This window comes from Rhipicephalus microplus, chromosome 2 (assembly GCF_043290135.1).
Source record: "Rhipicephalus microplus isolate Deutch F79 chromosome 2, USDA_Rmic, whole genome shotgun sequence".
Lineage (NCBI taxonomy): Eukaryota > Metazoa > Arthropoda > Arachnida > Ixodida > Ixodidae > Rhipicephalus > Rhipicephalus microplus.
Window position 1 is genome coordinate 288,182,385 of NC_134701.1, and position 144,179 is coordinate 288,326,563.

The 144,179-nt window shown below is 47.2% G+C and overlaps 4 protein-coding genes across 6 annotated transcripts in view; 3 read left to right on the plus strand and 1 right to left on the minus strand.

Moving 5' to 3' along the window:
- Nucleotides 1-935: 935 nt before the first annotated feature.
- LOC119177774 (uncharacterized) lies at nt 936-22,284 on the plus strand. 3 transcript variants are annotated; one of them, XM_037428961.2, is made up of 4 exons: nt 967-1,146; nt 16,793-16,865; nt 18,313-19,445; nt 21,692-22,284. In XM_037428961.2, the coding sequence occupies exons 3-4, from the start codon at nt 18,352-18,354 to the stop codon at nt 21,975-21,977; spliced, it is 1,380 nt and encodes a 459-aa protein (XP_037284858.2). In that variant the 5' UTR covers nt 967-1,146; nt 16,793-16,865; nt 18,313-18,351; the 3' UTR covers nt 21,978-22,284. The 3 variants fall into 3 exon arrangements, with proteins under 3 accessions (XP_037284874.2, XP_037284858.2, XP_037284866.2); XM_037428969.2 differs by lacking the exon at nt 967-1,146 and adding an exon at nt 1,189-1,319; XM_037428977.2 differs by lacking the exon at nt 16,793-16,865 and having other exon boundaries at nt 936-1,146.
- Nucleotides 22,285-24,666: 2,382 nt separating this feature from the next.
- LOC142795354 (uncharacterized) lies at nt 24,667-59,717 on the minus strand. Its single transcript, XM_075886043.1, has 29 exons — nt 59,564-59,717; nt 57,210-57,353; nt 46,540-46,694; nt 46,249-46,460; nt 46,091-46,167; nt 45,088-45,372; nt 44,164-44,457; nt 42,324-42,580; nt 41,701-41,857; nt 40,526-40,944; nt 39,325-39,538; nt 38,559-38,768; nt 38,443-38,496; nt 38,264-38,386; nt 38,041-38,201; nt 37,778-37,975; nt 36,726-36,972; nt 35,830-36,638; nt 35,520-35,643; nt 35,308-35,445; nt 34,680-34,941; nt 34,444-34,615; nt 34,171-34,381; nt 31,997-32,196; nt 29,429-29,555; nt 27,666-27,895; nt 26,704-26,942; nt 25,585-25,787; nt 24,667-24,929 (listed from the first exon to the last, which is right to left on the minus strand). Exons 1-29 carry the CDS (start codon nt 59,715-59,717, stop codon nt 24,796-24,798), a joined length of 6,210 nt encoding a protein of 2,069 aa, XP_075742158.1. The 3' UTR covers nt 24,667-24,795.
- Nucleotides 55,607-56,745, plus strand: LOC119177793 (RWD domain-containing protein 2A). Its single transcript, XM_037428986.2, has 3 exons — nt 55,607-55,890; nt 55,950-56,221; nt 56,315-56,745. Exons 1-3 carry the CDS (start codon nt 55,693-55,695, stop codon nt 56,703-56,705), a joined length of 861 nt encoding a protein of 286 aa, XP_037284883.2. The 5' UTR covers nt 55,607-55,692; the 3' UTR covers nt 56,706-56,745.
- Nucleotides 59,718-90,161: 30,444 nt separating the features above from the next.
- Nucleotides 90,162-144,179, plus strand: part of cv-c (RhoGTPase activating protein) — a 557,988-nt gene continuing 503,970 nt past the window's right edge. The window contains exon 1 of the mRNA XM_075882224.1: nt 90,162-90,499. The gene's annotated coding sequence lies outside the window, so the exon portion shown is untranslated. The remainder of the gene's footprint in view (nt 90,500-144,179) is intronic.

The window sequence follows — 144,179 nt, forward strand, 5'->3', positions numbered from 1 at the left end:
GCGGTCTTATTTCAAATGGACACAGTTCAACTCCCGCTTTACTTTGTTTCTGCAGGTCAGCGCTACAGTTGGCCTGTTTCTCTTGATGGGCGCGCTGAAATTGATACAGCTTTTCCTGCATCTTAGGCAGTGTTCGTGTACACATTTCTATCTCTTTTGTGGCCGTTGCTTGACCTATTGTTCGATGACCAAAATGCCTTGGTTTTCATCTCCGAACAACCAATCACTGCTATTTGGAATCGCACGGGGTTTCCGAGAGAGGAGATACTCAAGTATTCTGAGACAAAATTAAAAAAAAAAAAAAACAAGCATGCACCATGCTTACTCAACAAGCAGGACGTGCCATTCGCGATAAGTTCAGCGGTGATCCAAAAATACATTACAACAGACCCCAAACGTCGGTCCGGAGGAAATTGCCTATGACGGCCCCGACCACGCCCCTTTCTGTAGTAATGGCGCTGGCCTCACGGGAGCACGTGGTGCCTGCTCGCGCTTCCGAAAACTGCCGAGCCGGTGCGGACGCGTTGCGCGCACAACGCAAACAAGCACTGCAGCCAGCGGCCTGTCTGGCCCTTGCCTGGAGTCTCGTTACCAAGACACTCTCAATGGCAGATTATGAAAAAAAGAAATCTGACGTGTGGTGTTTTAGACACTTGTGCCGGTTCCTTCTGAGAAAACGAGAAAATCGTTTGAGGTTTAAGAAAAAAGAACGCCGAAGTTCGCAGACGAGCTAGGTGCGCGGCCTACTCCGTTAGGCCTGTAGCGTAGCTGACGGTGAGCGACGGCGCGGACTCTCTTTCCCGTTGGACGCCCTCGCCAGAGCTGCCATCGCTGTGTGGGCAGCAACGGGGGTTTCATTTTTTTATACTTGCGTGCGGCGAGGCAAGGTCGCTGCACGCACACTTGCACGCACACAAAGCCTCGCCGACTGCGCAGCCACTTCCTGCTCCACAGGTGCGAGGCGGCGGCGACGGCAGCCTTGGTTGCGCGAATAAGCGGCGCCCTCGCGCGCCACGCAGCCGAATTCGATTCCATGGAGACGCGATACGTCGCGTTACACCGGCGCTGAAGCGATTCCTCGCTTTGGAGTTTACCGCACGGTTTACCGCCATGGTCGTCTCTCGGCTGGAGCAGGCGCCTGTTCAGGTGAGACTCCGGGCGATTCACGTGTGGCGCCGCTGGCGCGAGAGATGCATTACTCGCAGCGTGGCAGCGTGGTCGACGCGGCGGGCGGTGCGCGATGGGGCCGCAGGCGAAGAGTTTTCACTCCGGGCGTGAGCGTTCACTTCTTTATTCAGTTCCGTCGGAGATCCTCGTCGGTAAGTGTACGCTTTAGTGGGTAAGAGGTGTTTACGTGTTCCTCGTCAATAAACCTTTTTTTTTTTTTAACGTGAGTGTCCCAGAAATACGGTGCGCTAAGAACCCCGTCGGCAAGCGTATTAACGGTAATAGTCAGTAAAAGGTATTTATGTGTTCCTGGTCAATAACCGTTTTAATGTGAGTGTTCGAAAGTACCGTACGCTAGTCGTTAGTAAAGGCAAGAAGTGATCACGTCGCGAATGTGCGGTCGCTCCTCGTCTAGCAGTTTACCTGATATCCTTACCGAAGTGGCACCGTTAAAAAAAGGTAAATATTTTTACAGGTGTGATGCTTCTTTTGCTATCCGAACCAAGAGGGAAACAAGGACAACGGAGCTTAACGCCGCAGCTGTTTAACGCGCTGCTACAGCGGCTGACACATATAGCGCGCTCAGCTCTTTTGCACCTTATGTCTGCGCAAGCTCTGGTCGCGAATGTCTGGTCTGCCTATGTGGTTCTTCGTGAAACCAGACGCAATCTGAGCGACATCTTTAACGATGCGCCATCGGTGTGAAGGCATCGAGGAAAGACCTCACCGTGCGTGGCTCCTCCTTGTGGACAGCTAAAGCGGCCACGCGACATTTTTATGCGCCTCTTATTTTGCGGACGCGGCTTTTCCTTCGCCCTTTAACGTGTACTCGAAGCGGTTGGTTGCGTAGCGTACACTACGATGTCCTTGAGGCGACGAAGATTGCGGTTCCATATATGGGCGACCAAGTCGTTGCTTTGATGTGTGCATGCCCAGACCTGGAGGCGGCCAGCACAAATATAGCGTATGGGACAGCGCCTAAACCCTGAAGTTGGGCTGTTGCGTCGGCGCTGTGGTTTGCAGATAACGCACACGAATGTGCTAGACTGACTGTTGTTAGAATGCCGAAGACATCTTCAGTGAAATGTATGCCGTATGCGCATATACCGCATGTCGCACCATGAAGGAGCGCGAATTGAGAGGCTTGGCAAGCGGCATGTCTATAGCATACTGGCTGTCGGAGTGAGCCGCATGTGTCTGCCAGCACTGTACTGCGTCCGTAAGTGCAAGAGTTTATTCCAGAACACACGAGAGTCTTTATGTAACCATGAAACTATTCATTTGAAGGACAAGTGTTCACGCGGGAGTGCCCGTACGAACAATGTAGCACATTTTCCGGCAGCGCGCACCCACCCAAACCCCTGTATTGCGGGAAGTCTGTCTGAGTCATCGTGCTATTTGTAAATCTTCAGTCACATACAGGTCATGATGCGCGTATTTATTTATATTTGATGCAGACCAGAGTCTACGAATCAATTACTATTTATCATTCATCTTTAAAGTTCAGCACAATTTATGGTACGGGTTTGGCACGTGCGTATGTAAATACATTAATCGTAGCGTGTCCGTCCGTACGTATAGGGGCACGCGAGTGACTGCTGGCGCGAGAGTATACGTGTTTGCAGGGAGAATGCGCGGCGTTTCGTCCGCACAGGTGCGTCCTGTCATAAGCGAGCAGCCCGACGCATGGCTTCGCTTTGTACGGGCGGAAACAAGCGGAGCGCATACACGAAATAAATGTATAAATTAATGTAAATAAATAAATACAACTAAGCGAGGGGGGAGGGAGGGACTGACGCCAAAGAGACTGTGCACGTAGAACAGTGCGTTTGCTTGGCAAACAGAGCGCGTCCTGTGGACACCTTGACATGGAAGTGTATCCGTTTTTCAGTTTCCAGCCGACAAAACAAAAGACTCGGTCGCTACCAAAACAAAACGCGCAGAGGCTTCCACTGGTCATGACATCGCTGAAGGCACACCGATGACACTGCGCCTATAAGGCGTGATGGTGTCCCCCATATGATAGTGCAGCCTGTTGAATTTCGCTTTATATGAATGGTGGTTACACAACATGAAGTATAGCCGTCAACATCTGTGTTGTAACAACCATATAGGTAGGCGCACCGAGTGGGGGGTGGGGGGTGGAGGCGCAAAGTCTGCCCTCCATACATTGACTCAGCAAGGGGGTGGGCCTTTTGACGAACCTATAGCTTAGCGCACGGAATCCTGCGCACGCTTGTAGTAACGCTTTCATCTCGTGTCTGGTTCAGTCTGTTTAGTCTGTTTGCATAATATGATGGAAACGCACAGGGTTTCTCATACATTCGCCTAACACGACTCGAACTCGAATGCCACCTTTTTCTTCTCGGTCGATGCGCTGACGCCCGACCTTTTCCGGAAGCTTTCTGCACATAACGTGGATTTGCCCTGCTTCCGTGGTCGGCACACCATTGTCCAAGCTACAATGAGATGCAATGACGTCGTCATGTAACGTCACGTGTCGTGACGTCATGATAACTACATAAATACATCACAAAATATGACGATCTGCGAGGTCATGTTGTGAGATAATTACGTGATGATGACATTTTTGCATCACTCATGCTGGCGGTTGGTGTTTGATGAGACACTTAAGGGTTTAGACTTAATTGTTACGTTCGGGATGTCTTATTGAACTGGAGGCGCTAGTGTAGGTAAATTTACCTTTACTTACCTAACTCGTTTTCTGCTCAGACCAGATATGTAGTATTTGTTGGGTCAATGGAAGGCACATAAGAAGTTGAATGTGGTCTAGTTGATGTTTACTGCTGGACATCTTGTCCCTCAGTTACCGCCCGTGTCGTCGTACTTCCGTCTATCATCGTGTTTTGTGTCCGGTCAAGATGCCGAACAGTACGCGCCAGTTAGCGTAGTTAACTTTTCATGTTATATCGTACCCATGTTTCTATCTATTTTGTTCAAGTGAAAACCGAATTGCGTCGCACCTGTATAGAGTTTGATGTGCTTCTTTTTTAAAACTACAGGTATTATTTTCCACAAAAATATTATAGCGCTTCTTCTGCACTAATAACCTGTGCTCTTTCTCTATTTTTTGTTGCGTTCACCTGTATCTGAATATATCAGCGTTTTTGTTTTACGTCTCCATCGGAATACAGCCGCTGGAGCCGGGAATCGAACTCACGGCCTATGCACTGAGCAGTAGAACGACATGCAGCCAGTGTGGCGTACACCATCTAGAGCAGCTGCGCCACTCATGCCTGTGCGCAGCACTGTTTAATTGTAAGGTATTAGGGAATAGTGATATTTCAACCTGATCAATTAGTGTTCGAATTCAATTGACTCGAATACTTTTTATTTACAATTATTACAAAAGAAGTTCGCATCCGAGGCATTCATAACTTCAGAGTTAAAATCACAAACGGGGGCCATCGGGAACAAATGAGCAGATGATTCGCATGCATAGACATTTTCAAGGTGCGAATTCCTGTTATGCAGCTGACAAATACCCTGGCTCTTCAACTGACGTAGCCGGCTGCACTGTATAAACTCTCATGTTTTATGCACTGTGGTCGCAGGGAATAGCTTTACCGTAGTTTTCAACAAATCTTGTGTTTATTAGGGTCCAGTTAACACGTTCGAATATTCGCACACTATTTAAAAAAATACTAACATTCACGAATATCAGCTATTCAGTTCGAAGGCCAGATCAAAAGAGGCACTGCTTGATTCGATATTCAATTTAAAAAAATTTTTCTCGTACCCTCATAAATGTATGAAGGTTTGATACCGGCAGCGATGACCACATTTTGATGGGCACACAATGCGAAAAGAGTTCCAAACTTGAATTTTAAGTGTACGTAAAAAACACCATGAGTGGTGAAACTAAATTTGTAGACACCTACTCCACGGCGTGTCCTAAAACAAGTGGTGGTTTTGTAACGTGATACAACAGAACGTAGCTGATTTGCACTGCCTAGTTTTTTGCCATTTGGTGAAACGGTGTCGTTGCTTCAAATATATAAAAACAGCCAATCTATGAAGGTTCACTATTGCACATGAATTAAAAGAGAACCAGTCTATGGCACGCCGTGTGACCTACTATTTGACTAACCCTGACCCCTACCTCACACCACTAAGAACACGCCAGACTCGGCATTCACACGCACTTTCTTTAACACCATATTTTGCTCGTACTAACTTGTTCAAATTTTCCTTCTTTCCTCGTACCATTGAAGAGTGGAACGATTTTCCAGCAAGCAGTTTACACTCTCCCAATCTTATTTACGCTGAAATTTGAAGTTGTTTTTCTAACTATTCCAACTATTTCCTCTTTTCTCCCCCCTTTTGTTGCTTTTGTATAAATATGTCACGCTTTCCACTTTTTACTCTCTTTATTGTTGATGTTGTTTTGAAATGTGTATAACAACTGTATTATCTTGCCCCTCCTGCTTTGGCCTCTGGCCAGCAGTATTTGTAAAAAAAAAAATGTTTAGTGCGATTAGACGTGCTTAGTCGTGGTAGCAAAGTCGAAAGCCCGTTATAATCGCCCCTAATGTCCATCAGCTGTGCGCTTGCGTCAGGGTCGAATAACAGCTAACGACATCTGGAGTCACAGAAGCAAAGCGGTCGCGTTCCTTCCGATGCAGCAGCTGTGCAATGAGGCGCAAACCTTCGGAGCTCCACCATGGGATACGACACAGCATGCAGTTACGCAGGATCAGGCTGTGCGGTCGTAATGGCAGTCGAAACAGCACCTGTTCAGTCGTTTTGCGCAAACAGGATGTGTGCTGTAACAGCATTCGAGTAATACCTCCTTTCTGGCCTGGCGAACGCTGTCTTTTTCTTTCGTGTTTTCTTTGACGGGGAGAGTGGGGGAGGGGCGAATGGAAAGGGCTGTTGTTTTGTTTGGTTCTTGATGCGCGCGCGTTGTGACAAACGAAACAAATCAGTTCACGTGCACCGTTCTCGAAAATACAGTACAGATAGCCTTTTCTCTTCGCGACATTTAGTGGAAACAGCGCTTCCTGCGAAGAAACTATGTTATTCCAGTTAAAATACATGGCATCTTATGTTCATGCACGTTTGCCGATATGGGTACTACATGTTATCTGCGAATATGCTGTTTATTGAAATTATTTGTGGGAATAATTATGCAATGAGACATCGCAAATTGTGAGTGACATTATTATGGTAGTATAGTAAGCAGGTCAACAAATACTTCTTGTGTTTATATGCTGCTTTGTGACAGTGAGAGGGTCGAGGGGGGAGGCTTCCGTGAAACTTGGCTTACCCCGGTCATGGAGAACTCTGCGAAAGCTTGTGAAGTTCAAACTTCGACCACTGACCAGACTGAGAAGGCACACACATGGTGGAAGACGAATGCTCTTCTAGTAGTAATGCCACGTTGTATACGAAGAACTGACGATGGTGACAGCGCTTCCTTTGGTTTACAGCTTTTCCTGGATGCGCGACAACACGCAGTCATAATTTCTGACGCTCGCGGGTGACCCGAATGCGAGGCGGAGAAGTCGTCGAAGCGTTTAGTGAAGCGCCGCCCGCAGTGCGACGAAAAGCACTCGACCGCGGCATGGACTTGTGCGACTTCTTGCGTCACCTCTTAGAGTATCGGCTTCCTGATAAAGTATCTGGATCGAGCCGTCTACAAGGTGGCTCTAATTATACGCGGACGAGCCTCGCAGCACTTAGTTGACACAATTTATGGTGACCCGGTCGAATGTGTCTCCGAGCGCAGTCCCTGTTTGCTCTAGTTTTGGCGGCGCGGATCAGTGTACGCAATGCAATGTATGGAAGCCAAGGACACGCTTGTCAGACTCAATAGCTTTTGCGCGATTCTAAGGACCTTACAGGGCTATTTATTTTTCTCCGCAGATGTGAAAAAAAAAAGGGGGGGGGGGTGGCTCAAGGCACTATGACACCTAATTTTCGTTCATGTTATGCGAGTTAATTCTTGGGTGTTCCCAAACAAGCTTGCGAGATTTCAGCGCATTTGGTCGATAATTTAATTTATAACGAGTATTTTTGTAAACACGCGATCCAACAGCGGCACACCGCAAGCCGTGACGTAACAGGCCGCTTGCTTTGCGAGCGTTTGTGTTCCTGCCAACGATTTCATTTCGTGGTCAGCTTCGCGTACAATGCTACAGCTTTCTGCGTTGAAAACTGCCAGATTGGCAGTGATTTATGACTATATGAAACACAAGATGGCATGGAAAAATGATGGTCGCCAGCGTTGGGCCGGGTTTATAGCCGGCGACTTTCATTTTGTGATGAAATATTATTTTTTACAGTAAACTTTTCCGTATAATTACAGGCACAATAGATCGTCTACACGTCTGTTCTATTTCGCGGAAAACTGCAACATAATGGGTGACCGCATCGCATGGCCCCTTTAAGTTTAACCGACCCCGTTTTCATGTACCTAGTAGTCGATACTAGTTCCGCCGTGCTCAAGTTTTCGTATTCCTGTACTTCTAAATCAAAATCTGTCGTGGACGCAGCCACAAGGAGATGGCGCTATGCGTACCGCATCATGTGACGCGTGGTACGATTCGGCGCAGCAGATCGCTGGCGCGAATGTGTGCGACCATGTCTGTCGAGCTAACATGTAGCCGCGCTAGCACGCGTGGTTTAATCCAATCCTTTGACCATTAAACAGTTGTCGTGATCCGTCGGCTCGTTCGTGTTCTCAGTTCCCGACCACGACATGGTGGCAGCGGCGGGATGCGTGGAAGACACGACAACGCCGTGAAGAGGGCACCGGACAAGTAGGCCTAATAAACGCCGGCATCGAACACGGAACTTTGCAGCACCCATAGCAACGACTACAGTGCCCACAGCTCAGCCTGCGACCCCGCTCAACCCTTTCGTCGTCGAACTGCCGGAAAAGCTCGACTTTCTGTGACCCGAAGAGTGGAAGCGGTGGTTTACACGATGGGAAAGGTACCGCGTCTTCTCAGGTTTGAAGGAAGAAGACGACGAAACCCAGGTGAACACACTCATTTACGCGATGGGCCGTGAAGCAGAAGGTGTCCTGGCGTCGCTCAAACTTTCTGACGCTGAGAAACTCTACTACGACGCGGTAACACGAGCGTTCGCGAAACATTTCGTGCCGCGAACGAACGTGATATACGAGCGGGCGAAGTTCAACAGCCGGAAGCAAGAAGCGCATGAGTCAGTCGACGCGTTCGTAACCGAACTCTACCGACTGGCCGAAACCTGCGAGTACGGAGATCTCAAAGAAGAATTGGTCCGCGACAGGCTCGTCGTCGGCCACGAGCCTGTCGCGGATCGACCACGACATGGCGGAACGACCACGACCTCGGCGGAACTTAACGCCGAGCTGACTCTTGAAGCCGCCGTCACCGCTGCACGCAACTCTGAAACGATCAAGCTGCAGCAAAAAGATCTACGGCCACAGCAACAGGTGCCTGCGGCTGTTGACGCCATGCGTGGATGTTCGAAGAGCAAAGGAAAGCCAAATCAGCGCTCCCAAAAAACACAGAGCGACCAAACTGTGCCGACGTGCAAATGGTGTGGCTCAACAACGCACCCACCATCACGCACTATGTGCCCGGCAAACGGGAAAATATGCAACGCCTGCGGCAAAAAGGGACACTTTGCCGCCGTGTGCTTATCTGCCTCTGCGAGGAAGAAAAAGAGCACCCACCAAGCTGTTTTGGAAGAGGTTTACTTGGGTCAATTGACCTATCAACGGGACTCTGGACCGTGGAGGACTGAAGTTACAGTAAATGGCTTGCCAATGAAGTTCAAAGTAGACACCGGTGCAGATGTTACCGCTATACCTACAAGTCTCTACAACGAACAAGTCATGGGCAACCTGAAGCAGGCCAAGAAACAGCTGCTGGGAGCCGGCCGGACCAAAATCGCAACAATAGGTCTGTTTAGCGCAACCTTGTGCTGGAATGGCCGAGAGTGTCAAGAAGAAATTTACGTGATCGACAAGTCACAGGGTGCACTTCTCGGACGTCCAGCAATCAAATCATTGGATATCCTTCCAAGCCTCCTCGAAGTCACAGCGTCAACAAGCAAGGTCAGTGACCCTGCTAACATTCTCTGCCACTACCCCAACTTGCACTACAGGCCTGGGCTTTCTCAAGACAGAATACAAGATAATATTACTCCCCGATGCCAAGGCGAGTGCTATTACGTATCCGCGGCGAGTACCCCTACCCATGCTGCCTAGTGTCAAACGTGAGTTGGAGAGAATGGAGAACCTCGGCGTCATCATAAAGGTTGACGAGATCACAGAGTAGTGCGCACCTATGGTAGTCGCGAAAAAGAAAGGAGGTGAGCTTCGAATCTGTGTTGACTTCGGAGGGTTAAACAAGAACATTCTGCGGGAACGAGTCGTAATGCCCACTGTCGACGAATGTTTGGCCAGACTTGCCGGAGCTACATGGTTCAGCAAGCTTGATGCAAGGGCTGGTTATTGGCAAGCTCCGCTAGCACCCGAGTCCCAGAAGTACACTACATTTCTGACGCCATTCGGCAGGTTTCAGTTCCTCCGATTGCCCTTTGGAATTTCGACAGCACCCGAGTTTTTCCAGAGAGAAATGCTAAGAGTTCTAGAAGGCATCGAAGGCCAAGCATGTCTACAAGACGACATTATAGTGTTTGGCCCTTCAAGGGAAGAACATGACGCACGACTGCACAAAGTACTGCAGCGCCTGCAAGAAGCTGGCATCACCTTGAACGCAGAAAAATGCGTACTACATCAGCAGTCTGTGAGATTCCTGGGATACATCGTGTCGGCGAATGGTATCAGTGCCGACCCTGAAAAGGTCAACGCACTTTGTCACCTAGCAGAGCCTACAGATGTAACAGAGGTGAGATCCTTCTTGGGAATGGCCAACCACTTGGCCAAGTTTCTCCCGGGGCTTTCGCAGCTCAAAAAACCGTTGCGTGACTTGCTTCACAGTGACGCCGAATGGTGCTGGGACAAGCCACAGCAAGAAAGTTTCAACGCTGTCAAGAAAGCATTGACAAGGACTCCAGTGCTTACTCACTACGACCCTTGTAGTCATCACACTGTGTCGGCGGATGCATCGTCGTACGGTCTCGGAGCAGTCCTCCTTCAAGAGACAGCGGGTTGGAGGCTTCCAGTTGTCTAGGCCTCAAGATCCCTCTCTGACACGGAGACGCGATATGCGCAAATAGAGAAAGAAGCACTGGCAGTAACATGGGCCTGCGAGCATTTCCGCTCCTATCTGCTTGGTCTGCAGTTTCACGTGGAAACTGATCACAAGCCACTGGTGCCACTGCTGTCATCAAGCCACCTGTACGAACTTAGTCCCCGTCTGCAACGGTTCCGTATGAGACTCCTCGAGTTCGATTACACCATTGCCCACATCCCAGGCAAGGAAATGCATACAGCCGATGTGCTCTCAAGGAAACCGCAGAAGGAAACGGACAACAGCAGCCCAACCCTATCGGAAAAAAACGAATGGTGGGCATGGTGGAAACCACCACCCACCATTATAGTGGATTAATGTAGTGGGTGAATGGTGGGAAACACCCACCATGGCGCATGGTGGGTATGGTGGGTGCTGCAGTGCCGGCAACACTTGAGCGCAAAATGACGTCAGAATCACCGTGACGAGCTGCCACAAAAAATAAAAAAGAATTCTATATAAACGGTATAAAAAAACACCCGTCCCGTAAAAAAAAAAAAAACAAGGCGCCACGGAGGATCGAACGTGCAACCTGCGGATTCCCATTCGAAGACGCTAACCACTGCGCCACACCAACATGACGGTGGTTGCGTGTTAAATACTTAGTTGGCGTACAAACTTAAGGTTCAACTTAAGTTTACTTGTCGTGTACAAAACATAGACAAGATCTACACCTGCTACTAAAAATTGCACATTTATTAAACACAAGCAACTGCGCCCTGTAACGATTGCCACTATGTTATTGGCACTAGTGCTATTTTTTTTACAATTCACAACTTGAAGGAAAAAAAAAACCAAGTGGACTGGGGAGCAGCAACAGTTTACCGGCGGGGTCTGCCAAGTTTAATATCCGTTTCGCGCTCGTTCTAAAGGGCGACATCTGCTCACGCTTTATGACGCTTCTAGGCTCATTTCATAGATACGCCCGCCTAATTTATTTGAGTGAGTATTGGGATGCTTTTCGCGCAATGTAGAGGGCGGTCGCGCCAGCGCAATGCTGTTGCTCTTTCGCTAAAGCAACAACTACATAACGGCTTGGCCAAAATGAATGCAGTGTACCGGAAACATTAAGCTATCCTAATGGTTCACCAAGCACACGAATTGCCACGTCTGAGTTGTCGTACAAAAGCTAGAGAAGTGCCGGCGAGTGCGACCGGCGGCTGTCGGTGAGAAGACACTAAATTACGTTCTCTGGGAGTGCTTTAATCGCGTCGCATCGATGTTTGTTGCTTCTTGAGCGAACAGCATACACAATGAAAAATGCTTCATTTAGGTTAATTGATGCCATATGGCTGCTCTGTATTGTCATACTTAATCGTCGTAATCGTGTATTCTGAAACCCGGAAGCACGGATAACACAATTGTACGGGCTCGGTCAGTAGGCCTAACCTTTGGTGGAAATCATGATGGTAGAACATGTAGTGTACAGATCCCAGCTTGGTACACTATATAATTTGCCCGCCATTATAAGCCCACCCATCATCTACTTACTGCTTCCCAGCATTATCGCGATGGTGGGCAGAGCTTCTCAGCTCGGTACACCATGTGGCCCACCATAACAAGCAGCACCCATCATCTGCTTAGTGCTTCCCAGCATTATCGCAATGGTGGGAAGAGTTTCTCAGCTTGGTACACCATGTAGCCCACCGTAATAAGCACCACCCACCATATGCTTAGGGCTTCCCAGCATTATCGCAATGGTGGGCAGAGTGTCCCATTATTGCCCACTATCTAGCCTCTGCTTTCCACCATCATTTCCACTTTAACCATCATCTGTACACCATACCACCCAGTATGTCCCGGCATAACCACCATATTTTCCACTACGTCCCACCATAGCCATCATAATTTCCACCATGCCCACTATTATTTCCACCATGCCCACTATTATTTCCACTACGCCCACCATGTTTTCCAGTATCCACCATGGCAATTTTTCCAATAGGGAAGGAGCCTCAGCAAGGTCATCGTAGAACATGAAATTCTCGCAATGGAACTTCTGCCAGCTTCCCACGATATGCTTGAAAATATAAAGGCAGCACAAGAGAATGATCTTGTTCTAGCAAGAGTTAGGGACTACTGCCCGACGTCGTGGCCCAAAGAAGTGGTACTACCTCCGGACGTGCAGAAGTATTCAGAATTTGCCCACGAACTGACACAAGTGGATGGAATTTTGCTCAAAGGCAACCGCATTGTAATTCTACCAAGCATGCAAAGTGGTGTGCTAGAGCACTTGCATGCCGGTCATCAGGGCGTTGGGAGATGTAGGGCTCCAGCCACTCAATCGGTGTGGTGGCCAGGCATTAACCAGCACATCCAAAGTTATGTGTCAAGATGCCCTGTCTGTCAACAACACCGTAAACCACGCGCCGAGCCCATGATACTCTCCCCACTTCCCAAACACTCATGGGAAGCAATAGGAATCGATCTATTCTGTGTGGATGGAGTTAACTACCTCGTGGTTGTGGACTACTACTCACGTTTCTTTGAAATCAAGAAGTTGAAGCGTACCTCCACAGAGGACATAACTCAAGCACTGAGTCAGATCTTCGCACACTTTGGGGCACCGGCTATCATACGATCAGACAATGGCCCTCAGTTTGCTTCGGCACAGTTCAAAGCGTTTGTCAAGCAATGGGGATCAAGTCACGTAACCAGCAGCCCCTACTTCCCTCAGAGCAACGGCGTGGCAGAAAGAACAGTTCAGACTGCTTAACAGCTGATCAAGAAATCGCCAAACATCCACAAGGCTCTGCTCACGCATAGAGACACGCCAGGGAAAGAAGGATTCACACCAGCGGAACTCTTCATAGGAAGGCGCCTAAGAACTGACGTGCCCGTGGCACCACACATGCTGAGGCCACGGTGGAGCACCGTAGAATTTACAAAACGAAACGAAGCCTACAGGATCAAGCAGGGGCAACAATATAACTGGAGACATAGGACCTTAGCAAGAGACCCCATTCAACCGCAGACAGCCGTCCGCATTCTGTCTGGTGCTCCAATAACAGGGACCGTCATTGGGCCAGCTCACACGCCTCGTTCATATGTAGTGAGCACACCTGGAGGTCTCACAAGACGCACCAGCAAACATCTCCAGCTGCTACAACCTGTGGCGACAACAAGAAGTGGTAGAACCGTGAGAGCTCCGAGTCGGCTTGACCTGTGACGAGCAGGAGGGCCACTTCAAAGAAAAGGAGGTGTCGTGGACGCAGCCACAAGGAGATGGCGCTATGCGTACCGCATCACGTGACGCGCGGGACGATTCGGCGCAGCAGATCGCTGGCACGAATGTGTGCGACCGTGTCTGTCGAGCTAACATGTAGCCGCGCTAGCACGCATGGTTTAATCCAATCCTTTGACCATTAAACAATTGTCGTTATCCGTCGGCTCGTTCGTGTTCTCAGTTCCCGACCACGACAAAATCGAAGCAACCACGTCAGGAAGGTGCACCAGAAGTGCTCATCACAGTATGCGAAACAACTCATCTCCGTATACATTGCGGGGTGTGGTGAAAATCGTATATATAGATTTGCCTCGTAGGAATGCACGACAGATATCCTGTAGTATCCTATAAAAGCGCATCTGTCCACATGGAATGATTTGACACTTTACGTATATGCCATACAAAAATTCTCATTGGGCTTTAAAGGGACACTAAATGCATATATCAAGTCGATGTTGGTTGCTGAAATAGCGGCCCAGAAACCTCGTAATGCCAGTCTTGTGCCAAGGGAGTGTTTATTTTGAAATGAAAGCACGTTTTAGTGCTCCGCATCGCGTTAGCACACTTCAAATTACCCGACTCAAGTGGGAACTTTCACGTCACTGTTGCCGTGCAAGACGTGGCCAAACTTTACTGCACGGCCGCCGACACTGGTAGCAGCAGAACGAAAGTAGCGGGAACCACAGCAGCAACAACGGCCATTGAACGATTTGCTGCCATGGCCTCCGAAATGGCAGGCGTCGTTGGTTCGACTGGGCTCCACTAGATGACACGACCTGTCCAGTTCAACCGCGAAAATTGAATTTTCGAACGACTCGCATCATATTCCTCATGGTAACGTCCGGCGGTTCTTTTTTCCATGAATCAAATAGAAACGAATGAATGTCATTTTATTACGTCTCTATGCACGGAAGGTTCTTTATTTAGTGCAGCTAGTTTGATTACTAGCGATTAATTGTAAGCGGTAACTTTGACGTCATCGGGATTATTTTGCGAATGTACTACTCGTGGCATATGTGTTCTCGTGCATTTACCTTCATTTATCGGTAAGTAGGGCACTGCTGTTCATAATATTGTTGTTTTTTGATATCCATTGAGCTAGATTTCACTATGACGTAAATTGTTATTTCACAATAGTATCCCTTTAAAATTGCTTATTCATATCATCAATAATATTTAAACTATTGATGTCAATAATCTAAGGGCGTAATTGCGCACAACCTCATTTAATAACCTCGGTTTTCGACTTCATTTCTATCTCTCTTTCTTATATAGAGAAGTGCCGTTCAAAGCTATCGAATGAAGATAATCAGTTTATTTTTTAAGGTACTTGCTCCGAACGAGTGGCATGTGGAGTTGCACACGTTAGAACAAAATAAGGCCCAGCGTAATTTAAGAAATAGAGGGGCACTCTCCGGTTCCTTGATGCTGTCAGGCATCAAGGAAACGGAGAGAGGGACCAGGTTAGAAAGTATAGCGACACAAGCATGGTGTTTACACAGTGCCGAAGTCCAGCACCTCTTGTGATGATGAAAGAGGAAGATATGCGGGATTCTGAGGGTTCTGAAATGATATTTCACTGATGTTTCCATTATAACAAGTTGCATTAGTAATTATAGGTCCAAGTGTGAACCACTGAACACATAAAGGTTATTATCATAAATACCTGGTACTATAGTACTGGTAGCAAATTATTTGGTCGCATTTACGTAGGCTAGCAACTAGCACTGAATTGTGCTGAGTTTGCAGCCGACCATGGCTTTGATGCTGGGAGCTGGGCTGTCTGAAAACATGGGCGCCTGTAAGGCCCATTTACGTCGTGCGGATCACACGCGACATGTCCTCAAGTCGTTTTTTTGTAATCGCTACCGTAGTGGGGCCACCTCTCTCGCAGCACGCCGGAAACCCACCATGGACATCGTGGAAAATGCAGTTGTCCCGCTGGGTCTTTGTTTTCACACAGAATGACAATGTAACCTAATGCGGCCGCTACATAACTAAAATTATATAGCAGCCGTGGTATGGCTAAACGAGATGGAGCAATCTGCATCTTTCATGGCCCCACTTTTTGTTAAGGATAAATTGAATAATTATTCGTTGGGAAGCGCAAAAGAACCGTTTGTGTTGCAGCAAAAATGTTTCCCTTGTCCCAAACAAGGCGCCTGCACAGCCGCCGGTGAGGCAGCATAAAGTCTGTGCGCGTATGCAGGCAGCGGTTCGGCACAATGAAACGCCCAGCATGTCACTCGAGTGAGGTAAATGGAAACGAGGCAACACGTGGGAGCGTGCGCTCACTCACCGGATACGTTCGCGTCACACGCTCGGTGGGACACCGGTGCACACTTGCACCGCACTGTGCTCGCGCGGTTTGCGTAATTCCGTCCCTGGCTCAGTTTACAGTTCTGTGCATAACAGGCGGATCTTGGCTTCTTTTTGCGCCGAGTATCTTGTATAACTCTTCAGTCGCTTGTGTTTTTTTTTAGGTGGTTGGGGGGGGGGGGGAGGGGTATTTTTATTGCTTTAGTGAATATAGTCATTTTAATGATCATCCGTTCCCCGCTTGTCGACGTCGTTGAGCAACCAAGTGTTGACGCCATGCATATGTTGGGGTGATAAACAAGTAACTTTAATTGTGCGCTGGAAAACGTGCACTCAACTGAATAGAATCTATACTGGAGACAGTCTTATAAAATAAATATGTGCTTTCGTTTATAGTTGGGTGTATTTCCGCTGTACAAGATGATTCAAGTGATTTTTTTGCTCCTCTCGATATTTCAGGGACATTTTTTTGTTGAAATGTAATTCACAGAATTAAAAAATTCGTCACATTTCGCTTTTTTAGGGGGGGGGGGGTTTCTCCTTTGCGAAAGTCATTCGTGTTTTATTTTTCTTTTGCTTACTTCTTATGATTATTCGCTTGTTAGCTTGGTGACATCCTTCAACTTAGCCCTGGCGGGTCTGAGATTGAGCGGTGCGGAATTGTCATGACACGTCGCTGGCTGCACTGCATGCATATCTATCGCGCAAATTGGAGGGCGAGGCCTGGGGAGCTCGGTATATTTTCGTGCCCCGTGCAATCGAGGCGACAGCCGTGATTAGCTCCTATCTCGTAGCCATGGATACGCGCGGCGTGAGTGTTCGCTGTCCTCCTCGAGCCAACAATACATGCCGTCCTTTCTTCCTCCAGGACGCCTCTGGGCCCAGATAAGCCGGCCTGCAGCGCTTGTGACCGCCTGCTGACAACACCCGGTCTTCTCAAGGCGAGAACTTTTACTTTGTTTCGGCCAGCTTTGCCACAAAAAAATAACTTTCTTACTTTCTGCCAACGAGAGGGCCTTGACCGTCAATGAACAAAAGCAGGTTGTTCGCAGAGAGTTGCTTAGCGTTCCTTGTGAATACATGTTTTTCGCCTTGTGAACAGTGGGCGCGTATCTATGGAAGCCTCTGTGCGTCGTACGTTCGGTGCTCTTGACGCTATAGCTTTCACTCGTCGCCCGTGTTGATATCGTACTTGCGACAGATGCGCAAGTGAGCGCCGCGTTTAATCGAGCCAGTTGAAAGAGTGCCTTGTCACATGTCGCAAAGCGTAAGTCGCGCGATAGCAACGTGGACAGGAATTGCGTCGCCATTCGCAACCTTTTAAGAAACTCGGTTGGCACTCTTTTGTTAACAGCTCATTGTCGCTCCCCTACTACGTCGCAATACTCGATCTTTATTAATGAAATATACGTGCAATACATAATAGGCGTGCCGACTGAGACAACCTGTTTGTCCCCTACAACTTGCCGACGAACATTCTCTTACCATATGATTCTGTACAGTTGTAGTACAGATCTTACTAAGTGGTTGCCGCATGGGACGCTAAAAAAAGTCATTCTAAAATTGTTCTGAATATTATATCATCTGTACATAATGAATTGACTAATATATGCATGTATTATTACCGCTACACTCCATTTGTTAGTATGTATAAAGCTTTTTTGTTCAACTTCCACAGTCCTATTGTTTCTTGTGAGCAGCTCACTTATCTTTAGAACAAGACAACTGGCCAAAATACTCCCTCTTGGATAAACAAACTGCTAACAGTTGCTTACTCAGCTAGACATCTGCTTCCAACTTGAGGCGGCTTTCGAAGCATTTAAGCAGAGTATAGCGCTTTTACGGACACACCAGATAACATTATTTAATAAAAGGAAGACAAATACTGAAATTCAGTCACGAGATGCGCTGGGAAAGAATTCGCCAAACGAAAACGAAGAAGGAACGCGGATCGCGAATGACTTTCATGAAACCATTGCTTGGCTTCGTCCTCGTTCTGAATCTACGAATTCCTTCCCAGCCCGCTGAGGCCGACCTCTCAGCCTTTCTGTAAATAAACTTATCTCTCTCTCTCTCCTTCCCAGCTATGCACTAACTAGCCCGACAGCATACGTTATTGATGCGGCATTGCCGCTCTGCCAACAGGGCTGGCACAGCCTGTAGAAAAGTGGCACTTAAATGAAACAACAAGTATCTGCGTTGCCCGATGCTTACTTCGTCGGTACTGTTTACTTGCCTATTATTGCCCTCATCATTGCCGTTCTACTTTATCGTGTTTCTGGTGGGAAGCAGATGTTTTTTTTTTTGGGGGGGGGGTGTGGACGAAACTGTGTTCATTGCGTGGGAGGTCCCGTCATTTAATTTTTTTCCTTTCTTCATTTTTTGCAGAAAAGTAACAGTCGAAAGCGGAACTCAGCAGGCTTCAGGATGGCTTGGCGTTGTCTAGTCGCTTCGATCGTCGCCCTAGTGGCATCGTCTTGCCAAGCCAACACGAACGTTCTGCGCGCCAGCTGCCTGTGGAACGAGTCCCCGGAAAAAGAGAGTTCGGTGCAGGTCGACTGTTCGCGAAAGGGACTCACCATCGTTCCCGCAGGCAGCGTCTGGCCACGAAACATCTACAAGATGGACCTGAGCCACAACTTCATCGACCACATCACGCACCTGGAGCCGTCCAACGTTTCGGTGCTGGACCTGCACGACAACCGGATCGCGATCGTAGAGCCGCGAGTGTTCTCCGCCTTCCCGCGGCTTCAGTTCCTAGACTTGAGCAAGAACTCGCTCGAAGTTCTTCACGGGGACGTCTTCGTAAACATGACGAGCTTGCGAGCCTTGAATCTCAGCGGGAACAAACTAACGTACCCGCCTACAGAATTGTTCAGACCGCTGGTGTCCCTAGAACAGCTGAACCTGAACATGAACCCACTGCGGTATCTGCGGGATGGGCTGTTCAGGTTGCCCAACCTTGAGCGTCTGGAACTGTCGAGCATCAATGCTCACTCGCTGCCGGACGGCATATTCCACGAAACGCCGCGCCTCGTTCATTTGGACCTGTCCGGCAATCTGTTCGATAAGGTGCCCTCCAGCGCGTTGCGCAGCGCTGACGGTCTGAAAGTTCTAGTCATGTCGGACAATCCAGTGGGCACGCTTGGTTACAACTCCTTCTTCAAGCTGCACAACATCGAAGAACTGTACGTTGAGAAAATGAAAGATTTGGAGGCTGTCGAAGGCGACACCTTCGCATACCAAAAGAAAATGAGGTCTCTTTTCTTGGGCAATAATCCCAAGCTTAAAAGCATAGACCTCGACATTTTCGGCGTGTTCTGGCGCGTCGAACCGGCGGCCAATTGGACTTTGCGAGAATTTTATCTGCAGAACAACAACATCGAGTATCTGGACGAAGACGTCGCACCGTGGAGAGAGTTTGAAATCTTAGACCTCCAGGGAAATCCCTGGGTATGTGACTGCAACAATGCCTGGATTCGAAGGTTGCCACTGCAGAAAGAATTGACAGTCCAACTCGGGTGAGTGACGCAGCAGCGAACTATGGAACTGGTAGGTTTTCTTCACACCAGGAATACAATGTTTACACGCGACGTTGTTACAAAGACGTGAAATTGCCATGTCTGTATAAATATGGTACCCACAACCAAGATTCCGATTGTCACATTGTGAGATGTAAGCAAATTGTGAGGGTATCTTTTTCGTTAGTCGCGTAAACAGACACTGAAACCATATAAAACATATATTTAGGAAATTATATGAATGTTTAATTGAAATTCTGAAACGTTAAAATGTTGAAGAAAAAATATGGGGAAGGGGCATGTAGGGAAGGTTGCTGGAACTCCACTACCGTGTACCATACAGAGGGCGCCTGTGTTTGCCACAGCAAAATCTTTACTGCTTTACTCGCCAGCAGTCCGCTAACACACCATCACTTCGCAGATTTGCGTTTCAAGAAGTGGCGTTTCAAATAGACGACTCTACCGCAAAGATGCACATTTGTGCCCCTGGTTATATGTAAAAAAAAATATTGAGCGTGTTGATAAAAAAAAATCTTGAGTTTTGTCGGTGATTATGACACCGCTGTTAAGCTAAACATAATGACTAAATATAATGTTTTAGGTAGTACCAACGAATCTCAAAATATGCAGAGTATGTACCAGGGCCGAGTAGGGGGACTTGTCCCATTTTTGTGTGTTCATGAAGGACGACAACGCACGCTGACAAACCGAGACTTTGAAGTGCATTGCCCATAAAAGTAAAGTAGACAAAATAGATTTTTTTTGCATGTTAAAACGGACTTTTGCATGCTAAAACGGAGGAACTTTGATTAACCAATACATCTACTTCGGCTTCCGTCTATCGTCACTTTTCTTTGGTATTTGTCTATGTGCGCAAGATAGAGATAGCCCTGAGAGGGTCATCTAGTTGATTTCACTTAAGGCAATGGATTAGGGTGATTCTCTTAACCACAGGCGCCATTATTTGTTTTTTGTAGCACTATGCTAAAATTGTAACTTTCTCAGAGACCATTTTTGGTAAGCTTGCAAAATGCAAGAAATACAAAGTGGCAATTGTCCCATTATTTTGGAAAGAGTGTCCTTTTTAGGAGACAATCGCTAGCCAATTTCATTTTCCCTGTGACGTTTCATATATACTACAATAATGACACCGACTGCTTGTGGATAAAGGTGAGCTCTGCCTCTCGAAGGGTACACTGTCCTAGCTCTGTGCCCGCATGTGCGAACCACACAGAGAACTAAACGGTGCCCCAGAACGCGGCAAACCATTTCAGAATCATCATACGATCACGCTTGCTTCGTCGCTTTGCTGTCCGGAAGATATACATAGCCAGCAGCAAATGTTCTGCTGTATCCACTACAAGAGACCTGTCCTCATCGATGAAAAAACAACTATACTACAAAAAACCAACACGTAATTTGCAATAAACTGGCCAGTGAAGTTAGCTGTTCTTCGACTTACGTAATCAGACGCACCTCAGAAGTACACTATAGCTTAAATTCATGTTGATGTAGACCAAGTAACTCCCCCTTTTCATACGGAGTAAGTTCGAACATGAACTGAGTTGCACACATTGCAATAATCACTTGGATTAGACTCGCAGGTGGATGTGTCCATGTTTTTGGTCATACGGGGGGGGGGGGGGGCACTGGTGTTATTTTCTTTATAATGATATTTATAAGCACTTTCAAATTATGACAGGTAGATTGCCACTATCCCTCAAGAGGAAGGTATATAACAGCTGTATCTTGCCGGTACTTAGCTACGGAGCAGAAACCTGGAGACTTACAAAGAGGGTTCAGCTTAAATTGAGGACGACGCAGCGAGCAATGGAAAGAAAAATGGTAGGTGTAACCTTAAGAGACAAGAAGAGAGCAGAGTGGATTAGGGGACAAACGGGGGTTAAGGATATCATAGTTGAAATAAAGAGGAGGAAATGAACATGGGCCGGGCATGTAGCGCGTATACAGACAGGATAACCGCTGGTCATTAAGGGTAACTAACTGGATTCCCAGAGAAGGGAAGCGGGTTAGGGGGAGACAGAAGGTTAGGTGGGCAGACGAGATTAAGAAGTTTGCGGGTATAAATTGGCAGCAGCAAGCACAGGACCGGGTTAACTGGCGGAACATGGGAGAGGCCTTTGTCCTGCAGTGGACGTAGTCAGGCTGATGATGATGATTTATAAAGTCCTCAACGCGGCAAGCCTCGCCGCTTTGTGTTGATTTAGTGGGCTTTTCTTTCGCAGGTGCGGAGGCCCACCTGCGTACGAGCACAAGCCTATGCTGGAGGTGCCCGACGAAGTTTTTGCTTGTCCGAGCTTACGAGTCGAGCGCGAACAGAGCAGCACGTTTCGCACGGGCGTGTTGGTTGTCGGGGCGCTCAGTATCAGCGCTATCTTGCTGTCGGCCATACTGCTGATCAAACGGAAAAACCTCTACCAGAGGTTCATGTCACGCAAGAACAGGAATGGCAGCGTGTACTACGTCAAGGCGCACACAAATCCGGTGGATGGATTCGACCCGAGTGCCTAACGGTGGACACATCTCCTGTTCGTACAAACTATGCCGTGAGTTAACAGCGCTGTTGCTCGCTGCAAACCACGTCGACTCTGGAACAGCGTCCCGCGATTACAGCAAGATGGTTGAACGACCTGGCATCATCGGTGTGCAACGGAACTCTGAGCTACCGTGGTATTTACTGCCACTTTTGAGAGTTGGCACTACCTTGCATGGTCTCGTGGGCAACGCTTTTTGGTGAACGGCATGTTTGTGAGAAGATTTTGAGTGTCGAGAAGTTCTATGCGCACACAACTCGGCATAAACTGCTTTTTTACATGTGCGTGACGTCTGAAAGACTAACGTAAACGCTTTGTCTCGTCATGGTCTCCCTATTGTGTCATGCATAACTGGACAGGAGGGACTTGACATCTTCCGCGTTCCCTACCGGTCGTCCTTTGTCTCAACGCAGACTTATGGTGTGGTGTCGACCATATTCTGGACAATTACGGTTTGGCAATGCGGTAATGAGCTTTGAACCATTAATTCTACAGGTGCCCGACCTGATCCGCTAAATACCGCTATTCGTGCTACAGTGCTGTTTTTGTCCATTCTTTTACAGGTACGTAAGTCGCATGATTCACCAAAGGTACCATTCTTCATAAAAGAATGGGCCAGCAGCAACTGAAGGATACCTTCCCAGTTCTCCACTCTATAGCGTCGCGATCTCGAAGCAGTATTTCGTGATGGCGTCACAGATCACTACAAATACCGGTGTGATGCAACAACCGACCGCATCGGCGTCTGGAGGCTTTCAGATGTCAAGCAAACAATCAGGGTGCTAGTCCTCGCCTATTAATGGCATTTCAAGTGAGATCGGCTTGTGAATTAAGTCTCCAGAAGCTGCGGCAGAACGACGCAAAGGTTCCAAGGACTTGCATCTGTGGGAAGAGCACGAATAACTTTCTATGTAGTATTCCATGAAGGAACACTGGTTCAAGGCTCAATGGTTTTTTTTTTTTCTACCGTGAAACGTCCCACATGTGTTCTTTTGTTATTGCGCACACTCACCTATTCGACTGGACACTACTTGACCGAGAGTATATCTGCGTTGACGTGTGACAGAGTTTAAAGCAAGGGAGCGTAGTCAATTTCATAAGGCTGTGCTGTTGACTTGTTATCGCACCATTAAAATAAAAAATGTGACTGGTAAAGAATGCTGTTTGCTGTAATTACCAAAAGTTTAGTCATATGCGCGCAGGGCAGTGAAATCCGCACGAACATGAGCAAGTCTGCTTGCTGCAAAAAGTTTTAACTATAGACGCGAAATCCGAGACTTAATTCAAGACAAATATACGATACGACGTGCCTTTATGTAAAACAGTGGTTTTTGTGGTTGGTGGCTGCTGGTTTTTGTGGAAACGCATGCACGTGCCAAAGATGCGGGGCTCATTGCTTCGCATTGAAAGCAGAAAATGAGACACCCGTTTTGTGAATGCATGGAACAGGTTCAGACATGCTCGCACATTTCTATTGTCATTTAAGTAATTGATTAATTCGTTCACTGTACCATCAAGGTTTCGGAAGATTGGAGATGCGCAGAACACTTCGAACAGCAGAGGCGCACGTGCTTGCAAAGCATTGTAGTGAATGAACTTCCGCATTAGATTGCGTTGCACGACGAGGAAAAAGAAACACTTGCGCATTGACTTCAGGAGTATTTAGAGAGTGTGGTGGGGCCCCGTGCGCATCGCCTGCTCTTCGGTTCTCGGTGCTTGCCTCAACCGTGACGTGAGGAAATTTTAACGACTGCACGCGTTTTACTGCAAGTACAGTTGAGTGCCCACTGCGCCATAATTACTCCTTTTTGAGAATCGGTGAAGGGCGCGACACGTGTCCGTGAGGAAACTCTCGAACCAGCCATTTTTTTTTTGTGCTTTTGCCGATGATTAGATATTCCCTGGCATTTTGTAATGCGTGGGCGTTTAAAACACTTATTCGTTGCGAAATCTACATAGTTTGGCGCCTTCCGCGATCAAACGCTTCTGTCACGGAATATTATGCGTGTTAAGGAGCCTCCTTCAATTTCATGACATCAGTACGATATTTTTTTGTTTTGTTTCTGTGGCAGGTCCAAGGAATATCGTGGTTCTGTGATAGAACACATGGTTGCTACGCAGACGGCCTGGACTCTTACTTCCACTCAGGGAAAGAGTGCAAAAAAAAAAAGAATAAACTTTCGCTGACAACCGACGACGCTGACACAGAAATGTCTACAAAATGTTGACGCTATCGCGTTATAGAACTCGCGTCATGAGAGGTTTGATGGTCGGGCAACCATTGTATACACTCCTATGACAGCGAGCCCAATCAAAGAATTTCACGAGAGCATTTTTTTTGTGGCACTGAAAACTGATGAAATATCATTTATTTAAACAGCGCCACTGCAATGTCCTGCTGGGTGCCTTTTTTTTTTCTAACGAAGTGAATTTTCGCAACGTAAAATAGACCGTTAGCGTACTTCGTTCAGAAAAAAATTCAATAACGAACGCTGGACAAGAAGCAGAGAAGAGAGGACCGCTTCTTGCCATGTCTGCTTCGTGTTCGTTAATTGCGCTATGGCTTCTGAAGTACGATAACCAACGGGGACGCCCAAGGGTCGTACCTTCTGGAGACTACTATACCGCACGACGTGCCAAGGCAGAACAAGAAACAGAGTAACGAGTTGTAAAAACGTAAAAGTTTATTGTATTATGTCGTCGTTACAGTTCTATGAACCAGATAACAAGTGTAGAGGATTAAGACGCAACAATTGGTAAAAGTATGTTAAGAAGAACCCTGAACAAGTGCCCCCTTAAGGATGGCTGTAAGGCGTTCCCTTGACCTTGGAGGCCAAGATAACTGCAGAAGGTTCTTCGCGGCTGTTCGACAGCGTGATGAAGTGCAGGCTATCGGCCCTTCGGAAAGTCCGTACCTCCCGGAAGGATTCTGAAAAGAAAGCCAGCAACTGAGCTCGTGGATTGCGATTGACGAGAATGTTGGTGATGTAAAGCCCACATTAATCTAATATTAGCCATAATACAAGCACAATTTTAACAAGCTTGACCTTTCATGTACGATTTGTATGCAGTGAGTGCGACATACACGAACAGATCCGAGTAGTACTCGGGCAAGTGCTGTATAGTCGAAATGATGCGACTTGTGCCGTTATGCATGTACTGCATCGTCTTGGATCAGCCTTTCTTTTTCTCACAAATCGGACATTCTACAGAGTCAAATTTTGAGTGTTCAGGAAAATCACGATTTGTGCAACAGGATGTAACGTAAAAAAACACTACAAAACCTGATAGGAACATTGTAATACAATATACTGTAATAAAAAAAAAGCCAGGTGAGGAATTTGGGTCGTTCCAGGGCATGGCGAGAGTACAAAAAAGAGTTTACTGCAATTATAGTTGTATTATTTCACTGAACAGCCTGTAGTCAACCTGGCTGTGCACGGAGCTTCTACTTTTGTCACAGAACCGATAAAGCAAATACAATTTCATCCATAGAACGTAGCGCGTGCAAACATGCGCATAAGATACAGCGAGGACGAACATGGTCAGTAATGATACAGTTACGCGATTAAACGCTACAGTACCATCAACGTGAAGAGAATGCTGCTCAAGAAAACCGGAGGCTCCTTTGAAAGCGTAGACCTTGAGATTTTTTCCCGCTCCACTGGAGCGGATGAACATTAGGCTCGTGCGGCCATCTGGCGACGGCAACCAGCTGATGGATCGCACGTCACCCGCGAATAACCTCTGCACTTCCAGCAGCTCCTGGTTGTGGCCGGGCATGTAACTGGATGAAAAAAGAAACGAGCAGCCGATATACGCTTTCAACGACACTTGCTAAAAGCAAATGGTGGATTATAAACAAGTAATCAGATTTCAGACTCAAAGCTTTTCTGGGAAATCCTTACACCTACCCTCAGTGGATGGCGAAGCTATGAACGCACCTTTGGCGTGACAAAACTCCCCGCCGCAAGTGTACGCATGACAAATCTAGACGAAGGTGCAGTCACTTTCGTGAGGTTTGTTTATCACAAAGTCGCTGTGCTTGCCTATTCCGCTAAAAATAAGAGCACCAATGCAAGGTAAATGTATTTGGCTAATAACCAATTATGGGGCTCTGTGTACAATCATTTTACCTGCGGAGTAAAACAGTTGCAGCAGCTGTACGTGGCAGTTTAGGGCTGGCGAGACTGTAGATACTATAATTTGCAAGGTAATAATCCAATAGGCAATCAACAAGCATCGTAAATTGGGTTACAATTCCTGGTACAAAGGCTCTTGTTATAACAGTCATGAACAGGGTACGCAATCTGCAGCAACTTTAGATGCTGGTTTGATTGCGTGCGATGAATGCCGAATGACGTGTGTAGTGCATTTCACAGCTGATCGCTTTCTGCACCTATGGAATAGTGACATGGTCAGTATACTGTATTCGATACACAGCGTGTTACAGTAAATCAGTTTTACTTCCGATTATAGCATTCGTAGACGTCCCGTTCGCCTTCGGAGAATTCGCATGTAGCCGACAACCTTCGATGGATCTCTTGTAAGCAAAGTGCCTCGGCTGGCATGAGCTGTACTAAAACGCTAAATAGCTGTCTGGAGCTACGCAAGAGGATACAAAGTAGCGTAAGGAAAGCGAAACCAGAAGCATTGAAGGCTGTGGAAAATGGATGGCGCACGTAACGAATAATGAAAAGTACCTGTATACGGACGTGGGCGTGTCCACTCCTGCCACTCTTCGCTGGCCGACCACCACGAGGCACGCGTCCGAGTTTCCAAGCACAGCGACAGAGCCGACGGAGACAGCAGCGATGCTGGCCATTTTCTGGAGACCGTGGCGGGACCAACGGTACGCGAAGACGCGGTCGAAGTGGCCAGATTGCTTGGCCGATATGGCAATCAGCACAGATCCGTCTTTAGGACAAACATGGGCTGAAACCTGCGTGTACATTTTTTTTTGTGCAATCATGTATGTAAATGCCACAGAAGTTGTATATGTGGTACAAATCCAGAGGCTCGGAGTCTGCTTATAGACCTTCCGTAACCGAGTAAGTTACAACACTGGTCTCTCAAGATACGAGAACATTGTTAATGAAAGTCGGCAAAAATTCTATTAGTGGAATGACCGAATGACAATCGCGATCGGCTTGCATGGCTATATCGATGGGTTACTAAACAGAAGAGTACATGGTGGCGCAATAGATTTTCATCGGGTGCTCTATTTTCACTTGAATTTTTATCTCATATGCGTATTCAAAAACCAACATCGCACTCAGATACTGAACGCCAGTCACAAGATAATCGAGGATAAACTAGAAGCCATGAAAGTAATGTTGTAGTGGGACCCCAAATATTTCGCCAGAGATATCTACAGCTTATGGTGCAATTCCAGGATGAATCATCCAGGATGAATGTTCACAAGAGAATTGAAAAATGCGGAAAAACTAGACGCCTGCCAGCTTTAATATCATGTACTGCAGAGAAGTTTACCGAATGGGATTTTTGCTGCTTGCACTATTGTGTGATAATCTAGAGAATGTAGCACTAAAGAACGCTTGCGCATTTATTTGATCGCCAACTTTTTTCAGACAGCATACTGATGCCAGTATGTTAATACAACTATAGAATTGTAATTGCAGACTGAATAGTGTTGTCGACTTACCTCGTGGCTATAGTGCATCGGCAAGTTCTGGTGCATGAGGAATCCCTTCGAGGCGTCATGCACACAGAATATCTTCAAGTGACCATCAGCGGATACTGCTAGACACCCTAGTGCTTCGTAGTTGAAAGGAGACACACTCTTCAGGGCGTTCATTTTGATGACTTGGTACAGGCTGAGTGATTTCGTTGCTGGATCCCATCTGAAGATTTCTACAGAGCTGTAGCCGGCACCTGAAAAGAAAGATTTCAATGCAGAACGTGAAAAACGGGCTCACTTGTTGGAATAAAGCACTGGTAAATGTGACTAGCGCTGCGTGCAAGTGCTATACTCTTCGTATGAGAACATGAAACGGGCACGGTATATATGCTGGAACAGTGGCACTTTGCAATCCACCTTTTGCGGATGCAAGCCGCAAGTTCTCGATGTTCGTGACGTTTATTTTGACAAACTCGTCATATTGCGACCTTCATAGGAAGGGTACCCAATCACATACGACAAAGTGAAGTTGCTTAATGGAAAGTCGAGGTTGCAAGCGAAGCATCGTGCAAATTACTACAGTTTGCGATGCGATGTGAAGTCCACAGCTCATGGGCGATGTGGTAAGCACAAAAGTAATGTTATCGTGCAGAATATGCCCCATGAAGATGCAGTAGAAGCCCTTTGGCTAGCCTTAATTGCTTGATCCTATTGCTGGAGTTCGACGGCCAGGTAATATTCCGGTAGATCCAACGCATTGTGGGAATAGATTCGATCCCTACGTCACATTTTCTAGGTTTCACCAAGCGTTACGAGAGGTAGACGGTCATCTTTGCGTAAATTGAGTAGCTGTGTGCTTATTGCGTGCTTACGAGAAGCGTCGACTGTATTGGCGCCTAAAGCACAGTCTGTGGCCCAACGTACCGTTGGCACTCCAATTAGAGATCAGAAATGTTTTGTAGAAGTGCACACTGCATGGCGAGGGGATGTGCATCATTCATTGACATGTGCACATAGGTTGCTTTGTTATATGAGTACCTGTGTAATGTTCTTTGCATTAAAAGCGGGTAGCAAACACTGAAACAGTAGCTGTCGAGTAACCATTGATGTAATACATTAAGGTGTGATCTGTACCATATGGTTACTATTTCATAGCCGTTGCAGCACGTTTGCCTGTTAAATTAAAATTCAAAATTTTAGTGTGGGCGTCAGCAGCGGGGCGCATTGGAGTCCCCTCCCGTGGGTTTTAGGCAAATATCGGAGTAGACCAAGTTACGGATATGGGACAGGACAATGTTCTGAACCCTTGTCACTTCATGTTAACTACGCGTGCAAAGACGGACACAAGATTACAAAATTATCCCACGCGTTTGCGGCATCTCTCGTGTGGGTGCTCGCACGCCTCGTCGTTACGTGAATGCGCATAAACTAGTTCAGCTCGTACCCTAACCTGGCCACTTGTTACACGCGTACAACTAGCTTGTTGGTGTGCAATTATTAACCACTTGCAAGTATCGCCCCGCCTGCTGCCTTTTTGAACATTCCCGAGCGCTAAAAAACTATTTCGCTTAGAGGCTTCAAGAGTATACTTGGCAGAAATAGTAATTCGTTAATTAATTTGGCGCGAGAAAAAAAACAAACCAGACTAAGTGTATTCTGTTTTCGTGTTGGCTTTTTTTTTTGCGCCGATTTGTTTGGGAATACAATCCAAACGTCCCAACGACCGTTTAAAATAAACGCTGCACGAGTAAGAAGGGCATAGAATAGACTAAGTGAGCATGTCTTACCTTGAACACCTTGAATAGGCACTTGCTTTGAACACGCAGCGGCAGCGTTTTCATTGACGACAACGATGTAATCTGCTGCTTGAGTGGATATGAAGTGAAGTGAAGCGCCCTGGGCAACTGGGGTATCCTGCGCGTTCACATACAAACGCAAAAAAAAAAAATTCAGTTGTCAGATATCCATGTACTATGATGCAGGTAATTAAGTATACGTAGCTTTAAGCCCAAACTCCATAAGCACGAAAATGCACGCGACAGCGACGAGCGACGCTATGAGCGACGAAACAGGGCGTTCGCGCGACGTGTCGCGTGCTCGTTTTCGCGCGATCGCTCGGTTCTCCAGATTTGGAAACCGTCGCTCATCGCCCGGAAGTGATGGGCTCAAGCAGCCAATAGCGAAATACCGGAAAAGACGTAGACTACATGGGTGCACGTGACCCTGCCCGAGTCACGTATGCGCAACAAGAAATAACGCAATGTTTATTACGCATGCGCATATAAAAAAATGCTGCAAGGCAATAATAAACACTTTCCGTTCCATTACACAACAATATATCTTATTTTTAAATTACATACCGCTCACTACGCGGTTTTCTTGGTGCGAGTTGACGGCCTCATGCCAGCAACAGTGGAATTCGCTCGCCGAAGCCGTCGCGTGAATGAGGTTTGCCTGCGCTAGCGACTGATCGCGCGAAGACGATCTACGTCGCGTCGCTCGTCGCTGTCGCGTGCATTTTCGCGCTTATGGAGTTTGGGCTTTAGAGGTTGCAACTAGTATGACCGCTTAAGCATTTCTTAGTTAATGACGAATTCAGCCAAGACTGGCAATCTCAAATAGCCGGCAATAAACAAAAATACCTGGACAATGGTGGTTGATCATAACCATTCTGTCACGCAAGTGAGGCAACTACCACATAGGGCCTTTAACGGTTTTTTTTTTTTACTGGTAAGCCGCAGCGAACTGCTAGACTGAGGTTGTATAGAAAGTACACATTCTGTGCACATTTAGGGTCAATAGGGTTGCCACGAAAAATTTCCGGCGTAGTTTGTTCATTGAAGTACGAGTAAGTGACAGCGCGAACACAAACACACAAGAGACTATAGACTGACACGTCAGCACTGCAGCTAAAAGGCTGCATAGAAGCGCGCAAAGCATGTGTGCGGGGGGGGGGGGGGGGGATCCTTGCCACTATTTCTACTCAGTGTGACCTTTCTGGCCACTGTAATGTTCAGAGTTATGTCTACGCATGGATCTGGTGTTTCATCCAAAGAAGTGTTTATTTCGCACTTTTACCCGTGGTACGCCGGGAGCCAATGGCCGGCCTTTGTGAGAAAGGAGTCATCGCTTCATTTTGACATTTGCATCCATTGCGGAGCTTCTTCCCTTTCGGACGTGACCAACAAATGGGGAGTGCAGTCAGATTTTCCTCCCCCCTCCTCTTATGGAGAACCATCGCACGCTTATGCGACTTAGCAGTGCTAACTTGCTTTACGGTAAGTATATGGCAATGCCATACCGTGGTGGTCGGCACTTGGCTATTTTAGTCTCCACTGCCTGCATTAGCATCGAGGAAGTCGAGCAGCTGAAGAGTTTTCGGATCACGGTATACGCACCATTTGCACTAATGATTTCAAAAAGGAGACCCTGATGCTTTAAAAAAGCATCATAGGGTATAATGCATCCTCTGGATTGCGAATGCAGTTATTTTGCAGCAACTCCCTGAAGGATGCCATATATTTTTAGTTAAGATACAAGCTACGTATACCTATAATGACACGGCTGAATATCATTACATTACATTCGGTGATTGCCGAGAAAACGTACACTCAAAAAGTGAACCCAAATTAAAATTTGGGAGTGGTTCATAAGAAGGTCAGGCAACGTTGACGTAACAAAAAAAAGGGGGGGGGGAGGGGGTATCAAGTGATACCAAGTGGCATTATTAGTGAACATGTGAAATTTTATGCGAATACTTGCCGCTGGTCTCAAAATGTTACATTAAAACTGACATACCACTTACCTTACTATACCCCCTCAAGTAGCAGCTACCTACGCGTACCTTTATTGAAGCGAATTTCACCCTTGCCCATCGCATCAGCTAATGACTGCTAAACACTGGAGCCTGCAGCTACTAAATTATGACAGGGCAGACGTCGCCGTGGAAGGTTGGTGCTTCAAAAGCCCGTGTTCAAAAGCCAATGTGATCAAGGCAGACTCACTGGTATGAAGGCCTTCAGTCTATTCCAGATAAATGTCACAAGACTATACGATGAGGTCATCTCGAAGGCTGCTCACGCAGGAAGATAATACGATATGCTTGTAGGCTAAATATTCATTAACGTTTGAATAACAATATTCGTGCAATGTTTCAAAATAAGTGGTTCCTAAAATTAGCTTTGCGAGCAGCGAGAAGGTCAAGATCTTGCAGTAGAAGCTTTGAAGAAAGCCTGGCTTTATTACACCGTTTAAAGGCAAGTAAAGTTCGAAGGAACTCTAACAGCGATAAAGCAGACAATGGTTAGTTGTCTGCAGACGATGGTTAGTTAAAGAAACCGTGGCTAAACACTTGCCTGTTGCATTGGGAATGCCTTCGTGTAGGGTGCCTGGAGTTTGAATGTTTTCAGAATGCCGCAGGGTCGATTACGGAAAGCTGGTGAACTGATGAGGAATATATCTGAATAGTCTCGCAACGGCGCATAAAGAGCAGAGTAGGATGGACCCACGGTGAAGGCGAATATCTGCTCGTAGTAGGCGAGAAGAACGGCTTGTTCTGCGAATGAAGGAAGTAGGTTCAGTTAATGTATTCATGCGCCACAAAAACAACAAAGTTTCTAGCTTGAAATATTGTAGCGCTACACTAGACGATGACAAAGAGAAGATTATATGACAGTACAGGCGCGGACTCGAATTATAGCAAAAGAATGCAACGAGTGCGCGCGCAATCCTAAGGGAAGAGTAGAATTTGTGCAAACTAACACCGTTTGTCGAACATCTTGTTCACTGGTACTAAAGGATACGGATGTGGGGCTTATGCATGTGCGAAAATGTTTTAACTTGTTCCTATCAGTCAGCCACAGAAATGAATGCCTCCAATATTTGCTTCCTGAGCACCGTTTCCAGTAACCATAAAACAATTTTGTACGTGGCAGCAATGGAGGAAACGTGTCACAGAATGCACTGCTCTCTACTGTACATAGCATATCACCATGCTTAGCACTCGTGTTTACACCGACGCTTCAACCACTCGAGAGAATTCCTACTGTGGCCTTTATGTGTCCTCTAGAAGACAAACGCCATTTTGCAGGCTACATGGGGGGACATCCTATACGGCAGCATGGTATCGAAGAAGCTGTCCTTAATACCTTGCGCCAAACGCCGGACCAATGGGCAACTTTCATGTACTCTAAAGGAGCACTGCAGATATTGCTCAACCTCATAAAGAAAAATTCTTATTCAGTTTCACTCGACCTAGCGCACTTTCATCACTTTGATATTACCACAGGTCGCATTATCGCAGTTGAGTATAGGTGCCGCCTTATTGTGGTATTCTGGCCAAGCTTGGTTACCCTCCCCGTCTTTCTTCTCTCTCTGGTTAATGAAAAACTAGATTACGTAGCACGTAAAGGTATTGAACAGCAATTATAGGTGAAATTATGCCACTAAATCTGATGCTTCTCAACTGGCTAAAGAGACTTGCTTTTGAAGAAGCCAGGCTCTGGAACCTTCCGACACATGCTTTCATCCACTCAATCGACCCGTATCTCTGAACAAGACTTCCATCTAGAATTCCTAGACATCTGAAAACCCTGTACAATTAATCTTCGTCTAAGCACTGTTTATGGGAACAGTTTGCGTACCGCTTCGGTCAAGCAGCAAGTCCGTACTGCAACAGTCGTGGCTCCATCGAAGCTGTGGAACATTGAGTGTCGAGCGTACGCTGATGCGCGCGCACTCTATAAACATTGGATGCTTTCGATAACCTAAAGAACTTTGTGAATTCACTGTATTGAGCCATCTATTGTGGCTCATGGTACGGTGGCGTGCGATTAAACTTTTATTTGGATAGTATAGGTTAGCGCGATGAACTTAAGCTATACTATCAAACCGCACAATCGGAAGACTCAACGCAAGTCTCCGTCCTAGAGATAAAAAGACATTCCGTTTTTTTTCTTTGTTTTTTTACGTTGTGTTATCACCTTACGACTTTCTACGCCCTGTCCACTTTCTGTCCCCAATCCTCTCACTGACGAGGAGTACCAAGTCCAGGATTTGGATATGTCAGCATAGTTCTCTGCTTTTTTAATGAAGAGTTCCATCTTCCTCTCACGTCTTATCTTTCTGTGTAGTAAAAAAAAAATGCGTCCGATAGCTCGCGAGCTAACCAGTCATTCCTTCTGCTTAGCTTTTTTTTTCAAGCAGCGGTTAATAATTTCGGCGCGTAGATCCTGGTATGACGCCTCATCGCCTTACGATCGTTCCTGTTCCTTGGCGCGTTGGTTCATGCAGCGCCCGGTCTCGCCAAACAAAAGGAAGATAGTTTGCACAAATACCTTCCTTTATACTGTTCTGTTATGATCGCGCAACCGCTAGTTGCATTTTATTGTTATAAAACGCAATGTGTGAGACTTGAATTATTCTATTTGGAGTCGGCGCCCGTGGTGTCATTTTCCCTTGTCAAATGCAGCGCTAGAATATTTTAGGCCAGCAAGTTTCACAAACTAGTTCCACAACTGAAAAAACGCACCTTGAAAAGCGACATTTAGTCTATCGATTTGGTTCTTCTGCAGTACGAGTCGTCTGGCGAGTGCCTCCACTTCACCGACGGATCTGATGCTCTGCTTGAGATCCCGCAAGCTGACGTTTCCAATGTGGCCTGTCGTGTGGAGCGTGGCGACGCTTAATCCACTCACAAAGCGTTTAGGGGCGGTGACGGTGTTGTTCCTGCTCTTGAGCATCTGCACAAATAAAGGTCCGAAAGTTTAGCGCTCTGTACGAGCGGCTTAAGAAGAATACGTACGGCCTGGTGAACAAATTCGTGAATGTTGACACCGTTAAGGTACCCAGTGACACGGAGGTCATGTATGGCTGCATTGCCCAGAACAGTCTTTCTTCCGGTTACAACTTGTTCCGTTGACGTTATCAGCAGTTCACTGGACGATACGTTAATTCCGTCCACGGTGCCCTGGACACTGGAATCCCAATTGGAGCAGTTAGAATACAAGGTTTAGAACAATAAAAACCAAGGGACTGTACTTAGCGTTGCCGGTGTGGACATTTCGCAGCGCCTTGACTCCGCTAATTCTATATTCGCGGCCATCGTTGAAAACGGCGATCCTCGCCCAAGCAGAAACGTCCACCCCTTGCAAGCGCGCGGACTCCGGCATGGTCAGGGCTCCAGCAATGGTAGCGTTTCCAGTCACAGCCAGTGTTCCAGAAACCACGTTTGTGCGGACTTTAGTGAACACTTCTTGCGGAAGTTGGACACCATTGACTTTGCCGTTAATATGCACGTCCCCTGTCGAATAAGTGGTGGTGAGCGTATACACTGACACTTGCTAACGAGACAAAAGTAGATATGACATCGGGGCGACAACTTGAAGGAATGAAACATTTTCACCAAACTGCGCCTGGACACATTCGTCCAAATGCCTATGTGGCATAAGCGTGCACAGGGTCCCCTTAAGGGGACGGGAGAGGGGTGAAGAGTCGTAGCAGGGCTACCCACTTATCAAATCGACCTTTGAGACAGACTTACACCCCCCTCCTTCCTATTCCATGCGTCCTCTAGTGGCGTCTTGTAATTGAGGTACAAAGCCAAATAAGAGGTACGTGCAAGGCACTTGCACAGCAAAAATCACTATAGGATCTAGAGTCATCTTACCATTGACAGTGGCGTTGTGGAACTTGCAAGGCACTGTAATGGTCTGTTCACCATGTGTGCGCAACGCGGAGCTCACGAACAAAGGCAAGTTGAAGCCGTTTACCAGAGAGGCATCGACGCTGGCGCAATGCAGAGAACCTGAAATGTAATAGTGAAGGAAATAATTCCGAGGGGAATCGTACACTAACGCCACTGTGTGTGCACCGACATACCGTGGATATGAGCAGTGGGCATTTTCAGCTTGGTTTCGACGATCTGGTCTCTGGAAACACTCATGTAATGGTCTTTCAGATAATCGAAGTTGAAGCCGTTTAGTGTACCCCTCAGTGTCAGAGGCTGAAAAGACAGTGGAAAAGTAGAAGTTTTTAAACTGGAATAAGTGAAGCAAAGGAATGTGTATTAGGGGTGCATAAATCAATGTGCAATGGCGTCCACAGCACTTAAAGCGCGAGACATTAGCAGTTATACTTGTGGCTGTACGAGTGGCGTGTGTACGGAAATATAAAAAAATGATGTACTCACCCCTTCGATCACGACGTTCCTGAACCTTTTGCTTCCTCGCAGCGTCGAGGGTACATTGGTCTTGGCGCAAGATGAATGCAGCTCTCGCAGATCCACTCCATCGATGAGCCCGTCAACCTTCACTCCCCTGTGGAAAGTAACGTCGCCCAACACTGTCGTCGGAGCAACAAATTGGTTGCCGAATGTAGTTAGCGCTTTTTTGCACACCTCTTCGACCTTCACCGAGTCCACGAGTCCACTGACCCACATGTTTCCATCGACGTTGAATCCCTTCTTCATGAACTTCCTTCCAGATACCGTCACGTTCCTCGAGGCGTCGACAACTTCTTCAGATACATCGATGCCCTGGACAGTGCCAGTCACGTGTACATCAGCCATAGAACCGAGAAACTCGAACCTCACAGGACCAGAAAACGTCGTAGATTCATTCTTGAAAGCGATTTTGCTAAAAAGATCTTGTATGTTAACTTCGTTTATGGCACCGCGGATAGTGAGTGGTGCAAAAGTTTCCAGGCTGTTTTCGAACACCATGTCACCACCGATCACTTGATCTACCCCTTGAAGCATCCAGTTATTGACGTCTTCTTGCGTGACACCATCCAGGAGGGATTCGAATTCAAACCTTGGTGCAGTTACTGTGGTGGTGAACACTTTTTCGCCTGCGATAACTTGATTCCCCTTCAGCGTAACAGCGTCCAGGTAAAGTTCACCGAGAGAGACTCCAGAGAAATTGCTCGTTCGCACGTTGGCGTGCCGTGGAACCGTTAAGTTGTTTGTGAAAATCTTGCGCCCGGAAACAACTTGGTGTGCTGCGAGAATAATGGAGGTAAACAGTGGTGATAGAATGAAACAGTAAAAACAGGCAACACTCTTGTGCATATGTTCAGATTACTAACCAGTGTAGAGCATGGAGTCCTGAAGAAGCTCCGCTGCACGGACCCCGTTGATTCTGTTTCTTACGATGAAATCGTTGACTGTCAAGCCACCGTCGATGGTTAATGTTTCGAAGTCCTTTGGAGCAGTGATTAAGCAGTTTTCATCGAGGTGGCAGAGGTCCGAAATGGCTGCACCATTTATGGATTCTTCGACGACAAGATTTTTCACGTGCAAGTTTCTCATGAAGACTTTAGGAGCACGAACAACCTACAATTACGAAAACAGAATAACACGCAATTGCCCTTGAGGTTGTCGATGGCTCAGTCAACGGAGGCAATTTCAAACCCCACTCTTATAGCTAGCCCGTTTTTCACTACTCTATTCTAAAAGAAAAATAATCATACGCTATTCTTGTTTGTGCGAACATCTTAGTTTAAGTTTCGTTCAGTCGTAAGCGTACGTACGCTTGTGGGGCCAAGCGGTCAACACCCACATCCCCTCTTACGAGAATGATGGCAAAGTAACCCTGAGGTTGCATTAAACACAAAACAGAGAAAGGCAACTACCTTACGCATGTTACATATGAACACTGACCTATATTGATACCACAAAATATAGCCGGAAATTGATTTTAGTCTCACTTGTAAGATCTGCAAGTCCCAGGTAGAAGCCCTCCCAGCGTATTTTGTGGAAATGTGAACCCAAGTACCCCTCTTTTGATACAAAGGCCCTCTAGACCAGCTTCGGACACGCCAGCACGCCCACGAGGAGGCAAGATCTTGACGTCCCCACGTGGCAGGCCTAGACCCAGCCAACTAAAGTGCTGGTTTTAACCGTTGATTCCTGCTTATCCCCCCCCCCCCTCCGGAAACCCAGGGACCAATGGCATTTGTATCCACTGCGGAGCTTAAGACGTGACCAAAAGGGGGGAGGGGCTGCCGGGAGACTTGGCTGTAATTGAGAACCCCACGCATACAAACAGTACGTTCTACCCACAACGAGCACGTCGTGCACCAAGACAGATCCACATTGATGGAGTAGAACAGCCTTAAGGTAGTTTGAATGAGCATACCTGGTTGCCACGGGTCAGAAGCGAATCTTTCCAGACACCGAGGTTGACACCGTTGAGGAGTCCTTTAACCACCACTTCTCCGGCGAGCCTCAGTTTTGCAAACACTTTTTCGCCGTGCATTACTTTTGGTCCGCGTCGCAGAATAAACGACGATGGCATGTGGAGTCCATTGATGTCGGGGCTAGAGAGATTCCGTACCTGCACGGTATGCAATAGAGAAAAATTGCTGAACGAGTTCCCCATATAAGCTGTTGGTGACGTACCTGCACGTTGTTTGTAAAGAGCACTTTCTTGAAGTTCGGAAATACCGGCGTGTCTAGGCGGAGGGCGTAGCGATACAAGTCATCCAACTTCCGATCGTTGATCAATCCGGTAACAGTTACTTTATCTTCGAAGACAACTTTGCCCTTGAACGTCCACGTCCCTAGGAGGGAGTTGCAAGCAGAAGTGAGCAGCGCATAGAAGCTTACCTACTGCGTACTTTACCATTCATAACGGTGGTGCGTCGCCTACGCAAAAATTCCGCTAACTGCGACAAATCCACACCATCGACAAATCGTCCAACAGTGCTGTGTCCGTCAAGGTGCAATGTGGTGAAAGTCTTTCGCCCTGTAAGTATGCGCGAGCTTGACAGTGGTAGAACTGGAATATCGCGTTTCATTTACCTGTAACGCGCTGTGTTGGCGTTTTCACCAGCATGTCAAGCTGACCCTTCCAGTCTGCGAAGAATAAACAACAAGGTCAAAATAGACTATACTTGCAGCCATCTTTTGATACACACCAGAAGACGGATCCGGAATGTGGCGAATTCCGTTGAGTGCGATGTTCACGTGGAGCTCCCGTGCTAAGCAGTCGGCAAGGAACACTTTTTCCGCCGTAATTGTAACGTTCTGGTTGACCAACACAACGTCAGGTCCTGGTATCTGGAGACCATTGACAGCACCGCGAACGCTGATGTCGCTGAACTGAACGTTTGTGTATTCGTGGGTAGCTGTAGAGGGAAAAACGAATCCATGCTATTTATTCGCCCTCATCTCTGCTAAGGAGGCAAGACGTTATTGGAGAGGTACGGTCAAAAGGGCAACATGTTAACACAGTCCGTACATTGTTTATTTGCATACTCACGCTAACCTTTATGGTCTATGCAGCTTACGCATTAATTTGACGAAAGGGAACTATTAAACGCACGAAAGTGACGAACTGAAATTCCTATTGTAGGTCAATCCGCATTTTAACAACTAGATGGAAGGTAGTTTTTACAATACTATAAAAAAACGTTTTGAACAGTGTGTACTTATGAAAAATGCGTGATAAGGTAACTGAATTTTTAAAACCGCTCGACTCCCGGCGAATGCCCTACAGTGCGCGAGCCAGTTGTATTTATAACAAGATCAAGACCAACGGGCGTTATGCCATGGATGCCCAAGGAGTCGAATCATTATGTTTTGAATTGACAGTATTTACTTCGTAGTTGCCCTCGAAAGGTATCCTTGATTTGCAATAATATGAAAACAACCCTCCTCTCTCTCCCCCAAACTGAAACTTACCTGCGACTGCTTGATGACCGTAAATCCACATGACCGAGCGCCACAGATCAGGTAAATTAACGTTGTTGAAGAGTCCCAAGTCGCTTATCTGCAGTATACCCTCCACAGCCAGGTCCCGCACAATCTTGCGACCAGTGATGACGTGATTACCATCAAGAGTCAATGCAGTCCGATAGAATTTGTCCAGGCTGATTCCATTGCAAGATGCGGCAACCTGGGGACAGGAAATTATGTCTCATTTTTCGCTCGAAAGAGACCACACAAAGAAAAAAAAAGGGGGGGGGGATGTATGCAAAGCGAAGGCCTCCGCGAGTTTTGATAGATAAAAATTCGCATAATGAGGTAATGTCAAGCGTTACGTTACATTTTTATGCGAGAAATTCAGGGCGTCAAAGGACTGGCCGTCTGTTGACGATAGTCTCTGGGATTGCATTTACGAGAACCACGAAGTTATGAGGCGTTCTGTGATGGACGGCTCCGGGAATTCCTACCTGCGGTTATTTTAACGTGCATCTAAGTGCAAGTACATACGGGCGTCTAGCGTTTCGTCTCGATAGATATGCGACCACCACCGCTGATATCGAATATTTGAGAACAAGTCAAAAGTGCAAGAGGGGTGGTGATCGATTGATATGTGGTTGATCGATTGATCAATGGATATTGCAATGGATATGTGGGGTTTAACGACCCCAAACTGTCATATGATTATGAGAGTCGACATAGTGGAGGGCTCCGGAAATGTCCATCGCCTGGGGTTTTTTAACGTGCACCCGAAGCTGGGCACACAGGCCTACAACATTTCCACCTCCATCGAAAATGCAGCCGCTGCAGCTGGGATTAAATCCCGCGACCTGCGGGTCAGCAACCGAGTACCTTAGCCCCTATACCACTGTGGTGGAGCAGAGAGGCGATGGTTGACTGGACATTTGTAGTGAATTACGTGGAGTATTGAGAAAGAATGGTTTGTTAAATATGCTTTTGACACATCTATATCATCTCAGCCTGCGGCATTTCAAAAAAATTACTGCCAAATTAAGTCGTCACTTGTTTATAGTAAATATGCTTTCTGGAAGTGTAAATGAGTCGCCCACTAGTCTCGATACCACAGGCCATTGCTCGGCAAAATTTAATGTTTTTTTATTGCTAAGTGATAAAACCTGTAGTAATCACACTGACAGTGAATGATTAGAAGTAAGCTTACGTGCAAGACATTAGCCGTGGCATCTGTCATCGTAAGTTCCGCACTCTGAACTTGGTCGCCTTCTGTGAGCAGGAGATGGTGAGGCGAGAAGAAGACTCCACTGAGGCTGTTGGTGACGACGTCGCTGAGAGCATGGATGGGCCTTGAGAAGCGGATGTTGCCACTGAGAACATGATTCCCAGAGACGGTGACGAGAGTGGAGACATTGAGTCCATTGACCAACCCGTCCACCTGCAAATTCTGAACACTAAGGCTCTCGAACGACATGGCAGCATTGGGGAATTGAGGCGCATTGGTGAAGAACAGGCGGCTGGAAAGGTTGGAGACGTCCTCCTTGTTCACGTAGAGGGCTTCGAGTTGGCCAAGTTTGCAGCCTTGCGTCGGACAGTCCAGTGCGATGTGATGAAAGTGGTAGTCGCCTGTGTAACACCGAGGAACAGTTTACACAGCTGAAACAAGTTGGCCACGTAAACCATTTCTTTTTTCATCATATAGGAGTAACTTCGTAATAAGTGAACGCGTCCGAACGAGAACAAAGCCTGTTGCACAGCATAGAGGGCTTGCAGCATAAGTAGAGGGGTCCTGAAGTTACGAGCAAGGCGGCGGTAAGAAGAATAGAAAAAGTGCAAGGGATTCTCAAAGGTACCAACATCACATCTGGCACCACAGTTACGCGCAAAAATGCGAAGACATGTGAAACCCAAATGCGTAAGCGAATATAGGATATCGTATGTTGAACCCTACGTAGCAGCAGTTGTTAAAGTAATTTATCTTTGAAATGTGTGCTCTGTAAAGGTCCGAAAAAGCGCCATAAAGAAGGAAAAATTGAGAAAAAAGAGTTGAAAGCGATACATGTTAAGAAGAGCTAGAGATAATATCAAAAAGGTGGGGAGAGGTTAAGTAGACAGTCTACTTTTAAGAAAAGGTACTTGGCCACATTCAGTAAATAGGTCACCTTGTGGGTTGAAAGGGTGCCTGCTTATTGCAACCTTTCGCTTGCGTTTGTACGTTTTGAAGTTGAGGAAGCGGCTTCTCGAAGTGAAAGCGCTTTTTAAGTACTCTGCCTGGGTGTAATCGTCACCGAACTAAATGAGACCAACACGCACACACCTAACGCAATCGATTCAGTACAGCGATCGCAAGTAGAAAAAAAGGGAAAATTGAAATCTGCATACCGCTAAGGACTTGGTCTCCCGTGAGCTTCAAAGCGTCATTGAGCTCAGTCAGCATGCCTCGTAGGTTGTCCTTCATTGTGTTCAGTTCCGTTTGAAGCTTTTCAAGCTCTTCCAGATCCTTCAAGCTGTAACTCTCTCCCGACGCAAACTCTTCAAACTGAAAACAAAAAAATAAGACTTGCGAATAAATTAAACAGAACTAACAACACCTTTGGACAGTTGGAAAAAGAAAGTTAATGATGGCTACTCGTATGGTACCAAGCGAACCTTTAAAATTGTGATAGGTTCACGATAGGAATGACATATTGACAGGGAAGAATTTGTAAACCTAAGAGACAATTTTCGACGATGTTTAGGTAACCTGAATCACAGTATTAGAGCATAGTATTAGAGTCAACACATAAGTACAATCATAACAAATACCAGACACTTTATGCGAGTGTTTTTCGCGTGTTGTAGCTCCATCATAACCTTAAATTATTTTTTTCCAGCAACCGTTTGCATCTCGTACCGAGAGCTGGAGGCTATAGAGCCAAAACTGAACGCGCTTACGCACCCAGCAGTTTGGAATGCTTGCATTTTTTTCTACATATATGCACACATAATTACGATGCAAGACTTGCCTGCTGAGCTCGAATGGCCTCCTGGACGTGGAGGTCCTGAAATACTACTTCGCCCGGAATGCGTATGGTCTCGTGCTTGTCTACGTAGTACACTTGGTCCAATTGAGAAACGAGCCTTTGAGCAGACTCTTCGGTGGCCAACCGCGAGGACTCGTGGCACCAGCGCAGGCTGTCGTCGTACCAACGTTGGATCTGGTTGTCGTGATAGAAGTCCACCTTGTACGCGCCTGGACCTTCGGTCGAAGGGTTAGATACAGCTAGGACGAGGGAAAAAAAAGAATGCTTTAGCTACGTGACAAAGCACACAGACAGCCATAGTAGTGTAGGAATGTTGAAGTGCGTGCTGGAACTAGAAATTGAAACTGATGTGCAAAAGAAGTGGGGCGTTCGAAATTGTTTAATGTCGTGCATGAATTCCTGCATACTCGTATACGCACACTCTTCAGTGGGATTAAGGAAATTACGGCAGTAGACGAAATGAAATGTGGCGGCATGAGCAACGGCAAGATTTTTGCTTTCGGGGTGCATATCCATGTTGCATCAGTGAGGGGGGAGGGGGAGAGCTAGTGTTTCTTAGAAACGCTGCCGATGCATAGGCTGTTGGCACATGTCTTGACACCTTACGGCCTATCCTGGAGAATGGTAGAGGAAACTTGAGGCACATTAGCTACACTCGGCAACAACGTTTCTTTACGGCGATAATTTGCTCATTTTGCAATGCTGAAATGAGTTATGCTTTATTTACTTTCAGACAAATAGTTGCTAGATGTAGGTTAACTGCAATCATTGTTAATCATGCCAGAATGCCTCGTCTTATCCAACGTCACCTTTTCAGCACGCTCGTTTTCTAGAGGAAACTTGCCGTAGTGGGTCGATGTGCGACCGCAAACGAGCAGCTTAGATCTCCGAGAAAGATATGAACGTGATGTGGTGCTAAAATGCACACTCAAACATGCAAATGTTTTCCATTCCCATTTTCGTAAATGTAATTTTCTAAACCAGCTAATGAAGCGGGTGGGCAAATCCAAAATCGGCCGAGAGCTGCTGCACTACGAGCACGAATGTGAGAAAGTGCCCCCTTGTTGCCTTCAGTTCAGTCCAATGTCAAGATAATTTGTCGCAGAGTATGGAGAAGTTCCCACGCATTCTTCTCACGCAGTCCGTGGGAAGAATGATTGGTTTCTGTGCGGGAATGACTGCGTCCGACACTGATACATGTTACATAAGCTTTGCTGACATTGGAATTCAGCCGATCCGAGCATGGCGCAATTATTTCACTACGAAGAAATAAAGCAACCGTGAAACATTGTGAAGTACGACTTCCTCTCAAATGCTGATTGATTGATATGTGGGGTTTAACGTCCCAAAACCACTATATGGTTATGAGAGACGCCGTAGTGGAGGGCTCCGGAAATTTAGACCACCTGGGGTTCTTTAACGTGCACCCAAATCTGAGCACACGGGCCTACAACATTTCCGCCTCCATCGGAAATGCAGCCGCCGCAGCCGGGATTCGAACCCGCGCCCTGCGGGTCAGCAGCCGAGTACCTTAGCCACTAGACCACCGTGGCGGGGCTTCCTCTCAAATGCCTACTTTGCTCAACGAAACGCACACGAAACAGTGAGCAACGTGCGCGATAGGTATGTTCGTCACAGAGTGTGACCTCTAGCATCTCGAAGACTCTCTTGGACGAGGCTAAGAATGAAAGTTGCGAGTCAACCATGTTTGCGCCTAGCAACTTAATGCTGTGCATGTACGACATGCGTACGAGAAGCAGCACTGGACAACGCGACGTGCCTGAACAGCGGGCAGACGAAGAAATGAGAGCGAGAATCGCACCCAGAAGCAGGTCCCGTGATGGCTGCAGGAGGTGGAAGGTCAAGTCGTGCACGCCGGGTCCCATCGTGGACTGGGTGTACTGAACCTCCGCGAGGACGAAGTGCCAGCCATTGTACTGATAGAGATGCACCGGCTCGTACAGACTGCCCACGGCCAGGAGGAATTCGCCACCGGCGCCTTCGTACGCCGCGATCTTGGTAGCACCCGTGGTGTGCAGGCACTGGAACGGAACGAACTTCCCGTCCACGTACTTGTATACGACCGAGTTGACTGCATAGTTGCGGTGGTCGTCATCTGCAACAACAACAAAAAAAATCGTCTGCCACCTCTGCTTCGCATGTGAACGTTTCAACTGCCTTGGAGACGGCTGACGCTCTGGTAGCCAACCAGCACAGGAACATGCCCCTGGTTTGCCAAGATATGGCAGGAGAAAATTCTGTACACTTTCAGGACAAATCCTGTACGCGAGTGGCGTAGAAATACATGCGTAAATTTTTTACGTGACTAGCTGCGACTTTTTAGCAGGATGACGGAACGCTGTTACGAAGGTGCATCACTGGTAGCACTAATGAACTTCTATGGGGAGGTGGAAGGTGTGTGGATGTGGACAAAAGGACTAAACAGGACGGGTGCTGTTTAATTATTTTAAGTTCACATGTGTGTGGCGTATATCAGTCTACTTAATTGTGATAATAAAGACAAATGAGAGAAACTGTATGCCGATGAAAGTTGAGTAATATCGCTGAGACGTGGCGCCATGTGTGCCATTCCCGTCCAACTCGATATTTCTTGTGCTATATACTCTACGCCTCCTATGCCACTAAGTTAATTAATTCTACAATTGATGTATGGATGAGTGCAATGCTGGAACTACAGCATAAAGAAATGATGAAGTTAATGAAACTGGAAGGGCAGTGTGCTCACGCTGTTCGTATTGATTAGCGATGGCCAAGAAGAATTCCTTCGTCGACGAGTCTGGTCCCAGCGTGAAGAACTCGGCGTCCGTAGCGGCGTACGTGGGAATCTGCTGCAGCGTCTTCCACGCGTTGCGGGACAGGTCGTACTTGTAGATGACCGTGCTCACTTTGGCGGTGTCTCTGGAGAAACGCTTGTTCACCACGGCCACGAAGTCCAGGTTATGAATGGAGAACGGCTCCAGGTCACACACCACCCTGCTCTCCACTTGGGCGTACTTGTCGAAGTACGTGGCTGCAAGAACGCGCAGGGTAAGTCAAGTGATTGGTGTCAACAGTGTGGTAGAAAGGCAGCCATAGATTATGCCGCAGTATCATAGGTGGGCTCGTTAGGGTGGGGCAAAGCGTTTCGTACATTTACCGATTAGGGGAAAAAGTGCTGCAAAGAACGTCGAGTCCCGACCACCGAAGGGAAACCCTGTGCATGTCTCTGGGCATTATACTATGAACTGAATACAAGCACAATCAAGAAGCGCCTTTAGATTCGAAACAATGTGTTGCGTTTACACGTGGCGTTGAATTGTTCTGTGGTTGTACGGAGGATAGCTTCAAACATTAAAGTGTGTGAAAAGTGAAGTTCAAGTGGCGACAAGCTTGTTTGAATGCCTATTCGGCGACTATATAGTAAAGAGTGGTATTTTCATATGCTGTTTGCATTCCTGCCTCAATGTAAATAGCAGTGACAATTTTTAGCGCACATTGAATATCTATAGACTGATTTCATGAGAATGTATCTTGGCTGCCGTTTGTCCAAAACAAATACTATGTCAATGAATAGACAGCCGTTACCCTTCTTGCCCTTCAAGATTAAGTTAATAATGAAAAGATTAACGGAACATAATCGAGAATTCTAGACTAAGCCAAAACTTCTGTACTGCGAATAGTACAGGGCCCTCGTATCAGGAGGTGGGAAATCTCGACGGAAGGGAGAAAAATGCCGGGGCATGGAATACCTCTCCAGTTGTAGATGGAAGTGAACATGTCGCTTCCGGAGTTTGCGAGTGCGAGGTTGAACTCTCCATTTGATTTCCTGCGTTCACAAATACACATGCAATGTTTAACTGGTGCCGTCCAAGACACGTCATGCGGTAAGTAATGCAGTGGTACAAACATTTGCCAAAATGCCACAGAAGTCGGAGAAGCGCTGTTGATAGTGTGGTCAATGTAAACCTTTCTCGTGTCCTTGTCAAAGAACTGGAGCTCCGCTCCATTTGGAAGTCCTGCATCAGCGGCTACAATGTAGAGCTTGTTGTTAAAGGTGAATCCCACAACGTTTCTCGGGTCAACGCAATCCGAATAAGCCACAGGAGTCCACTTGCTTCCCTGCAACAAATGGTTCAGTGAACTCAGAAAATCGTGCGCGTGTGATGGGTACAAGAGGGATGACAAGACATTCGCTTACCGATAATGTCCCCACTGTCAGCCTCGGTCGTATGTCTTTTGATCCCGCAGAAACACACACCGCATAGAGTTCACCGGCGTAAGGCACGAAGCTGACGTACAACTGCCGCTCACAGAGATCCGAGAAAGGAGAGAGACGTTGAAGACGATGTACGCCTGCGAACATTCGAGGGTCATAATGTTTGTATGCAAAAAAAAAAACACGCACGATCGCACTCGTTAGAAACAGTGGACAGCAAGAATACGAGAGCATGGTAGAGTTCTTTTACTCGGAGAATTAGGCCGTTCTTTTTGGGAATATAAAGACTTAAGCCAACCTGAAGAGATTTTTCTAGGCCTCGGATAAAAGCGGAACAACTCTCTTCACAGGAACAGAACAATAGGATATTCGATCCTGTAAATACGGTAAGCAGGGGTGGCGCCAGGGGTGGGAATAAGGAATGGAGGAAAGGTGGCGCTCCCCTAAAATTTTGGACTGACGTCTCGCAGCCTCCCCCCACCCCCCCTAAGAGGGAACACAGTCATAAAAGAGTGGATAAGTGGAATGGATTATCGCTGGACGTTTTTGCGCTACCGGATCGAATTGCATCGCAACAAACTGCTGCCACTACGGATCGCCGAGGCACGTGACCCTTACCGAGACACGTGACCTTACCGCTGACGGAGCCTACAAAAGGATCGACATGTGGCCAACGGACTCACTCGGGCAGCAGCGGTAGCCGTTGGCGTGGGTGGATCCCGTCTAAACGCACGCCTGATATTCTTGCAGGTTAGTGGAAAGTGTCTGCAATATTATTTTGCATTCTTATTTATCACTCACCACTTCCGCTGCTGCTGCTGTCCTGAAAACTGTTTAAATTGTCTTCACATGTGTATCATTTCCCTCGAGCAAAAATGACTGCAAAGGCTTCTTCCTTTTGTAAAACAGCGTTTAATGAAGATGGTGTCATCATGCGATGTGTTGACTGCAGCGGTGACTTCCACATCGGGAAATGTATAGCGGCATCACAGCTAGGTCGTTTAAGACGATGAAAGACGCGACTAAAAAGTAACTTCGATGTCCTACATGTAACATTACTCAAGGAAACACTGACACAGCAGGCCAACTGAACCTTCAAACTAAGCTTGCTGAAATAAACAAAGCTGTCGCAAATGCAAGCACTAGAAGCAAAGTTAGATAAACCGATGTGCTTGCAAGAAACTGTGCAGAGCATCGAAAGGTCAGTGCAGCAGTTGTCTGATGCCTACAATCACCTTAAAGATGCTGTAAATTGGCAGGAACAAGGTATCGGTGAATTACGCCGCCGAATAGAGGCTGTTGAACAGTCGCAAGACTTGACAGTGCTTTCAAAATTAAAAGAACAAATGGACACTCTAGAACAGTACAGCCGCAGACAGAACATGGAAATTCATGGTCTGGCTCAACTAGAAGGAGAGAACCTGCTAACAGAAATAAACAAGATTGTCGCGCAGCTTGACCTGTCGTCACTATCTGAAAAAGATATTGACGGAATGCACCGTCTGCGTGCAAAAGAGGGTAGGGACCCTGTCGTTTTTTTTTTTATTTAGCAATACTGCTAGCCCCAACATGGGGCCATAGCAGAGTGGGTGTACATAGTACAACAAAATCAACAGTACAATACTGCAGTCAACACAGAACAAAGCACTCCAAACAACATAAATGTTTCACGAAGAAAAAAAAAACACTAGTCAGATATAAATTTTTCAAATGCCTCGATACTGTCTGTTTCAATAATTTTGCTGTCAAGCTCATTCCATTCTTTGGCAGTGCGCGGAAAAAAGGAATACTTGAAAGTATTATTATTGGGCTGGAAAGGAACGACAGTGTGTTTATGACGTTGTCTGGTAGAGTAACCGGAAGAGAACTTTAAGTATTCACCTGTGTTACTATTTATTCGACCATTAACTATCTTAAAGAAGAACAACAAACGAGAAATTCTATTTCTTTCTGAAGTCCGTTTGAATCCCGCTTTGGCAACTAATTCAGAGACTGATGTTGGGCCGTATTTCTTGAAAATAAATTGGACAGCCTTGTTTTGGATTCTATCTAGTTTATGGATATTGACATTGGTGTAAGGATCCCAGATAATGTTTTCATAATCCAAAATGGGTTGGATAAGAGATTTGTACGCCAGAATTTTAGTGTCGTATGATGAATAGCGAAGAGAATGTCTCAAAAAATGTAATTTCATCATTGCATTATTAGATATGTAGTCGATCCCAGTGGAGGTTGCTACATATATGCAAGCCTAGATACTTGTACTCTGTTACTCGATTTAGGAAGTTTCCATCAGCTGTATAATTGTAAACAAGGGGACACTTCTTATTTGTTATCGACATGGCCACACTTTTTTGATAATTTACACACATTTGCCAAGAATTACACCACTTCATGAGTTTCTCAATTTCTGTGTGAAGCTTAACTTTGTCTTCAACTGTGTGAATAAGTGAATACAACGCACAATCATCTGCATATAATCGTATTTTAACCCTGCAATTATCAACAATATCATTTATGAACACCAAAAACAACAACGGGCCAAGCACGGAGCCCTGGGGAACCCCTGAGCCAACAGGTAACATGTTTGATGGAGTGTCTTTAAAAACAGCGTATTGCTGCCGGGATGTTAGATACGATTTAATCCAGCTACACAGTTTCCCGTTTTTTAATAATGTGTTCAGTTTAATGGGCAATTTAGAATGGGAAATCTTGTCAAATGCTTTAGCGAAATCTAAAAAAATTACGTCTATCTGTTTTCTCTCATTAATAGCTGCGGCGAAGTCATGTGTCATTTCAACCAGTTGAGTTAGAGTAGAAAAGCCATGACGGAACCCATGTTGCATTGGTGTTAATATTGAGTAATTTTCCAAGAAAAGCGTAATATGCTTATGAATAAGATGCTCGAGAATTTTACAACACGTGCATGTTAAAGCTATAGGTCGATAGTTGGAAATAAGCTGCTTATCGCCATTTTTAAACAGTGGTTTTATCTTGGAAATTCTCCAGTCATCAGGCAAAGTACCCGTCGAAAGGGATGTACGGTAAATAATTAACAAAAATTTAGATGACCACTCAGCGTATCGTTTAAGGAATGCATTAGGTATATTATCGGGTCCATATGACTTTTTCACATCTAAATTAAGCAAGAGGTTAAATATTTCCAAATCTTCAATCGGAGGTAATGTCTGGAATTTGTCAAATAAGGGTATGCTACCATTATCTTTGGAAAAAACGGATTCAAAGTGGGTGTTGAACGCATCAGAAATCTTAGCAGCATCGGATGTGAAATCATTGCCTATGTTAAATGTATTAGTACTTGAGGACTTCGGTGTGATGGTCCTCCAAAACTTAGCTGGTGCCTCCTTTACCAGCGTGCTCAAACGAATGTTATAGAAGATGTAACGTTCCTGCTTCATCTTTTTCTTAAGTTCACGAGAGAGCATTGCCACTTCGGCGATACGTTTTTGACTACTGTTCTTCTTAATTTGTTTCCTGGCACGGTTTAGTTTTCTTTTAATGTGAATGCTATCACGCGTTATCCAAGGATTCGCAGAATTGATTTTTCGATACTTGACTGGTACAAAGAGCTGAATGCAGGCGTGAATTGTATTTTTGAATTTCAGCCATAATGAATCGACGTCATACTCTTCAGTGATCATACTACTGCAAAGTTCATCGTAGGCTATTTCCAGTCTGTCTAATATCGACGTATCATCAGCAGCTGAGAAGTCAGGAAAATGAGATACGTTAAAGATGGGTTTCTGCAGTAATGAAGAGAACTCTATTAAAACACATTTATGGTCGGGAATTCCCTCAACTATTTCACATTTCGAATCACCACGAATACTTGAACTAACAAAAACAAGGTCAAGCACAGATTTACTAGTTCCGTGAACACGTGTGAAGTCTTTAACTAGTTGGGTTAAACCAAATTGAAATGCAATATCAATTAATGCTTCATTATTTGCGTCGCTTCTGTCAGCCGAAAGAGTGTTCCAGTGAATGCCGGGGAGGTTAAAATCACCACACAAAATAAATTTATTGTTATCAGTTGTATTGCCATCAATGTACTTTCTAAGATTCTCTAGTACTTCTAAATCACTCGCTGGTGGTCGGTATACAACACCAACAATCACATTTTGGCCCTCATGAAACAGCTTACAGAAGATTGCTTCAACGTCTACAGCATCAGACATTCTGGCCACGTTTAAATTTTTCTTGAAGAGAAGGGCAACTCCCCCACCATGAGAGTTGCGATCACGACGATAAACATAAAAATTTGGTGGAGTGAATTCGTTATCATAAACACCACTGTGCAGCCAGGTTTCAGTAAGCGCGATAACATCAGGCTCATGAATTGCCACCAAGTGTTCAAGATCAAGACCCTTATTCACTATGCTTCGACAGTTCACATTAAGCAGCTTTAAGGAATTGCAACCGGTTGTTCGTCATGTATGATGGCGTTTAGGAACACGAACAATAGAACCGCTGGTTTCGTCCCACATGTAAAGAACATCATTAATGGACACTTTGTCGAAGATAAGCCTCACTCGCTGTTTGTTTTTTCTATATTCTGCGGTGCAGTCCCACAATTTTGATCTAATATTTCTCACTTTCTGAGAAAAGTCTTCTGTGACATAGTAGTTTGATCCCTTGAGCTTAGCGCAGTTTTTTAGAATTGTAAGTTTTTCACGGAAGTCAAGTAATTTCACGATGACAGGCCGCGTTTTATCAGGCCGTTTACTACCAAGTCTGTGACATCTTTCTATTCCTGATATAGTAAGGCCGAGCTGGTCGAGCAAAAAAGTTTGAGTTACGCTCTCCCGTAATGATGCAGGAGTTTCGCAAGCAGGTTCTTCAAGACCATGAATAATAATGTTACGACGACTGCGATTTTCTAGATCATCAATTTTATCCACCATAGCAACAACCATTTTTTGCAGATTGCTAACTTCGGATTCAACGGCTTCCAGTTTGCCTTGCGTCAAGGATAAATTGGCAAGAGCCGATTCCAACGAATCAAGCCTACCCTTACATTCGGTTAGTGTGTCAGATAATGTTTTCTGCGCAGCACTGAAGTCATTCATGCTCTTGATAATTGCTTTCTGTCCTGTTAGAACATTGAGTATCAGGTCACGATCACTTAAACCGGAGAGCGATGCTTTGAACTCTGTTACCCCTTCATCACTATCAGAATCAGGCCCCGCGTGGTTCGAAACCACGCGGGGCCCGATTCTGATAGTGATGCATGGTTCGTAAAGAAAAATCTCTGGAGCAAAACACGGTATTAAATTCTTTGATAACCTGACTCCTACAAACAAGCGGTTACTATGGCTTGCGAAAAACCGGGCAAGGGAATTGAACTATCAATTCGTTTGGAGTTCACAGGGAACTATCTTTGTGCGCAAGCAGCCTAATGCTCGCGCAATAAGACTGGCCACGCAAAGTGACTTAGAAAAAATTGTGAAAGATTATAAAACGCCGCCAACTTCCACAAATATGGAATCCTATCACAGTGCTGCATCTTTTAACAACTTGGTAGCGAAAAATAGCCGTTTTTGTGACAAAGGGTTTACACTGTTCCATGTGAATACGCAAAGTTCAAGAAATAAGCAAGTTGAAATGGAGACACACCTATCGCAACTAAATTGTTGCTTTGACTTCCTTGCTTTTTCAGAGACGTGGTACGCGGCTGAGCATGACGTCATACATTGCTCGGGTTATAAGCACATTTCAGTGTATCGTTCCAGAAAACGAGGCGGTGGCGTTTCTCTGTATGCTCGCGAATGCCATGGTTGCGAAATCTTGCATCAATTTGCGTGTGTGACCGATGATTTTGAATGTGTTGCTGTAGTTTCTAGAAACATTCTGATTGTTGCTGTCTACCGCCCACCGCAAGGTGCGCTAACAGGATTACTTCATTATATGAATTCAGTGCTTGAACTTGCTAACATGAAGGAATTCCATTCGATTATTGTTGGTGATTTCTATGTTGACTTACTTTCAAAAAATGATTAAATTATCCAACTTATTGAAACCATAATAACAAATAGTTGTGAAAACCTTGTAGAACTTCCTATGCGGATAACCCCGAGTTCAAAAACATTGATTGGCTTATGTTTCACTTCTTTCACAAAAAAAAAAACGAAACATGTTCTGGAGTGCTAAGCTCTGGCACAAGTGATCATTTGCCGATATTTGCTGCGTTACCATTCTCTATGCGCATTGATAGAAATCACAACTTCAAGCGTGTTATAAATAGTGGAAGTATACAGCTATTTCAAACGTTATTTTCCAATGCAGATTGGTCTGATGTTTATGCTGAAGAAAATCTCAGCATCGTATGATCTATTTGTGTCCAAAGTGGAAGAAATATACAACGTAGCATTTCCTTTCTGCCCTGTGGTCCGGCCTAAAAGAGCTAGAAAGGAGTGGGTAAATCATGAACTATATAAACGGATTCAACACATAGACAAATTATTCAGTCACTTCCTAAAGACAAGAGACCCCCAAATATGAAAAGAGTTCAAACAAGTCCGAAACAAACTCAACAGTGATATGAAGAAAGGAAAATCTGAATACTATACGCATAAATTTGAAACTTCCATGAGTGATGGTCGTAGAATGTGGAACATATACCGCGAGCTAATAGGTTCCTGTTCGCAAGATGTGCCATCAGAGATTGTTGTAAATGATGTTAAGTACTGTGGTAATGATGCAGCTCATCTCTTTAATAATCATTTTATCAATGCTGGTGCTCTAACTTCTATATTTGGTTTTTCCCCAAATCGAAATTATGAAAGTTACATTGGTAATCGTGTCAGCGAGACAATATTTCTTACGCCTACATCTGAAAGGCGAGATTTTTTTCCATTATTAACTCCTTGAGTAACAACTCAGCCGCTGGAGAGGATGGCATCAAATCTCAACCTATTAAAGCAATTGCTCACATAATATGCGGTCCATTGGAACATATTTGCAACAGTATACTCTCCACTGGTATTTTTCCTGAAACAATGAAGCTAGCTCGTGTTGCTGTAATCTTTAAGGGTGGGAATCACAACGACTTAAACAACTACAGACAGATTTCGGTAGTCCCATAATTTCAAAAATAGCTGAGCGTATTATAATTAAGCGCCTTAATAGCTTTTTACTGGATAAAGGTATTATTTCGGATAAACAATATGGCTTTCAAAAGAATAAATCAGCCGAAATGGCATTATTAAGAATCAGAGATACAATTATAAGTAATATTGAAGAAAAAAAAACTCACCATTGGTATATTTTTAGACTTTCAAAAGGCCTTCGATTCTATAAAACATGAAATATTTCTTAACAAGCTCCACGTATGTGGCGTTCGCGGCGCAGCCTTAGAACTTATGAATAGTTACCTTGACTCTCGATTGCAGTATACTTCCCTGCTGGAGTACAGTTCAGACAAAAGCTCGATTAAATATGGGGTACCACAAGGTTCAATTTCAGGCCCATTATCGTTTATCGCGTATATAAATGATATAGTAAACATTCCACTCACAGATGAAATGATCATGTAAGCGGATGACACTAATGTGTTTTTTTTCCGGTGTTGACCTTCAGGAACTAGAAGTTACTGCAAATTCTTGGTTAAAAGAACTTCACCAATGGCTATATGTAAATCAGCTTAACCTAAATGCGAAGAAAACAAAGTTTACGGTTTTTTGTTCTAAGAATAAAGAAATAAGCTACGATGTAAAACTTTTATACTGTGGATCGCAACTAGAGCATGTGACAAGCCATTCTTTTCTAGGTGTTATATTTCATAAAAATTTAAGCTGGTCACAGCACATAAATAAGGTCCGCACCAAGATAGCACGCTCTGTTGGTCTACTACGACGAATCCGATGCTATCTGCCTGTCAAGTTCGTCAGACAACTGTACTTTTCACTTGTACATTCGCATCTTAGCTATGGCTTATTAGTATGGGGGAATGGAAACAAAACCGATATAGAAAAACTAGCAGTATTACAGCGTCGAGCTGTTAGTTTGCTTAACTCTTCAAATCAATACATAGGGTCTTCTAAATTAATGATGCTCTACAATATCCTTGACATTAAAAACTCTTAGAGATCGGAGATTTGCAATCGGCTGTTTAAAGAAGTTTCCAGCAACTTTGAGACATTTTCAAACCGGTAGCTCAGTCGAGACACACGGTACAGTTTACGCCGCACATCATTAGTAATGAAGAAGGCCGGGACAAACTATATGTTATGCAAACCATTGAGTATGAAACTATGTCTTTGTGTAATATGTATCCTAATGTTGTTAAAATAGCCAGAAGTAAAACAATTCGTGAATTGAAACAGTCAATAACGAACATGTTTCTTGCTTCGGAATTGGATGTGTTGTGTAAATGTTAATATCTTTGGTTACTGCATTAGCACTGGTACTAAGTGTTACTGTAAGTAAGCATTACTGGTCACTGCATTGTCATGTTCTTGTTGCTTAGCGATTATGTTCTTGCTGTTACTATATCATTACTGTCATTACGTTCTTACTGTAATTAGCGATCAGGTTCTTATTGTACTAGTGATTATGTTCATGTTGACTTATTATGTTCTAGTGAAATTGCAACTTTCGAATCCGCTATCTCTGCTGCCCCAGCGAGGTACGGCCAAGTCAGGTGGTTTAAGTCCTTTTGCCTTGCCTCGCGGGCAAACCCTGTATGTGTTATTCCCAAATAAAAAAAAAGTTCCCCACCTGCATGAGCCCCCCCCCCCCCCTCCCCCTCCCTTCCCCGGTCAAATAATCCGAGCGCCACCTCCGATTGTCAGGCCAGAAATACAATGCTCAGTAGGGAAGGAATTCGCTAACTCCGACAAGTCATACCACATGCAAGTGTAATTTGGCAAATGCTACGAAAAAGCACAAACGCAATAAGCCGATCAGAAGCTTTAAAAACTGCTATTAATGCTTTTAAATGCAGCGCCGTAACGCGTACTTTCCCAAGAACGCGGTAGATGGCAACAGCTGGCCAGATCACGTGTTTTTCTTAACAATATGGCGCCGCGCTGCCATAATGTGGTATATTTGAGCAGGCGATGATACCTGTATTTCGTGAATGTGCCTATCGAACACTGTGTTACTGAACGATCCATGGACCGGGAGCACTTAGTCGAAAATCTTAGCTTGCAGCTTGCCGAAATCGAAATGCTGTCAAGTATGTACCCTCGAAACGACGAATTCAAACTCTTGGGCGCACATGCTGTTAGCGAATTCGGAGACTTTTTGGACGGAAAAAGTGATGGAGTTGCGTCGTCTTTGGATTTGAGCTTCACAATTAGAACGGAAGTGGTATGTATAGTGCCGTTCACACAGTGTTCGATGTTTTAAGCGCCCGATTTTCTTCCCAGGGCGCGATAGACTTGGACGTTCATTTGCCTCACAGCTATCCATCGGTGCCTCCGGAGATCACGATGAGAACCGATTGCGTTGACAGAGCCACGCACACTGCCTTGATGAAGGAAGCCCTGGAGTTCCTCGCCTCGCAGCCACCTGGGTCTCTAGTCGTGGGCGACACTGTCGACTGGATCAGGGAAAACTTTCCGCGATTCTGCGCCTCACCAGTTGTCCCAGAGCCCGTCCTGAACGGCCAGCGTTTGTTTACAAGACTGTGGATTGTAAGGTGAGCTTTTGTAAAGCACTATTTTCTGTATGGGTGACATGTTCGTGCGTTAAGCTTTAATGCGACCCCCTCCCCCTTTGTTTGGCCTTTCAGTCACCACATTTACAACAAGAACAAGCGAAAGCTCATCCTCGAATGTGGAAAGGAAGGCAACTTGACAGGATTTTGTCTCCCTGGAAAGCCCGGAATAATCTGCTTCGAAGGCTCTTCGGAGGAGTGCCTAAATGCCTGGTCGATCATAAAGAACTTGACATGGAAAAAGATAGGTCTAAAGCACCAGGAAGACATGGAAATAGCGGTCGGGCAAGATATCGGAGAGTTTAGGAAGTTCCAGAAGTTTGCCGAGCTTGCCTTCAACACTAAACAGAACGCCAGTAGGGACCACCACATGGACATGGGAGAATTCGCAAAATTCTTGAGCGAACACGGCTGTGAAAATATCTTCGAAGTGCTCTTCGGAATAGAGGCTAAGATTAGCAGTTAATTTTGCATGCTTGTTTTTCATATAAACGATTGGTCCAGCATTACGCGGCTATTTGTCTGAATTACTTTCAAACCATGTTTGCGACGTGTGCCGTTTGTGGCATTAAGTCTCGCAGTCGCCTTGAAAAAAAGTGTAGTCTCCTAAATTTGTGGAAGTAGGTGTGGATAGAACACGACCATAAAGCACCGTAGCTTCCTCTGCAGAGATTTTCATTACTTTTACTTGACAGCACTACCTGATCTTTGTCCCTCGGAAGTTTGCGATTCATTATGCAGAGCAGTGTTTAAACTTGTTACGATTGCACACGCAAGCGTACGCAGGGTTCTGCATTTTGGGGGAGCAATTGGCAGTTATTCATCGCGAATGATAATACATAAGGTCTTTTTCGTGGGGACGTCATGTCATCTGGCCTTTTTCGTGTACGATCACGCCCCCCCCGCTTCTTCCCTTTATAGCTGTATGGCGGCAGCAGTGCTTTGTAGTGATCAGCAATATGTCGCTTACCGAGGCTGTCCTTGATGGAGACGTCGAGCGACGTGCTGCGCTTTCCACGTCTTTGGCCAGAGTCGCTGGGCAAGTTGTGCGCTGCCAAAATGGAATCCAGAAGGTCCTGTACCTCTTGGTCATATTGGTGCAAGTCAACCGGCACTGCGATGATGCCGTTTTTGCAGTGTAGACACGCACAAATATTAAATGCACAGGCTGTCATGCGGCAACGCGTTACACGGACATGCTGCAGGGTATACGTCGGTGCCTGGAGACATTGTGAAGTCACTACAGCCCCAGATAAACGATCCCATTAAGATTTAGTAAGGGCATACTTCCTTACTAAAGTACTGAAGGGCTATGTTGAGGGTCTTTCGACTGAGCGTGTTATGCTGCGAGGCTCGCTAATGCGTTTACATCCCATTCTTGTCGGAATTCGCCGCGGTTATGAAACCGTTGATCTCAACTGCACCAGGGTGGTGTTTCTTACTACTTGGAATGTCTTGCGGTGGCTTTTAAGTCTGAGTTAATGACAAAGGTTTCTTTCTGGCTGTAATTCTGAGCATCTACAAGCCAAGGCATTTCTTGAAGAGCTGATGTCCCTAAATTAAGCTACATAAGCATGAGCGATCCTTTTGTGGAGTGCATGATGTTATTGATCTACGTATGCATGCTAACTTTTAAAGAAGCCCTGAAGCACTATTTCAAGTAACTATGGAATGACTTCAATGGAAGAGCTTATTTTCGCACGAATTCAACGCCGCAAAAACTTTAAGAATATGTCCTGTGCGAGTGTAGTTAGAATGCAATTGCAGCATGCGAAAAACCTCTTCTCTCGTCCCGACGAAAGCGCTGGAAGCTAAGCAGGGAGGGATGGCAGGGCCACTGAAAAACGTCACGTGCGCCTCGTGACCTTGAACACTTGACCTTGAGCCTCGTGACCTTGAGAATGCGTGGCTTTCCAGTGATCGCGTGCGCACGCGTGGACAAGTAGCGGCCTCCCGCGGCGATCTCTAATGAGTGAGCGTGGCATGTTCAAATCAGCCAATGGCTTATCTAGCTTGCTACGCGCAAATTTTGGGTATATTCCGTGATTTGTCGAGAGAACAAAAAGCAATTTTCAGCCGACTGATTTGCGAATTACAGGCCGCGTGCTGCGCTATAACATTTGGCTCGCTTGTTGTCGGGAGCCTCCGATTGGCAGCGTTTTCTGAACATGCTCGAAAAGTGTTGCAGGGCCCCTTTAAGCGCATGAACGTGCCTATAAGTTGTGGACGTTGCTTTTCCCCGACAGGATATAGGGCTGTGAAGGTGGCGAGAATTGCTCAATTTATGGTAAATAAACTACACTAACTTAAAATCGTCCTCATGCCACACTTGGCAGCTATCTTATTTCAGGCATATATGGTATCGTAATATCTCGACCGTCTTTCATCCGTGCCACACAGCGACTTTCCTTCGCGAACGGGCGTAACACCGATCAAATTTCATGATCGCGACTGGCTCCCTCACGCAAGGTGCAGAAAGGAGCCAATCGCTGTTGATAACTAATTCTGAGAGGTCCCGATCGCGATTATAAGCGGGATAGGCAACATCGGCATAGCATTTATGAGATACTTTAAGCGATTAATGTGTGCGCATTAAAATAGTCATGCTGATCATACGTGACGCGACCGCAGTGTGCATTTAACAGATAATTAGAATCGCTTCATTATGCCATCATTACAACTAGAGTGCATCGATGCGCTCCCCGGAGTGGAGGCGAACGAGCACATCGAGTCGCTAATGGCAAGCGACAAACGCTGCCACCTTAATACAACTTCCACAAACGGAAAAGCGATATTCGGTTATGTCCAATAACGCGAACAAGTTATCTTCCCAATGCAACAACGCCAATAAAGAGCGTAATTATTTGCGAAAGCAGTACTTTCCGTGCGCGTATTTCAATATCTATTTTTCGCACTTGCATGACATTGACTCGATGAAATTTTTCTGAAACTTAGCATGTTGGATGTATGACACCCACAGATTATTTACTTCATTTTTACCGATTAGGAACTTCGTAGGATCGAGTAGACTGCGTCAAATTCCATGACGTCACGTTGCTCGGTGCGGCAATCTCGAGGCGGTGTCTTCGCGCGCATTTTATTCTGGCTTAGCACGTGTCGTCTGTGATAAGAGGTGTTCTGGGGATGGTGAAACTGCAATTTGTGATAAGCGAAAAATCGTTTTTCTCTGTGGTGTCCCTTTAACAAGGTTAAGTTAAATAAAGGCCACTGGAGAAACTTGGGCCTTATATCGTGCAAGGGTGAAAGGTAACTTTCAGTGCTAAGTTTACTGCCGGAACTCGTCGAACACTTGGCTCTGCTCACCGGTTTCGTTGATGGTCGTTTCCGGTGTAGCTACTATCGTACGCAGACCGGGAATGACATCCGTCAGTAGGCGGGTCCAGGAGGCGTGCGCCAAGGCTGCCACCGCAGAAACGATCAACGCGGTCGTTAACTGCCAGCCCAGCGGAAACGCCATCTGCAATGGGCGAGCACATTGTATGCGTGCGCACATCCCCGTGAACGGTCCAGGCTTACGTACTACGCAGGTTAAACCGCGCGAAAATTGCTCTGGCGGCTTCCGGTGAAAAGCTGGATCACCCATCGCAGGTTAGTTCGTCAGACTGAAATTGACTGGCTCTGAATGAAGAAGACCCGCCGACTAAAGACTGGAGCGTTACAAAGGTGGAAAAAGGGCTATGAAACTTGTCTGCGCATGGCCATGCCATAGACGAACCTATCAATCTGACAGCAGGGGAGGGTCTACGTGAACGACAACTGTTAATCTTTATGAAACTATAGTCGGTTGGCATGCGTTGTGGATATACCATGCCTCAATCATCAGACGAGTTTCGTCACTCCTATGCCGGCATAAAATGGCAGTGCATTCGTAAAATTGCGGCGTGTATATTGACAATGTAAAGAAACCGACTATACTGCAATCCACAGTTTATCGCATGAATGCACACAGTGGGTGGAGTAGTGCTTGAGCGACGCGTTTAAGGATCTATTTTTCTTTCTTTTTTTATCTCCCTCTCCGGAATCGAGTCTTATGCCTAACCGGAGGCTGGCCGAGCAGGCTATCCATCTGCTGCTGCTTGTACTGGCTCAATACTGCATCACTACCCGAGCGTTTCGGTGCAGAGAATGGAATGGCTGTTAACAACCTCGCACCATAAAAATTGAAAAGCGTCAGTGGTCTCCGATTCACGAAAAACAAGCTACCGAACACAAGTTTCATTCAGTATACTGTCGCCATGCTACACGCGCCCACGATTCACACCGCTCGAATTCACCACATGCTCTGACATCAGCTACAACACTGCACTTCATATGCACTGTTTAAAAGAACGGTAACTAAATAACTACCGTAATTTTTTTTGACCACAATAGCTCGAAGGAAACTTATGAAAAAAAAAAAAAACGCCACCCTTACCTTGCAGCCTTTGCCGCGCGTCTGAAGCGAATGTTGCTATTCTCAAGCCATATATAACTTCGGTATCGAATCATGTTTGCTTCCCATTGGTTGGTTCCGTGTCTACACTGCGAGGGTGTATCACTCGCCTGAAATTCGTCGCGACAACGCCCACTTCTTTCAACGTTTGTCTCTGCGTCCTCGCTGTTCGAGCCGTCGTGCGAAGGTTTTGCTTGCAATGATGACGCGAAACCGGCACCATACACGAAGAACACGTAACGAACGAGCGTTGCCTGTTGTGTCTGTCCCCTGTTTTATCGTGTAATTATCATTAACTAGCCTATTCTAATGCGCTGCAATTGGTTACAGTACCGGCGTTTCCACTGATCGCTGTTTACGTGTGCGCGCAATCATTAGCTGCGTGCTGTATCACCGGTTTTCGTTCTATACTGTGCGAGCTGTGTTCGCGGGCCTATAGCTGAAAGAATAAAGGACGCCAGGACTTCGTAATTATTCTTTCCGCCTTTAGGGTGTAGAAAAAAGAAGCGCCGATGATTACGATGTTGCCTAATGTGAATTCTGAGTGCAGCTTCGTGTTGTTCGACAGGGTATTAATAATAAACTTTTGGGTAGTTGGCCGGCATTAGCTAGGCTATTTTTCGTCATTCTTCTGAGAAGCGTGGTGTCCGCTGAACACTTGCAAGGAATTTTGGGCCAATTTGCATGCAGTGGCTGACGACGATGAGGAATTATGGCTGAAATGGGTATGTGCCGCAGTTATTAGGGGAACAAGAACAATTAAGCTTTTGTGATGATTTGGAGATTGGACGGCCCACTCGTTATGCTAATCGCATTGTGCGACGACTGGTTGTTCATTCGCTGTCGTAAAACGCTTTATAAGTTGTATTAACGCGATTGCTTTCCCGACATCAAGCCTGCCTAAGGCAGGTTTGACAAGTCACAAGCACCGGTGCAGCATGGTGGTAGAATACTGGGCTGGCACCCAGCGGACCTGGGTTCAAGCTCCACTGTGCCATTGGTGCTTAGAGGTCATGCCTACCTAAGGCAAAGTATTAAATGCGAAACATTTATAGCGAACTTCGACGACTTTGAGCGTATCTATCTATCTATCTATCTATCTATCTATCTATCTATCTATCTATCTATCCACTTATGTTTGGGTGCTCTCGTGGTCACCCCCTGAACTTGCCGTGAACCAAAATTAGCATGGAAGGGTAAGATGGTTCGACAAATATGACACGCTGGTCAAGACATGAATGATGCCACAATCCCGTCGCGTACGTCGTCAAACAATTCCCGCCGGACAGTGGCACATACCCATGGGCGAGTATGTGCCGTGGGTGTGCGGTTATGTGCCACAGGTGAATGACACGTATTATCTACTTAGGAACGACGAGAACACACATGGGCAATTTTAACGCTTGAGCATTAAAAAATGCCCGACGAATGCAAAGAATAAGTGTCAGGGTCCCAGCTGGGATCGAACTCAACCATTCTGCGTGGTAATGGAAAATTTTACCACAGAGCTACGCCAGGTCACGGAGCTACTTTTCAAATAGACGCCAATCTTCGTGAAACGGCAATAGTGGTTGCAGTGCTGCCTACCTTATTTTATAAACATTACATATGTACTGCTTTGATACAGCCGTCACGTCGGGTTAACGTCAATTGTTGTTAGTTGCCATGCGCTGAAGTTTATTTATGTAGCAGCTTCCAGGGCCAGCATTCTCGCGAGCATCAGCGCTTCATATCAGCTTCTGGTGTTGCTAATACGCATGTTCACCTTGGCTTCGTTGCGCAAGTGCGAAAAACTGGTTGTATAAACATCTGCAACTCTACAACATAAGTCTGTGCGTGCAACATTTGTACATATATTTAGCGTCGTTTCAGGACGTGTCGCTCAGTAAAAAAAAAAAAATGCAACCTGGTCACCTTCTCTCCGCGTGCTTCGCATAACGTCGAATCATAGGTACGTGGGATCTGCCGATTCTTTTTTTCTAATTTCGCGCGATGTGGTTACGGACACCGGTGGTGGCGAGGGCGGCGGACAACATGCAACTGTGCGTGACCCGAAAAGTGATCTCATAAACAGCTTTCGCGGTAAAATTAGGAGACCCTTTGCACCCCAGGTGGTCGAAGTTTCCGGAGCACTCTTCTACGGCGTCTTTCATAAGCATATGATGGTTTTGGGACGTTAAACCCCTGCTATTACTAATATCAAAGCACAGAAGTGCATAAAGGGCAATGCGTGATTTGACAGCCCATTCTACGGTGGCGCCGTCTCGTGGCTGTCGATACCAACTGCGGCAGCCACGGCTCCTCCCTGAACACACCACCCCATATTCTTGTACGCTACAGTAACATACGGTGATGTGGTGGGACACGAACACAGCAAGACGGGGGCTTTGGGAGCATTCCGCAATGAAATAAAATGCTGTCGAAACAAGTCAGTCGATCATGGGCCGGGGACTTTTTTTTTGCTAAATTATTGGGATTGACGGTCCTCTCCTCTAGCCAAGTTTTTTACCGCAATGAACATGAATATTGTCACGTTTCTTAAGACAAACTTGGTTTATTGGGTTCGTTGAGTCGACTAGCCAAGCAGCAGCTCAGACAGATCGTCTTCGTCTTCTTCCACTCCCGGATCTCACCCAAGCATGTCAGGTGGCATTAATCCCCCCTTTGAAAGCATCGACTCGATGCTCGTAACGAAAAAAAATGAAGACATACACACGCAGATACAGAGAACCAAAAGAGGGAGAGTGCCAGTACTCGCAGCGCAAATGAGGAAAATTCGCCAATGCTTGCGCCAAGCGCAAAAACAAAAGCCATAAAAACACAGGAGCACACGAACAGCAGCAGCAGCAGCAGCACAATGTCACGGCATGTCGCAACACGTTAACCACAAGGGCTACTGTGTGAAGTAGGGCTTCAGCCTAACGACATGCACGGTTTCGGGCCGAAGCTGTCGACGAGAAGACGCTGCGCCGTCCGGAAATACCTCGTAGGTAAGATTGGTGACACGTCTAAGAACCTTGTATGGTCCAAAATAACGGCTTAGGAGTTTTTCGGATAAGCCTGGTCGCCGGACAGGGGTCCACACCCACACTCGGTCCCCAGGGTGGTAGGTGACGTTTCGATGGCGGAGGTTGTAACGTCGTGCGTCTTCATCTTGTTGGTGACTGGTGTTTATGCGAGCTAGCTGACGAGCTTCTTCTGCGTATTGAGTGTATTCCTCAGCGTCTGGAGCGATTTCATTGCTTTGGTCACACGGAAGCATAGCATCGAGCATGGTTCGCACGTTGCGTCCGTAAACGAGCCGGAAAGGCGGAAATCGCGTTGTTTCTTGCGTTGCTGTATTGTATGCAAACGTGATGTATGGAAGAATTTCGTCCCAGGTTTTGTGTTGTACATCAACGTACATTGACAGCATGTCCGCTATGGTCTTGTTAAGCCTCTCTGTCAGTCCATTCGATTGCGGGTGATAAGCCGTCGTTTTTCGATGAGTTGTGTAGCTCAATTTAAAAATGTCCTCCATCATTCGTGCTGTAAATGACGTCCCTCTGTCCGTAATCACGCATGATGGGGCACCGTGCTGTAGGACGATTTGGTGCACGAAGAACTGCGCGACTTCAAAGGATGTGCCACGGGGTAACGCTTTTGTTTCAGCATACCGAGTGAGATAATCTGTCGCAACTATAATCCATTTGTTCCCAGAGGACGACAAAGGGAAGGGTCCAAGAAGGTCCATTCCCACGAGGTCAAACGGTGTCTGTGGTGGTGCGATCGGCTGGAGCAGGCCTGCGGGTCTCACAGGCGGAGTCTTGCGACTCTGGCACTCACGGCAGCCTTTCACGTATCGATGTACACTTGTTGATAGTCGCGGCCAGTAATACTGTTGGCGTACTCTGGCGAGAGTTCGCGAATAGCCCAAATGTCCTGACGTGGGCTCGTCGTGGCACGCAAGGAGGATCTCGTCCCGCATTTCGGTAGGAACAACGAGTAGGAAGGCTTTGTCGCTACCACGGGCGTTTTTCTCGTAAAGAATGCCTCTTCTTAGACAAAAAGAGGACAGTTCGCGAGCAATGTGTCGAGGGACCTCAGAGTTTCGGCCTTCCAGGAAATCAATAGCTGGGCGTAATTCGTCGTCTGCCCGCTGTTTTGACATAAATTCGGAATCGCTGACTGATCCGAGAAAGGCATCTTCATCCTCGGAGCCCCTGACAGCGTGCCCCACAGGCGCTCGAGAAAGTGCGTCGGCATCTTCATGTTTGCGCCCTGACCTGTACACTATCGTAATATCGAACTCCTGCAAACGCAAACTCCACCGAGCGAGACGGCCGGATGGATCTCTGAGATTTGCCAGCCAGCAGAGCGAGTGGTGGTCAGTCACCACTTTAAAGGGACGACCGTAGAGGTAAGGCCGAAACTTGGTCGTCGCCCACACGACTGCGAGGCATTCTTTTTCCGGTGTAGAATAGTTGGTCTCGGCTAGAGAAAGAGTACGACTGGCGTAAGCTATTACATGTTCAACGCCACCGTGTCGTTGTACAAGGACAGCGCCAAGTCCGACGTTGCTGGCATCTGTATGAATTTCTGTGGCAGCGTCCTCATCAAAATGGGCAAGAACAGGGGCTGTTTGCATTCTCCGCCGTAGCTCTGTGAACGCTGCATCTTGTTCTGCGCTCCAAGTAAAAGGCACGTCATCTCGAGTGAGTCGCGTAAGAGGTTCAGCTATCTTCGAGAAGTTGGCGATAAATCGGCGATAATACGCGCACAAGCCGAGGAAACGGCGTATTGCTCTTTTATCTGATGGAACAGGGAAGGCGGCGACAGCAGCAGTTTTGTCTGGATCAGGTCGCACTCCATCCGCACTAATGACATGCCCCAGAAATTTCAGCTCTTCGTAGCCGAAATGGCATTTTTGGAGTTTCAGCGTGAGTTTAGCTGTGCGAATGGCGTCCAGAACCTTTCTCAGACGCTTCAGATGTTCTTCGAAGCTCTCGGAAAAGATGACCACATCATCGAGGTAGACAAGGCAGCTTTGCCACTTCAAGCCAGCGAGAACTGTGTCCATCATCCTCTGAAAAGTGGCTGGGGCAGAACAGAGGCCGAAGGGAAGAACACGGAATTTGTAAAGTCCGTCTGGAGTCACAAACGCAGTTTTTTCTCGGTCTCGTTCATCCACTTCAATTTGCCAATAGCCACTCTTTAGATCGATGGACGAAAAATACTTCGCGCGTCGTAAACTGTCGAGAGAGTCGTCGACCCGTGGAAGCGGGTAAACGTCTTTTTTCGTGACGCTATTAAGCTTCCTGTAGTCAATACAAAATCGCAGCGTTCCGTCTTTTTTCTTCACTAGAACGACTGGCGAGGACCAAGGGCTGCTGGATGGTTGAATAATCCCGTCATCGAGCATATCTTTCACTTGTGTCTGAATAGCCGCACGTTCTTTGGAAGAAACGCGATAAGGCTGCTGCCGGATGGGGCGGACGTCATCGTCGGTAATAATTCGATGCTTGGCGAGGTGTGTTTGATGGACTTTGGAAGAAGAGGCGAAGCAAGACCGAAACTCCTTTAAAAGGTCATGAAGTGCAGCCTTTCTCTTGTCTGACAGCGTCGAATTAATGTCGATGTGGTCTAGGAATTCTTCATCCTCATGCGTTTCCTCGGACGCGAAGCACTCCGTGACGTCGGCAACAGGGTCTCCATAGGCTACGGTGGTTCCGCGGAAAAGATGCCGGTGCTCGTAGTTGAAGTTCGTAACTAGTATTTGTGACTGCCCGTTACGGACACGCACAACACTTCGGGCAGCACATACACCTTGGAGTAGCAGAAGTGATAGGTTGCTTTCAGCCACCACGTCACCGTCCCGGAGGTCTTCACAAATGACTTCGATGGGAACAGTCGCTCGGGGCGGCAGCGTCACACTGTCGTCAGCAACACGCAGCGCAGGTCTACGGTAGTTATCAGCGTCTCGATCTGTTGCGCCTTGAGTCGAGAAGGTCACGATGCGTTCACGGAGATTTATGATGGCACCGTATTCCCGAAGGAAGTCCATGCCGATAATCAGCTGACGTGAACAGTCGCGAAGAACGAGGCAGCTGAGCACAAACGTTGACGCACGAATTTTAACTCTTGCCGTACAGCGACCCAGTGGTGTTACAACGTGTCCTCCAGCAGTTCGAATTCGCGTTTCATTCCACGGCGTAATCACTTTCCTGAGATCTTTTGCTAGCCTCCCGCTGATAATCGAATAGTCTGCACCAGTGTCTATCAATGCATTGACCTGAAAGCCGTCAATCAGCACAGGTATGTCAAGTGACACGCGGTCACTGGGTTCAGATGTGGATTTCGGCGTTTCTTCAGTACTGCGATTATTCTCTGGTTGAATGTCTTCCGTGTTGCGTGCAAGCGTCGATGGGAGGTCTTCCGCACTTTGAGTCCCAGTGACCTTGCCCCCGAAGGCCGCTGCCTTCAGTTTTCCCGACGGGGGCTTGGAGAGCGTTCCCGTGCCGTCACATCGAAACCTGACCCAGTGGCTGCGGGTCCCCTCGGAGATGGTGACCGGGATTGACGTCGTGTAAAGGGTGCACGCTGTTGCGCGAGATACTCTTCGATGTCCCTCGGCCTTTGACCAATTTGGGGATGAGGTGAATTGACGGAAAATCCACGCAGGCCAAGTTGCCGGTATAGGCATTCGCAGTAAATGTGACCAGCCTCACCGCAATGATAGCAGAGGTGTCGTCTGTCCGGCGTACGCCAGAGATCAGACTTGCGCGTCGGTGCACGGTGACCATCGATGTCTAAACCAGCGCGCGCCGACTGAATCGCGACTGACGGCATCATTGTCTGGATCGGGACGTATGGAACTGTCTGAAGCGGAACGTGCGGCACTGTCTGGATCGGGACGTGCGGCACTGTTTGGATCGGGACGTGCGGCACTGGCTGGGTCGGGACTCCTTGACCAGAACGAGGCGTGGTAGATCGCAAGGCTTCCGCGTACGTACGACGGCGACTGTCAGTAGACACAGGAGCCGTTTCCGGATCAACCGACATCAGCGGAAAACGATGGGCGTGCAACACCTGTTGGACTTCGTCACGGATGACAATGGTGATAGAACCAACATCGATTGGTCTTGTCCCGTACATCTTTTCCATTTCTTCCCGAACGACAGATCGGATGATCTCGCGAATCTATTCGGGGCTCTTGCTCCCAGGGGTGGCGAAAATTTCGGGGGTTGAGGCAGCATTCACTTGACGGTCAAACAGGGCAGACCGTTGGTGCAGTACTTGCTCCATTGTTGCCGCTTCAGTAAGGAACTCAGCAACACTCTTAGGGGGACTACGCACCAAAACAGCAAAAAGTTGTTCCTTCACACCACGCATGAGGTGGCGCAACTTTTTTTCTTCTGCCACAGCAGGATCCGCTCGCTTGAAAAGCCGTGTCATGTCCTCAACGTACATCGAGACGGTCTCGTTTGGGATCTGGATGCGTGATTGTAGTGCACGCTCCGCTCGTTCGCGGCGGTCGGGACTCCTGTAGGTCTCCGGAAGGCGACGCTGGAACTCGCGCCAAGATGTCAGAACATCATCCCTGTTCAAAAACCACGTCTTGGCACCGTCCTTCAGGCAAGTGTACACGTTCTGGAGCTTCGCGGCATCATCCCAGTAATTTATCGCTGCGACAGGTTCGAACTCACTCAGCCAGTCGTCAACATCTTCATGCTGCTCTCCATGAAAGGGGCTAGGCATGAGCGGGTTCTGGACGGTGCAGTAGATCGGCGTGGAAGGTGTCGGAGCTTGCAGGGGATCTTGTGTCGAAGTCATAGTCGCTGCGTCAGTGGTTGGTGTCTCAGGTGGTAGGCCTCGTTGGCGGCGGCTTACTCTGTGAACAGGAGTGTCCACGGGTGCAGGGCTTGTGTTCCGGCTGCTGGACGGGGTCTTGGGCATCGGGTGGATCGTGAGACGTTGTACCCAGCAACTCCACCAGTCTTGTCACGTTTCTTAAGACAAACTTGGTTTATTGGGTTCGTTGAGTCGACTAGCCAAGCAGCAGCTCAGACAGATCGTCTTTGTCTTCTTCCACTCCCGGATCTCACCCAAGCATGTCAGCTGGCAATATGTCCTTTAATTAAGAGTGCATGTGGTGGTTTGGGCTATTATGTATGACATGACGATATTTATAGCGTGAGAGCAGAACGACGACAAAGGGACGTAGAAATTCATTGCCCATTGAACTAAGCGTATAGCTGAGGAAGCAATCATCGCGCGCAGGCTTCAGGAGCAATCTATCTGCATTGGTGCTGGTTTAAGTATATGCATCATACGGGACTTTAGTCCATAGTTAATTTAGACACCATGCTGCATGCCAACCCAAGTGAAAAGGCAATGAGAAAGCCATCCGAATCCTTCGTGATTCCAGTTTAAGCAGGGCAAGAACAGGGAACGAAGAGCCAAAATCTGAGCCACGAATCCCAAATGATTAAAAAAAAGTTGTTTTATTTAGAAAAAAAAGAGAACAATTGTTATTAGCGCGATGGCAACGAGAATCACTCGCTACACCGGCTAATTGGTTGGCTTGATGTATCTATTTCGCTGTACTTTTCATTCTGAATTCATCGTGAGAACGCCACGCCTCCTCGTTATAAGTTCTCCAAACTAAGCGGCAAAAACACGCACCCTGTAAATAAGGTAGACATGTTTATCCCGCCTGAGAAAAAATTGAGCCATCTCACTTCCCGTGCGCTGAGCACTCGCTGTGCACACACAGAGCTAAGGAAATGAAGAAAATGCAAATAAAGGGAAGAAAAAGTGGTTTATGCCGCGTTGTTTGTACGCCCTTGGCTGCACAGTCCGCATCAACTAAGTGGCCTGCGCACACAGCTTAGTTAGCACGCTGACAGTCTTAGTTATAGGTGAACTGCCGCTAATTAAGGAGTGCTTCAAATGAATTGAGCAGGCTTCCCCGAAGGGATGCCCATTTATTATTTCTTTCTCCGCTTGACACTTTCCCATTCCGCGGGCATTAATCGCGCTTGTCTGCAGAACCAAGATTTCCACGGCGGACGTCGTCTCCCCCGTTGCAGGGCTAATTTACTCTAACCACGCCCTGTCCGCGTAGCGCCTGTACTCATGCAGTGTTGTATGTTTGCGCAGAGTAATCTGTCGGAAACCGCCGAGTGCAATTGAGTGCAAGACTCGCCGGTAGGGAAACCGAGGCGGCGTAGGCGGCGTTTATGCTTTCTGCTGGCTATGCTGATGAAATAAACGCTGTCTGCTGAAAAATATTAGCTTTGCATGCTGCGAGCGACGCAGCAATATAGAAGGAAAGGGAAAAGAAGAAACAAAATGTGAATAGGTTGAAGCAGTGATCAGGAGAGCGGGACCTCTTTTCGAACTGAAAGTATCATTACCCGGTGACAAATATTCTGACCTTGCGGGGAAGCGCGGCATGCCTGGTGCTTTATACTGCCAGGACCTGATTGTGAAGGGTGACCCCTTCTGGGCCTCCTCAAACTTAGCAGCGGCAATAAAACTTTTTCAAGCAAGCCAGGTGCTCATCATTGTCGCCTCGCGCTTGTGCGCCCGTGACTGAGCGAGCGACAATATTTGAGAGAAGAGCTGAGGGAAGCTAAGCTGCCGGCTGCTTCTTCCCGATGACGTCTTGAGCCCGGACCAGTGTCTGAGTGTCAGCGGGTGCACCGCCGTGAGCCCGTTGTTTCTGGGTCTAAAACAGCAGGGAATGAGCGATGAAAAGGAAAATCACTGGATATACTGGCAGCTTGACGGGTTGTTTGTCACGATGACCTTGTCTCTCGTCGGGTGGTTGGGGACCTCAACTAGCCGCACTGGCTCTGAAACCACAGCCCTCAGGCCGCAAACCCCACGCACCCGCAGAACAAGCATAAATCGAGTGGTGTGCGTTGCCTTCGTCAATGCGAATTGCGTAACGATGAAGATTGGTCCCCAGACGGCGCTCGGTTGTTTGATCCCGGCAACGGCGGTCGCATTCGATGAACGTGAGATGATGGGGCCGTGTACCCTATATGAAGGTGTTGGAAATTATTTAAGCAATCTACTATGAGTTATTTACTTGTATTCATAATTGTTTTGGCACGTATAACCTTATTACTAGGGAAATCCGTCATTTTTGGTAAAACCCTCCAAATTTCTGAATGCGCCATGGTGATGGGGTTAGATCGTCGGGCTTCAACACTAAAAGCTCATATACCGGAGTGAAAACACTGTCAAAACATTTATTCGCGTTTGTATGGTGCACGTGTGGCCGCGCTGACGTTACTAGCATGTTAGCCTTGTGGATAAACGGGTGATGTTTCTCTGAAAAGTGGACCGTCCATACGAAACCCGCCGGGTTAGCTTAAGCAAATGCTATACGCATTTACAAAACAACCAACTAGCAATGGTTCCTTTAAAGAGACTATATAGCCCACCCTCAGGAAAATATGCTATATTGAAGAAAGAAGAGGGAGGCATGACGCAGAAAGGTGAGAGCCGAATCCGTGAAAACGATTTATGGTGTAGATTAGTGAACCTGGTATCCGTTGTGTTTGTGCCTTTGCAGGATATGTTCATTTTGGCTTAGGATGTTCTGTCACTTGGGGTATATACTATGATTGTCGGTTGTTTCAAACGATAACTTTGGTGGCGATTTTTTTTTAATCCCTGCGATGCCCACAGGGAGTCACGCCTTATAAAAATTGTGAGAAAACACTCGCCGTTTTTGTTCTTGTTGTACAGTTCAGTTCAAAAAAAAAGAAAGTGGGAAATTTTGTTTCAGGCATAATTATTTCAATTAAAATAATTACCTTGGTTAACGGTGCAACTCAGTGTAATTTCATTATAACATGAAAAATACACCATAACTGATTTTCTGTGCATGTTTGAGAGCTTTATTGCTTTTTTTAGACATTGTATTCAGTACATCAAATATGATACACACGTCCAGTAAAGTCAGTGAAAGCACACCCGACGAGGCAGAGGAATGGAGCAGCAGCAGCAGAACATCCCCGCGTGCTGCAAATGTAGGCTATGCCGAGAAAGTGGGGCCCGGCTGTACAGCCTCGCAAGCTCATAGGGGCGTTTTCGTTGCTGGGTGCCGTGAGAGATGCGCGCACCCTTATTGGCGACGATTGAGCTGGCAGCTGAGCGCGCCATGCGATGCCGCACGTACGAATCGCGTGATGGATGAGGTCGGCGGGGAAGAATGTCGGCGCCGAGTGGGCGCGCTAATTGACGGCGCTGCTATCGCTCCTTGCGCGCGCTATAGACATTCGCGACTGGCGAGCATTGGAATTCTTCGCCTTTTTTATGGCACTTTCTATTTCCTTACTCACAGAAGTTGAAGTAGAGAAATCGGCAGCCTTACAGTAGTTGGCCAGAGCCATTTTTCAGTTTCGATGTACAGCGTTCCTAAGCCGTGCTCTGAAGCTTTGGCATTTCATTTTAACCGTTCTTGGTCGAGCCGTCCAGTCAGGGGTAACGCTTGTGGGCATCTCGGATAGGTGTGCGCCACAAACATCCGGTAAATTCCTCTATACTCACTGCTGACACCACTAACAATAAAGGCATCTACCTATAGTTAGCCCAACGAATGGCGTGTGTGTTATTGTGGTCGCACCACCGTCACAAGATATACTTTGCGGTTATTAAAGGTGGTATCTCAACTCAAAGCTTAGCGAAGAGTGTTGATTAAAGAACTAGTGCAAGATATCGAAGCATCCTAAGCGAGGATTTCTGTGTGTGTAAGAGTGGTGTGGTCAATATGCAATAAAACTATATATAGTGTCCCCTCAAATCTCAGCACAGAATGTGTAATAAAAAGCAGCGATACAGCATATCTGAAAGACTTGCAAAACATACAAATGCCTCAATCTGATGACCAGCTTGGCTGTTTTGTCGATGTCCGCAAAACGGAGCTGGTTGAATTTTGTTTCGCTACTCAGTCTGAGGTGCTTTGCGTTGGACTAAGCCAATCCTAATATTTTTGCTGCCCATTTCTTATCAGTTATGTGATGTCGTGATACTGACAATGCGCTGAACAGCATCTTTTTTTATTTTTTATCTTTATACTTCTTTTTTTGTTGAAATCAGCCATATCATACAATCGAAGTGACTGTAATCAATTCAGAAGGGATGGCAAAGCGCAAGTCAAAAACAGGGGATTTGCTCAATAGCAGCTTTCAAGCTTGTCCCTTCAACCATGAGACGTAAGTCACATATCGCGCACTATAACTTAATAAGACGGCTCAGAATAGTAGATACTTTACCGTTCCTAATTTCTGTGGCATCGATTGCAGTCTTCATTTGCTTCTTCTTTCGTTTTATTTCGGGAATCGTCGCAGATCACGAAATGCAATCTGGAAATCGTATTCCCCCTAAATGTTCTGCCGAACTGCTTGTCCCCGATGTGCTGTCATTATTACGTTACGGACGGTATAGTGGAAAAGTTCAGTGGGTCTTCCGAACAAGACAAAAAAAAAAGTTATGGGGGGAACTGATCGCCGTGCCTTTTTATTAGCGTTAGGTGTCCAGAAAGAAAATGAAAAAAAAAACACCCACGCCGTTGCTTATCTCGCGACTCTAAAGGGGATGTCATTGCCAGTTTTGCTCGTTAGTTTCTGGCACTGGAATTCAGACATTCTTGCATGGTCTGTGATAGGCTGTGGTTTGGCTCTTCTGTCTACCCCAAGGAAAGACCTATCATCAGCCAAGAAGACCATGTTAGGTCCACAAAACCGACCACCTTCGCCGTTTCTTAGGCTTTGTACGGAGTGTAAACGTCTTGCTTATTAATTTTTTTATTTCTTTATATTTGTACTGTGTTATTTGCACTACGCTATGTACTATGGTTTCTACTATGCTGTCTGTATATTCGCTTTCAGTGTTGTAAACTTTCACATCATGTAACAACCCGCAACGGCTCCCAGTTTTGAAAATGAGCAAATAAAAAGTAAATATTTAACGAAGTTTTTGCTCTCTCACTCAGAAATGGTCACTGTTGCGATGATGTTACTACTGGGGCGCTGCAGGTGACTCGTGTGGCAGTGTAACTGAATTATCATCATCATCAGCCTGACTACGTCCACTGCAGGACAAAGGCCTCTCCCATATTCCGCAGGTCAACTCGGTCCTGTGCTTGCTGCTGCCGATTTATTCCCGCAAACTTCTTAATCCCATCTGCCCACCTAACCTTCTGTCTCCCCCTAACCCGCTTGCCTTCTCTAGGAATCCAGTCAGTTACCCTTAATGACCAGCGGTTATCCTGTCTACGCGCTACATGCCCAGCCCATGTCCATTTCCTCTTCTCGATTTCAACTATATATGATAGCCTTAACCCCCGTTTGTTCCCTAATCCGCTCTGCTCTCTTGTTGTCTCTTAAGGTTACACCTACCATTTTCCTTTCCATTGCTCGCTGCGTCGTCCCCAATTTAAGCTGAACACTCTTTGTAAGTCTCCAGGAAACATAATGTGCGGAACTTTCTGCTCTTATTCACGCTTGCAAACACAGCTGAAGTTATGATAGCTCGTAGACGTAAATAATACGACCGCTCATGACAAATAATTTAAGCTACATATGCACCGTCAAAGCTTGCACGCTTTCGTCCGTTCACATATCAGTGTGAAACCGGATGTTTGAATTTTGGTTGACCTCGCTGAGTTTCTCTCATCTCTCTGCCCCATTTCGTGTAGCTATAACGCTTTGAGTGTACAATGCTCGTTGCACATTCCATACGTATGGGCGCATGGCTGTTCGGCATCCCCTCATCCCGGTGATCTAGATCGAAGAAAAGAGAGCTCCGCAATGGATGCAAACAGGCAAATGAGGCGCTGACGTGCTTCCCACAGAGGCCGGCCATTGACTCCCGGCTTTTCGGAGTAAACGCGGGTTAGGGAACAGGTCCTTGAATACATCAAAAATCCTTGGTTGACATTCCTCACAAAAAGAAAGTGTCTTTTAAAGCCTCTAGTGGGCGCGACCTTGCTGCAGTAAATAGCGTGCCAGGCATCGGTTGACATGGTCTATGAAGTCATGGATTCGACCCCCATACTGAACTTTTTTTCCTTTGCCATCTGATCGTCAGCATTGTTTCGAAGTCATTTCCGTGATAAATACGTCGATGAAGTCTTGAAAATACGTCGATGGACGCCTACATAAAACACCTTCGTGTTAAAACAAAGCATGCGTATAGTCATAACCATGGGCATCGAAAACAACGACGTGGAAGTTCCAACTGAGTGAAGGTACGTTGCATGCAGCATTGATGCCTCCCCTTCAGGTAATTTGGGTAGGCGACCGCACAGAAGAGTGTATTGAAGGACCAGCTGGCACATGATAAATTGTGAAAAAAACAGCGCGAAAACGGGACAGCGTCACAACGTCATTGATTGATATGTGGGGTTTAACGTCCCAAAAACCACTATATGATTATGAGAGACGCCGTAGTGGAGGGCTCCGGAAATTTAGACCACCTGGGGTTCTTTAACGTGCACCCAAATCTGAGCACACGGGCCTACAACATTTCCGCCTCCATCGGAAATGCAGCCGCCGCAGCCGGGATTTGAACCCGCGCCCTGCGGGTCAGCAGCCGAGTAATTTAGCCACTAGACCACCGTGGCGGGGCGTCACAACGTCATTGACAACACGAAGAGAAGTAAGCTGGTGGGGATAACTTCACATTCCTTGCGTGCCTTTAGCTCTGCCTTGCACCGGTAAACACATTCCAACCCACGCAGTCCCATGCTGGCTGTTTCGAGCCGGATGTGAGGTCTCGTTATCCTTTCCCAGTTGGATGACACCAGCGCGGACTTCTGTGTGCTTAATACACTGCGCAAAAGTCGTTCCACGTGCACCTCAAATTTAGAAATATATCATAACTTTGTTTTCACAGCATTTATTGCGAATAGTCGAACGTTGAAACTAGCAGATACATGGAGTACAGATCGGACGCGCCGCAGCACCGCTTCTCAGTACTAAAGGCGCCATTCTCCAATGTGCTGTATGAGAATAGCAGAAGCCGCAAGAACGTGTTGTTGCACTTCTTCGGCTGAACGACAATCTTCTGGAGTTCGTGTGAGCACCTGTGGCTGTTCACCAGTCGGCACGATAGATAAATGATCGAGTCAGCCCGAGTCAACAGGCTCTTATCTATTCGCATTTGAGTCCAAACATCAGTCATTATTTACAGCAAAATTGGGGGTGTCCGCGTTTCATATATACAGTAAACAAGCTTTCACTTACATAACCGGGCCTATAGCCGAGCTATGCCTCAGCCATTTTTTTTAATGCTAACTTCTATTTTGTTTGCCTACCTCTTCGTCCATCAATGCCCCTCCCCCGGCATAGGGTAGCAAACCGGGAAGTTCGACGACGACACCGCCCGCTTCCTCGACGGACACAAAGATTGGCACACTGCTTGCGGCAATAGGTACTTAGATCCCAATCCTTCCGGTCAACTCTCCAGAGTTACGATTTTGTGCTGCGGCCCTGCTACAGTTTCCGGCTTCATCACTGGAAGAAGCGGGTTGACATATACGCTATACCTAGAGTGCCTAATCTCATTGAAACATGTGGTGAATGCCAGCAGCACCAAAAGGAAGCAGAATGAACTGAGACAAGAAAAAGCGACTAGGACAGGAAGGGATGTCAGTATACGTAGCGTTTTGCCCAAATCCCGTAATACGTGTGGCGGAACAAGGAGACAAAATAATAAATTCCAACAGGCAGTTGAGGCTCACTCTCTTTTCTGCGTCCTATTTGTCCATCCCAAACGATTCATCTATTTTGCCACTTTGTAAAAACGAGCAGGTGAGAATAAATAATCACAGTTGATACTCTAAAGCATCCAGGTGGTGGAAGTGGTGGCTGTGAAGTTGCAGCAGGCGGTATAAGCCTGGGCTACATGTCTCGCAAGTGTTCCGCCTGAACACCTCCTTAATTGTAGGTGTCTGTCACTACGTGCGATACACTGGGCTGTTCAACTCGAAAGCGTCCATGATGAGATCGAGGCTCGCGTTAAGAGCGGGACATCCTAGAGCTCCCTTGCTCACGTATTTAACGGCAAAGTGGTGGTGGTAGTGGTTAGAAGATGAGAAAAGACACCTAATTTCTGCAACCCGGTCGGGAGCACGGCGCAAAAAGCTTCCTCCTCTCACGTTGCAACACCAGGGCATTTAACATTTGGAGCCTTGACTTTGCCGTTACCCCTCGACCACTTAGTACCACCGAAGTAGTCGAAGGGTAACGGCAAAGTCAAGACTCCAAGTGTTCAATGCCCTGGTGTCGCAACGTGAGAGCAGGAAGCTTCCTGGACCGTTCATACCTGAGCGTGATTTCATTCTTAGGAGGAACCAACAGGTGAGACGCAGAACAAAAGAAAAACTGAACTTGACAAAACAAGGCTAGAAGCCGCGCTGTCCATGCAGTTGCCGTATCTTTATTCTTTACTCGTGCCACACGTGCAGGTCAGGCCTGTTTACGAGGGTACTTTTACGCGCTCACAAAGCACCGATAAAATGCGTGAATTCCCGCCGGGCGACTGCTTCGACGGCAGTCTAGCTTGTGACTCGACCGTCGTTTTCTCGTATATGACGCCTTTAGCGGTGGTTGGGAGAGAGGTGTCGTTGGGAACGACGTGTGCAGCACAGCAGTGTCCTGGAATTTCTTTCAGGCATTTCTTTCGACACGCCATGTCAATGGCTCTCTATGCGTGTTTTCGCCAGCTGTGCGAGCGCACTCTGGTCGAACCTTGATGCATTTTCTTATCAACCCGTATTCCACTTCAGGCGCGCTGGTGTCCCTTGCACCCATTTGTATCTTACATCAGTGCCTCTGAAGAAGATCGATAGATTAATATGGGGGTTTAACGTCCCAAAACCACCATATGTATATGAGAGTAGCCGTGGTGGAGTGCTCCGGAAATTTCGACCACCTGGGGTTCTTTAACGTGCACCCAAATCTGAGCACACGGGCCTACAACATTTCCGCCTCCATCGGAAATGCAGCCGCCGCAGCCTGGATTTGAACCCCCGACCTGCGGGTCAGCAAGCATCCAAATACCTTAGCCCCTAAACCATCGCGGTGGGGTGAAAAAATAACTTGCTGTGAGCACACACACACACACACACACACACACACACACACACACACACGCACACACAACTCATCCCCTGATGAAGGGAGGACCCCTCCCGAAACTGTTAGGAAATAAATATATTTATCCTTGTTGACAACGCTCCCGTTGTGCCATATCCCATATATATATATATATATATATATATAACCTGCACATGACGAGTTATTGTGTCTACGGAAAAGTTGTAAGATCACTTTGAAAGAACAAGAGGCGAGGTTGCTTACTTAAAGAGGTTCTTTGCTAGAAAATGTGCTTTCCTTTTACACGGACTTTCCCGTTTCTGATGATTACAGACGGTACGTCGATGTAATCACCATTACTTCCTTCAGTTCACACAAACAGCTATCTTCCGTCATCTGATTGTTTGTGTATACGACGAGCGCCGTCGTTTGCAGTGTCATTTCTGGCACCAGACACACGCGACCTTGCGTTCTTTCCACACTTGTATTGCCCTTCATTATTTACATCTGCGTTGACCAAGTCGGCGGGGACGCTGCCGATACATCCTCATTGGCCTGGCGTGGTACTTTCCTTAATGTTCTTCGAGGCCGTATCCCGTGGCGTGGTTGCCTTCTGACTAGACGCGTTCGTTTTGATGGATGCCTGAAGAGACCCTGCCAAACCAATATCCAGTTTTATTATGTTATTCTTGACCTTACGAATCACCTCATTATTTCGAGTGTCGCAAGCTGTTATAAGCTTACGACGCAGTACTCTCAAGTAACCGTGACTAAGCGTTTTTCTACGGACTTGTACCATCCCACGCTCGACAGTTGCCATGTTGCAACGTATGGTCTTTGGCTGCAGCCTCTAGACATTAAGATGGCCGCCACGTGCGACCGGAAGATCTCATTTAGGCGTCGTGCTACGTTGCTGACCCAGTTTAATCGACTTCAAGGCTCCCTGTTAGCCCCCGTCAGTTCGGCTTCTTCATTAAGACATGCCAAGGGTAAAACCTTTGCACACTTCCGGCGGCTGCCTTGGCCGCGCCTTTGAGACTGTTCGTCTCAAGTCATGCGCTCAGCAACATCTGTAGCATGTTGTCTCATTTCAGTGAATAAGCTGCGTGAGCATCATGAGTTCAGAAACAAACGTGGTGCATGTTTGACCAGTAAACGAAGCTTTTGATTCGTACAGTAAGCCGTTCACGTATTGCTTCTGGTTGACACACTAAGTTCGCGGAGTAAATGCGCTTACCCCGTCTTCTCCTTGCCCGTCCTCTTCCAGCCGATAACAGTACACCCGCCGCGGTGATCTAGTGATCGTGGTGCTCGATTGCTGACCTAAAGGTCATAGAATCGAACACCGGCCGAGGTGGCTGCATTTTCGGTGGAGGCGAAAATGCTGGAGGTCCGAGTGTACTTGGATTTATGCGCACGTTAAGTAACCCGAGGTGGTCGAAATTTCTGGAGTTCTCCCCACGGCGTCTCTCATATTCATATCGCTGTTTTGGCACATTAAACCCCATCAATTATTAACTTTAACGGCACCGATCTTCCTCAGATGCACGCCCTACACACTCTTAGAAAGAACGCCGCGTATACGGTATAGCGTCAAATTATGATCACAGCACAACACTGATCTACCTCCATTAGAAGACACAGATCGCCCGACCCTTTTGGGAATGTGGGAAAAGCTACGCCTGTAGGTTCGAATGTCCTCTTTCGTGTTATTCTTGACGCCACCGTATGTAAACCTATATAATGTTCGCTTGTGTCCAGAGAGCTGTCCCGTCCGCCGCTTATATGCGTGACTCGACCCGACGGCTTTCAAGATCGCCGCCTTCTGGGCTTCCAACGTCATGGACTGCGTGGACGTTGGAGCGTAGGGGTGTCGTGCGGTGCCTCAGCGGGCCTGGGAGGTCCCGAATTTCCCCGTAAAAAGCTTTTCGACTCGACCAGACGGCTTCTGCCGACGTCTGCGTTACTGGCTCGTCTTGTCTATAGTAAGCGAAGCCGTATTGTTTCCCACCACAGGGTGCTTCCGATGCCCCAGATGTAGGTCAGTGCTGTGTGCCACCAACGTGGCCTCCTCACACTCCGTTTGCTGGGCACGCGTTGTTCTCGGCACAATGGCGCCCACGGGCGAGACGGCGACACACCGAGGCGGCGCCCCATGCGCTAAATATGCGTGCGCAGGCTCGGCATCCTGCGTACGACCCACATGTGCAACGCTGTGTATACAGTCGGAACGAAGGGCACTTCTTAATTCAATGTCACTGCTCGTCTAACTAGACCTAATTAACTAGGCCGGGAGGGAAAAAAAATCAACTAAAGAAGCTCCTGAAGAAGACGTTGCACTATGAGGTGCTTAGCTCTGCACTGCCCTCAGGCGCGTCTACATGAAACAGATTTGGAACAAGCCTTCATTTGTTTTTACTATCACACGCCGTAGGATACGCCTCGGTAAACCGATGATTATGGTGCTCGACTGCTGACCCGCAGGTCGCGGGATCGAACACAAGCAGCAGCTGCCGTATTTTGGATGAATGTGATAATGCTTGAGGCCCATGTGCTGGAATTTAGGCTGCGCATTGAATAAGTCCAGGTGCTCGAAATTTCTGGAGACCTCCACTATGGTGTCTCTCATAAGCATAAGGTGGTTTTGGACGTTGAACCCCAGCAATTATTTTACCACACATCGCATATTTTCAGGGGAAAAGGGAAATGCACGTACGGCGGTAATCTCAATGGCATAAAAATTATTTTATTACCAATTTCTTTGCTAAATTTTAGATGTTTTAATTACGAATTATGAACAAATGCAACAGGCTTTGGGCCAAGTTCCCAATTCTTTAAATCAGCGTTTTCAGCCACCGAGCTCAGTGTTGGAAACATGGAACATTGAGAATTGTAATTGTAAATAAAAAATAATGTATGTTCTTAAAACTAAGAACGAGTTAGTATAGGAAACACCAGAGACATCATCATAGCACTTCCCTCTACGTAGTCTGTTCTCGAGCAGTCACCAGCCTACATGAAGTTATCTTCACTCATTGCCATCCCGGTCTGTGGCTTGCAGAATAAATAAATAAAAAAAACAAATAGCTGTCATCAGCGCGCGGTACGAGAGCCACTATAGTTGCCGTTCATAGACAAAAGGATTATCCGGCCTATGCAGAAGATTGTGACCCTTGCATCGTTCTGTCTGTATCACCCGTGTACTGAAATTGGGCCCATAAGCGGGATGGGTCACTTCGGTGACGCGATAACCAGCGTGACAAAGCGGCGGGAAGGAGGCAGCATGCACCCGCACGCAGCGCCAACATTGCCTGTATGCGGCATCCGGCTACAAAGGCGTACCCCTGCTAAAATGGCGCCATTTGTCACCGGATAAGAGGAACAGGTTAGCAAGCCCTTCCAAGCGACAGATACTTTTCCGTGAAGCGAACAAACAAAAACTCCGCTGACAAAAGAGGTTTCCGCGGCGACGGCAGTTAGCACTCGGCACATTTATGATAGGCTACTGTTTCTGGATGTGGCGGCGTCAGCCTTGGGAATACAAAATGTCCTTACCTCCGCACTGGCACGTACAGCACGATGGCGCTCGCATTTCGACGTCGTTCCAGGCAAAATGATACAGATGCCGTATCGAATGCTGCTTTGCACGAATAACTCACTTATCGCTATGGCTGGTTGCACTTAAGGAGCTCAGCCAACCGAACCGCCCAGATAGACACATCTCCTTGCGCCGTTTAATTTATATGTCACGTACCACGCGCGTTATAAATAGCACGGCTGCCCGGAGCGCAGCCGGGTCCCTTTGTGGCCTGCGAATGGGCCGCTGCTGCTGCTGCTGCAAAGAGATTTCGTGAGCCCTCTTTGCGTGTGTTATATACAGCTGCTGTTTGTGCAGCCACTTAGCGTTCATGCGGACTACTCTAATGCCATGTGGCGTGTGCAGTGGCAAATGCAGCAGCCGAAAATTACGAACGATTGGGAGCAGATTACAAGTCGGCCGCGCGCCTATCGACGAGACATAGGTGCGAAAAAATAAAGACAAGCCTGCTAAGTGGCGGCGTGCGTCTGCAGTGGTCACGTTTGTCTTGTCCGATAATCTTCAGGTTGCTGCCGCTCTTGCTTCTGCGAAACGCTCTGGACGCCCTTGTGTTGGTAACTCTCCGAAGTGTTGCGCGCATAGATGATGATGATGATGAAACAACTTTATTGAATATCTCGCGAATGGAAGGCCCGGTCCTGGGGTCACCTAGATGGTTGCATGGAGCTGTTGCTCCCGCGCTGCCTCCAGGACTCGCTGGACGGCCCAAAGTTGGTCCGGGAGTTCTGAGCTTTGCAGCGCGGCCGACCACCGCGTCCGCAGATCTTCCGAGGAGACCGCCATTTGATCTTGGTACACTAGACATCCTCACAACATGTGTTGAAGGGTGGCTCTACAAGACTTGCATAACTTGCATGTGTATAGAGGTTCCTAAAATTAACTGGAGGGGACTGTGGCGCTTCGATAATTCAGTGACCATGGGAATGATGGGTAGCTTACACAGATTTGCCTATAGTCTCCGTACTTGCGGCTTCGTTTATTGCTGGTTTCGGTTTCGTTTTTAAGGAGAGAACGAACCATTTTGAACTTCGTGGCACGATTCGAAATGGTATAAGACTAAAACAATAAGGCGGTGAAGCGCAACCGCTGAACATTTGCTGATTTTAGTTTCGTGAGAAAACAGCTCCAAGTTACACGAACAAACACGGAGCCAGAAGCAGGTTAGAAGTACGAAGATTAGACAAGTACGTGTATACCCATCATTAACATTCTACCATAGCGCGCCAGAGTTCCCTCTAGTGTATATTAGGAAACTCTATGGTTGCGCGGAGGTATAGCTGCTGGCAGTCATATTTCGCATTTACTAATTGACACTGCCACGAGAACAACGTATTCGAATGTTTAAATTGTCGCATGCGGAGGTTGAACCGCATTAGTCAACATTTAGTCTAAAAAAGAACTAAAATTAAAATATTTCACAATTTTGCTGTGAATGTGGCAGAAATTCTTTAAAAAATCTAACGATTCTTATTTTGCAAACAGTGTATACATTCGTGCATGTACGCATTCGTGCAACAGTACGCATATTGCTTACCATTTTGTTTTACTAAGTTCAATATTGAAAAAAAAAACAAAGAAAAGGGCCTTCTCATCGACATATCAGTGAGGATTATGTGCAAATTTGAAGACAAGATCTCGGAGGCCTTCATATCATATATTGTAATCAGCCTATACCGTGCAATGGAAATAACTTCATTTTTTTGCCGAAGAAAGTGGAAACCGCGTAATGAAAGTAACTACAATTTTTTTGTCGAACTTAAAGGCTAACTTTTTTTCCTTCGTAGACACAATATCAATGCTTTGTTAATTGTCTTTATCAATTTTTCGTTGTTACATAATTTCTCAGTCGACTATGCCTTCCTATATGTATGAAAATACACTCCTCATATATAGTGTTGGACACAGCAAATACTATTAATATATTTCAATTCACGCGTCTAAAATGTTTTTTCTCGCAATCAAGACCTGTCGCTAGCGCGGCTGACACCGACGACAGTGCGTAGAAAGCGCAACGAAAGTTCTACCAGAGTCCTTCAGACTCTGGTTCTACTGATGTGATGGCCCCTTGCAGTGAAGTCTAATGAGCAGTCTCTCCCGCAGAACCGGGCAAGCCAGCGAACTACGTTCGCTCGCGTTTGTTTCGTTCAGTCACGCGAACCTGCGGAAGGCATCCGGACGGTTGCTCACGTGTGTATACGAGAGTAACACATCGTCGTCATCATCACGAGTGTGATGGTGGCCCTTGGATCATTGGATGATACAACACTGTGTGCGTCACACCTCTTGTTTTTTTCTGAACAAAGGAAAGAACCGAAAGTTTTTCTTATTAATAAAAATTATTTATCGAGAATAAAAAATAACAGCATATCCACGGAGTGAATGACGGAGAGTGGGGGGAAGCATCCGTCCGTCCATTCGTTCTTGCTTCCGTCCGTCCATGCGTCCGTCTGTGTGACCGTCCGTGCGTCCATTCGCCCGTCCGTGCGTGCGTCTGTTCGTGCATCCGCACGTCCATCTGTGCGTCAGTCCCTGCGTTCGTCCATGCATCCATCCCTGCGTCCGTCCATCCGTCGGTGCAGCCATCCGTGAGTCCGTCCATTGTTAAGGTCGAAAGGAAGGAAGGTCGCTGGAGGATACGGAAACAAAACACAGTACATGGCACTATTTACCCATATTTACAGAAAAGAAAGGTTAGGGGTTTCACAACCCACGAGCGTGGTGGTTGAACGTTACATAGTTCAGAGCGCCGTCCAGCACTCTGCGGCGTCGTTTTATGCACTGTCGGGCTCCTCCTCTCCGAGTGGAACACCAATCACACACACCCAAGTGAGGGGGACGAGCATGCATGGTCCACGTGAACACTGCACTGCAAGGTGGCGCCAGCAGGGCTCTTCCTCGTCGTGTGTGCGCCGCTAGTCGAGAGTTCCCACGATCCCGACAGCGTACATCAAAAGGGTCTGCCGCACAGCTCGCCTAATTGGCGGGGTGATTTGCGGTGGCCGCCGCGGTCTCTTCCAGGAAGATGCTGTCTTTGTTGTCCTCCCTCGTCGTGGCGACACGACGTCTCATCCTCCGGCCAGCAGGGACAATGCCTGGCGGGCATAGGCAGTCGGCCGGTCGGCTACTTCACTGAGGATTAAAGAAGCGCCGCTCCGCCGTCAGCTCTGGCGCCGGTCATGTCAGCTTCCCTGTCGCCCGATGAGTCGCCGAGGCCATTAGTCACCGCTTCTGCTCAAAGAGACGACAAAAGGGTCCGCATTTGAAAGACGGTAACTCGCCTTTGCTTGCCGCATGGTCTGGATAATTGCTCAAATCTTCGACAGCGTCTGTCAGACGGGGCGCCGAGGGGATTGAGAGCCTCCCCCGTGGACCAGCTTACGCACAACGGCGACTGCCCAGACGAATTTCCAGGCCAAACTTAACACCATGCATCTGTCTGTGTGTCCATTCGTCCATCTATTCAACACTCCAAGTACCACCATCTCGCATCTTTTCATGATATATTGGATGGATGGATGCTATGAGCGTCCCCTTTATAACGGGGTGGTGACAAGTATGCCACCAAGCTCCATTCTCCATATAGAAGCACCGCCATCCAGCGGACATTCCAAGGACTAAACGAGAGGTGGCACAAGCACACTTTCTTACGACTTGCGCTTCGGGTCTACTTCCCACCTTTAACGAGCTCAAGTTCATGGTATATACAAGTTCACTGTATTCATGGCATTGCGGCCCAACGCTCGCTAAACCTTTCTAAAACCAAAGAGGTTACGCCCAGCGAGTATAACGTAGCAACCCTTCGTTGTCAGATAGTGCTCAATGTACATGCCAATGGTTGCTGATGGGGAATGAGAAACAGGATAATTCGGCTTTTAGTCAACGCACACGCTGCGAATTTCTTATTGTTCAACAACGCACAGGAGAAATCTCCCACCGGCACCACCTTGCTGATCAAAGCGTTAGATATGTTACGCACTACGACGAGGGACGAACGGGTGCCGGTTTAAGGAGCTTTGCCCCCAAAAATCGCCAGGCTTTCGCGCAACGCGCACCACAGTCACAGCGAAAGCTGGAAGAGCGGCCTTTCAGTGCCTTTTTTGAACACTCTTTGGATAAATGCTAGAAACCCACTTGCTGGGTACCCACTACGCCATAATTAATCATAATTTTCTGGTAGTAGGCTGCAATTCACAATGCCATGCTTCCTCATTTTTCTGAGAGGCGTTGTATCCACTTAACACCTTCAAAGAATATTGTGTCAATACTGTGGCTGACGACGATGAAGAATTATGCCTAAGTGGGTATGCGCAACAGTTAATAGGAGATCAAGAACAGGCATTCGTAATGGATTGGAGCATCGGACGACCCACTCGTTACGCAATTCGCATTATGTGACGCCTGGTTATTCCTTTGCTGTTGCAAAGCGCGTTATTGCTCATACTAACGCGATTACTTTCCCGACATCAAGCCTGACTAAGGCAAGCTTGCAAACAAGTCCCAAGCACCAGCGTGACTCAGCGGTAGAGTACTGGGGTGGCACACAGTGGACCCGGGCACGAGTCCCACTATGCACTGTGCCTTTGGTATGTATAGTCTGAGTTATTTTTCCTATTTTGTGTGATAGTGGTTATGGACACCAGCGGTGGTGGCAGCGGTGCTCAACTATAGTGCCGTGCGTGACCTGTGTTGTGATCTCATAACAGCTTTCGCTGAAATGTGGATTTTAGCGTGTATCATGCTTCCTGTATTTGGGTGCACGTTAAAGAACCCCAGGTGGTCAAAATTTCCGGAGTCCTCCACTACGGCGTCTCTCATAATCATATGGTGGTTTTGCGGCGTTAAACCCCACAAATCAATCAATCATGCTTCCTGTAGGAAAGCGGCTGCCATGGTCAAGATAGGCACCTCATATGTTAACTATCCCTCCGAGTACGCCTTTCGGTATGATCGCATGTATAGATCAGTACGGCATTGTTTTATTGCGATAGCAATTATATGGACACTATCTTCTGGATTTTGCTGCCGGCGTCAGTGTCGACGTCAGCGTCGCCGTCACTCACCGTATATGTAGCGTATCTATATAAATATGAAAACGCAAGAAAGAAAACAAAATCCTGAAAAAGACTCCATTGCGCGTAATCGCGCGTAGAACCTCTGAGTCGTGAAGACGAGGTGTTAACCCGTGAGCCACCGAGCAGCACGTCCTTCATCCTTCGAACGGCAAGCTATTTACATCTACCACCGCTGGTGCTGGGCGTCTCGAGGGGAACTATGCGTACTTTGCCCCTTAGAATGGAGAAGGAGAACGCTTGCTCGCGCGCCCTTATCTCGCGGCGGTTACGACCGTACGTCTTGGCTGGCGTTGGGCTTTCACTAGAAGGTTTCTGTTGTAGTTACCGGGCGCACAATGGTCACTGCACATGTTGCACAGCCCCCGTTTGCGAAAAAGGCACGCTTTTCAGACACAGCGAAGTAACAACTGAGACGCTTATTCGCGTTCATCTGTACCTCTGCGTACGTTTCGTGCGTCATTTGTGCGTGAGAAACGCGGGGCACGTTTAGATCCGCTTCCCACTCCGAGCGTGACCTTCCAATTTGTTGCTATTGTGTTCATTGATTCGCCTTTGTGGAAAAGCTGTGACTTTTTTAATTGAAAGCAGCCACTGTGATAAACAAGCACTATCGAAATGTTTCCATGATTTTATCCCTCTGTGACACTTATCATCATGAACGCGCGAAATTTGCATTTAGTGCCATGGTTTTCAAACCCAAACTCAACAGTGGAAGCGTTAAATAATTATTTTGTATTTCAGCACAGTTACTAACAGGTACAAAGTAATTAGTGAGACGAATTGAACTACCCATTCAAATACACGGGGTAGTTATCTGTCGTTTAGGCGTTCATAAAAAGGTGAAAAAAAAACAGCATTTCAAAATACTGCTCAAAACTTTTTAAGCTCAGCGTCTCGTTAAACGCTGAACTGCCTTCGCCAAAATGATCGTGCGTTGTAAAAAGTTTACCGAGAAGTGCTATGGCATAATCGGACCAGGTTACCCCACTTGAGGCCATTGCTTCGTGCAAGCACAGCTAATTGTGAAGGAAATATTTTAAACGCGCAGCATTTTAATACTATCTATCTATCTATCTATCTATCTATCTATCTATCTATCTATCTATCTATCTATCTATCTATCTATCTATCTATCTATCTATCTATCTATCTATCTATCTATCTATCTATCTATCTATCTATCTATCTATCTATCTATCTATCTATCTATCTATCTATCTATCTATCTATCTATCTATCTATCTATCTATCTATCCACCTACGTCTGGGTGGACTCGTGATCACCTTTTTAACTAGGGGTAAACCAAAATCAGTATAGAAGGGTAAGATTGTTTGATGAATATGAGTCTCTGCCCATGACATAAACAATGTCACAATCCCGTCGCGTATGTCGTCAATCTCTTTCCTCTGAACACCTGTGGCACACATGCACGGGTACGTATGCGCCACTGGTACGCGGGTATGTGCACATGTGATTGACTATATCTACCCAAAAACGGCGAGAACAGACATGAGTAAATTTAAAGCGTCAGCGTCAAGGAAAAGATGACATCTGCAGCGTTGACCCCAGGAGAGCAAAGAATGAATGTCAGGGTCTCAGAAGGAATCGCACCTCAGCAGTTTCCGCGGCAATCAAGTGTTCTACCACAGAACCATGCCTGGTCTCGGAACTACTTCTCAAATAGACCCTAATATTCGTGAAACATCAATAGTGGTCAGAGGGCTGCCTGTCCAATTTCTTAAACATTGCAAATGTACATGTATGCTATCCAGTCGTCACGTCGGGTTCACATCAATTCTAGTTAGGCGCAATCCGCTGAAGTGGATTTGTGAAGAAGTTTCCTGGCCTACCATCCTCCCGAACATTAGTGCTTCATATCTGCTTATTGCTTCTGGTCTTGCGAATATCCATGTTACTGTTGGCATCGATTCGCAACTGTGAACAACTGGTTATGGCTCTGTGCGTGCACTTGTAAGTATCTGTAAGGTCACTTCGCAACGTCTCACTCAATAAAAAATTTACAGCACAGTCACCTTCCACCTGCTTGGTCCGCATAACATCGATTCCCAATGAAGGCACGTGGGATCTGCCAAATTTTTTTGGCATCAACTACAATTTCTCGCGTGGAGTTAAGTTGAATAACCTGGTGCACCATGTCGGGCACCTGTGACGCGCGGCGGGTTTCAAAATTTCCAGCAAACGCCTTTTCGTCCTCGCAGATATTGATGTGGTTTATTTTCACTCGGTATGTGTGACAGAACTACTCAAGATTCACTGATAAAATCGTAAGGAATTTTTATTTATAATATGTGTTGTGAATGGCGGTTAACAAACGCATCATTTAAGCAAATTTTACTTAATTAAACGTCATTAGTAAAAATTTCAAGTTTTTTTCACACTTCGTACGAATTAACTTTATTTCCCGTTTCTTTGCACGCAAATAGTAAGTTTGAAATAAATTCACCTAGATTTCCTTGGAATTTCTTTGGGTCCGAAAAGGACAAAGGAACGTTAGGTAACACGAATGCTTAGTTACCGTAAGCTCACTGTTCGTGGCCTTTTTCTTGCCAACAGTTGCGGGAATGCCTCCAAATGTGAACATCTTGTCGCAAGGAGTTAAAGCGCATGGTCTTCACGTTAATGCATGATACGCAAACAGCATACAGATTACATAAGCAAGATGAAGACAAGGAAAAGAGCTGACTTTCGGCCAATTTTCTATGGCAAGCCTTCGTCCTGGCGGCCTGTTTTCTTCATGTTCGACTCTTAGTTTTCGTAAGCCCGTTTTAAGGGATACTGTATCAAGTTTTGAGTGCTCTTACACTCCGTAAAGGGTTGATAAGGTGTATCTCCGGTTTCTTTATTGAATATTCGCACTGCATGTCGGTCAAACGTGAGCTTGGTGAATTAGGTATAGGCATGGGCTTTCATTAGTTCGCAGGCCTCGTAAACGTATCTAATTTGCCTAAGCTAAATATATGTCTCTCGTTTTCTGGGAACTTAAGGCGCCTCAAAACGAACGAGTGATAAATGGCCTTTTAATTCGAGCCATTTCATTCTCTTTGCCTCTGTTACGTGAATACGCACTTATCAAAGCAAACTGAAATAATGCGTTGTGATTTGTCATTGTTAATTGACGGCACTTCGTTTAATTGATAACCATCTTCGGCTATGCGAGAGCATTCATTAAGCTTAGGTTATTAAGCGTCTGTCCATTAAAGAGACGTGGCTGAGAGCCACCCCGGAGCAACCTGTAGTCCACGGATCGTCGAGCTGTCGACCACTTCTGGAGCCTGCGGTGCTTGTAAGATGCCCCGTCATCAGTATTCATTGAGGCCCTAAAGAGCGGCAGAACAATTGGCTCTATTTAAGACATTGGTGCTACTGTTTTATTTTTACGAGAAGCTCGGCCAACATCCTTGTGGCGTTATTCATAATGAAACGTCCCGCTCAGCGTCTTCACGAAAGGACCTTACGTACGGCCGTACGACTAATGAAGCTGGCGAAAGAAGCGCCGAATGAGCAACAAGTCTGCAGTCGCTAGCAGAGAGGCATCTTTCACACGCTTTCCTTCTGCAGGCCGCGAGGCCGCCGCTGCAACTTCACCCGATCTCCCCCGAGCTGCCGGAGTAGGCTCTACCGGAAATACGCGCTGTATACTTTTTTGCTTCACTCTCGCCCCGCTTGGGGCGCCACCTGCAACACTTTCGCTGATGCCGCCGTGGCGGACGGCTGGTGAAGTTTTCGTCTCTTGCTGATGTTTGTGGTGGCCCATTGAGTGCTGTCATCCGACAATACACTCATGATCTGCGGCTAAAAGGCACTCGGATCTGTGTTCGGTGTCGACTAGCAGTGGCGCGCTTCTGCGTGCGTGTTTTGAAGTGAAGTGTAGCGGCTTCAAACCGAAGTGTTGTGTGCGAAAGGTCATCCTCGTTTCCTCGTCGAAAAATTCGCCTGGCTTTTAACAGGTGGCGGCTGTATTAGGTTCACCTTCATGCGGATACACGTCTTCACGTCACCGTCACCAGCGTCACACGGTGAGTTGTCCTTCGTATGGCGTCGGCACATTCGCTCCCACCGCATGCCGGGCTCACCTGTTGCATCACTTTAAAAGGCAACCACCCTGGCCGGCTTCGTTCTGCGCGGCGCACGATTTGCATGTTGTAGGCGCACGTGGTTGTAGGCGCGGTGCCAAAACATCTCAGCCCTCTCACTCAAAAAAAAAAAAAAGGATAAAAGCGTGGAACGCGTGCCTCGTCTTCGTGGGCGGAGGTGTTTCTAGGAGAAGTTCGCCTGTTTGAGCGTGATCATTCCGTCCGGGAGCGCAGAGCGCTTAGTGCTTGCGGCGAGCAGCGCTTTGCATTCGAAAACGGTCGCACAGGATGTGATATCTGTGCCTGTGGTATAGCCTCTGGTGCAGTCTGGGCGGTGCCTGTAACGATCGCGCAAAATAACATAAGCGTGAAGGCGGCAGAGCTTTGGTCGCTCTCCGTGATTTCGTAGGCGTTGGAAGAGAGGTTCTGGTCTTTTCTAGGCGGGTTTCTTATCTTTACATTTTGAGTTTAAAGGATGTATTATGTCTGCAACATATTTGCCTTAGTGAGGGACACGCTTAGAAGGAAATACTGTGCGTCTGGTAGCATTAATTGAACAAAATCTAGCAACGCGTTCTCATCGATGAGTATTGTTAGGACCGGCGCCAGGTCTGACAATGGATCGGCGTTCCTTTTGATGTTCCTTTTGAGTCGCCAAACGGGTGGGCAGCCGGTGTCCGCCATGTATTGTTCCCACCTGGCCGGAGGGTGCGGCGTCCTGCCGCCGCGGCGCCGTGAGCAGTTCGGGAGACCACCGGTGCAGCTTCTTCTTTGGAAGATGACGGCGGCGGCGGCGGCCGGGAATCGTCCCGCTAATTGAACGAGTCGTTCGGCACCCTTTGAAGCTTGTTTACGGCGGCCCTTTCGATGGATGCAGTCATCAACTCCAGACCCCTCGCCCAGCGACACACCTTGACGGGGGGGGAGCCGCGTTCGTGCCACATGGCCGTGCGGTGACCACGCTTCAGTTTTGAACGTTCGCGTGGACCGTGCGTGCTCGTCACCCTCGCGGGTAATGTGTGGTCCGTGATTGGACGGTGCCATCTGTACGCGGTCCCCGATCTAGGGATCTGGGGAGGACAGACCCTTTATAATGAGCCCCCACGGCTCATTCGGGGCTTTTTCGAGTGGAGAACTCGCCATGTACGAAGAACGCCACTATATATCTAAACTTTCTTATTGACCTCTCTCTAATGTAAATAAACGTCTGTTCTCTGTTTTCCCATATAAGCATTGCTTCTCGCTATAAGGGACGAGTCCGATGGGAGCCAGCTACCAACGACGAGACCCACAGGACCCAGACCACAACAACTGGATGGCAGCGGTGGGATCGAGCTCATCGACCAGGAGGCAATGCTGAGACCTGCTGTCTGGAGGACCTAGAGTCGGACAAAACTGCTTCGTGGCATCTCTGACAACACGGGAAGGAACGCGTCCGAATTCATGACTGCATAGGGTGAGTGCACTGCTTTTCTTTGCTGAGATATCACCAGGCTTTGCGTAGGATTGTAAACAAAGCAGTGATTTGGTAACGGTTGACGGAAGTATTGATAGTACGTCAAAGTTGTTTAGTTAAAAGAGTTAGCAGCACCAAGGACCGCCATGAATTTGAAGGGACTAAAAAAGCCAGAGTTGTTAGAGTTGGCCCGAGAGCTGGGCCAGGTAATTGCCGAGACGAAAAGAAAGCAGGAGATCATTGACGCCATCGAGAAGATCGGGGCAGATGACGATGAGCTGAGCGAATGCTTGGAGGCTATTACGCAAAGGAAAGAGGAGCAGAGGCTCCGTGAGGAAAAAGAGGAGCAGAGGCTCCGGGAGGAAAAAGAGGAACAGAGACGTCGTGAGGAGAAAGAGGAAAGAGAACGTATCGATCGTATGGAAATGAAACGCCTAGAAATTGAACTAGCAAAGGCTCAATCAATGAACGGAGCTAGCGCAGTGGCACGAGAAAGAGAGCGCCGAATGACAGATTTGATGCCATCCTACGCGGTAGGAGGGGACATGGGTCTTTTTCTGGTGCACTTTGAGCGCACGTGCGAGAGGGAAAATTTTGCTAAAAACACGTGGCCCCAGCGCTTGCTTACGCTGCTGCCGTGTGAAGTAGCTGACATTATAGCCCGTATGGGTAAAGAAGACGCAGACGACTATGACAGAGTCAAAGCGAGTCTGCTCAAAAAGTACAGACTGTCAGCGGAGGCGTTCAGGCGAAAATTTCGTGAGATCGAGAAAGCCAAAGACGAGTCATACCCAGAGTTTGCGTACACCTTAAAGGTAAATCTGGAGGAATGGCTTAGAGAGGAGGGTGCGCTTGGCGACGCGGAAAAGACTCTGCAGTGTTTTGCGTTGGAACAATTCTTTCGGCGTCTACCTGAAAACATTAGGTACTGGGTTCAGGATAGACAAGGAGTAGATACTATCACGAGAGCGGCAGAGCTCGCAGAGGAGTACGTAAATCGCCGTGCCCTCGAAGGCAAGGATGTCCCTAGGAGGGAGATTAGTAAATATCGGGCCGACAAGCCTCCGCGATGGACAAAGTCGGGTCGGTATATGCCGAAGGAGGGTTTAGACTCCAAAGGAAGCGGTGATGAGAAAAACAAGAGAAAGGAAGAAGCACCCGAGAAAAGGGCGGAAGGGCAACAGAAAAAGGCGTTCGAGGCCAAGAAGCCGATAGTTTGCTATAACTGCCAACAGACGGGGCATATTTCTTTGGGTTGTAAGAACCCGAAAGTTGTGTTAATGTCACTCTGTAGTAATGACGAAAACATGAAATTGCTAGAACCATACATCCGAGACCTAGTCGTGAATGGCCAACCGTGCCGCGTGCTCCGCGATTCGGCCGCCACTATGGATGTAGTGCACCCGTCCTATGTCGAGGAGAGTCAGTTTACAGGAGAATGCGCGTGGATAAGACAAGCAGTAGAGACAAACAGTGCCTGTCTCCCAGTAGCAAGAGTCCGCATCGAAGGCCCTTTCGGTGTTCTAGACACTGAAGCTGCCGTTTCGGCACATCTCCCAGTGCAATACCCGTATTTGTTCTCAAATAAATCAGAGTACTTGCTGCGACAAAAAGGAATTGGGTTCAGTGAGGGTATCGTACAGGCCTTAACTCGATCCAAAGCAAGGGAGCTCGCCGCTCAGACAGTTTGTAAAGATCCGGTGGCAGACGAAACAGCTTCAGCGGCAGAGCCTTCTTTACCTGGCACGAAACTGGACCGCCCTATAATGGAGCCTCAAAACACAATATCTAAAGAAAGATGTAAGAAACCGGATGAATCCGAGGCATCTCGAGAAGTAGAATGCACTATAAAGCTGTTAAATGTAAGTCCTACAGAACTGATAGTGGAACAGGAAAATGACTCCACTCTCCGTAACTTAACGCCAGACGCGAAGGAAGGGGTGGCTAAGCAAAACATTCAGTTCACCAAGAAGGGGGGCGTCTTGTACAGAAAGTACACAAGTCGAAAAGGAGTTCGGTTTAATCAGCTAGTCGTACCGTATCCTTTCCGCAAGGAGCTGCTGCACCTGGTCCACGGAGGTTTGTGGTCAGGGCATCTCGGCATCAAAAAAACAAAAGAATGTTTGTTACGGGAGTTTTACTGGCCCGGCTGCTTTCGGGAGGTGGAGGCATTTGTAAGAAGCTGCGACACGTGCCAACGCGTTGGCAAGCCAGGGGATAAGGCTAAAGCACCTATGAAGCTGGTCCCCATTATCACAGAACCGTTTCGCAGGCTAGTTATAGACACAGTGGGTCCACTTCCTGTAACGCAGTCCGGGTACCGGCACATACTCACAGTGCTCTGCCCGGCCACGAAATTCCCGGAAGCAGTACCGTTAAAGGAGCTCAGCTCGGAGGAGGTAGTTAAAGCGCTTTTATCTATCTTTGCACGTGTAGGCTTCCCCGCAGAAATTCAGTCCGACCAGGGATCTGTTTTTACAAGTGCACTAACCTCGACATTTCTAGAAAAGTGTGGCGTTAAAATCATCCACAGTTCAGTGTACCACCCTCAGTCAAATGCTGTAGAAAAGGTACATTCAGTCATGAAACGGCTGCTACGCGCCCTTTGTTATGAGCAAAAAGAGGATTGGGAGGCTTGCTTGCCCGCAGCTATGTTCGCGCTTCGGATCGCTCCTCACGAATCAACAGGGTTTTCGCCTGCGGAGCTTGTTTACGGACGTGCTCTTCGCTCCCCACTTCGCATTGTTCGAGAATCTTGGGAGGGCCGGGCGGACGACCCTTCGGTAGTAGCATACGTGCTTGAGCTGTTAGACCGACTTCACGCAGCTCAAGAACTAGCGGAGCAGGAAATGCGCAGAGCTCAAAACAACGCTAAGCGCTATTATGACAAGACAGCCCGGACGCGAAGCTTTCGAGTAGGGGAAAAAGTGATGATACTGAAACCCTCACTGAAGAATAAACTTCAGGTCCAGTGGGAGGGACCTGTTGAGGTAGTTCAGAAATTGTCAGACACAAATTACTTGGTTACTGGACTGGGAAGGCGTAAAACGCAACAGGTGTACCACACTAATCTGCTCAAACCGTACCAGCAGAGGCATGCCGTTGTAAACATGTCGCTCAATCAACCGGAAGAAATGCCTATTGATTTCCCGGAGTTAACAACAGAAAACAAAGACATTGGCGAGACTATTAGTAACCTGGTAGAGCAGGCGGAGTTGGAGCCAGATCAAAAAGCGGAACTGAAGGAACTATTGTTTGACTTTAAAGAAACATTTTCAGACACACCTGGCAGAACCAAAGCCCTAGTTCATGATATTGAGCTGACATCTTCGGAACCAATTCGTTCTAAAGCTTACCGCGTTTCCCCGAGGCAACGGGAAATAATGGCCGCGGAGATAAACCGAATGCTCGAGCTAGGAGTGATCGAGCCAGGAGAGAGTGATTACACCTCGCCTCTGATCTTGGTTGAGGTCCCAGGGAAAGAGCCGCGACCGTGTATTGACTATCGGAGGCTCAACTCGATTACAAAGGACCAAACTTATCCAATTCCGCATATTGAGGAAAGGCTTGAGCAAGTCAGCAGTGCCAATTTCATCTCGACTTTGGATTTAGTCAGGGGATACTGGCAGGTGCCTCTAACTGAAAGGGCTAGTAGGCTTGCGGCGTTTATTTCCCCGATGGGAACATTTCGGCCGAAGGTCCTTAGTTTTGGATTAAAGAATGCCCCTTATTGCTTTTCTGGCCTAATGGACAAAGTGTTACAGGGTATGGAGGACTTTGCCCTCCCGTACCTAGATGATATTGCTATTTTTTCTTCTTCCTGGATAGACCACATGAAACACTTGCGAGCTGTGCTATGTCGTCTGCGTGAGGCCGGCTTAACAGTGAAGGTTGCGAAATGCCAATTGGGGCGCGCTGAGGTAGCTTATCTAGGGCATGTAATAGGCCAAGGCTACCGCCGGCCGTCAGAAGTAAAGCTGGCCGCAATAGACAACTTTCCCCAACCACGAACCAAGAAAGACATTCGGTCGTTTCTTGGATTGGCCGGTTATTATCAAAGGTATATCCCGCGTTACTCTGACATTGCAAGTTCCTTGACAGACGCTCTTAGAAAGACTGAACCCCAGACCGTAAAATGGGATGGGGCCAAGGAACATGCATTTTCTACGCTAAAGAAGGCACTAAAAAGTCAGCCAGTGTTGAGCGCGCCTGACTACTCTAAGCCGTTCATTCTTCAGTGTGACGCCAGCGACCGGGGTATGGGTGTCGTGCTTTGTCAGAGGGGAGAGAACGACCAGGAACACCCTGTACTGTATGCCAGTAGAAAGCTTTCTGTTCGTGAGGAAGCATACAGTGCCTCAGAAAAGGAATGTGCCTGCGTTGTTTGGGCTGTGCAGAAGCTAGCTTGCTACATCGCCGGTTCTAGGTTCACAATAGAGACTGACCACTGTCCCCTCACATGGCTACAGTCCATGTCATCGAAAAACGGCCGTCTTTTGCGCTGGAGCTTAGCTCTTCAACAATACACCTTTGATATCCATTACAAGAAGGGTAAACTCAACAGCAACGCAGATGGTCTGAGTCGTTGTCCCTAGTACCCCGAGGGCTTCAAAACGATTTTCTGCTTTCTATCCTCGATTTGAGGCCCACTAGTTTTCTGTATTTATCCAAACATGTGTCAAGTGTTTTGTTTAATGTCTTCAAAAGGGGCTGATGTGGTGTTGCGACTCGGCGGGGGCCACAGGAATAAAGTTGAGGTAGAAGGAAATGACTTCCACAGGTGAATCTAAGTCTGGTGATTCTGAGTAGGGAATTGCCGTGTGCTTGCTCGTGTGTGGGTGTGCTTTCGGCGCAGTTTCCGCAGTTCCTCATTGGTGGTGGGCGGAAAATATGGTGGAGAGGGGTCACCTCATCCCTGCGAGCAACGCCCTCTTGGTCAATGATCATCGGATCCAGTGTTCGGGACAAAAATAATAGAGGAAGAGCCGACAAGCTGCAATACAGATCCCGCTGCACAGTACCTGCTGGCCACTGCACCTCGGGATCTTCTTTCCCCGGCGGAGAGGCTGTTAGGACCGGCGCCAGGTCTGACAATGGATCGGCGTTCCTTTTGATGTTCCTTTTGAGTCGCCAAACGGGTGGGCAGCCGGTGTCCGCCATGTATTGTTCCCACCTGGCCGGAGGGTGCGGCGTCCTGCCGCCGCGGCGCCGTGAGCAGTTCGGGAGACCACCGGTGCAGCTTCTTCTTTGGAAGATGACGGCGGCGGCGGCGGCCGGGAATCGTCCCGCTAATTGAACGAGTCGTTCGGCACCCTTTGAAGCTTGTTTACGGCGGCCCTTTCGATGGATGCCGTCATCAACTCCAGACCCCTCGCCCAGCGACACACCTTGACGGGGGGGGAGCCGCGTTCGTGCCACATGGCCGTGCGGTGACCACGCTTCAGTTTTGAACGTTCGCGTGGACCGTGCGTGCTCGTCACCCTCGCGGGTAATGTGTGGTCCGTGATTGGACGGTGCCATCTGTACGCGGTCCCCGATCTAGGGATCTGGGGAGGACAGACCCTTTATAATGAGCCCCCACGGCTCATTCGGTGCTTTTTCGAGTGGAGAACTCGCCATGTACGAAGAACGCCACTATATATCTAAACTTTCTTATTGACCTCTCTCTAATGTAAATAAACGTCTGTTCTCTGTTTTCCCATATAAGCATTGCTTCTCGCTATAAGGGACGAGTCCGATGGGAGCCAGCTACCAACGACGAGACCCACAGGACCCAGACCACAACAGTATGCAGTTTCGTTTAGGCGAAAGGTTTCACACCATGGGCGATGTTCAGTAGAAGGGGCGGTTTGTACAGGTGGGTGTGTAGTGAATTGCTTATGCTGTGTCCACTTCGGAACAAAGGCTTCTCCTAATGACTTCTAGTCTACTCTGTCTTGAGCGAACTGATGACATTTTATGTCTGCGAACATTGTCACCGCCACAAATATCTTAACTGCCGCCCTCGGGAGCGTTTCCCATACCACGGTATCCGTTTTTTTCGCACTCACCGACCAATCGTCTATCTGTTATACTCATTACGTGGTCCGCTCGGGTCAACTTTTTTTTTTTTCTTTTAGTGGCAGTAAGCATGTCGGCTACCCATGCTTGTTCGCTGACCCATTTTCTTAGTATCACGTCTATCATGTTTTCGCTCCATCGAACCCCGAGTGTCTTCTCGAGGTCGTTTGTTATGATCGCCGAATTTGAGCTCCATATGCTGAAAAAAAATACAATGGTTGTACACTATGGGCAGGGGTAAGTGGCCGTCCATGAGTTCAGAATGCTTTCGCTATGTACTTCAGCCTTAATTCCCACGGCGTGACAGGGCACGCCTGCTTGTCTCTTCTTGTATATATAATTTTATGTATGTATTCATCTATGCCTCAGTAACCACCTTTGTTGTTTGAGTTATGCGTCTAGATAGGGGTGTGACACTCAGTCAGGTATTCGTGCCTTTTTGTCACCGTCTTAAACATGACAAATGTACACTTGTTATTTGCCGTTGTCTGAAATAAATTATCTTATCTTAAATGATTATATATATTTACTGGAGAGGTTAGGGTGTGGTTGACTCATGAGCAGCCGGTTTGCCGTGTTTGCCATTTTCCATCATCCGTTGCACTTCGGAAGTACTCCATCGGAAACACAACGTGAGCGCCGACGCGAAGTGCGCTCCCCGATGTCGGCGAAGCGCTGCAGCGTTCGTGCGTCGCGCCACCTTTCGGCGGAATGGTCTTTCCCGTTATTCAAGGCAGTGTCGCGTGCCGGCCTTCGAGCTCTTACGGGCACGCGCGCATTAAGTAGATGGCCGCGAGTTTGCAACAGGGCACTGCTGTCGTTGCGTGTATCTAGTAATCAAAGACCCCCCCTGCGTGCCTCATAAAGAAGTCGGTTGTTCAAGCTCGTGAAAGCCAAGAAATCAATAAACATCTCCAGCGGCTATGAGTGCGAATGCCGGAATTTTATAAAGCTTGCTTGCTTGCTGTATCACTAGTTAGGTGCCTATTTTAATCACTATACTTTATCACTACACATGTGTCACTTTTAACGTAGGGAGCTGGGGAATGAATAATAATTAGTGCCCCGAATCGTTCCGTAAAATGACGGAAAGACACTGTTAGAAAAGCAATTTTCTTTCCCCTATATGCGTTCAATCGTTGTCTCGCCGATTCAGTGTATTTGAGTAAGCAGTAGCCGTGCTTTTTTGTCAAGGGAATTTTTATATTTAGGGTTCATTACTTGCACTGTCCTTCTGAATATAAGGCAACCGTACATTAGGTCGGGGCTAATTGCTTTCTAGGCAAGCCGCGACGTATAGATGCACTTAACAATTACTTTCAGTGAGGACAATACAGTAACAGTTTGTGCATATATACGCACCCGTTTACGGGCAGCTATTTGCTGAGATATTGTCATTGGCATATTCCAATGCTTGTCAAGGTATTCAGCATATTATAGAGCATAGCTCTATAGGCGCCCGTTTCTGAGCTGAGCGGTGTCGCCGTTGGTGGCGCAACCGCCGATAGACACGAAAAAAAAATAATGGAACGAGAACACAACAAGCCAGGATGGAATGGCATAGAAAACCGGGTCCTCTGCGTGGAAGTCGGGTATTCTACCACACAGCCACGTTGGTGCTTGAAACTCGTTCCTTGTGTGTGCAAGGACACTATACATGCGCCAAGTCGGGCGAGGAATCGCGTTATCCTATGTAATGTAGCGTGGCAAAAGACTTATGAAACAAGAGTTGTTGCAAATCGTGTAGAGGACGAGGAGCGGCATTATCATCATCGGGGATTATATAGAGCAGTGCATTTGCAATGAAGAAGGGGCCGACGGGTGGGCTTCGCCATGGGCACGGCGGTCCGTCCTTTTCTCTACATTTTGGTGCCGTGAAACCCGGGAGGAAGGACCTTCGGAGGTGAGACGGGGCGGCCTTCACGAATTTCGACCGCAGTCGTAGCCTCGAGGACTTTTGTGAAGCCGCCATTGGTTGAAGCTGACGTGCGAAGCCTAACCGTTCCCGCGAACCAGATCAAGAAGCATGACACCTCGACATTGCTTGAGACTTCGTGCTGCGAAGCGTTTGTGACGGACACCACGTTGACTGCGACTTCACCTAGCGACGTGACCGGCCAGTGATTTCTCACGTTTCGTGGATAATGGAGAACGGACTGTATGATGGAGGCCCTGTTCGCAAGGCGGAATGAAGTGCGCAAGGCCGTCACAGAAGCCATCGCCAACATTGAACGTCTAGTACAAGTGGATCGTCCGTCAGTAAGTGAGTTACGATGTATTCATCGAATTTCGATGAGCGTTACAAGTTGCTTAAAGTAATCGACAAGGAAGTAGAAGACGCAGTTCACATCGATCGCCTGGAAGCAGAGATGGACCAGGAAGCAGAGCTTTATGAACAGCAAATCATTCTAGCCAAGGTCAGAGGGGGACATAAGATAGCGGACTTATTAAATGCTCGACAATCTCGCTTGGAGGCCATGAGACAAAGGATTTGGACAGCAGTACAAGCTAACGTGCACTCTTCATCTGTGGCGCCGCCATCTAGCCTTTGCTTCTTCAGCAGCAAAATGTTGAGGTAAGGACGAGCCGCCGTGCCCATGGCGAAGCCCACCCGTCGACATCTTCTTTATTGCAAATGCACTGCTCTAATCCCCGATGATGATAATGCCGCTCCTCGTCCTCTGCACAGTTTGCAACACGAGTCATCACAGAAGGCTTATTGCGCAACGAATATGTAAATGTTTGTCTTACACTGCAAAGTGCATCGTCATCTGTGATATGCAACAACTACAAACGGTGCTCATCACACGTGTAGCGGGTACTTCGCTTATCCCCAGAAAGACGAATAGTGGATGCTGTCTTCCTTCACAAAAATTGTGATTTATGGCGTAGTCGATACATTGCCGAAAGCCAGAACTTCTAACACAGTTGACCTTGCCTCAACACGAAGCTGGGCCCAGAATTCGCAGTGCCGTAATAGTCGGTGAATTTTATTAATTTTTTGAATTACATTCCTGCTATCTCCATATCGCTACTTCTGAAACTGTTTGCAGACATGCCATGCCTTAGAGACCCGGCCCATTATTTCGGTGCCTTGCGTTTCATCGTTACGCGTGCAAAATGGCCCTCGCGTGGCCTGTCTGAATGAAATTTGTTTCATGTAATAACGATATCCAAGTACAGCATCTATTGACTTGGTAAGAACTGCCGGGGACTTTTTCCTGATGTCCGCTGAATTTGGTGCCATTTTGTGCCACTTGAAACAATGTACAGGTACAGCTATGAAACGATAACACGACACAATCGCTGAACTGAATGATTTTTATTCCCTCGTTAATGCATTTGATAGACGCTTCGCCAATAAAATATACGGAATGAACAAAGATCGGGTCAGTGACGCCAACTGACGTGATTTGGTGAAGTTAGGGCTTAATGATGCAAAATTTTGCGTTGGCTTATGCTCACTGAAGCGAGCGAACAAAAATATCGTTATCCGGCATTGTGCTGTACGATTGGCGTGTTCTTCCCCCCTACCTACCCCACTTTTCTTTTTGTTTTAAATGCGAACTTGTATTATTGCAAACTTCGCCGACTTTGACGGTATCTCATCACTATCAGCGTACAAAAAGAAAAAAAAAACACAAGAAAGCGCACGATGCCTTCTTGTGTCGTGCACTTTCTCGATTGATTGATTTGTGGGGTTTTAGCGTCCCAAAACCATCATATGATTATGAGAGACGCCGTAGTGTATGGCTTCGGAAATTTTGATCACCTGGGGTTCTTTAACGTGCACCCAAATCTGAGCACACGGGCCTACAACATTTCCGCCTCTACCGGAAATGCAGCCGCCTCAGCGGGGATTAGATCCCGCAACCTACGGGTCAGCAGCCGAGTACCTTAACCACTAGACCATTGCAGCCGGTCCGTGCACTTTCTCTTGTTTTTTTGTTATTTTTGTGTGCCGATCGTGATGAGTATGATCCAACAAGCCCAACTTACTACCTTGAGGCTATCTATCTGTTCATCTGTCTATCTAGCCGCCTACAACTTTTAGCTCTCGTTGCCGTTTCGATAATGGCATATATACTAAAATTGGTATGGTTGAATTGATGGATATGTGGGGTTTAACTTCCCAAAACCACCATAGGGTATCCAGGCAAAGCGAAAACTAAAAAGGTTGCGTGTGGCTGCGAAAAACCATAAGTGTAAAGCATCCATCGAACAGCAGCTGCAGTGCGCAAAGTCAGAGTTTAAGCAAAAACCAGAGAGTGCCAGACAATACTACTTTAGTGTTATGATTCCAAGCTTTATTAAAAGCACTCCAAACAAAATTTCGAGATACCTTCGTGCCACCATTAACACAGAGTCGCACACGGGTCCAGGGAAAAGAGCGGGAAAGGCTAACAAATACAACGATTTTTTCCAGTCGCTGTTAACAACTGATAAGGGCATTGTTCCTTCAGCATTATCTCGCGATTCACTAAGCATCGATCACCTAAAGGTCACAGATGCAGGAATACTTAGTTTAGTTCTTAACTTAGATCCTAAAAAATCCAGTGGTCCAGACGATATTCCTAACGAGTTCCTTAAAAGGTACGCGGGATTGTGTAGCAAGTTTCTTGGGTTAATCTTTCGAAAGTCGCTTACCTCATCACAGCTGCCAGATGACTGTAAATACCTACTCATAAATCAGGAGAAAAGCCGTTGGTTTCAAATTACCGGCCCATGTCCCTCACTACCATTTCATGTAAGCTACTAGAGCATATCATCTTAAAACACGTAACTGTTTTTTTTTCGAGAAAACAAAGTTTTTGTATTCTAGCCAACACGGGTTTCGTAGTGGCCTGTCCGCCGTTACACAGCTAACCGACGTAGTTCATGATCTAGTTTTTACCTTAAGTAATCGCGGCCAAACAGTTATAATTTTACTTGATTTATCTAAAGCTTTTGATTGTGTACGTCACAGAAAATGACTCATAAGGTTGAAAAGCGCTATAGGAGAGGGGTTACTGTTTTCTTGGATAAAACATCTTCTAACAGATCGCTCTCAGTTCATGCTGTATGAAGGTCACACGTCCAATATAGCCCCGTAACTTCTGGGGTCCCTCAAGGTTCCGTCTTGGGACCGCTATTACTTTTAATTTTTGTAAATGACATCGGAACAGATGTTGACTGTAATATCAAGCTGCTTGCAGACGACTGCTTCACGGACCACATTAACCTCAACGAATATCTAACCAAGCTAGTGGATTGGTTCGCTAAGTGGCGAATGTCTATTAATGTTAAAAAATCTGCAGCTATGACGGTAACACGTAAACAGGATTCATCACAATTCATTTACACCATTGATGGTTAAACGCTGACTAATGTTGTGCACCATAAGTACCTGGGCATTACATTAGCATCTGACCTGAGATTGGACACACGCATAGCTAACGTCACTGCGGCCGCACTTCGTAAACTTTTCTACCTAAAAAGACGACTGAGAATTGCACCAGCACCTGCAAAACTCTTGGCTTACACCATGTTCGTAAGACCGGTATTAGAATATGCCAGCACAGTTTGGTTTCCTTACTCACTAAAAGATATTGGTAAATTAGAGGCAGTGCAACGCAAAGCCATACGGCTTGTACACAAGTTCAAACGTACATATTCTCCCACTAAGCTTCTCGCTTCTTCTGGCATTGATAAACTAACTACTAGGGCAAAAGAGGTGTACCCGAAGTTCCTGTACCAGTTGCTACATGGCCACTGCAAGGTAGACGTGTCTAAGTACGTCACACTTTCACAGTCGCGCCCTACTCGTTATCAGCACAAGTATAGTCTGCAAGAATATTCCTCAAATAGAGGAATTTTTGGGAACTCGTTTTTCCCACTAACAATACGCAAATGGAATATATTGAATAGAAGCCCCGCTTCTGTGGTCTAGTGGCTAAGGTACTCGGCTGCTGACCTTCTGTCCGCTCCCTTCTGTCCTCCCTTCTGTCCCTTCCCTTGTCCTATGATTCTAAACGCGCTACGTCGATTAATTATGTCTTACCAACATGCCCAACATTATACGCTGACCCGCATGTCGCGGGATCGAATCCCGGCTGCGGCGGCTGCATTTCCGATGGAGGTGGAAATGTTGTGGGCCCGTGTGCTCAGATTTGGGTGCACGTTAAAGAACCCCAGGTGGTCTAAATTTCCGGAGCCCTCCACTACGGCGTCTCTCATAATCATATGGTGGTTTTGGGACGTTAAACCCCACATATCAATCAATCATATCAATCAATGATTGTGTCGTCAGCTCGGCTCTGTAATTGAGTGATTGCGAGCCAGAGCCGACTTCGCATTTGAGCGTAGTATAGCCCTGTAATATTTGTAGCGTGTCGGCGTCAAAACAGACAGAATGAAACAGCTCAAATACGTGCAATATTCGTATAATCTCTGACGTCAGATAGTCATTATCAAAGTTCCTTTCCTGGTCTAAAATTCCAGCAGCAATATTCAATATAAAATATTGGTGTTCGGATGAGTGGGACTTGGCCTATGCAAACTGATGCATTCCATCGATTCCTGTTTCGTGCTATGTGTGAGACATTTCGGCACTTGTAGTATACGGAATCTTCTTTATGTCAAATGCCGTTGTCTGCAGTTTACGGTCAGTGCTCGCGAGCGTCTTTCCTCCTCGTCCGCTGGCGCGATTAGCGTGCGGCAGCGGGTAAACGGCGCTCTCGTCTTGTCGGGCCACTTTAGCGGTCGCACCGCAAAACTGCTTGAACTCGCCTGAAAGGTCACGGACACGTCGTCACTCCGGTAAAGAGCCGCTTTCTCTCCCATTGGCCGCATTAAGGCTGCCATCGGCGTGCAGCGGTTTATGCGCAGAGCGCTGTGCGAAGGTGCTGTTCGGGCATGTCGAGATAAAATTCAATCGCTCTTCTTACTTTTGTTGCGCGTTTTTTTTTTCCCTCCGCAATTTTATGACGGGCCGATTTTGGGGTCTCCGAGTGGCGTTACCTCTGCGCGGGTTTCGTCACGCGGCGCAGCTGCGATCCAACTGGTGGCTGTCATTGACGCTGCTCGGGTCGCTTCTTTCTTATTTCTTTATTGCTGATAACAAGCATGTCGCTTTCCCCGTGGCTCCTCGAAACGAGCGAATTGTAGCTTTTTCCCGGGACGCTCTTTCGGCTGCCTTTTTTACAGCTCCGACGCGGCTGTCTCGCGTATCGGATAATCTACAATCTTCCTCGCCAAGTGCTCGAAGGAGACGAGATAAAAAAAAAAAAAGACGATGCTCGTGTCCTCGCTCGCTGTTTGAGTTTTTTACGAAGCTGCTGCACGGGTCTAGCCTTTCCTTTACACGTTTGCCATTGATGCCGTTCGGGCCAAGCCGGTCTAGCGTGCCCGACAAGGCGGCGCTAGCGTCCTCCAAACACACCATTGAGCCAACGAACAACACTCCCGCCTGCACTCAAATCGGTCGCGTATGTTGAAAGCGCGATGGCGGCTACACTGAGCTGTGAGCGGGCGGCGGCGTTCTGAAATCCGGCTGGAATGAATGAATGTCTGTCGCCTCCCACTTGTGAGGGTGAGAGGCGAGCAACCTTCCTTGGAGGCGACACATCTACGCACTGTAGCGCTCTCTACGGCACTGAGGAGATATCGTCATGCAGAGGCAGCTCTAAAAGACGTTGCTAGACTGAAAAGGTACGAACAGGACAACAGCGCTCGTCTTCTGTGTTTGTACCGCCTTCGTCTCCGTGTTTTAGCGCTGCTTCGAGGATGCTTTTGTATCAACTAGCTGAACTTGCTATCGTGCTGCAGGTGAAGGGCTGCGCAGCTACACCTATTCACGACGAGATCGGGCTATAGCTGGCAGCATCGTCCACGCGCAAGTGTGGATAAGCGGTCGGCGGCGCGTATACAAGTACACGCAGCGGTGCTTCGTTGCGTGCGGTCTGAGCCGATTGTCGGCAGATAAAATGCATTGACTACAGTTTACTGTTAATATCTACGCTCTTCTCTACTGAATCAGTGCGCGACTCCTATGAAACGCTAACATTACCCTCGAGTTAAGCGCGTTCTGCCTTTCATAAGGGTGCTCGCCCTGGGTGACTCTCTTCACGCTTTCGCACTAAATCACGCCTTTGCTGTGTTCTTTGTACGTGGTTAGCTTGTGTTCCGCCAGCTACGCACTGCTGTACCGTGACTGAACTACTTTTTCACATCTTTGTCATCTGCATACTACAAAAAAAAAAAAAGCCTGAGAAAGAAAGATCGCAGAAGGCCCGCATATCTGTGCGATTCATTCAGTACCACCGTTCGCACCTTATACGCGTATGATTCTTTTTCCTCAATCTGTTCACCATGAAATGTGGGACAGTCCATAAGTCTAATTAGGAAAGCTTAGTGGCTGATGGCGCTTTGAGCTACACTGCGTTTACCACCTGTACGCACGTGTTCTAGCACCAGTAAAAATCTTTTATAAGAGTTCAGTAGAAAGCTTTCATCGATGGCTTACGTGCATGACGGTGCTGCAGGAAAGGTTTGGCTAATGGAATAAGCATGTTTGGTTGTTTTTTTCAGACAAAAAGTACTACTGTCTTCCGTCGGCCACTAACAATGCCCCACAAACGCTGAAAACAATGTGAAAAGATGAAATTTCCAGTGAAATTATAAGACATTATATATAAAGAATGCCGTCTGAATTAATTTTCAACGTCAGGGCTCTTTAAAGCGTTTCTAAATCAAAGCACACGGTTGCGCACAGTAACTCTGTTTCGAATACAGTTTACGTACCGACGTGTCACAGTTTATGGGATAGTAATATTTCTATGTGGTGGTACTACGGCCGCATAAACACAATTAAGGCTCCTCGCGTGATCGTTAGCCCCGCCGCGGTGGTCTAGTGGCTAAGGCACTCGGCTGCTGACCCGCTGGGCGCGGGTTCGAATCCCGGCTGCGGCGGCTGCATTTCCGATGGAGGCGGAAATGTTGTAGGCCCGTGTGCTCAGATTTGGGTGCACGTTAAAGAACCCCAGGAGGTCTAAATTTCCGGAGCCCTCCACTACGGCGTCTCTCATGATTATATGGTGGTTTTGAGACGTTAAACCCCACATATCAATCAATCAATCAATCAATCGCGTGATCGTTAAGCTACAGTGTCGTAGTTGTACACCTACCAACAGCGCGCAATTGCATGACCTGGTAGAGTCTTTTTTTTTTACAACCGAGTCGCTATAAAACGCTGCGTTCACCCATAATTTAGTTGTCCTCGTGTTTGGGAGGAAGGCAAGAGCACTTTGCGACGTGCTAGAAACAGAATGCAGCACCCACTCTGAAATTATGCTGGCGAATGAGGGTACGATAATAAACAGGGCTCTGGAAGGTTGTACTTGCTAATCTTATTAAGCATTAGCAGCTGAGAAAGACCATATCCTTTCGTACGTCGTTTCAGACATACGTAAAAACAGTTACACTCGCGCTTACATGGCCGGACAAATCACAGTTTGATTACGTGCACGACGTACGCGCACATAGAAACACGACGTGGCTAGCAGCCGATACAAGGAGCAATCCACATTTCACCGTTTCGGCGAGTTGCCGCCAGACGGCGACTCTGCTCGATCTCGCGGCCAATAAAACTGCCACACTTCGCAGCTACACCATCCAGAATCGCGAAATGGATCGAGGCTTCTTGAGAAGTGTCCTATAAGTTGTGTATCTAGTAACAGTGTGTGTTTGAAGGCGGCCCCATATAATTGCAAATTCTTTTGAACGAGGATGAATGAGAGGCGGTAAAGTGGGTCAGAATAGCTTGTACTGTTGGCGGATCGTCGTGATATGCAATGAGTCTATCGTATGCGAGACGCTGGCCTCCCCTTGTCTGTCCGGTTCGTGAAACCTCGATCACGGGCCTGGCATGGCGCAGGAGCCTGAATGATTGTAACATCTGGCTGACTTGCGTGATAAATTCTGCCATTATTCCAATCGATGCACGGGTGCAGATTGAAAGTAATGAGGGACGAAAAAAAGACGGAATCCCCAAGATGAAGTCACGTGATGAGACACGCAACCTTGTATCACACGGGGGTGGCCCTGTTTGAGCTCCCGCGTCGCTTTCCTTTTCCCAAGGCCACAATAAGTCACCCATGGGGGCGGTACACATTTGAATGTAGTTCGCCGTTTTCCTTCGCTGGTGTGAAGCCGCGTAGGCTTTCCGCAGACTGACAGACAGCGTGTATGCTTTATTCAGATCCTGAGCTGCGACTCTCCAAAAACTGTTTTCACGGGGGAGGACTCACGCCGCTGCAAGACGCCCCCATGTGGCGACAAATAATATATATATGTCTATATATTATTTGCAAAGCATCTGTACTAATTGTAAAGCCACGTTGACGATCGAAGACTCTTTAGACTCTTCTTTATTGCCCGAGCCAGTCCCCACAACACAGGCCTAAGTGGTGATGATGAGTATATACAGATGAGAAGATGAAGCGCATGAAAATGCTCACAAATGCTCACACCCGACGAAATAGGGCCCAATGACAAATTCAGAGTTTTAATAATAATTGTCGGTGTTTGACGCCCCAAAACCACGACACTGAAGGACGCTGTATTAGGAAAGGCTCCTGAAATTTGGCTATTCGGGGTTCTAATACGCACAGGGCTTCCAGCATGTCGTCTTTATAAAAATGTGGCAGGGATTCGATCCCGGAACCTTCGGGTTAGCACTCGAGCGCCACGACCGCTATATACGCGTGGCGGAGGACAGATGCAGTGTTTCTGACTGTCGCTCAGTGGTCTGGTTGATTCTCGCCGAATATTGCGGTAAAGAGTGGAATATCCGCGCAAACACGACCTCACCAGATTGTCCAAAGGAGTGGGATGAGCTTTTAACGAGAGCGCCATTTCGGGGAAGTTGGTAATTCGTATATCTGCAGTGAGACTGTGCAACAAAAATGACGCGAACAAGACACACCTCTATCCTCCGGATCTCTTTTTTTTTTGTTGCGCACTCGTTGTACACGCTGATCAGGTCATCACTCATTTCTATGAGTATGTCAATGACGACGAACAGTCAGTTTGTTGTGTGCGGATGACAAAGCCGCGGGCAGCAGCGGTGGCCGAGTTCTCGGCGTCTGCTCGTTCGGCGCCACATACCTTCGCGAGGGTGCCCTGCCGCGGTGGTCTAGTGGCTAAGGTACTCGGCTGCTGACCCGCACGTCGCGGGTTCGAATCCCGGCTGCGGCGGCTGCATTTCCGATGGAGGCGGAAATGTTGTAGGCCCGTGTGCTCAGATTTGGGTGCACGGTAAAGAACCCCAGGTGGTCGAAATTTCTGGAGCCCTCCACTACGGCGTCTCTCATAATCATATGGTGGTTTTGGGACGTTAAACTCCACATATCAATCAAATCATCATTCGCGAGGCGGCATGATATGGGCGCTGCAGGAACGCCGCCACGACGACGGTGGCGTCGTTCGTGACGGTGTTTTTATTCGTCCCGGCTGAAACAACCTCGAGAATAAGCGGGACCCAACCCTGCCCGACTTCCTGCTAACACGGGCGGTGCTAAACTCGTTTGTCTCGTTTTCGGGATTAAAGAGAAGTAAATGGGAGCCATGCGGGGACCGCTTGCCGGGCAAATGCAGTTTCTGCGAGAATCCCAGCGCCGCCCCGGATTCGTTCTTAAAAGCGGCGTTTATTTTTATTATTATTTTTTTGCCTAGTCGACGTTCGCCGTCCTTGCCTGTAGCATGCTGGCTTCAGAATATGCGAGTGCTTCATCGTCGTGCTTGTGGTCGTTCTCGGCCAGCGGTGTTTCAAGGATGCTTATTAAAGTGCATTAAAGTGCAAAATAGTTAAAGGGCATTACAAGCTTGATGTTTCCAATATCATTTCCTTTTCTTCTGGGTACGCCACCCGCCAAAGGCATCAACGAACAATAACCCCTTTCTGGTCCCGAAATAACTGCTCCAAATATTATTCCTTTTTCCCTCGTACAGTAACTCAGTGGAATGGAATAACTAATAACCAAGTGATGGAGCCGTCCTTAAAGTTGTTTGCAGCGAATTTGACCTGATTGTTCACATCATGCCGTTCTATTTTTTGTTTGTTTGTTTGGTTTATGCATTCTTGAGTGCCAACATTGTGAAAATTATATCTGTAACCACCCTGCTAAAATCTCTGTAATAGAGATTGCAGTATGAATAAATAAATAAATGCTCTGCTTGAGTGCGCGAGGCATCCGACGTGGTATATCTTAGCGCGTTGGATATCGCGCTCTGCGTTTAGCGCGAGGGCGCGGGTTCGATTCCCGACCACAGCGGCCGCATTCCGCTGCAGTTGAAGTAATAATAACATCCGGTGAAGTACGCCAAAACCATGCTACGATTATGAGGCACGCCGTAATGGCGGGCTCCGGAAACTCTATGGTGTTACTTAGCCTGCGCTGGCATTGCACAGTACTCGGGCCTATAGCATCTCGCCTCCGTCGAAATGCTGCCGCTGCGTCCGGGATCGAACCAATGACTTTCGCGTCAGCAGCCGAGCGCCGTTACCGCACCACTGAGGCTCCTTGAAGGCAAAGTGAAAAAAAAAAAGAATAGTGCATACTTAGTAAGGTTTGCCTCGGGCTACAATGTTTGTCCGCGCAGGTCGCGGGATCTAATCCCGGCTGCATTTTCGACGGAGGCGAAAATGCTGTAGGCCCGTGTGCTCAGATTTGGGTGCACGTTAAAGAACCCCAGGTGGTCGGAATTTCCGGAGCCCTCCACTGTACAGCGTCTCTCATAACCGTATGATGGTTTTGGGACGTTTAACCCCACATATCATCAAAGTTAGTCTGGCGCATCTTATATCGCATCGCTGTACCTAAACTTCACACCGTATAAGCTTAAGAGTCTTAACGAGTGCGTACTATATAGTGCCGGTGCAGTTTGCTGCCGAAGCAAAGACATTTCGCGCTACTTACTTCACTTGTGTTTTGATCTCGATGCGTATAAATCATATTTTAATTTGTACGTTGTTCTTGGCTATTACGCACGTGATGCAAAGAATTATCTCGGGCCTGCACGAACACGTTGTGACTGTGTAACCCTACCAGCATTAGCGTCCGCAGGTTTCTACTTCGGGGGTGGGGGGTCGTCGCAGCGCCACCCTTCTTATTAATTCAGTATGAGCATACTTTGCCCTCCCCCCTTGTGCGTGCGCCTATGGTAACGCGTATATCAAGGCTACACGATAATATTGACAGTATCTGTATTGTCTTGATGCTGTGTAGTCACCCCAGTGCAACTAGGACCCTACAGTTGTGCTTTTCCATTGGCCGACATGCGGGGCATCGTTTCAATTCGGGTGGAAGTCAGGTGGGAATGAAAGTACGTGCCTGTATGAAACCCCGTTTTCGTTTCAGCCCTTGAATCGAGGCATTCATTCTTTGCGGGTGTGCTATTCGTTTTTCTTGCGCAGATGACGCGACAGAGCAGGCGAATAATGACGGGGCCAGTGCGTCCTAGTCGATGCAAATCCGCAGCGTCCTCAAATCCATTGTCGTGACTGAGCGTTCTGGGCGGATGGTTTCACTTTCAGCTCCGTGTACTAATTGGGCAGAAATATTTTCCAAGTTCGAACTCGCCACATTATTGCCATGCGTACTACTACTACTACTACTACTATTACTACTACTACTACTAATAATAATAATAGTAACAATAATAATTTTTATATAAAGTGTTAATGGAGAATATGAGGGAAAAAGAAGAAAACGACTAGCCGCTGGACTAAGTTCTCTCCCCCATTTACATCCGGCAGAAGTAGGAGTAATGTCATAACACATAATAAAAGGTAGCAATAACTGGCCCGAATCACACAGAATGCAAGCATATATATATAAGTTTGAGTAAAGAGGGAAAATGTTTATTGTGGCAGAAAAGCTTGGCGGTCGGCCTGAATTCATTTTTTGGCCTGCTACTCAGTGTTAGGAACGAGGATGGGGTGGAAAAGAAAGGAGAGAGAGAAGATGTCGATGATGAGGAACGTGGCGATGAAGCAAAACTTTGGATCAATTTATGTCTCTTGTAGAGCTCTGTCTCGTAAAAACGTGTTCAGCGCTTATAGAATACCGCGCTGATGACGATGTGGAAGTGGTTCCAACAGAACGTTTCTAGAAACTTGCTGCTTCGTACATTTCAACAAGATGGTGGCCATCGAATTTCTTTGCGCGATATATCGCAGGCAGACGTGCGAGGAAGGAAGGAATGAACAGGAGGGAAAGGAAAGGCAGGGATGTTAATCAGTTTAAGAGGACTGGTACGCTACCCTACAAAGGGAAAGGGTAGTTTTAACATGGAAAGCGGGAGAGGAGAGAGAAAGCACATAAAGTCGCACGAATTCACAGTCACCTTGGCACATGCACTTTACAATCGCTGTTGCAAGTCTGTTGCCTTCAGGAAATTGAGCACCGCCTTTGTCACCTTCACTCGTGATGTCCTCCCAGGCTGTGTTCATTTCTCCCGTGGGTGCCTCGTAAATTCATTTATTTATTTTCAAATACTGCAGCCCAATTCAAGGCTATTGCAGGAGTTGGGTACATAAATACAACGGCAAAGAATAACAACAATATCACAACACTTTCTTTACAGAACAAATATCGTCACCTCTTCAGCACAACCGGATGCAGCATGAGAAAATAAATATTAACATCACTCAAGTGACTCTAAAAAAGTCTGATATATTCATTTCGCGAACAGAACCAGGTAAATTGTTCGGGTAAGCAGTTGTCCTTGGGAAAAAAAAAACTGAATTTGAACATGTTAGTACGTGCGAAAAATGGCTTAGTGTTAAGATATGGGACCTCTTTTCGTTGGTAGAGCACTAGCATACACGACGTACTTGTCATTAGATAACCGGCATGACGAATGAGCGAAAGAATGCAATAGTTTCAATGCCCGATATCACGCCTAGTATACAATGGTGATAACTTCAAAGATTTCATTGTAGATGAAAGAGAAAACTTATAGTCATAGCGATGAAAAATTAAACGCACAGATTTCCTTTGTACAGATTCAATTTTATCTTCATCACACACTTTGTATGGATTCCATGCACACCAAGCGTATACCTTAATATAGGACGAATCGGTGTTTTGTACATCAGCCATTTGGTCAATTTCGGAGATGTAGCTGACGTACGTCTTAAGCGGCCTATTTTTTAATGCAATAGATGTAGTGCAGTCTATGTGGTGTGACCATTGCATGTTGTGAGTGAACATAACGCCAAGATATTTGTATGTCTGTTCCCGGGGAAATGTGCCGTTGTTCAAAGAGTATGCATGCTGCGATGAAAATGCGCAGTTCGTGAATGACAAAACTACGGTTCTTTGGGAGTTTATGCGCATCTGCCAATCCGAGCACCATGAACGAAAATACCTGAAAGAATCCTGAAGTGTGACGTGATCATTAGGAGAAGTGATTACCTGATAAAGTTTTCCGGAGCCCTCCACTACGGCGTCTCTCATAATCAAATGGTGGTTTTGGGACGTTAAACCCCACAAATCAATCAATCAATTACCTGATAAAGTGCACAGTCGTCTGCGAACTTGGGACCGAATGTTGCTTAGAAGATTATTTATAAAAAAACAACAGAGGCCCCAAAACGTGAGGTATACCACGGGGAAGCGCTGGTAGGATCTAAGCAGTGGGATTTACACACTATTTCGTCATCGGTATACTCAATCACCTCCGCTCCACTGCGTCTGCTGCCGCAAAGGAAACGTATGGAGGGGGGCTTTACGGTATACTGTAGGCGCTGACAAAGAAAAAAAAAAGAAAACGGGAGATGTTGCGATTGAACACATGTTGTGAGGATGCCCAATATACCAAGGTCACATGGCGGTCTCCTTGGAAGATCTGCGGGCGCGGTGGCCGGCCGCGCTGCAAAGCTCAGAACTCACGGACCAAACTTTGGGCCGTCTAGCGAGCCCTGGAAGCAGCGCGGGAGCAACAGCTCCAAGCGGCCATCTAGGCGGCCCCAGGCGCGGGCCTTCCATTCGCCGGATTTTCAATAAAGTTTTTTCATCATCGTCGCTGGGCCAGTGCAGGAGCCTTCAGGTCGCGAAGACGACAGCTGCTGGGGCATGCGTGAGCGAGCGCTGTGAGTCGACCCGTGACGTCAGCCTTGCTGTCACTGCAGCTGCTGCGTCGGTTCTGCTCGGCTGCTGCCCGCCCTGTGCACCGACTGGCCGGAAGAACCGGCGGAAGCGGTCACCACGCGTCGCTGCCTGCACGCTCTTTCTCCTCAGGCTCTATATATTATTACTCTATGCTTTGTCTTCAAAAGTTCAAAATAAAATGAACGTTGCTTGCAATGGACGAAGGCGCGTTCCATTCGGCGCAAATCGTCACGTGAACAGGTCTGTACAGATCCCCATCTTTGCTTCGTTCGCCACCGCGTGCTCCGGCGGATGCAAACAACAGGAGCGTTTACCGCTTGATGCATTACTGGCTGCCGCCGTGCGGCTCTTATCTGCATGAATGAAAGGGCCGGCGCAAAAAAAAAAAAATCGTCAAAAGGGTTTGCATGGACTCGCTGCTCCTTGTTTTTTTTCTCCGTGAGTGATGGCTCGTGTCAAAAAGTTGACACATCGCTGTATATTCTTCCGTTGAAACGTTGCTTATCGAAAGAAAATTTTATTGCTGGTGACACTTGTTGCGTTCTATCGCTGTGGGAATTTCAAGCGTGAAGCGCAAAGCGCTTTCTACGTGAAATGGTGCGTAACACGTGCTGACAGCCACCATATATGGGGTGCCTCGATTTTCGATCGCGTGACGTAGCGGTTGATGACACAGCGCTGCTAATCGACATTTGGGGCGCGCTTTCCAAGTCCAGCCACGGCCCCAATACGCCTCGTTTCTATATTCGATTTTGTCAATTGGAACCGATACCTTACCTCTAATTGATTGATTGATATGGGGGTTTAACGTCCCAAAACCACTATATAATTATGAGAGACGCCGTAGTGGAGGGCTCCGGAAATTTAAACCACCTGGGGATACCTTACCTCTATCCCTTCAAATAAACTTCGATATATATATATATATATATATATATATATATATATATATATATATATATATATATATATATATATATATATATATATATATATATATATATATATATAATCTTTTAGACAAAACCCTACTAATTACAAGCACTACACTATAATTTACCAACCATTCTGAATGGCTGGGCCGAACTTACTACTGGTACACACCGGCAGCTGCCTGAATTTTTCTGCGCCTGTGCTGTAGCTCTCGCGTTCGTATGTCTCGATTTTGCGAATTTTAGTCTATCTTGTTATATTGCATTTTATTTTTTTTTTCTGTCTTGTCGTCTTTGCGCGATATCATATTCTTTGAATTTTTTGTACTTTCACTTGTATGATAGACCTGTTAAGATATAGGCTCATAGAGTGCCGTTTTGTTTTTTCTTGCGATGAAAGTACCTTTCTTATTTTTTATTGTGAAGGTGCTTATGTGAGGTGCTTATCCTGCTTTAACTGTTTGCATGCTATATTCATAGCTTGATGTAATCCCAACTGCAACTCCTACACTATTACTCACGTATGTTTAAGTATGTAGAGGTTGTTGAAGGGTCTTATATGTAATGTAAACGTCGTGTGATGCCAATGAAATGGTCTTCAGGAACCAAGTTGCCTAGTGCAGCTTTTAGCCTTTAAACCTATCGAAAATTTGCTGGTTAAGTAAATATAAACTTTGGCATTGACTTCACTTTCTTAAATGCGAAAAATTTCTGAACTTCGGCGACTTAGACCGTATCTATCTTTCTATCTAGCCGCCTAGGACGTTTAGCTCTTCTGGCCGTTTTGATAATGGGATATATAATGAAATTGGTCTGGCATAACATTACTGTATGACGAGCATAACTGAATTGTCATAACACGAAAGTCATGACATGTATGTCATGAATGTCATAATTTACTTGTCATGATCTTGCTGTTCTAGTGACATACTGCAAAACTAGTATGGTATGACATGACTCCATAACATTGTATCCTGGGTAGGCTCCGTTCGGTTGAATGCACGTTTGTCTGTGCATGGTAAACGTTATTCGTCGATTCCCTCAACGTATGTTTGACTTCAACAGTCAGCTACTCAAAGTTATCGAGACACGCGCTATTGGTGAGCGTGGTGATTACTAAAATAATCGCACACTGTGCTAGAATAATGGAAATAAGCCCGTAAGAAAAACCGTACAAGCTACTCGAAAAAAGAAAAAAAAGAAGCCCTAGTACGCTTATTATAAGCGGGATTGACAACTCTTCTGAAGGTGATACGTGATACCATTGTTATTGTTGAAAGACAAAGAAAAAATACACCCTATACGTTCTAAACGTTCAACGTGTAGAAGCTGCAGCAAATATGCCTTCGTCGACAGAGCGAGAAGCAGGCAGGCTTCGGTTGTATGCTGTACCGCTTAGCGTTTATTCTCGGGGCGACGTGTACATTTATGATCAGTGCGCGCGTTACGCTTCGCTTGTGCGCGAAGCTACGGGCAACGAGCGCCGCTGTCCCCGACTTAACCCTTTGAAAACCATTCGACAAGCCGCGACGTTGCAACGCGTACTCGCACGCGAGCTGTTTACACTATGCGTAGGCGCAGTCAGCGAGTGGAAGAGGGGGACTGCGCGATCGCCGCCGAGGGCACACGTTGGGGGGCGCCGTAGGCGTGGGAGCCGTGCTAGTTGAGCCGCAGTTAGCGGCAGCAGTGCTGGATCGTGGAGTGAGCAAAGGGAAGCGCTGCCTGCCTTAAGTTGCAGTCTGACGTCATCCGGAAGGGTCACTGTCTTCGCGGCAGCACTTTTTGCAAATTGGCTCTCACCTCGAGGCCTCTTCGAAGAAGGGAGTGTAGTTGCGAGGAATGTCGCCTCGAAGGATCGATGCAGCTGCTGAAGGCGCTGCTCTCTCTAGCTATTAGAGAGTTTTAGTACTGCGTACGCTGCGTACGTGGTGGCGTTGCGTACTTAAGAACGCCACGTTCTGCGTAGTGCGCATGCGCAGACCGCAACGCGCACGTATCGCGTTACGTACGCAGCCGCTACGTACGCATGCATGCATGAGATGCGTGCGTGCGTACGTATGAGCTGATCGCGCCGCTCTCGAACAAGTTCGCGACAGCGCGAGACTTCGTTTTTGCAAAATGGCGGCATCGAAGGCAAGCACCGACCGGCTCTGTGACTTAAAATATGGCCATAATCTGGCTATAACACTTGGATAGGCTCACATTGGCTGCCAACAACACGTGCTTCTATTTTGATCTACCAGATGACGCAACACGCTTCACGCTCGTTACGTACGCGGGTACAACGGCGTACTAAAAGCCGATTGGCGGCAAAGGACGCCACGTAACGCAAGGCGCTTGCGTGATGCGTACGTAGCACCGTTCCGCAGTACTAAAACTCTCTAATCACGCCGATGTGATTTGGCGCAAGTGTTGCTGCGTCGTGCAGAAGCGCCGCTGCGCCAGCTTGACCCTGAACGCACCACGCTCGCGCATTTTCTTCATTTGCGTGTGTAAGTGTACACAGTGCGTTCAGATTCAGATGTGCCGGCGTTCGCGCCAACGATCGGAGGACTTCGAGAGGTGGACTGTGTGATCGATGAATTACGGCGGCCATAGGCGAAGAGTATATTGCGAGATCGATTGGTTGCTCTACATCTCCATTTATGTCTCGTAAACAATGTAAAGAACTATATATATATATATATATATATATATATATATATATATATATATATATATATATATATATATATATATATATATATATATATATATATATATATTAATTCCGGTAGACACAATAGAAGTTTTTATTTTCAACTTTTTTTTGTTTCCTCTCTCTGCTCGGTGGACAACGGTTTAAAAGCGCATCAAAGCGTCGTCAATTGTCACTTGGTGGGGATCGGTCTCCATTCGAAATGTTGACAAATAAACAGTTTCTATAAGCGGGCATATACATCTTTTCCTATTTGTTTTACGGCAACGGAAGACAGACTCTTCATAATTCACGTATGCATACCATATATACGCATGCATACGCGGTAAGTCATGGCAACGAGCATGCTTACGGTGGCGGTTACGTCGTTAAGCGTTTACTGGATCAAGGTTACCTTGCTATACGTGTCGCTGCGGGGAATAAGTTGACACAAAACAGGTTGCCGGAGCTTGGCTGGCCAGGAAATATGTGTTTACATAACGCCACGATCAAGTGGCACGTGTTTACGCTTTTGCTCTGTGTCAATGTATTCCTCCGTGTAAATGTTCGTGCTTGTTTTGGAGAGCGATTGTGTGCTTTCCCGTGGCTTGTTATTCGCTTTGTCATTATTTTGGCTCGGTAAGTGCGTGTCTGCTTTTTCGCCTTTTTCGATCCTGGCGGGGGCTCAGTGTTTAGGTGCATGGAAAGTGCATATGATTCGGACGATGCCCTTCAGATGTTTTGCGCGTATCCCGTATACGTATACACGATTAAAAACAAAACGTGTGGGCGTAGTTTGGCTTATTTTGGCATCGGATTGCTCCATTTTTCTGTTGCCCGTTCAATCGAGAGTTTTCTCTCTTCATAGTACACTTCCCGTGTTTTTTGCACTGTGGAAGATTAGAATGCCGTGACATCCTCGCATGAAACCGGGGCACGGGCGGTCGTGCAGCGTGGCCCACGGAGGCCGATCGGAGCCTGATTGGCCGCATGTTTCATGGCAGCCGCCGGGCACGGGGAGGCCGCGAGTGCGATATCGTGCACGGTTCGACCGACCGTCGCCGCTGTCGACGAGCCTGACGCCCTCGTCGGGGGCCTGCAGTCGGGAACAACGCGAACGGGGCTCTCGTACCGTCTCGAAAGGACTGCCCTCTTCGAAATGTTTTTCTCGCTGGGCGAGTTCTTTTCGGCTTGTGTTTCTTTGCATTTGCTTTCAAGCCACACGTGCCAGGGCAAAAAACAGTGGGACTCGCTTCGTGTCCTGTAATACGCTCGTATACTAGTGTAAGGAATCTATGCTGCTGTGCGCGCTCGCTTTGAGCCTCTCAGGCGCACAAGGCCGTTCACACGCTTAATAGGGCTTCTCTTTGGATAACGTACCATGTCCAACTGGCTGTTTTAAAACTCCCATGTCGAGGTGTGCTCATGATCTGTGCAGTTTGTGCACCGTCCGGCGTCCACGTGATTTGAGTGCCTGATATAGCACCGTCGGTGGGATGACGAAAAACGGACCGCTTGTTGTGCGCGTGCACGCGCCACATTTACGGCTGCGTTGTTCGGCGCTTCTGGTGAGACCGGAAGTCGTTGGTTTGCGGTTCATTTTCTTTTTAGCAGCGGCGCCGTGTAAGGTGAAATCCGTTGACTGGGAAAACCTCGCATAGCGATGACGTCATTCCTAGGACATGTGCGCATGGTCGGAGCTGGTGCGATGTCACGGGCCGCCGCCGAACTGGCATGCGGTCTTTGTTTTGTTTTGTTTCCCTGGTATATTGGCTGATACCTACTCAAAGGGATTGGCCAAGAAAGTGTAGTGCAGTTTTTCTGTGATCATTTTAACTATGTGTAATGAATTGGTATTATAATAAGACTAATGTAATCCTCTTCTTTATTGTCGTCGTCTTCTCCCACAACACATGCGCCGATTTCTCCGGCTTGGCATATTGGCGAGAGAACGAGAACAGATAGAGGGAGAAGGAATAAAGACAGAGAAAGAGAAACTGCAGGGGGGGGGGGAGATTTTTTTTTTTCATCGTGAGATGGTATTCCAACTCGCGATTCGAACGCGAGCATCTCAATCACGCGGCTATGTGGCCACGCTAGCAGCTTGTAGCGCAGCCTTGCACAACATTGTGGAACAAGTCCGGCGCCATGGTGTACGTCTAGCCCGAAGGTCGTGGGTTCGATACCGGCCCTGGCGGTAGCATTTCGGTGGAGGCGAAGTGGTAGAGGCCCGTGCCCTGTGCGACGCCAGTGCACGTTTAAGAACACCTGTTGCTCCAAATTTCCGGCCTCTCTCATAATCATATCGTGGTTTGGGGACGTGAAACCGCCAGATGTTTTTATTAACATAGTGTAGCAAGGAAGTTGGAAAGGGAACCGTGGGTGAGGAGGAGGGAGGTGAGGGTGTGGAGGAGGATTGTTGGTAGGGAGGAGAGTGACGCCTAGTATAGAAAGAGAGAAATCAAGAGAACAAAAGCCAGAAGGATAGAAAGAAGGATGGAACGAGAGAGAAAGAAATAGCGAGATAAAGAACGAGAAAGGTAGAAATGCAAGGAGAGGGAAGAAAGGGTAAGAAAGACGGGAAGGCCGAGAAAGAGAAATAAATGGGTATACATAGAGAGAGTGAAAGAAGACATACAGAGAAAAAGAAGGCAGAAAGAGCAGGGAAATTAGAGGAAAAAAAAAGAGGAAGAAAGTGGAAATTTGCGCATTTTAAGGAAAAGGTACAGCCAGGACTAATTAGATACTCACACCGCAAAGTCATGACTTCACGATTGCCGCACTTTTGTTTGACGACCAGCGAACGGGAAGAGAAGTGCCTAGTGAGGTTATTCTTATTCTTTATTGTTGTTGGCCGAATGGCAGTGCATGTTCATTTAACAATCAACAGAAAATGTAAAACAGGTAGGAAGATTGCCTCGTTCTGCTCCTTCTTGACCGAGCGATGATTGCGACGCGTTACAACCGGTGTAAGATAGCCGTGCCGTGCTGTAACGCTAACCGCGGAGTTTTTCTCTTCTTTTTTTCTTTTTGCGTAAGTTTCCGCTACCGTGTCAATACATATTACTCGAAATTGGGTAGCTGCGTTTCCTCCATAAAGTCTAGGAGGCTCGGACCGTAAATCCATCGTTGAAAAGTCCAGCGTCCTGGTGTGCTGGAGTCCCGCACACCGCAGATGGCGTCTATGAGCCGCTTGAAGCCCAGGGCATGTCCATTATGTTCAGCGCTGAACATTGATATCGCGTTAACGTTTAGCCTATCGGCTGCACCTGCTCATTTCTGCCTCATGACATTTAGCATTGCCGTCAGTGGTTTGTTATATATATTGAAAATGAAGCTGCAGTTCAACGCGTCATTTTTTTTGTCGTGTTATCGCTTCGCGTGAATGATAATTAACACGCTACAAAATTGATGTATGTCTGTTCCGACCACGACAATACCCTAAGAATGGCCGCTATTTAGTATTATGTGCCAGTTCACATTAGGTCCAACCCACTGACGTTCTCTGCTTGGTGCATGCGTTGCGTGGTGACGCGTGACTCTTATAATGAACCGCCGCCTCAGTTAATGTCATCGTGCGCCGTCATGAGACACATAGTCAGGAAGCTTAGTCGGGGAAAGGGGCTTGGGTGTAAGGGGGGGGATTCGTGCTGTCTCGAAGAATTTACATACATACGCACGCATACAAGCGCACACACGAGCATGCAATAAACGCATTTATGACTGCAGAACCCTCCCCGTCTCTCGCCCACGAGAAATATTTCTATAGCTACGGTCCTGCCTCGTGGTGGCATGGCATTCGCAAGGCATAGTCGGATCTTGACCTCGAATAATGCCGGAAGGTACGCGTCTTTAGCGTGTTTGTCTGCAAATTTCATCGTAGTCCGTAGAGATGAGTAGTGGCGTGCTAATAGTCTCGCGATTGCTTCCACACAACGCGAGCCTAGGCCAAATCGACCACGGTATATACATACGTGTAGCCAGCCCGAGTAGCCGGCCGCGGGCAACAATTAAGAAGTACGCTCTCAGTGTCGGTTAATTCCCATTAAACTGGAGCGTGGGACACGGCCGCTTTCGGGGTATACGCTATCCGTCTTCGTTTCACGCTTCGAGAAGATTGCTGAAAGGTAAAACGAAGTCGCGAGGAGAAAATGATGAGGCATGGGGCGCAACGGTTGCTCTTTTATTATTCATTATTTTTCTACTTGCAGGACCTTGCGGCTGCGCTGAAAGCATCGCATTAAAGCACGGACAGTTACTCTACGTTTACCTCGAGCATATCTCCTTCTCCGCTACCGCAACCTTGCCGTCTTTTCGCACGAGCGCCGTAATTGCTCGCATAAATAGCTTCTGTAGTGAAACTGGATACCATTATTCGCATTTCATTAGAGCTCTTTTGCGCTCTTCGCCGTCAGATTTGCGATAAAGTCTGGCGGCCGCATTGATGCCGTGGACCTGCGGTATCAGAACGAGTTACGCTGTCTGCTCTGTAGCTATAATGTAGACCTTTGTTTTTCTCATTGTATCTAGTGCATTGAGTTTTGTCTCTATTCCCCATCTCGTACTTCTACCTTTACTCTGTCTGCACTGCTACGTGCAGTGCGGCGTCCTTTCGAAGTTCGTCGCCGAACATAGCGAGAAATCCTAGAGAAGGGAAATCGGCTTCCTCGAAGACGCCTCGAAGTGTAACGATTTGCGTGGAGCAGGTTTGAAGTCGCATTTTTGCAGACGTTCACCCCCATTCGTTTTCTGTGTAGGAGTCGCATTGCTCCGTGGCTTGCGATTACTGTTGCTGTAGCATCTTGCACGTTCATAATTCAGTCAAAGTTTATTCATCCTCCGTCTGTTAATTCTTATACTACTTTTCCTTCGTCTGCCTGCGGCACTAAAAGAGAGAGGTTTGTTGCGTTGCTCGTTGCTGCAAATTATCCGTGGCACGTCTTGTGCCCTGGAGTAGTTGTGTCAGATGTGTTGAATCAGTTGTTTTCCATTTGCCATGTAACCTATTCCATTCTGCCGTTACATTCCGTTCTCCTCAGGGAGTGGAGGCATTTCATTGTGGTTTTCTCTATGAACACGCGCCTCTTTTGGAGAAGTACGACAAAGACAAAACTTGGTTGCTTCGAAAAACTGAGAAATCGGGAAAGCTGAAAGGGATTGCAGCGCGAACACGAAAGTGCTGAAGGACAGGGGCAACGTGAAGCAAGAAGAGGAGTGGAAAGCAAGGAGGCACGAGTCGCACGACACAAGCTTGCCTTTTCTTGACTTGCTTTACGTTACACCTTTCCTTCAGCGTTTTCTTGTTTGAGCTGCAATCTCTTTCAACAAGCACAAATAGCCGTTCTATTTGAAAGCTTGGGCGTTAAGATGCTTGTTGTTTGTGCGTTTATTTAGCTCTGTTGTGAGCAACGCACACAACCGACCAATAGGTTAGCACGTGATTTGACAAAGGGGGGTACGCACTTTGTTTCACTCTCCATCGATTGCATCCACTCGACCTTACTATGCATCTTCGAAGCGAAGAAATGCGCTACGAGCACGAATCGCCTTCATTATGGCGTAACTGTTCTTGAAAGATGTCATCGCACTGATTGGTTTTCATCACTTCAATGCATTATTTCTTATACTACCGCCTAGAAAAAACTAGTGGCGTAAGCACTTCCATTCCTTAAAAAACACATATGAAGCATTGAAGTTATAACAAAATATTTGATGCCCTCTGGAGAGCGCTGGAGAACATATAATGCATTGAAATTAGCTTTCGCACTACTTTCTAGAGGGCGCTAAGGATTCTTTTCATGCGGACATTGACACGAAGAAGTGGGGAAGGTGTGCCACCGCTGTGAAAACATTTTCTCGTTAATTATGGAACCACGGATTAAGACGAGGACTACGCGCGCGGGTCTTTACGCGTGCATTCGAATAAACATCGCTTCAGCGTTGGAGCTTGCGTTCGTCTGTTATTAGTGAGTGCATTCTTGTACTGCTGTGGAGTTTTGTACGAGTTCTTAAGAGGGACGTACGAGTCTGAACGAGTACGTCCTTGTTAAAAAAAAAAGGTTAAAAAAAAAGGTGAGCAGTTCTAACCAATATACTGTAGTTCTAAATAATTACATCACGGGAATGCGCAAAAAAGTACTTTGAGTAGCAATTTAGCTCGCTCTCAGTGGTTAGATTATCCCGAATGCGGAGCTTAGAATTGTGCAGCAGTGTTCCGGGCGCCATTTCTCCGAGGTTTGCCCGTGTGCGCATAATCTGCCCGTTTCGTGTACACACATGCGGCGGCAGCAACTGCGCCCGGCGCCGCGGGTCGCCGAGCTTTTCCAGATGTATAAACTGGCGCTCTCGAATGGCGGCGCGCATCGGCCGTGTGTACACACTCACACGTATGCATGTAGCACATTGGAGGGCGCTCGCATCGCCCTAGCTCGGCATGGCAGCGCCGTTGTTAGCGAATGCTAAGTGGTGCCACCTGTGGTCGATGCGTTCCCGTATAGACGGCGCAGCCACGCGCCCGCAGCGCCTCGCTACGGGGAGTCCGTCCGTGTGCTTGGTCCGGCGCAAGATGTGCGCGTTTTTCATTATCGGAGTTGCTGGCTTTTTTTTTTCTTTGTCGTCTACTTGAGCGTCTTTCCTGCTAACGCCGCGGTTATCGTTTATTTTTACGTCCCTTACAATGGATATTGCGCTGCGGCTCCACGTAAAGGATCGGCCATATAGGCGTGACTGGAAAAGCCGTTTGTGTCTGTCGAAGGAGACGGAGTGGCCTATCCCCTATATACCGTCGGGAAATGGGCAACGAGATATGTGCGCCAGAGGATGCGAAATAGCCTGGCCGAAAGTGGAACTGGCCACGCGGATAGCAGACACGATCGCGAGGAAAATAATGTAAACGAACATGAAAAATGCGTGGCTGCTTGATTGTCTCCATCTGACCCCTGTCTCGTCGGCCCTGACCTTGCGGGCTGTGCAGCGGTTTCGGTTAGCTTGTTTTTCTGTTGCCGCCTTTCGGGAAAATCTGCTAGTAGTCAAGTACTCGGTGCGTGAAATCTGTTTTTCCCGAAAACGCCGCGGTGCGTCGCTTTTTATTCCTTCTTTGTTTCGCGCCACAGAGCAAAATGTGAATTTCTGTGTACATGTTCACGCCCTAATCGCGTCATGTCATTACGGCGATTTTTATTCCTCGCTTTCTGTGCAATACTTCGCAGCCAAGCTAAGACCGACAGGAGTGCTTTGTTCGTATAGCCTTCATGCGTACCACCCTACACAAGAAAGGTGCCTTGTTAATTGATATAATAATAATAATAATAATAATAATAATAATAATAATAATAATAATAATAATAATAATAATAATAATAATAATAATAATAATAATAATAATAATAATAATGATGATGATGGTGGCAGTTATAGTAGGGCGAACCATGATAAATTCATACGTCCCTTCAGTGCCCCTAGCAATGTATTTAAATATTCCTTTTTCCCTCTTGCTGTCAATGCTTGGAACGCGCTACCAGGTGAAGCTGTTAATATTACAAGTATTGATCAATTTTGTTCTCTTGTGGAGCAGTTAACAGAGCCAATATAGTTATATTTTGTTGTTGTTGTTGTTGTCGCGATAGCGAAAAACGTGTTTCGCAGTGGTGCATTGAACTTTTTTGTACATATATATTGTTTTTCATGCGTAGTACGTGGCTTTTATTATTTTTTTTCGTCTTCTTCTCTACCCCTATAAAACGGGAGTGGAATTCTTCAGGACCCCAATAAAAGTTTTTCATCCATCCATCTTCTTCTCATGTATGGGAAGCGCACCACTGTAGTATCGTTGTACTCGCTATTGTAATTGTTCCGTTGTTGCGCGTATCGTCTCTCGAAATATTGTATTTCCTCAACTTTGTATCTAATTGTTTACCTGTGATGTTGTATGCCCGCTTCCTGTATGGGTCTGCAGAAGACCTACAGCAGTATTAAATAAATAAAATAAAATCAAAATTATAATATGTGGGGTTGAACGCCCCAAAACCAAGAAATGATTATGAGAGACGCCGTTGTGGAGAGCTCCGCGAATTTCGACCATGTATCTGGTGTTCTTTGGCGCGCATGAGGATCGCACAGTGTACACGTGGCCTCTATACACAATTTTGCCTCCATCGAAATTCGGCCGCCGGGATCGAAACCGCGACTTTCGGGGGAGCAACCGAGCACACGGACGGCCTTGTTATTTGAGCGAAATGCGAAATTTCCGATGCGGCAGCATTACGACATACTTTGGGAAGCATTCATCGACCAGGCCTACAAACGGAGGTATATACGGCTCAATGGAGCCTTCAATACTTCAACTTCAATGTCGGAGATCTACCGATGCTGCTGTGTGCGCGGTGCACCGTCGCCAATAATGAAAACGCCGTCGTAACGAGGAACTAGCGCTCGTTCACTTTATTTATTTATTTATTTATTTATTTATTTATTTATTTATTTATTTATTTATTTATTTACATATACTGCTGTCTCGATACACGAGACATAGCAGGAGTGGGTACATTAGGAAAAGGAACGAACATACATTAAGCAATACCAAAGAAACATACAAAGCATTTAAAACATATTACAAAATATGGTTAGGCAGTTCTTTCAAAAACAGTTCAATTGGTTTTTCGCGTAGGGAACCATCTAGGCTGTTCCAAATCTCAACAAGCGGCTGGAAAAAAAGGAATGAATAAAGCAATTTACAAATTACTTGCGCGGGCGCGCCAGCTGAGCTATCAAGATTTCGCACGTACTTATCACTGTTTCGCGACAGCCATATAGCTGCTCGGTAACAAGCCCTTCACCGACGGTGGCTCGTTTGCACATGCAGGAACCAGTTTCGACCTGCATTCCGCCTATCCGTGGCGGCGGCTGCTTCTGCATTGATCACCTTTTCTCTCGAAGCGGAAGTCGAGGGGCGCATTTTTAAGCCGCCCTGTCCCCTTATCCCGCAGTGACGGATGCGGGCGTGTCGACGCGGCCTCCACCGAGCGGCTTGTTTCACTTCTATGGCGACTCATTCGCGAATCAATTCATTCGGTTCGAATGCTTCGTTATCGGCACCATCGCCTGCTGCATCGACGATACGCCGGCCTCGATTGCTCTTAACAAATTCGACGCTGCTTCGGTTCTGTTCGATGCCGCCGAGCGATCCGGCTTTGCGACTCGTGCGCGTGCTTCGCTCGCTGCACGACGAGAACGGATACAACGGGGCGCCTCTCGCATGATCTCGCTGCGTGTAGTTCTGTTCAGCAGCTGCTGGATCTAGGCATAAAAGGCTGCGTGCCGCTGCCTTGTCCCTCAGCTTCGTCTTTACATTTTGTGCTGGAATAGCGCTATTACCAACCGTTTTGCGTACTGCGCGAAACTTCTTGTGCCTCATAGCCGGAGAGTACTCGTGCACGCCGTCTTTTTTTTTTAATTGGAAATGCGTGCTCGATCGTTTCGTTCGGCCGAATCTGATAGTGCGGCGGTCCAATAGAGAAAGCGCGCGTCAGCTGTTCGTCCGCTGCAGCTGGCGCTGGAATGGAGGCTCATTTAACGGGATGGCTGCTCGCGCACAGCGGTTTCCAGTGCACGGCGTCGATTGATTCGAGCAGTCGATGTCGCATTCCTCGTCCAGGTGATGGCGCCGGCGTCATATTTACGTGACCTCGCGTTTGCCGACGAGAGGTGGCCATCTTGCTGTCCCTGGCGTACATTCAATCAATTCCTCTTTGAAAGGTTACTTCTAGTATCTCGGCTTCGGTCACTTTTGCCGCATTCAGATTGATGGGATACCAACAAAATGAGCATATGCCAAAAAAAGAAGAGAAAGAAAAAAGAATAGATGACCAAATCCACAACTTGCATGGCTGTGACAAAAATGGAATCAACGTACAATGTTGTGTAGCTCGAAAATGGCTTGGGTGGAACGTCTGTGTGATGTGGCTATTTTTTTCTTATATTGTGACACGTCCATACTTGCCGCAAAATTAATTTGTTTGCTTGTGCTGGTGGACAAAGGTGCTTTCGTACAAAAACGCCGTGAGCCAGCTGTCGGATGCACCAAGAACCATCGCGACCCTCTTTTGCAGTGGGCACAAGAGGGGGCTTACGAGCTCCCTCTGACCTGTATAAATAAGCATATAGGTCAGACGAAAAGATGCCTTAACGACTGTCTACGCGAACACAGGTTAAACGTCACTAACAAGAATAATTACGGTCATTTGTATGCACATTGTTTGGTTTGTGGTTGCGCAAATATATATGGTTGCATTTTTGAAAGAAATATACTTCCTGAGCGCACAGGGAACGTTTAAGAAGGAAGACAGAGCAGAGAGATAGGACAGAGCGCAGATCTCTCTGCTATCTTCCTGCTCACTGAGGAAGTATATTTCTTTCATAAATGCAATACGAAGAAGCCCAAGTAGCCACTCTTTTGCTATATATGGTTCTTGCTCGGTTCTGGCGAAGCATGAAGATAAAAAAATGGCAGCATATCCACGGGGTGAATGATGGAGAGTGGGGCGAAGCATCCGTCCGTCTGTGTGACCGTCCGTGCGTGCGTATCTTCGTGCGTCCGCACGTCCATCCATGCGTCCATCCCTGCGTCCGTCCATGCATCCACCCCTGCGTCCGTCCATGCGTCCATCCGTCGGTGCAGCCATCCTTGAGTCCGTCCATGCATCTGTCTGTGTGTCCGTTCGTCGATCTAGTCAATACTCCAAGTACCACCATCTCGCATCTTTTCATCATATATTTGGCATATAGAAGCACCGCCAACCAGCGAACATTCCAAGGACTAAACGAGAGGTGGCACACGCACACTTTCTTACTGCTTGCACTTCGTGTCTACTTCCCATCTTTAACCACCTCGAGTTCATGGTATATACTAGTTCACTGTATTCATGGCACTGCGGCCCAATGCTCTCTAAGCCTTTCTAAAACCAAGGAGGTTACGCCCAGCGAGTTTAACGTAGCAACCCTTTCTTGTCAGATAGTGCTCAATGTATATGCCAATGGCTGCTAATGGGGAATGAGAGACAGAATTCGGCTTTTAGTTAACGTGCACGCTGCGAATTTTTTGTTGTTCAACAACGCACAGGAGAAATCTCCCACCGGCACCACCTTGCAGGTCAAAACGTGAGACAGTTACGCACTACTACGAGGGACGAACGGGTGCCGCTTTGAGGAGCTTCGCCCCTAAAACGAGAAAGAGAGAGATTATAGAAGCTCAAGCTACCATTCGCAATAGTGACACGTGTGTGAGTGCATCAATAGATCTCTTATGTAGGGAGAGAGGATTCCTGGTTAGCTAGTGTGCGGTCTGGTGGCGCCACTGTACAAGGATAAATAAGTTTCTCTTTCCTCAAAATAAAATAGTGGAAGTTAGCGCATTGTGGTGTCGCCTCTCTTATACATCTTTGTTTGTTAACGTGGAATATGCTTTCGAGTTCTGTTTATTAACAGGCCCAAAAAATGGCAATGCTTTCGTTTAGAATAGTAGCAAGCGCAAGTGACAGAAACGCCGCGCGAAAGCCACGTTTCTTTCTTTTTTTTTTGTTCGTAGATAGTGGTGATTCGCAGGCGCACTCACGCCAATTCTCTTCAACCGGACTCGCACGGACTCAAACTCGTCAAAACATTACTTACCCGGAAACACTCCGACACGTATTCACAAACCAGCCTCAACCTTACCTCGAGTTTTTCTCATCGGTTTTAAGCCGTTATTGCACTTGCAGAACAAAGTAGACTAGTACACATGAACCAATCTCGTTGCTATATTTTACCCTGCTACCATTTCTGTGCACTTATAACGCACGTAGAGAGTACAGAAACTTGAGGAAAACTTGAGGAAAGGCCACGGTTGGTTTGTGAATATGGGCCTCGGCCTCAGACTCACGACACGATCTAGTGAGTCGACTCATGAGTCCGTTAGCCTAGAATTAGCTTCTTCGGCAATGGTGTCAGTGCTCTTTAACGGCAATATATCATGCAGTCAGTGCTCTGCATGGCGCCGTGTGAAGCGGCATCTTCGAAAACGAGTTTTGAAGGCTTGCAAATCAGTACGATGTTTTTTTTTAACAGATTAGAGCATCATATATATTTATGAAGAACTTCTTTTGAATAATAGGTGGGCGGGAGGTCAAGGCACCCTCTCTACGTAATTCGTGCCTCTGATAGAAAAAAATATGAAATAGTGTATGAATGACACTGCTTTGGAACACTGGCTGTCAGTAGACGCGAGTATAAACAAGAATCCGGGTAAGGCTGATAGTAATGCTGAAGGAGACTATATAGGCCCTTATGTCGGCAAAAGAAAGTGGAACCCACTCAGACTCACAAAAGAAATATATATTTCAGTTTTGACTCATTCTGTGTCAGACTCACCGAAATTTTTCTGAGCCGAACTCACTCGGACTCAGATTCACGGCAGTATTACTCACACGGACTCATCTCAGACTCACGGCTTGATCTGAGTCTAAGTCCGAGTGAGCCGACTGATGAGTGAGTTCGCCGACATATTGTGTCCACACACACACACACACACACACACACACACACACACACACACACACACACACACACACACACACACACACACACACACACACACACGCACGCACGCACGCACACACACACACACACACACACACAACACACACACACACACTCACACACACACACTCACACTCGCACACGCACACGCACACACTCACTCACTCACTATCTCACTCTCTCTCTCTCTCTCTCGCTGAGAAAGAGAGAACGAACGTAAGGATGTCGAGTCACTCGAGTGCAAGTGGTCCAACTCCTGAAAAAGTGTAGCGCACGCAATGTGAAGCCGGCGACCGTGCGATATTCGTGACTTCCGCATTTTCCAATCTTCGTAAAATGGCGCTATCGTTGCGGCTCGTTTATGGCCGGCATCTCGTGGAGCACTCGTTCAGCGACCTGGAATGAGCGCATACGCATGTTTACGACCCTTCGCATTGTCTCGCTCCTCGCGCGTGCACACGACACACGCAAGAAAAAGCTACCTCGCCGCTTTCTCGCGCCCGCGTGCTGCACGCATGTGCTGATAGCGGTTTCGTGGTGGCGGATGGAGCAGATTGCTATCCTTAAATCGCGTGCGCCGGGCAGGAGCCCGGCCGCTCTTGCGTTGTCCGTCGCGGCCGATTATTCTCGCCGATCCTGCTGGCGCTCGTCAATCTCTCGCGCTGAGTGGACGCAGCATAGCCAGCCCGCAACACTGAACACCCTATAGAGGCTCCCACAAAGACAGGCAAAATGCTACTGCTCTAGCAATTTCCTGGACACTGGTGTTCGATACGAACGGTGGCCGCATCTTCAGTCGTCACGTGGCATTCACGTGGCCGCCGCTGGTTGACTTTCTTTTGGTTCCACTTCCGTTTCGGGTTTTCGGGTGCAGTGAGGCGTGTATTCGGACCTTAGTAGGCGCATGTTAGAAAGCTATGTATGGCTTTTTTTTTCGTGAAGTCAGTATTTTGTCGCTTGGAGTTATATTGCTCGGCGTGCCTGAGAAATATCAACTGTGTGGCAAACAGCCTGCACCAATCTGCACTGGAAACTTGCATATTTAATAAGTGAAGTTTGTTACAAAAAGATGCAATGATCTTATATATCGTCATGGGGGGAGTCAGGGTTGAGGCGTACTTCAGTGCTTCAGTTGAATATTTACTTGCGTGCTTCTTGGGATTAGAGAGATTTCATGCACGGAGCTCTGATTTTGTGTCCGTGATTCATTACATTGTTCTATTCACACGACAATAAATAAAGCACATGTGGCACCAAGCCCGCAGGAAATGCGGAGCAGGTCGGTTCCGTTTGCTTCTATTTATTTTGCATTATTCCTTTATATCTGTATTCCCCTGTTCTCTTTATTTTTTCCGTGTATTTTTCTGTCTGCGTTTATTTCTATGTATTTTAGTTTCTCTTTTTACGTTTATTTATGTTTATACGTTCTTTTATCTATTTCTCGGTTTTTGCGCTCTTTTTTTCTATCTCTTTCTGCTCGTATATTTCTTTCTCGTTCTTTGATTCTCAATCCTTCAGTCTTTTTCTTTTTTCATTGTCTTCATTTTTCTTTGTTTCTCTCTTTCTATGCTATTCTTTACTCCTTCTCCTCCTTATGCACTCATCTGCGATACTCACTTCCCTTTATCAGACAAGGCTTGCTACACTGTGCTACACAACGCTCTTATGCACTGCTATAGCGTGTCTGGGTAGCTGGGTAATGGCTCAGGTACATAACCTAGCCATCCACACATGCTAGCAGAGCGTTGTGCGCAGTTAACAACTATTACAGGTAATGATTCCTTGCGTAAAAGAAGAAAAAAGTGCGTAGTTGGCTGTATGGTTACGATGCTTGCCTTCGCATCGTAGGCACGCGGGGTCTTATCTCGCCTCAACAAGAAATTTTCTTCGACAAAAAGTTATGTATCTCGCTTTCTATATACCCCCCCCCCCACTCTCTCTATCTCTCTCTACTCGTTCCTTCAGCCATCAGAGTTACTGCGGGGCACTCCGGACAACTCGACGCATGCGCTCTGAGAGTGGAGCAGAAGAGGATGACGAAGAGGGTGAAGAGAGCGCGTTCCGCTTCATGATGACGATAATTTCTGTTCACGTGTCGCGAACCAATGCTCGACTCAGACAGATCCGCGACACGCAGACAGATCCGCGACACGTTAATATGCGACACGCAGAATTGTGTCATTTCGTACAACGTTCAGAGAATATGTCTTTCTGCAATGGGTGGACTCGATTGACTATATATGTCAATGAATGTCTCAATAATGACTTGTTAGAAGCGCAGGAGATTACGTAACCAGCATGCGGTAGCAGTCAGCCGGAAATGCGCGACTCATCTGCCTTATCACCGAGCGTATTAGCGTGTCCGGTGGGACGTCAGTATACGTACGCGCATGCTGTGTTGTGACCGGCGCCGGAGCTGAAGAGGGAGCGGCGCTCCTTTAATCTTCAAACCAAACCGAACGACCGGCTGCCTACTGTTAGGACCGGCGCCAGGTCTGACAGTGGATCGGCGTTCCTTTTGATGTTCCTTTTTAGTCGCCAAACGGGTTGGCGGCCTGTGTCCGCCATGTATTGTTCCCCCCTGGCCGGAGGGTGCGGCGTCTTGCCGCCACGACACCGTGAGCAGTTCGGGAGACCACAAGTGCAGCTTCTTCTTTGGAAGATGACGGCGGCGGCGGCGGCCGGAAATCGTCCCGCTAATTGAACGAGTCGTTCGGCGACCATTTGAAGCTTGTTTACGGCGGCCCTTTCGATGGATGCAGTCATCAACTTCAGACCCCTCGCCCAGCGACACCCCTTGACGAGGAGGAGCCACGTTCGTGCCACATGGCCGTGCAGTGACCACGCTTCAATTTTGAACGTTCACGTGGACCGTGCGTGCTCGTCACCCTCGCGGGTAATGTGTGATCCGTGGTTGGACGGTGCCCTCTGTACGCGGTCCCCGATCTAGGGATCTGGGGAGGACAGACCCTTTATAATGAGCCCCCACGGCTCATTCGGTGTGCTTTTTTTCGAGAAGAGAACCAGGCAGAACAGAGCAGAACCGAGCAGAACCATGTAGAACCAAGCACCATGGAGCGCTATGTTAGGAGACATGTAGAGGCCTGCCACGTTTGAGGGCTCACCGTGTAGGGAGTTCGCAATGTATATATTGTAAATAAACCCTCTTCAAGTCTCTCTTCCTCCTGCCTCGACAACTTCATCCCGGACCCCCGGTGTCTGGAAACCCCGGTCGCAACAACTGGTTGGCAGCGGTGGGATACGAGTCTGCGACGGAGAGCGACATGTACCGGAGGCCAGCCGAAAGCCCTGGAACTCGGCGGGATCGAAGCAGCGTACCACCACCGCACGTAATGGGGTGAGTGCCTGGCTTTGTGCTTGAGATATATCGAGTCTTTTGGCCTAGATTCGTTAAAAGATAGATATAACCAACAACTGCCTGGCCACTGTGGTTGTTATCTCAGCACAAGGCAGCACTGGATGATTATCTGAGCAAGTACGCTAAAGCAGGAAAGCTTAGATGATTCAATAGGAACAAGTGGTAATGTTTCAAAATTTCTAAGGGTACGTTGCGGGTTAAATTTTAGGATGTTGTAAAAAGCAGGAGTGAAAAATTAACAAGAAAAAGTAGAGAGGGATGTTGGCCACGTAGTGCTACTTGGGTGCTTAAGCTTGTGGTCTCCGCTGTGAGATTTGCCAGGCTTCAATTTCTCTAGACCCAGAATTGAAACGCTGGTGGGTTTGTGTTTTGTCACAGCTGAGCCAAAGCAAAGTAGTCGCCATGGATCTTACGAGATTGACAAGAGAGGACCTGCTGAACCTGTGTTGGGATCTGGAGCTAGATTTTAATGATGATATGCCTGCTTCTAAACTCCGCGAAGTGATTCTCGAAAGCAATAGTGACAATGAGGAAATCGAGCACTTCGGGAATATGTACTTATTGGACCAGGAGGAGGAAGTACAAAGGGCGCAAAGAAAGGAAAGATGGCGCCAGGAGGAATTGGAAGCTGAGCGCAGGCATGAAGAACATATAAAAAGGATGCAGGAATTAGATGAAGAGATAGAAAGGCTTAATTGTGAATTGGTGGCATTGCAGCAGAGTGGTCAATCCATAGATGTAGCGCACGAACGGTGCGATGTAGCGGCGGTGCCATTTAAGACCGAAGCGAAGGCTACAGGTCAGACATCTGTAGATGAAGTGCACGAACGGTGCGACGTAGCGGCGGTGCCGATTAAGGCCGAAGAGAGGGCTACAGGTCAGAAATTTGCAGATGTACCGCACGAACGGTGCGTTTCAGCAGCGGTGCCGTTTAGGGCCGAAGAGAGTGCTGCGGGTCTGATATCTGTAGATATAGCGGCGGTGCCGTTTGAGGCCAAAGAGAAGGCTAGTGCCTGTAAGGGAATGGAACAGGTTTTAACCCATTCTGAGGGAAAAGAGCTCGCGGTCACAGCAGGGTGTGAGGGTTCCGTGGTGGTGGAAACGAAGTTAAGATTAACAGAGTGTTCCATCGAACCTTGCAGCCCTGTAGACCATGTTGATGAGCGTCAGAGGCGGACGAAAGGCTCCAGGTTTGGCACCAAGGAATGTGCCAAACGGAGAAAGCGTCCGAAAAACAGAAGCGCGGCAAGGCTCGCGATCAGCGCGGCGCGTTTGACGAGGACCTTCAAACGGCGTGGCGGATTTGCGAGAAAAGGCCCGTTGTCTTCTCTGACTGGCTTAAATCGCATGCGTCTGAGCGGCCGGAGAGTAAGGAACAGAAGTGCGCAATCTACGCGGCCGCGGTCTAACGATGAACTGATAGGCAATCATCAGGACTGGGCGCGCGAGATGGCGGAGGAGCATATCGGTGATGAAGAACGTCAGAGTAGGACGAAAGGCTCCCAGGTCCGCACAAAGAAGCGTGCACAGGGGAGAAAGCGTCCGAAGGGCAACAAAAAGGCAAAGCTCGAGATGAGCACAACGCGTTTGAGTAAGGGTTTCAAACGGCGTGGTAAAATCGCGAGAAAAGTGCCGTTGTCATCTCTGACGGGTCTGTATCGTATGCGTCCGAACCGCCGGAAAAGAAAAGCGCATCGTACGCGGCAGTGTTTGAAGGATAGATTGCTAGGCAATTATCCAGACAGTCCGCGCGAAAAATCAGATGAGCATGTGGGTGCTGGTGAGCATCAGAGATGGGCGAAAGGCTCCGTAGACGGCACCAAGAGACGTGCAAAACGGAGAAAGCGCCGTAAAAACAGGCAGGCAAAAATCGCGACGCGTTTGAGGAATGTATTCAAATGGCGGAGCGAAATTTCAAGAAAGTTGCCGTATCGCAAGCGTCCAAGCGGCCAGAGAACAAAGAAAAGAGAAGCGCATTGTGTGCGTAAGTGGTCGAGGGGCAAGAGACCCTTCCGTTGTTCTCGCGGTGCATTGGACGGGGTGCGGGGCAAAAGAGTCGGTGGTTTTCGAGGGGCAGGAAGCGACAGCAAGTCGGCTTCGAGGAACGTCGCGGGGTTCGGTAGCAGGGCGATTGACGCGTGTTGTAGACCCCGCTTCTCGAGAAAATCGTTCCGGGCGCGACCACCGCGGGTTCGACTCAGAGTTGTTGCGAACAGCTGTTAGCCTCTCGGAAAACGTCGACTCGGGACTGTTGAAAGGAACATTTTGTTTGTTTTTGTGATTTTGTAAATAACTCGTTTGTACTTTGTTTTCGTTAGCGCTCTATCATTTTGGTAGCCTATATGCGTTGTATAGATCTATTGGAAGGATAGTGACACGCATTAGAGCGTACAGAATTAGGCGTTTGTCATCGGCACCGGAGTTGGTTTGTATGCGTCCGAGCCGCCGGACAAAACGAAAAAAAAAAAAAGCACGTTGGGTAGAAAGGCAGACCCTTTCGTCGCTCTATCGACGGCATGTTTGATGGACTGCGGGAGTGCGAGGTACTCAGCGAGAGTAAGAACGCAGGTTGTCAGCGCAGAGCTTTGCGGGGGTCGGAGGCGAAGCGAATGGGTTTTGCCATTGTTCCATTTCCCGTTCGCCTAAAAAGACCCACAGGACGCGACACCGCGCGTTAGTCCCAAAAAGGAGTAGACATCCGTGAGCTTTTGACGATGGTCATTAGTGGATTTATTTTGTTTTGAAATTTGCTTTTGACTGTTTAAGTTGTTTTGGATTTTAATGTGTTTTTTAAGAATCTCGTCTACCAAATAGTGTTTAGGTAACACATTTTTTGGTTTTGTTCATTTCTTGGGCGTTGTACGTTTAGCTAAGGTAAGCGTTGTGCGATTGCATAAACGACACGCATAGGAGCCTGCGTCATGGTAGATACGTGTAAATGAGCAGGAGCAACGTTATGAACTAATTATGACTGAGCGTAGAGACGCAAAGTTATTGCTTGCGAGATTTTTCAGGATTCATGCGAAACTTTTTTTGTTGTTCATTTAATGTTTTGTTCGCATGTGTCCGGTGTGTAAGAAAAGCTAGCTCGTGAGTTTATATGTATGCTTTGTGAAAGTGGCAACAGCAAGGGAACGGTTAGGTGGTATCTCCTCCAGGCAGGCGCACTGTGATGTGCGTTTGCGGATGTATAATAAAGAGGTTCCTAATGCAGGTGCAGCACGGCAGTTATGCTTTCGTCTTCTCAAGAGGAATTGACGACTGGCTTTGGCGGCACTAAATTTCGGGAACTAAAAGATAGCGTGAAGTAAAATGCTTCATTTTATGAGTATGATACCTGGTGGGTTACGGCGGATTACTCACGCAGGCACTCGGGTATGCCACGGTGAGCGCATCACTTGACAATTAGTTTTCTTGAAAGCAGTTTGATGGGAAGATTATTATCGGATCGGGATTAGGAGTTTTGGTGAAACCTCAGAGAAACGTCCCGATTGCTGCTTTGTGTTTGGTAATACTGCTTAAGTAAGGTTGCTTTTGGATAATTTGTCGGACTCGACGTGTCTCAGTGCGGGCAGGGTGCTCTCCCGTGCCTGTGGTGGTGTGTATGAATGCTTTTCCCAGAGGGGAGCCACAAGGAACGAGAGGGAAAGAGTCCTTGGCTGAGCGTCATCAGCAGTGGCCTGGAAGACAGCACTACACAGCGACACTTCGAGCAACCTGTGCAGCTGGTCACCCTCAGGTCGCTTCTCCCGCCGGCGGACGAGCTGTTGTGACCGGCGCCGGAGCTGAAGAGGGAGCGGCGCTCCTTTAATCTTCAAACCAAACCGAACGACCGGCTGCCTACTGTTAGGACCGGCGCCAGGTCTGACAGTGGATCGGCGTTCCTTTTGATGTTCCTTTTTAGTCGCCAAACGGGTTGGCGGCCTGTGTCCGCCATGTATTGTTCCCCCCTGGCCGGAGGGTGCGGCGTCTTGCCGCCACGACACCGTGAGCAGTTCGGGAGACCACAAGTGCAGCTTCTTCTTTGGAAGATGACGGCGGCGGCGGCGGCCGGAAATCGTCCCGCTAATTGAACGAGTCGTTCGGCGACCATTTGAAGCTTGTTTACGGCGGCCCTTTCGATGGATGCAGTCATCAACTTCAGACCCCTCGCCCAGCGACACCCCTTGACGAGGAGGAGCCACGTTCGTGCCACATGGCCGTGCAGTGACCACGCTTCAATTTTGAACGTTCACGTGGACCGTGCGTGCTCGTCACCCTCGCGGGTAATGTGTGATCCGTGGTTGGACGGTGCCCTCTGTACGCGGTCCCCGATCTAGGGATCTGGGGAGGACAGACCCTTTATAATGAGCCCCCACGGCTCATTCGGTGTGCTTTTTTTCGAGAAGAGAACCAGGCAGAACAGAGCAGAACCGAGCAGAACCATGTAGAACCAAGCACCATGGAGCGCTATGTTAGGAGACATGTAGAGGCCTGCCACGTTTGAGGGCTCACCGTGTAGGGAGTTCGCAATGTATATATTGTAAATAAACCCTCTTCAAGTCTCTCTTCCTCCTGCCTCGACAACTTCATCCCGGACCCCCGGTGTCTGGAAACCCCGGTCGCAACAGCTGTAAAGGGCATGAGGTTGATGATGGCATCCCACCGCTGCCAGCAGTTGTAAAGGGTAGGAGGTGGTCGATAGCAGGTACGGCGTGTTTCTTCACGCTAGCTGGCTCCCCGCCGTCGTCCGCAGTGCTGATCTTCGCCAGTGAGGAGACGCGTTCGTAAGAGAGATAGAACGAAGGTTTATTTACATAATAGACGATAGATAGGAACTGTACAGGGATCCAGAAGGTCCCGCATTATGTGCAACAGAGATTCAGTTCATGATTCAGCTAATGATTCTGCTCCTGTTTACAAAATGTCTTCGGCTTTTATATCCCACCGTCTCCTTACACGGAGGTCCGAAGGAGGCGGTCACCACTCTTGCCACAAATCAGGTGACGAAGTCTTAGTGGACCACCCACCAGAAAGGGTGCAGACATTGCACCACTCGGCTGGCGAAAATGTCCAATGGTAGCACGATCGCATCACACAATGACGCACCCGGCCCACGCCTTGAAGGCACCGCAGGGTGAGGAGGTAGAGTCCGGAGAGGGAAAGTGGAGCTCCTCCGGGGAGATGGCCGCTGACCCGAACGTCAGCGTCGGTCCATGGCTGCTTTCAGCTACAGGCTTCTAGAATTCTCTCGAACATGGTTGTCCAAACGCTCGATCTCTGAGAACGGCTTCTTCGGCGCGTTCCCACGCTTCCGGGCTGTCGGTGCATTGCGATGGCCTCGCGTAGATGACAAAAGCCGAGTCGAGAGCTTGTCTTAATGAGACTAGCCACAGCGGCGCCGTCCCACGCTGTTCGAGCCCGTTCAACAAAAGCCTTGTCTCGCGAAGCTTTTGTTGAGACCCGACTGCTACCTGGAACATCTACAGGAGAGCGTCTTGCAGACTGAGCGCCGATGGGATTGAAAGCATCCTATCAGACCGGACTTACGCACAATGGCGTCTGCCCAGACGAATTGCCAGGCCAAATGTAACAATGCTTATCTTCCCGTTGATGATGCTTTCTATACTCCTTTGTTACACGCACAAATAAGACATCATGCTGTGTCTCTGACTGCACAATGTACGACGAACAGGCATGCGAGAACTGATGCTCGGTAGAATTTATTTGTGTGCTGCGATGGTGTAGCTTTACAGGAAAATATAAATATTACAACACTACAGAATGTCCTTGAAGGAAGTGAACTGCTGTGGTTTAAACATAGAAATATGAATGGAACATAATCTCGAGGAAAACTGGAGGCTTAGAGAGATTAAAAATACTTGAACGTGGTGCGTCACTATATCCGTAGAGCCGACGTTTCGAGATGTGGTCATCTGCCTCGAAGGCGTGACCACTTGTCGGAATACCGACGTTCCCTGTTCAAGTATTTTCCACGTCTTCATTCTGAAGGCGTGGCGTGTCAGCGGGGCTGCTTTGTGACGAGATATGTGTGGGTGGTTTCATGCTACTTTTATCTAAACGCACGCACGCACGCACGCACACACACACACACACACACACACACACACACACACACACACACACACACACACACACACACACACACACACACAAACAAACAAACAACTTCTGGTGTGTGTGTATAACCGTTATAAATAGCCTCTGCAGTGATCTCGCGCTGAAAGCTATGCTGAAAGTGGCTTATGAATGAATAAATAAATAAATAAATAAATAAATAAATAAATAAATAAATAAATAAAGCAATAAATAAATAAATAAATAAATAAATTTAGCTGTAGTGACCACTCGTGCTTGTTTGCTATCGCAGCCCGCCGTGGAAATGCAATGGGGACAGCGCTCCTCTGCTGGCAGGAAGTTCGTCGGCTCGATCGAGAAATGATATATAGGCTCCTGTACTGTGCGATTTCGGCGCACGTTATTATTATTATTATTATTATTATTATTATTATTATTATTATTATTATTATTATTATTATTAGTTTTCATTCGTATGAAGGCTCTGCTGCGCAACTTACGCGATTTCTCTTTACTCGGAATTCGGTTATTCTAGCCTTCAGCTTCTGTATACAATAGTTCTATGCTGATTATGGCATATTCTAAAATCTTTATTCTAGTGGCGTTGGAAGACGCCAAGGCAAGCTGTCGACGTGTGGCGTAGAATTATTCCGCAGTGGCAACACAATCCAAGAGTCATTGCGCCCCGTTGATCGCAGGGGCGGTCTCCTTTCTCCTCACTCCGGCCGAGCGGGGATGCTTTCTTCGCCGTCGCAGCCAATTTCGGCTTTGAGATTGAGATCTTGATTGGCGTTTCGGTGGGCACCCTTCATTTGCCGCCCATTTTTTATCGACTGCGCCGCACCGCGTTGTCCGCTGACACAGCCTCCCGCGTGCCTCGAGCCATCGTGGGTTGAAAGAGTAATTGGAGCGCCATCTGCCGTCAGCAGCGACGCACGCGAACGAGCAGATGTTTCGTGTACATTAAGCCTAAAGAAGGGGCACTGCTTTCTCCAAGTTCCGGCTGAGTGTCCTCCTTTCTGCGGTGGTTGGTCGATCAGACTATTCTTCTATTCTCCTATAGTTTTTACCGCTGGCGCTGATCCACCGTTTGAATATTAGAGTTAAAAATTAAAACAAATCGAGCGAAGTATAGAGAAGGGTGTTTGAGCTAACCTGGGAGACGCGAAGCGCGCAGTCTTCTTCTCTTAGGGAACGCTGTATCAACGTCGTCGGCTATTTGTTGGGCTAGCTGTTGCTCTCCTCATTTTAGTGAACCGGCGGCTAGTATAGAGTTCCCTGAAATAGAAGGAACTCTGGCGCCGTGAACGTTCAGCCACCATGCATGGGAATGATGTGTATATAGTGCACGGATTCGCTTATAGTCTTCGTGTTTGCGGGCTTCGAATACACTTGCGACTTTCTTTATTTCTGTGTGTTGGTTTTGTTTCGAATAAAATAACGAACCGTTGTGAACTCCGTGACCCGATTTGAACTGGTGAGCCTAAAAAAGGTTAAGGCGGTGAAGTGCAACTGGTTAACGCTTGCCGATTGTCGTATCGTGGCAAAGCACCCCCAAGCCACGCGCAGCCCAAGGGAGCCAGAAGAACGAAGATTAGACGAATCCGCACACTACCCATCATTCCCATGGTCACTGAAGCGCCGTGCGTTGCAGCTCCCGTAGACACTAGCGCCAGGATTCCCTGCAGCGTATTTATAGAAAACTCAATGATGGGATTTACCTAATCCTCGTGGCGAATATCGGTTTTTATCATTGCCCTTTACTACATGACTCTCGGTGACGACCTGTTAGAGGCCGACAAGGCGAGACCCAGAAGTACTTCGCCACGTTATGATTGCGTCATGATTGCGTCACCAATTTTGTCGGCATTGTCTTCGTGATGCCATGTTACGATGGCGTCATCCCGTGAAGTTATAACTTCATGATGAACCCTGACTGCCTGACACACCGTGATGACAGGAGACGCCGACAAGCCCCTACAGTGCTTCGCTCCTAAAATAAAAACTCATGGGGTTGTTTATGCATATGCCTAATATGACTCGAAGTTCAAAGCCGCCGTATTCTCGGTCGATGTAATTATCGATCCTCATATTGAATTTAATAAAAAGTGTGATAGACACGAAAGGAAAAGCAAGAAGGACCAGCGCTACTCCTCCTCTCCGATCCGAAAGCTTTCTGCGCCTAAGGTGGTTTTGCATTGCCTCCGCGATCGGCCCTCCTTCGAGGAAGCGACGATGTCGTGTGATTACGTCACGTATGCGAATTTGCGTTTTGTCGCGTCACAGTGGCGTCGTGGTGGCGCCATCTGGTGATCTCGTCCCGCGACGGCTAATCTATGCATCACTCGCGTTGAAGTCATTGATGTCGACAGTCAATTTTCGCGTTGGGTGACGTATCCAAAGGTTCAGCCTTAATAATAATAATAATAATAATAATAATAATAATAATAATAATAATAATAATAATAATAATAATAATAGTCTTTTTTTTCGCGAGTACGCCCTGTATAAGTTCTCTATAGTCAGTCTCCCGCGGTCTGCGCACTACCGCATAGAGCAGCATTCTGCGCGCGCTTTGCGGGGCGTGCTGTCGTTCTTCGTCCGGAAGCCTCGCAGCAAGCAGCGGCACGCATCGATGAGGCCTTCTCGGGAAAGCTCACTGCCCCGAGATCTCTGGCACCGATCTGCAGCTCCACCGAGGGCGGCTCGGGTTACCGTCCCTCATCTCTCTCTCTCTCTCTCAACACGTGCGTTTCTTCCCGCTGACATTCACAACGCCACCAGGCAGGCGCACAACCGCGTTTGCTCGGATTTAACGAGCAACACTTCGCTTCACGCATTTACTACTTCTCTGGCGCATGGAAAAGTGAACAAAAGACGAGGCTGCATCCACGTGTCTCCGTTGGAGCTCCAGAACGCCTGCCTTGCTAACCCTTCTATATCTCCTCTTCGCATACATAGAAATTGTGCACATGTCGTATTTTCAATTTCCCTCAATCTAATCAACCATGCGTCTAATTTGACTTAATTACATAAGGTTGGCGTCAAAGCTCCTCCATTTATATCTAGTGGTTCGTTCCTTAAGTAGCTCAGCCGCGGTGGTCTAGTGGCTAAGGTACTCGGCTGCTGACCGCGTGATCGAATCCCGGGATCGGATCGAATCGCGGGGTCGCGGGATTGAATCCCGGCTGCGGCGGATGCATTTCCCATGGAGGTGAGAATGCTGTAGGCCCGTGTGCTCAGATTCGGGTGCACGTTAAAGAACCCGAGGTGGTCGAAATTTCCGGAGCCCTCCACTACCGCGTCTCTCATAATCATATAGTGGTTTTGGGACGTTAAACCACACATATCAATCAATCAATCATTCCTAAAATGACCCTACCTATAAACGCCCTATTCATGGCCCATCCAACACAGGGGCTGTCCATCACATGTTCTTAATAATAATAATAATAATAATAATAATAATAATAATAATAATAATAATAATAATAATAATAATAATAATAATAAACTGATTGGGTGGGACGTCACGAAACCATTATATTATTAACCCACCATCGTCATCGTCTTTGAAACCGCTCAACGAATATAAGGTTACATTACTAGACACTTAGAGAGACATTGCAAATGTGTTGAACACGCCATCTTCTTTCAAAATATGACACACTTCATTTTTTTCTAGGTTGCATGAATTCTGAGCACGCGTACGTGACGCTCTTTTTCGTATGCGTTGGCCCTTCGTCAAGGTCACTTTTATCCCTGTTACTTTCTCTGCCCAGTGAGGCCATATACATATGCTAATGGAAGGAGGCAAACGCGAGGAAGGGGGATAAGCCATGACAAGTTAGTTTCAATATGAACGAAGTGGGTCCGGTTAGTTGGCGCGTATTGACTGCAGACATAACTAGCGCGAATGAACGAAACAACAACAAACAGAAAACGGGCAAGGAGAAGACAACAGACAGGACGCTATGGTGCCGCGTCCTGTCTGTTGCTTTCACTTGTCGTCCGTTTCTTTTTGTGTGCTAATTAGTCATTTATCTTGGAAGTCATGTAAATTAATTAGGGGTGGTGGCGGGGGGGGGGAGGTGCAGGGGAGGCGGGGATCTCTTGAGTTGTGTTTTGTAAACGCATGCTCTGTTTTGATTATCGTGTTTAACATATCTGCACAGCGTAAGACTACGAGTAGTTACGAAGTAACTACAGAAGAAGAGACAAGGACAGATTATGTTTGCTCTTGGGTGGCCGCGTGATCTTGGTAGAGGTACACGTAGTGTAAGTTTAGATGTGCCCAACGTTTATAGATACTTTTTA

Bases quoted from the DNA above. Each gene is read 5' to 3' on its own strand.
- LOC119177793 (XM_037428986.2), top strand. From the start codon at position 55,693: ATGGACCGGGAGCACTTAGTCGAAAATCTTAGCTTGCAGCTTGCCGAA. The intron at 55,891-55,949 runs GTATGTATAGTG...TTTTCTTCCCAG, and splicing joins TCACAATTAGAACGGAAGTG to GGCGCGATAGACTTGGACGT. The intron at 56,222-56,314 runs GTGAGCTTTTGT...TTGGCCTTTCAG, and splicing joins ACAAGACTGTGGATTGTAAG to TCACCACATTTACAACAAGA.
- LOC119177774 (XM_037428977.2), top strand. From the start codon at position 1,111: ATGGTCGTCTCTCGGCTGGAGCAGGCGCCTGTTCAG. The intron at 1,147-18,312 runs GTGAGACTCCGG...CATTTTTTGCAG, and splicing joins TGGAGCAGGCGCCTGTTCAG to AAAAGTAACAGTCGAAAGCG. The intron at 19,446-21,691 runs GTGAGTGACGCA...TTTCTTTCGCAG, and splicing joins GAATTGACAGTCCAACTCGG to GTGCGGAGGCCCACCTGCGT.
- LOC142795354 (XM_075886043.1), bottom strand. From the start codon at position 59,717: ATGGCGTTTCCGCTGGGCTGGCAGTTAACGACCGCGTTGATCGTTTCT. The intron at 41,858-42,323 runs GCAAGTCTTGCA...TTTTGTTTTCAG, and splicing joins AGGCCATTCGAGCTCAGCAG to TTTGAAGAGTTTGCGTCGGG. The intron at 35,446-35,519 runs GTATGTCGGTGC...ATTACATTTCAG, and splicing joins GCCCACTGCTCATATCCACG to GTTCTCTGCATTGCGCCAGC.